Below are 144179 nucleotides of genomic sequence, written 5' to 3'. Positions count from 1 at the left end.
CATGGTTCTGTGCATGTGATGCAGCCATACTAACAGGTGTTGACATGGTTTTGTGCATGTGATGCAGCCATACTAACTAACAGGTGTTTACATGGTTCTGTGCATGTGCCAGGTGATACAAAGTTCTACTTCAGTAAGGACTGGCGCTCCAAAAAGTTGGGTAAACAAAACTTTCCCACACAGACCACTGACAGAATAAGTTCAAATGCAATTCTATTCAACATTCTGGTTTGTAAGGAACATTTTCCCCATTCTGGAGTCCTTTGTTTCAGACTGTATACCAGGACAGGTTTATTAGGCAACCGCCTGGAGAACAATTAAGGGAAAGTGATAGGCCTACAGGTAAGAAATGCTTTTTGTTTACCTGAATACTGGAATGATTAAACGACTGCAACAGTAGGCCTACATAGGCTACTGTAACAATGAGCTGCAGAAGACATGGTTGAGCCATGGATGTGTGGCTCATGGCTTTGTAACAATATGTAATTCCTATGCTATCTGGGGAATTTTCCCACAAATCCAGCAATTGATGGACTCTTGACCAGGAATGTTACACACCAAGAAAAAAAGGGTTCCTCAAGGGTTCTTTGGGAAGGGTGATGGTTCTATGTGGAACCTTAATAACTTAAAGAACCCTTTGAGCCCTTCAATAGTTATTTTCAGTTCACAAAAGGGTTATTTACTCTTTAAGTGATAATTAAAATGTGGGGGAGGCGGCTCATTGGAATATTTTGGGATGTGGTTTGCTCACAGCTTTTTTTGTGCAACCGTGAGTGAGAGTGTAATTCCAGTTTATCTAATGTGTTGTTATTCTATTACTTATTAAATGACTATGGCCAGTGATGGTGTCTTGTGTAGCATGGCCTTGTGTCAATTGAGAAGGCTTGACTTAATTCAACTTGTTAATAAACACAATAATAACACTTATGGAATTTTATCAACATAATATGGCTGACCAGAATAAATAAAAAAAACTGTATGGTTAGATTGAGAAAGGTTCTTTATAAAACCTTTCTCCTTAAAGGTTCTATAAAGAACCATAAAAAAGGGTTGTAACCGTAGCGGAACCCTTGTTGGTGCTATACGTATAGTGTTTTGTATGCCGATTATTCAATACGAGAGCAAAGTAATGTTGATAAGAATATCTTTACTCAGCATCATTGGGTAGCATACATACAGCTCCCTATAGTGCACAGTAAGCAATACCTAACTTGACTCACTTGTACTATAGAGTATCACACTGAGCTACACATAACAGAAGCGCCATCTATTGGCTTGGCGGCATCTCGTAACATCTTCCTTTACACAGAAATTAAGATAACTCCTCCTAGCCTCATAATGAGGTGAACTAGTGTTAGACCATTTCAAGTTAAACATTACACTGGCAACACAAACAGAACTGTGTTCTTATGCACCTTTAACAAGCATCATCAGTTCATAAGCAATACTCCAATCTGCTTCCATCCTCTTTATACAATTTTTCATACCCCTAGTCTCTGGATGGAGTATCTCACAGGCGGACTGATATTTGCTCTGGTTCTGGTGGATCTCGAAGTTAGATTTTCAGGCAGTGGGGCTGCTTCCACAGCAGGAACCTGTTGTTGGCAGGTTCATTCCATGGTCCCCAGTCATCCTCATCCATGTTTGTTTGGTGGTCGACCAGATGGATCTTGAATTGTTCAGTCAGAGGACGAATGTCTCTTCTGTTTCTGCTGTATTTTTTACCATTCACTAGTACTTCAAACGACCAGTCACTGAGTTGATCAGTGCCCAGTGTTCAAGTGCTGGCTGAGTTGTTGGGGTGTAGAAGGACCCTTACTCTTTTTCCTTGGATGATGTTGGACATGTCACAGGCTTGTGTGTCATAGTGGCGTTTTGCTGTCAGCCCTGTGGCTCGTTTTCTTGCTATGACATTTTGTACCATTTGTAGTTTGAGAATTTTATTCATGATGAGTGTCTCCTTTTGTTGTCTTTTCTGGATGGAGTTGCAGGTGGCACATTTGCTGATAAAGATCTTTACGTCGTCTGTAATCGCGGCAGGGTAGCCTAGTGGTTAGAGCGTTGGACTAGTAACCGGAAGGTTGCGAGTTCAAACCCCCGAGCTGACAAGGTACAAATCTGTCGTTCTGCCCCTGAACAGGCAGTTAACCCACTGTTCCCAGGCCGTCATTGAAAATAAGAATTTGTTCTTAACTGACTTGCCTGGTTAAATAAAGGTAAAATAAAAAAAATAAAAAAAAAAATCCTTGGCCAGAAAATTGCATCACGTGCATTTCTGAGGCTGGCTATGCCTGAGTGGCCAGAGTGGATTTTGGGTAGAAAGTCAGTGGGTAACATGTCAGGGATGAAGACCCTGTTTCCTTTGAATATCGGTCCATTTTCTGTGGTGAAATTCTCTTTGTACGTCCAGAAATGTTTCAGTGTGTGACTTATAGTCTGTTTGGTTCCAGGCCAGCCATTGTTGATTTGAGCATGCAGAGCCTGAAACAGTGGGTCCTGGGAAGAGTGTGCTTTGATTCCATTGCCTTAGTCAAGATGTTGATCACATCACTGGTGTCATCCACCTGTTCCAGGTCAGTTGTGGTCAGTTGTGGCCAGTCCCATAGCCTAGATCGTGGCTGCTGTTTGCATTTGTCTTTGCTCTGTGCCATGCAGATACTGGTCAAAATTGTCACATGCAAAAACAATGGAGAGACATTCTTTCTCAATCTGTGCATATCTTTGTTCTGTCAGACTCAATGTTCTGGAGGCAAATGCAACAGGTTGTCCTTTCTGTAGAAGGGCTGCGCCCAAACCTGTCTCACTGGCATCACACAGCAGTGTGACTTCATCATTCAGGTCGTAGTATTTGAGCACTGGGTGTTGTGTGACTGACTGTTTGATAGTCTCAACTGCTATGTCATGCTGTGGTAGAGATGTCCAGTCAATGTCCTTGTCAGTCAGTCTTCTGAGCGGTTCACACATATCAGATAGACGGGGGGCATACATTTTGCAAGATAGTTCACAAACCCCAACAGCCGCTGTAGTGACTTAACGTCGGTCGGTGTGCCCATGTTCTGAATGACTGTTATTTTCTCTGGATCAGGGTGAAGGCCCTCTGTGGTGAGAAGATGACCCATGTATGTCACACTTGGCAGCTTTAACCTGAGTTTCTTTTTGTTCAGCTTCAGATTGATATCTTTTGCTCTCTGCAGGAGAGTTGTGAGGTTTCTGTCATGATCTGCCATTGCCTCTTCATTTGTGTTGCCACATCCATGGAGTAGAATGTCGTCTTCAATCACACTCCTTTTAGTCCCTGTAGTGCTTCACACTGTCTGTGCTGGTATTCTTCAGCCACTGGCCTGATTCCAAATTGCATTCTCAGCCGTCTATACCTGCCTATAGATGTCCAGGAACTTGTTAGATAGCAGCTCACATCACGTTTGACTTGCCAATATCCATCTTTGGCATTGAGTACTGAGAATACCTTTGCGTTGGATATCTCTGGTAGAATCTCTTCTATTGTAGGCATCTGGAAGTGGCTTTGTTGAGTGCACTGGAGTCCATGCATACTTGTAGTTTATCAGGTTTTTCAATGACAACCATGTTGCTGATCCACGGTGTTGGTTCTGTGACTTTTGTGATGATGTCTGCATTGTCCATTGAATGTATGGCCTTTGTGATCCTTTCCTTCAGTGGAATAGGTATCCGTCTTGATAGCTGCTGCACAGGCCGGGCTGTGTTGTCTACTTCTATGGGTGTAGCTTTCAAGGAAGACAGCCGAGCCCATCGAACACATCGTAGGACTTGGAGATGATCTCCTCATTTGTCATGATGACCTCAGTGGATGTGGTGCTTGGGGTGTCGACATGATGTAAGACATGGCTGTGGTTCACATGTAGTAGGCGGAGTCTTTCACACATGTCATTTGACAGCAGAGGAATCTGGGATGTCTCTATGACCTGAAATTTGACATGAAACATTTCCCCATCATGATCTGCTTTGAGATTCCATTCTCCCGTTTGCTTTCTCAGTGTGCCGTCATATAGTTTGTGTGTAGCTTTGCTCGGTAGGAGAACTAGATTGCCGTCTAGCATGACTCGCTGTAGGTCCCTATAGCATTTGACATTCACTTGATCGTATGTCTAGTTGACATTTAATTGTATGGCTGGGGTCATATGTCAGTGGCTCGTCACTGAGTGGAGCTAGCTTATGAACCATTTGTTTGCATTGTCTTACACATAATTAACCAGTGAGATGTACCACATTGCATCTGTTGTTGGTCATCTGACTCATTGTCTTCCACCAATAGATTGAGTTGAGGTTTGTGTTTTGCTTGTAAACTAACTTTGGCAAAATGGTTTCGTTTTCCACATGCTTTAGAGGTGACACTGTATGCTGGGCATTTGGCTTTGGCATGTACTGAACCACAGTAATGACATGTTAAGTCGTTTGGCAGTCTACTTTTGTTAGTATACACTGTAAAGTTGTCTGTTTACAACCATAGGTTTGGCCTTTTGATTGTGAACGTTGCTCACGGTAGGTATAATGTCTGGTTCACCTACACCAATTTTCTTGATTTGCATTTGTGCTTGTCCACTTGAACGACACACATCTATGGCTTTGTTCAATGTGAGGTTTGTTTCTCTGAGCATGCTCGCTCACGCAGCTATATCTTTAGTGCCTATGACAAGCCTGTCACGGACTATTTCCTCTCGTAATGCGCCAAATTCACGTGTCTGCTAGCTTTCTCAGATGTGCAATGTACAGCTCTGATGTTTAACATTGACTTCTTCCAGCATGTGCAGATGCCGCTGTAAGAGATGATGTTCCTTTCCCGTCACAGTTAGCAGAGTTGCTATGCAGACTTCTGACTTGTTTTGTATGCCGATTATTCCATACAAGAGCAAGCATCAATGGGTAGCATGTGTACAGCTCCATTCAGTGCAGAGTAAGTAATGCCTAACTTAGCTCCCTCCTACTGTAGAGTATCACACTAAAATACAAATAACATCAGCGCCATCTATTGGCTTGGCGACATCTCGTAACATATATCACTTTTTTTAATGGTTCTTTATAGAACCTTAGGAAAGGGGTTCTTTATAGCACCACACAAGTTCCATTTAGACCCTTATGAGCATGGTTCTTTATTGAACCTTCAAAAAAGGGTTCTATATAGCAACAAAAAGGGTTCTACAAGCCAAAGAACCCCTATCTGGTACTATTTAGAACCATTATTGTTTTAGTGTGTACTAACTTGGATCCTGTCTCTTGCTCAGGTTCTTCACAAAGAACACCGAGTGAACAGATGCTGAGGATGGAGGAGGTCAGAACTGCTGGTGAACATGTAACAACCCTTTCAACAATCACATTTCCCCAAATTTGAGAGTGGTCACTCTTTCTGAGCCATACGCAATCCAAACAACATCCAACTCAAACATGACCCACAGACTCACTGACAAGGTTTTCCTGCACTCCCCCATTTGCAGATGATCAGTCATTTTTACACATACACACGTCATGATTACACACAGCCTCTCACACATGCCGGCACAGACAGCCATGAACTCAGAATAATCCAAATCCATGCTTGATCTGGTTTTATTTCTCTCTATAAAGAGATTAATAGTTTGACAGAATCTATTTGATAGAGCTGCAGCATATTATCACCTCTTGTGTGGCAGCCTGGCTGGCAGCTCAGTTCTGCATGGTACATAAACCCAAGTGTGACTGTGCATATTGGATAATACTGTAGGCCAGGGTTTCCCAAACTCGGTCCTCGGTCCTCGGTTGGGAACCCTGCTGTAGGCCACCACATTAGTGATGACAGGGCGAAGGTGCGTTTTTATGCAGGGTGTTGGGGTGTAGGATTCTAACAGGACATTGATGTGGTCATCTTGATGATGGGCCACTGCTCAGATTACTTCCTGGGTTTTTGTACTGTATAATGCAGGCCTGGGCAATTCCAGTCCTCCAGTGCCTGATTGGTGTCACAATTTCCCCCCATCCCTAGCAAACACACCTGATTTAAACTAATTGCATGTTTAACTGAAGATCATGATTAGTTGATTATTGGAGTCAGGTGTGTTAGCTGGGGCTGGGGCAAAAGTGTGACACCAATCAGGCTCCCAGGACTGGAGTTGCCCAGGCCTGTATGTGTGTGTGCGTGTGTGAGCGTGCATGTTGCTTTTAAGGCAAGTAGGCCTAATTAATTCACACAATTTTTTCCAATTTAAAAAGTAATGTGCATTTTCAGTTCTTACACATCATACAATTTAATTTACAGTCAATATAGAATAAGAGGCGTGCTAATGATCCACTATGGAAAAGTCCTTAGATTGGGGATAAAAACACAACCTCGTCAGAAATCTAATGTACTCCAGACTCCAGAGACTTAAGCTTCTTGCTGTATGACTCTGGCCTGGCTGTTATACCTCAATACCCCAATATAGTGCTAACGAGTCATCCATATAGACTGTGTGTTTCAGCAGAACAGAGGAGAGGTGTTTTAACCAGGGGTGTATGTCTGTATGTGCATGTGTGAGCGCGTGCCTTTCCTTTCCTCTCCTACCCTCTCCTTTCCTCTCCTCTGCACTCCACTTCTCTCCTCCTCTCTCCTCCGTATTTGTCTCCACTCTGGCTCATACAGTGTAGCTGATAATGACTGGTCTGAGCATTACTGAACTGAAGAGACACAAATAACATGTATCGGTGGATTTTCATTTCCTGACAGCCTAATGCAACAGGTGATTCAGCTAGATACATAAATCATCCTCACAACACATTACTAACTCATAGACTGCATCAAGTTGCCAACAGCCTGCAACACATTGTTCTTCCCACATCGCCTCACGCTGTGAGCAGCTCTCAGACCTCCACGATGCTGAGTCTTGAAGCTCTGACGTAGCTGTACTCTGACGGGCCGTGCCCTGCTGAGTTGGCACCCCGGGTGAGGTGTGTGTTTTAATGTTTTAACAACTCTGCTTGTAGCCTATCTCTCCCCGACCGGCTGGCATCTCCTTGATCCATGCCATCCATTTCATCCACATATTCCAACACCCAATCATAATTAAAATCTCTTCAGAAAGAGCTAGCTAGGAGGAAACTAATTAGAGACAAGCATTATTTTCTCTTCGACACAAATAAAAAAAGGTCCAACTTCTTTCCTCAACTGCCTGTGATGTGTCAGGCTACGGGGGAGTACAAGTGAAGAGAGAGATTGGCGATGCGAGGCGTTTGTTACATTTTGTAGCCTGTTTTTGATCATGAAGATCACAGTATTCTTTACCGTCTGAGACACCACTCAGTGGGCAAATTAACTCCCCCTAAGAAGTGTGGGAGCGCGGAGAGCGTGGGTGAGCGAGGCGGTTTGCCTGCTCAATGGACAGGCTCCTTTAAAGTTTAAAGGGAATGCTTTTTGTGTCCCTTGGCTGGGTAATTACGGCTTGGCCTTGGTGTCAGGGTGTGTGTTTAATGGTATGGTTGGGCTGTCACCTAGCACATGGCTCTGGACTTAGATTGGACATAGAGGGCATCAGAGTTTGCTCACAAATCTGTTCAGTGTCATGTCAGCTAGTGAGGTTGAAAAACGGAGTGGCTGTGGATGTGACATTTCTGGACGTCTCCCCCCACGGCCAAAGGTCGAAGGTTTCTGTGGATATGTGTGGAATTCTTTACTTTACGCACAGTCTCTGCTCTACTCGTAGAGAACCGGCTACTCTGGCAAATGGTGCTCGTTTAATCAAATCAAATCAAACTTTATTTGTCACATGCGCTGAATAAAACAAGTGAAGACTACAGTGAAATGCTTACTTACAAGCCCTTAACCAACAGTGCAGTACAAGAAGTGTTTAAGAAAACATTTACCAAGTAGACGAAAATAAAAAGTAATAATGAAAAGTAACCCAATCAGAATAACGAGGCTATATACAGGGACACCGATACTGAGTCAGTGTGCGGGGGTACAGGTTAGTTGAAGTAATTTGTACATGTAGGTGGATGTGAAGTGACTTATGCATAGGTATCAAACAAACAGCGAGTCGCAGCAGTGTACAAAAGGGAGGCGGGTCAATGTAAATTGTCCGGTGGCGATTTAATGAATTGTTCAGCAGTCTTATGGCTTTGGGGTCGAAGCTGTTGAGGAGCCTTTTAGTCTTAGACTTGGTCTTCCGGGTACCGCTTGCCGTGTGGTAGCAGAGAAAACAATCTGTAACTTGGGTGACTGGAGTCTCTGACAATTTTATGGGCTTTCCTCTGACACCACCTAGTATATAGGTCCTGGATGGCAGGAAGCTTGGCCCCAGTGATGTACTGGGCCGTTTGCACTACCTTCTGTAGCACCTTATGGTCAGATGCTGAGCAGTTGCCTTACCAGGCGGTGATGCAACCGGTCAGGATGCTCTCGATGGTGCAGCTGTAGAACCTTTTGAGGATCTGGGGACCCGTGACAAATCTTTTCAGTCTTTTCATGCCCTCTTCACAACTGTCTTGGTATGTTTGGACCATGATAGTTCATTGGTGATGTGGACACCAAGGAACTTGAAACTCTCGACCCGCTCCACTACAGCCTTTTCCTGTAGTCCACGATCAGCTCATTTGTCTTGCTCACATTGAGGGATAGATTGTTGTCCTGGCACCACATTGCCAGTTCTCTGACCTCCTCCCTATAGGCCGTCTCATCGTTGTCGGTGATCAGGCCTACCACTGTTGTGTCGTCAGCAAACTTAATGAAGTTAGATCAAAGAACCAATGTCTGCAAGATCACATAATGATAGTATTCTACATGAAGATCTGAAACACGTTCTGCTCATGTGTTTTCCTGTAGCCTACGCACACATTTTTGTAGTCACCCTGCCTTCACATTTCTCACTGTCATTCGTGAATGATAACTATTCAAGTTGTACAGGTGAAACGTCCATGCAGCATCTGCATAACAACCATTTCATCTCAATCAGTTTAATGAGAATATGCATTTAGGATCTTCTTGAGTTATAAAGTGTTGTTTCGAAGTAGCCTACAGTGTTACAGTAATGTGATGGACTGCTGTATATAAGTGTAACAGACAGCTGCCCTATAATCATTGAACACTGGTCACTTGTCACTGGTCACACTGGTCACTAATAATGTTTACATACCGTTTTACCCACTTTATATGTATATTTTTTTTATATATATATTTTTTTACCTTTAACTAGGCAAGTCAGTTAAGAACAAATTCTTATTTTCAATGACGGCCTAGGAATAGTGGGTTAACTGCCTGTTCAGGGGCAGAACGACAGATGTGTACCTTGTCAGCTCGGGGATTTGAACTTGCAACCTTTCGGTTACTAGTCCAATGCTCTAACCACGACTAGAATACACTGTATTCTAGTCGTGGCTCATCCTATGTAACTACAGCTGTACACACATATACACAACATTTATAAACACCATTTATATACAGTTGAAGTCGGGAGTTTACATACACTTAGGTTGGAGTCATTAAAACTCATTTTTCAACCACTCCACAAATTTCTTGTTAACAAACTATAGTTTTGCCAAGTTGGTTAGGACATCTACTTTGTGCATGACACAAGTCATTTTTCCAACAATCGTTTACAGACAGATAATTTCACGTATAATTCACTGTATCACAATTCCAGTGGGTCTACATACAAGTTTACATACACTAAGTTGACTGTGCCTTTAAACAACTTGGAAAATTCCAGAAAATTATGTCATGGCTTTAGAAGCTTCTAATAGGCTAATTGACATAATTTGAGTCAATTGGAGGTGTACCTGTGGATGTATTTCAAGGCCTACCTTCAAACTCGGTACTTCCTTGCTTGACATCATGTGAAAATCAAAAGAAATCAGCCAACATCAGAAAAATACTTGTAGACCTCCACAAGTCTGGTTCATCCTTGGGAGCAATTTCCAAACGCCCAAAGGTACCATGTTCATCTGTACAAACAATAGTACGCAAGTGGGACCACGCAGCCGTCAAACCGCTCAGGAAGGAGACGCATTCTGTCTCCTAGAGATGAGCGTACTATGGTGCGAAAAGTGCAAATCAATCCCAGAACAACAGCAAAGGACTTTGTGAAGATGCTGGAGGAATCAAGTACAAAAGTATCTATACCCACAGTAAAGCGAGTCCTATATCGACACAACCTGAGAGGTCGCTCAGCAAGGAAGAAGTAACTGCTCCAAAACCGCCATAAAAAAAGCCAGACTACAGTTTGCAACTGCACATGGGGGCAAAGATCATACTTTTTTTTTTTTTTACCTCTGGTCTAATGAAACAAAAATAGAACTGTTTGGCCATGATGACCATCATTATGTTTGGAGGAAAAAGTATAGGGGTGGCAGCATCATGTTGTGGGGGTGCTTTGCTGCAGGAGGGACTGGTGCACTTCACAAAATAGATGGCATCATGAGGACGGAAAATTACGTGCATATATTGAAGCAACATCTCAAGACATCAGTCAGGAAGTTAAAGCTTGGTCGCAAATGGGTTTTACAAATGGATAACGACACCAAGCATACTTCCAAAGTTGTGGAAAATTCAAGGTATTGGAGTGGCCATCACAAAGCCCTGAACTCAATCCTATAGAAAATTTGTTGGCGGAACTGAAAAAGCATGTGCGAGCAAGGAGGCCTACAAACCTGACTCAGTTACACCAGCTCTGTCAGGAGGAATGGGCCAAAAGTCACCCAACTTATTATGGGAAGCTTGTGGAAGGCTACCCGAAACGTTTGACCAGAGTTAAACAATTTCAAGGCATTGCTACCAAATACGAATTGAGTGTATGTAAACTTCTGACCCACTGGGAATGTGATGAAAGAAATTAAAGCTGAAATAAATCATTCTCTCTACTATTATTCTGACATTTCACATTCTTAAAATAAAAAAATTAAGTGGTGATCCTAACTGACCTAAGACAGGGAATTTTTACTGGGATTAAATGTCAGGAATTGTGAAAAACTGAGTTTAAATGTATTTGGCTAAGGTGCATGTAAACTTCCCACTTCAACTGTGTATATAGACATATTTATATTCCAGATTCTGACATTGCTCATTCTGATATTGTTCGGTCTGATATTGTTGTTGGACCTAGAAACATAAGCATTTTTCTGCAAATCTGCAAATCAGTGTACGAGGCCAATAAACTTTGATTTATTTTCATGTTTTTTTTCTCTAAAAGTGCTGATTTTTTTAAATAGAAAAACAACCAAATTGGATGTTGTAAGTTCATAACAATGCTTAAACCACATCAGGAGACCACTTTTGAGGTCTTGGAAAAATCTAAGAAATGTTGATTTTTTTGTTGTTGTTTGGTTAGCACATGCAATGGAATTTGCAAAACAAATGGCCACAGGACTGATGCAAATAATTATGAGATGTTCTGTCAGATAGGCTACTTTGTAGAAAGTTAACATTCAATTGAGAAGGTTTTTGGGGAAGCCTTTCCATCTACCAGACAACGGTTAGGCCTATCATTAGCATCACTATGTGTCATGTTCCTTAAATGTTTGCACCTGGACATTTTACTTCATATTGAGGCCTGTTTTACTTTGCTTTAATGTAGTGTATAGCCAAAATCCCACCACAGAAAAGTGTAGGCAATTATTTTATATGTATTGTCCTGTTCTATTGGTTTCTTCTATCAGCCAAAGGCATTATCCTAATCATATTAGCAACCCATGATAGTTGTTGCATCTTTAGCTCTACCCGCTTTCAACATTGCTAATGGATATTTCCATTTCTGTCAATGAAACTGCTTGCATGTGCATTGTGCATTTTAGAAGTGTTTTGTCTGTTCGATCAACCTTATTAATTGATACGGCGTATGCCATCACTATACTACTTTGATTTACATTGTGGATATTAAGAAGTGAGTGTATGCAATGCCCACTGAAAAATAAGTGGGTACACGACATATACCTGCGAATAGCCTCCGCTACACTACTGGTCATATACCAAAGATATGGCTATAGATTGTTACAATGTATCTCCTAAGTTCATGGTCCAATACAGTTTGTGACAACTTTTTTCCATCTCCGTTGTGCTTCCGTCCAGAGTTGTGAGGTGACTGGAGTACAGTGCTGCATCACAGCCAGTCACCCAAAGCCCAAAGTCAGTACTATCTCTTCATCTTCTGCTCCACAACCACCATTTGCAATGCATCAGCAAAGCACGACGTGATTATTGTGGCTACAGGGTGCATAGCACTGGTGTAGGTTGCAGTGAGTGAACACCAGCGGCCATCTCCACTCTCTGCATCACTAAGTGACTGTAACGCTACGCCCTCTCCCAAAGACATGGCAGCACTTACTACACCCCCTATCAGCAACCCAGGCTCCACTCAACTGAGATGAACTATGCAATTCTGACAGCAGCAGTTATCACTCACAATCTTATTAGAGAGAGGTTCCTATGTACAGTATGTATCACTTCCTAGAGTACTACAGTATGTAACTGAATGTAAGACATTGTATATTATTCTAAATGTGCAGTACGCAGTAGATCAAGCAGCATGAATTTATTTTGTATGGAAAATGCGGAGCCAGTAGTGTCAAACTTTTCTCTCCTGAATAACAATGACAAAGGTGTGAGATAGAATGCAGTCCGATGGTTTGTCTTTCCTTGCCCTTGCAGTGGTGTCTTGTCATTGGCTTCATATCTAGTGAGAGTTACTGCAAAGTGTGTGTAGGGGAAGGGATGAGGGATGCCACATAAAGCTGGCAAGTTGCAACACTCAGCACTGTTGCTTTACCCTTCAGCTGCACTTGACCTGCATTAGTTGTTTGTTCTGGTAAAAATTAAAAACGAAAAAACGGGGTATGTGTCGTTTAATGTCTTGGTACTGAATGGTTGTCTCTTGCCCTTACCATATCACTCAACCAGCCAGGCTCTCCTGCCTATGGAGTGGTAGTGATTGTATTCCTTCATAGACTGCTCTCTCTCTCTCTCTCTCTCTCTCTCTCTCTCTCTCTCTCTCTCTCTCTCTCTCTCTCTCTCTCTCTCTCTCTCTCTCTCTCTCTCTCTCTCTCTCTCTCGACTCTGACTGACTGGCTTTGGAGTGCAATCTAAATTGCACTCCACACTGCCCTTTCCCACCTGGACAAAAGGAACACCTACGTGATTATTCTATTCATTGACTACAGCTCAGTGTTCAACACCATAGTACCCTCAAAGCTCATCACTAAGCTAAGGACCCTGGGACTAAAAATCTCCCTCTGCAACTGGATCCTGGACTTCCTGACGGGCCACCCCCAGGTGGTAAGGGTAGGTAACAACACATCTGCTACGCTGATCCTCAACACGGGGGCCCCTCAGGGGTCTGTGCTCAGTCCCCTCCTGTACTCCCTGTTCACCCATGACTGCATGGCCAGGCACAACACCAACGCCATCATTAAGTTTGCCGACGACACAACAGTGGTAGGCCTGATCACCGACAACGATGAGACAGCCTATAGGGAGGATGTCAGAGACCTGGCCGTGTGGTGCGAGGATAACAACCTCTCCCTCAACGTGATCAAGACAAAGGAGATGATTGTGGACTACAGGAAAAGGAGGACCGAGCATGCCCCCATTCTCATCGACGGGGTTGTAGTGGAACAGGTTGAAAGCTTCAAGTTCCTTGGTGTCCACATCACCAAGAGACTATCATGGTCCAAATACACCAAGACAGTTGTGAAGAGGGCACGACAAAGCCTATTCCCCCTAAGGAGACTGAAAAGATTTGGCATGGGTCCTCAGATCCTCAAACAGTTCTACAGCTGCACCATTGAGAGCATGGTTGCATCATTGCCTGGTATGGCAACTGATCGGCCTCCGACCGCAAGGCACTACAGAGGGTAGTGTATATGGCCCAGTACATCACTGGGGCTAAGCTGACTGCCATCCAGGACCTCTATACCAGGCGGTGTCAGAGGAAGGCCCTAAAAAGAGTCAAAGACTCCAGCCACCCTAGTCATAAACTGTTCTCTCTGCTACCACACGGCAAGCAGTACCGGAGCGCTAAGTCTAGCTACAAAAGGCTTCTTAACAGCTTCTATCCCCAAGCCATAAGAGTCCGGAACAGCTAATCAAATGGCTACCCAGACTATTTGCATTGTCCCTCCCCCTTTTTCGCTACTGCTACTGTCTGGTTATTATCTATGCATAGTCACTTTAACTCTACCTCCATGTACATATTACCTCAATTACCTCGACTAACCTGTGCACCCGCACATTGACTCTGTTCCGGTACCCCCTGTATAAAGCCTCACTACTGTTATTTTACTGCTGCTCTTTAACTATTTGTTTATTTAAATGTTTTTCTTATCTATTTTTTACTGAACACTTTTTTTTCTTAAAACTGCATTGTTGGTTAAGGGCTTGTAAGTAAGCATTTCACTGTAAGGTCTACCTACACCTGTTGTGTTCAGCGCATGTGACAAATATTTATTTATTTATTTTGATTTGATTTGCATTTCCTTAATAACATGCCAGCTTGGGCTTCAACCTGGTCTCAGAGAATTTTGTATTTTTCTGTAGGTGCAGTACCTGTCAAGAGTTTGAAAACCTATGTTCTACATTGTAGAATAATAGGGAAGACATCACACCTATATAATAACACATATGGAATCATATAAAGTGTTATTAGTAGTAACCAAAAAAGTGTTAAACAAATCAAAATATATTTTGTATTTTAGATTCTTCAAAGTATTAACCCTTTGCCTTGATGACAGCTTTGCACACTCTTGGCATTCTCTCAACCAGCTTTATGAAGAATGCTTTTCCAACAGTCTTGAAGGAGTTCCCACATATGCTGAGCACTTGTTAGCTGCTTTCCTTCACTCTGCGGTCCAACTCATCCCAAACCATATACATTTTTGTCACTGACATTTAGCATGATATGCTACTTTGGTATGGTTATATGAGGCAGATGGTTGAAAGGAGGGTGGTTGGTCAGGGTGGATGGGTAGGCGTAGAACGCTTATGTCTAGCAACCCAAAGGTTGCGAGTTTAATCTCATCACAGACAACTTTAGCATTTTAGCTAATTAGCAACTTTTCAACTACTTAGCACTTTTGATCTACTTTGCAACTACTTAGCATGTTAGCTAACCCTTCCCCTAATCCTAAACTTAACCCTTTTAGCTAACCCTTTTCCTAACCCTAACCTTAACCCTTTAACCTAACTCCTAAAATGAACCCTAACACCTAACCCTAACCCCTAGTCTAGCTAACGTTACCGAGAATCCACCTAGCTAGAATTCGTAATGCATCACGCATTTTGCAAATCAGTTTTATATTGTACATTTTTCAAATTTGTAATATATCATACGAAACGGTTGGTGGACATCCACAAATATAATACATTCCTATGTGTTATTCTAATGGAGTGTCTTGGATAATACGAAATGCTCTGAGACCAGGTTGCAGGCTTCTGCCTCAGCCACTGGTGTTGTAATGCTGTGTGTTTGTTTGTGTGTAGGTGTGTGTATGTCTGTGGGGTGTGGGGCGGGTGTACCTGCCTGTGTGTATGGTTAGATACGACTGCTAAGGCCAGGGGAGCTGTTCGTCCCCCTCGCCACAAGGCGCAGGCATTTGGTGTGGCAGGCCAATTTGCTGGGAGAGGCAGTAGTTATCTAAATGCAAAGTGATGCTGCAATAGCACTCTGGATGCACCGTAAATGCCAGTGGAGAGCACCCTCTGTGAGAGAGGGATGGACGGATGTGGCGCAGGGGGAATTACCCGTGTGAAATCTAGCAGAAGTCATGCAGGGAGACAAAATATGTGGATTAGAGCCTGTCAAGGCTGAGGAAGGAAGGAAGAAAAACACCTTCCATATCAGGGAGCCATCATCAACGAGTGACGAGCAGAAGACAGGGAAAGGAAAGGGGATGGAGACAGATGTCCCCTTACTCAGTGACAGTGGCTAAAACTGAGTTGAAACAGTGCTAGAGTAATGTAATATAATCTAGTGTCATTTTACTGACCTGAGGGATGATTATACATCATTGATAAAATATCTGTAGAAATCAGTTCTAATAAAACTAGGGCTGAATGTCCAGGGACCTCAAGATATGATATTATCGCCATCCTTAATTGCCGATACGTTAAGTATTGCGGTTCTCACAATTCTCACGATTCTATATGTACTGCCATTCAATACTGTAATTTTATTGTGATTCGATGTTCCAAACATATTCCTCACCATGTCTTCTGCAGATGGAAAAGAGAGAGCCATGAGAAAACTAGTTTTGATCAGTCGAGGAAATAAAAGGGTTTAAAACAAATTGGCTCCTTATTAAAAATAAGCTGGAGAACAAGCTAAGAAGTAGAAATACTTGAGCTTTGGTGCAGGTACAGCCAACTACAGTTGGAAGTTAACACACATTTAGGTTGGAGTCATTAAAACTAATTTTTCAACCACTCCACAAATTTCTTGTTAACAAACTATAGTCTGGCCAAGTCGGTTAGGACATCTACTTTGTGCATGACACAAGTCATTTTTCCAACAATTGTTGATTATTTCACTTATAATTCACTGTATCACAATTCCAGTGGGTCAGAAGATTACATGCACTAAGTTGACTGTGACTTTAAACAGCTTGGAAAATTCCAGAAAATGATGTCATGGCTTTCGAAGCTTCTGTTAGGCTAATTTACAAAATGTTAGTCATTTGGAGTTGTACCTGTGGATGTATGTCACGTCCTGACCTTAGTTCCTTTTTTGGGGTGTTTTTTTTTTGCACTTACAGAACTGTTCATTTGTTGGTTTGTTGGTTTTGTTCAGTATTCATATTTATTACAATTATTATGAATACTTACCACGCTGCACTTTGGTCCTCTTCTCCTTCTCCCGACGACAATCGTTACAGAACTACCCACCACAACCGGACCAAGCAGCGTGGTAACCAGGAGCAGAGGATTCTGGACTCCTGGACTTGGGAGGAGATATTGGACGGCAAGGGACCCTGGGCACAGGCTGGGGAATATTGCCGCCCCAAAGAAGAACTGGAGGTAGCGAAAGCTGAGTGGCGGCGACATGAGGCAAGGCAGCGCAACAGGCACGAGAGGCAGGCCTAAAAACACATTTTTTGGGGGGGCACACGGGGAGTGTGGCAGAGTCAGGTTGGAGACCTGAGCCAACTCCCCGTGCTTACTGTGGCGGGCGTCGTACTGGTCATGTTATGCGGTCAAGTGCACGGGGTCTCCAGTACGCATTCTTAGCCCGGTGCACTACATCCCAACGGTACGCCGTTTCGGCCCAGGGTATCCTGCGCCGGCTCTGCATGCTGTGTCTCCGGGGCGCTGGGAGGGTGCAGTGCATCCTATGCCTGCGCTCCGTCCGTGCCGGGTGAATGTGGGTATTGAGCCTAAGGGGGAGGTGCGAGTGGTATGCACCAGATCTCCAGTGCTCACCCACTGCCCGGTTCAACCTGTGCCTGCACTCTGGAGGGTCCGGGCTAAAGTGGTCATCCAGCCTGGAGGAGTGGTGCCAAGGCTGCGCACTAGAGCTCCAATGCTCCCCCACAGCCTGGTCCATCCGGCGCCTCCATCACGCACCAGGCCTCCTGTAGGTCTCCCCAGAATGGTGGGTCCTGTGGCAGCCCCACGCACTAGGCTGTCTCTCCGTCTCCTCCCTCCAGGTTCTCCCGTCTGTCCGGAGCTGCCAGAGCCGCCTGTCTGTCCGGAGCTGCCAAGGCAGCCCGTCTGTCAGGAGCTGCCAGAGCCGCCCGTCGGTCAGGAGCTGCCAGAGCCGCTCGTCGGTCAGGAGCTGCCAGAGCCGCCTGTCGGTCAGGAGCTGCCAGAGCCACCCGTCGGTCAGGAGCTGCCAGAGCCGCCCTTCACTCCGGCGCTGCCAGAGTCGCCCGTCTGTCCGGCGCTGCCGGAGTCTTCCGTCTATTCGGGGCCCGCTGCAAGGGTCCCCAGTCCGAGGTCGGCGGCGAGGGTCTCCGCTCCAAAGGCGCCACTTAAGTGGGCCAAGACTATGGTGGAGTGAGGTCCACTACCCGCGCCAGAGATGCCACCGCGGACAGATGCCCACCCAGACCCTCCCCTATGGGATTAGGTTTTGTGGCAGAGTCCGCACGTTTGGGGGGGGGGGGGGGGGGGGGGGGGTACTGTCATGTCCTGTCCTTGGTTCCTTTATTATGTCTCTCTTTTAGTTTGGTCAGGGCGTGAGTTGGGGTGGGCATTCCATGTTTTGTGTTTTATGTTTTCTATTTCTATGTGTTTGGCCTGGTATGGTTCCCAATTAGAGGCAGCTGGCTATCGTTGTCTCTGATTGAGAACCATACTTAGGCAGCCTGTTCTCCCACTATGGGTTTTGGGTAGTTATTTTCTGTTTAGTTTTTTTTTTGCACCTTACAGAACTGTTCGTTTGTCGGTTTGTTGTTTTTGTTCAGTATTCATATTTATAAAAATTATTATGACTACGTACCACGCTGCAATTTGCTCCTCTTCGACAATTGTTACAATGTATTTCAAGGCCTACCTTCAAACTCAATGCTTCTTTGCTTGACATCATGGAAAATTCAAAAGAAATCTGACAAACCATCAGAAAATAATTGTAGGCCTCAACAAGTCTGGTTCATCCTTGGGAGGAATTTCCAAACACCCGAAGGTACCACATTCATGTATACAAACAATAGTACGCAAGTGGGACCACGAAGCCATCTAACCGCTCAGGAAGGACACGCATTCTGTCTCCTAGAGATGAGCGTACTATGGTGCGAAAAGTGCAAATCAATCACAGAACAACAGCAAAGGACCTTGTGAAGATGCTGGAGGAAACACGTACAAAAGTATCTATATCCACAGTAAAAGGAGTCCTATATCGACACAACCTGAAAGGTTGCTCAGCAAGGAAGAAGCTCCAAAACCGCCATAAAAAAAGCCAGACTACGGTTTGCAACTGCACATGCACATGGGGACAATGATCATACTTTTTGGGGAAATGTCCTCTGGTCTGATGAAACAAAAATAGAACTGTTTGGCCATAATGACCATCGTTATGTTCGGAGGAAAAGGGGGAGGCTTGCAAGCCGAAGAACACCATCCCAACTGTGAAGCACGGGGGTGGCAGCATCATGTTGTGGGGGTGCTTTGCTGCAGGAGGGACTGGTGCACTTCACAAAATAGATGGCATCATGAGGTAGGAAAATTATGTGGATATTTTGAAGCAACATCTCAAGACATCAGTCAGGAAGTTAAAGCTTGGTCGCGAATGGGTTTTCCAAATGGACAATGACCCAAGCATACTTCCAAAGTTGTGGCAAAATAGCTGAAGGACAACAAAGTCAAGGTATTGGAATGGCAATCACAAAGCAAGGAGGCCTACAAACCTGACTCAGTTACACTAGCTCTGTCAGGAGGAATGGGCCAAAATTCACCCAATGTATTGTGGGAAGCTTGTGGAAGGCTACCCGAAACATATGACCCAAGTTAAACAATTTAAAGGCAATGCTACCAAATACTAATAGAGTGTATGTAAACTTCTGACCCACTGGCAATGTGATGAAATAAATAAAAGCTGAAATAAATAATTCTCTCTACTATTATTTTGACATTTCACATTCTTAAAATAAAAAACATAAGTGGTAATCCTAAATTACCTAAAACAGGGAATTTTTATTAGGATTAAATGTAAGGAATTGTGAAAAACAGAGTTTAAATGTATTTGGCTAAGGTGTATGTAAACTTCTGTCTTCGACTGCCACACAAAAATATTATTGTGATGTTGTCAAAACGATACAATATTATATATTGTCAAAAATATTATCCCGATTTGTAACTGTATCGATTTTTTTCCTCCATCACTAAAATGTATCATGGCTTTACGACCAACATTGCAAACCGCAGAAACATTTCTATTATTTTACCCCTTAGGGGCCACCGAATACATTTGATATGTGTAACAGTAAAAGTGATATAACTTATTCAAAGGGGACATTTTTACAAAACCCTCAGGGTATGAATGGTTTTAATAAAGTCTTATAAGGCATTAGTTTTGAGAAATATGAACATGTTGGCAGTGCATAAGCTAGCTAAAGGCTAAAGTGGTGGTGACAGGCATATTGCAGTGGATAACTCATGTTGTAAGATCACAGTCTCTAAGCTTTTCACATTTAATGAGAATGTCACCTTTTGGCATCCCTAATGGGCCTCCATGTCTCACCATGTTTTACCCAAAGAAATAGCATTTAGTGCATTGATTTCTCCCAGTATGAAGTTACATTGTTTAATCCAAGGTAGGGTGTCGCTCTGCATCCTCAATGCCATTGCGTGGAGAGAAGGGCTTAACGTCAATGTGCAGGCAGAGGAGCACTCGGCCTCCCGAGCATTGACTGCTAAATGTTGTGTTTAATTTGAGTGAACCAGCCATCTCACTTCTTTTCAGTGCTTTCCTAGAATTTGTTAGTAGGCGGCCTGGTTTTGGTTTTATAAGACAACCTTTTTCTCAATTCTCATCCACAGGTCTTTTTTCAGACAGATGATGACACAAACAAACACGTTTAATCAGCTACAAGTCATTAGTGGATTCTGCATAAACAGGTGAGCTGGCTGTAAACGGAAGATGACTAATTCTTTATTTTAGGCCATCTCTCCCGTCAACACTTTTTCCACACTGTGTTGCTTCCAATTTAACAAATGGTACAACTTTTATCTGCACTGCCAGCAATTACAGGTATGAGGATTCAGCATTTTGCTAAATAAAAATGACATGTCTTATGTAACAGTAATTGTAGAATGTAGATTCCTCTCCGCGAGCTAGAGTGGATTAAGGAATGATGGGAGTTCAGTTCTATTCCAATCAAAATGTTGGGTGGCAGCAATCAGGGATAGCAAACAAGCCAGATGTGTTCACAGATGGCCTGTATTTCACTACTCTCTTCATAAAGCCGGGGGTTATTATGCCTGTCCTAGACACCTCTACAGTTACATGTAACCGTGATTTGTTTTCATTATCATGAGATAGGACAGCTATTGTAGCAATCCCAGTAAGACAGTCGCCACATTGACTTCACACTAGTCATACAATTGCTTGAAAAATACACCCTGCTTTCTGTGCTAATGATAACAGAAGCCCGTTCCCAGATCTCTGTGACTCAGCATAGAGGCAGATGCCTGGTGAAGCAGTGTAGAGGCAGGCTCCAGGTTTACAATCTCCCCAGGAAGGCAGTCTCCTTTTTCTCCCCAAAGCGCTCTTCTTTCCCTCCCTTCCCCCAGTTGAGGACCCCCCTCTCCTCTCCTCTCCCCACAGCGCTGTTCCCCCTCTCCGTTCCCCCCGGCTGCTCTGTGATGCATCAGGCTTTTTAGAGAGTCACGTAGTCTCCTCATTAACACCCATCCACCGCTTCCCGACACATCAGCTCCCAAATGAGCCGACACAACACCGCTCTGCTCTGCCCGTGATTCATCTTCCGCCATTCAGCATGCTCCTCTTCTGCCGCTCTATCCCTCTATCCTTCCCTGCACCAGTCTGACATGTGCCATTTTTATCTGCCATTCATTCATTTGTTCCCCCTTTCTTTTATTTTCATAGTTCTGTTCTCTGCTAGCTTATCCCCACTTGTATTTAATTGTATCTCTCTCTCTCGTTCTCTCTCTCTCTCTCTCATAACTTCTTTTCACACGGCAAGGTTTAGTTGTGTACGGCAGCCCCGCAGTTGAAGGGTGAGGTAAAAAGGTCTTTGCTCCTCTATGGTCCATCATCACATTAGGTTCACTTCACACTGAAAAAGTAGAAACCTTCGGAGGAAAGCTGCTGTAAAAGACAGCATGTCTGAGAAAGATTCCCCCAGTGTGTGTTAGTAAGTCAGGAAGGAGCTCAGTACTTTTCTGACTTGACAAAGTTTGTGGTGTGTTAGGGCATAGAGCAGGGATGGGCAACGTTCATAGGGATGGGGGCCACAAAACAATCTGAACTCATCATGAGGGGCTGCGTACGCCCCCAATTCTACACATTTTGCCATGGAGCATAGAGAAAATGTTGCAGTTTTAAACCAAGTTTGCTGTAATTTTACACATTTTGCCATGGAGCAGAGAGAAGATTTTGAAACACATTTTAAGCAATTCTATTCATTTTGCCATGGGAGGAAGAGGAAAACTAGCTATTTACAGGTAATATCCTGTAATTCTACTCATTTTGCCATGGGGCGGAGAGAAAGGTTTGCAGGTTCTAATATGACTGAGACTCACTCACAAAATCAATCAACACAAATCAATACGAGGGCCTTTGAAAGGGGGGCCGCCAGTTGCCCATCCATGGTATAGAGCATATGGAACTGTCCAGTTCCTTTTAAACTAAAGCTTTGAGCTGGGCCCTGGGAGACCCTGTTTGAGTTCCTCGCTCCACTCCTTCTCTCAGCTCCAGCAGAGCCTGACCACTCTGGATGCTAGTTGCTTGTTGCATCAAGCCAATCTTGCCAGAGTGAGCAGACGAGGAGGAGGAGAGAAAAATCAAGCTCCTCGCAGAAGGAACAATCGATCCTCTGAGATTTCCTATTACGTCTTCAGCAATAAATAGCCATGGCCAATTGAGAAGAACTTTGGGGAGAGAGCCCAGAAGAGGAGGAAAAGGAAGAGGGAGGAGGTTGTCTGCAGGTTATCACTCAGCCAAGAGAGGAGAGGCTCAGCCTAATAGAAAATGGCTGTGTTGTTCCCCATCTCATTTGAAATGTGGCGCTCTCGGACAGGTTTTAAAGTTGCATGCCATCTCCGTGAAGAGAAACCTCTTCACAGCTCTGTGCTTTTCTCTCCCTGCGCTGACCCAACCAACGGGTAGCCCAGGCAAAATAAATAAATGACTCAAATGTGGCGTGATTTCAGCAGAAAAACATTTAGGGTTAGGGAGAAAGAGAGGAGGAAGCCAGTGCCAACTTGCAAATTCTGCCTCGCTGTGTGAGTGGCAGGCCAATCATCTTTATTCCACATCTGCAGGTAACGCCTCAGTGAGTGTTATTAATTGAAATGCGATTGCAGGGGAATGTGGAAGAAGGTCTCTTAACTAATCCACATCAAACCAATTAATAAAAAATTCTCTCTCCTCTCTGCACAATTGATACATCACATGGCAACGATAAATTAAAAGAGAAATTTGAAGTGCAATGTTGAAGGGGAAAAAACAGAATTGAGAGAGTGATTAATTTGCACCCATGTTTCATCCTAAGAGGTTTCGGAAGTCTTTGGTTTGTATGTAAAAGTGTTTCTTTATGAGTCAGTGAGTTATCATAATTGTCGGCCCATGCTGTTGGCTAGATTCTTTAACTCAGACCTCCAGAGAGAAGTAAGCTGGGAAACAATGAGACCTGAGTTCATTAATAAAACCTCTTAAACCAGAGGCCCTACCGGGAGGCCTGGTGTGGACGGCCTGTCTCCCAGGTCAGGGGTTCTCCTGCAGGGCAGGACTACTAGCCCATACGCTGGTGGTGTGGATGGCCTGTCTCCCAGGTCAGGGGTTCTCCTGCAGGGCAGGACTACTAGCCCATACGCTGGTGGTGTGGATGGCCTGTCTCCCAGGTCAGGGGTTCTCCTGCAGGGCAGGACTACTAGCCCATACGCTGGTGGTGTGGAAGGCCGGCCTGTGCCCTGACTGCCCTCTGCAATACGTTTAATCTGAAATGGAGAAATTCCCCAGACATCCACACATATATAATACATAGTGACTGCAGCACAAACTCTGAATAGAGCTTGCAGCAATTGTTTTGTTGTGTGTACAGGAAGGTAAATAATTTGGCTGCTGACGATTTGACTAAATATGCTGCGGTTGCTGTACTTGTAATTGGGTCCCTGGAGAAGGTTGAGAAAACACTTTAAACAAACACTATTATTCTCCCGGCAGTCTCTTAACCTACGGTAGTTTGATCCCAAAATTGTAGCTAACTTCTCTCCTGCCGTATGCTATTAAATGTTGGCATTCATCTAAAAATCTATGAATGATTTGATGTATGGTACTCTTCAAACACAAGTTGTGAAATTGTGTTAGTTTTTACCAGATTACAACAGGAACATTGTTTATCAAAAATAAGGCACTTCTTTCCCTTTTCTCTCACTGCTGGAGTACCAGCATCCCACTGTGATGATCGCTGTCCTGTAAACAACATCGGATTTACAGTATATCTTTGCATCTTCTCACCCCACCTTGACTCCTTCAATATCTGTTTTGTTCAAATCATAAGTCTGAGAGTGCTGGCCAGCAGTCTCCTGATCAGAGAAGACAAACGGTGCTGCTGATGGACTTGGCAGTAGAGGGCTGAGAGGAGATTGCATGTGAATGGAGCCGGGAGAGAGCGGAGAAGAGCCGTCTTATCAAGTAGAGAGAAATTGCAATGATCAACCCAGCAGATGTTCTATCCAACACGACAGTGCATGGTGGAGCGACCAGCACAGCTGAGCTTACGCTTACAGAGGCTAGAGGAGAAAAGCTATCTCCTTTAGGCCGAGTGGCTCTGCTCTTTATTAAAAAGAAACACATGTAGTGTCAGGGCGTCCAAGTATGAAATTCAATTCTCATCCCAAACGGTGTTATTATTAAATCTGTGCTATCACACAAAGCAGGCCAGGCTTGCTCAGCTGTACGGCACACAGTGTGGGATGGGGTGCAGGGCGGATGGGGGCTGAGGGGGAATCTGACAGGCATGAGCGAGGCTGCAGAGGCTTAAAACACCCAAAAGGCGACTCCGGCTCTTATGCAATTTAGTATGGACTTGGTTGAGTTGTGTTGGGTTAGTGCCTCTGCATAGAACAGTAGGCTGAGTCAACTGCAGAGTGAGATCTGTTCTACTCTAGTTTATGGGATGTTTTGTTAAGCAAAGTAAAACAAAAGAAAATGCACTGTTGTTTAAAACATTCCATCATTACCCCAGTATTGGAAGACAAAGACATTTTGATGTCAAATTTGATGTGTTTATGTTTCAGGTCAGTGATCCAAACTGTAAAAAACACAACTCCCACATTTGGAGCCATGAATATTACACTCCCAACATTAGATTCACTGTTCATGTTAGGGAGAAAATAAACGGCCGTAGACTCTCCTGACAACAGTGCCCTTTCTGCAGAGGCTCATGGGGGAATACACCAAACAAGTGATGACAGGAATGTGGAAAAGACTCGCTGGTGTATTTATTATTCATTTTCTGGATCTGCTGATGTGGGTCAAGGCCAGAGCTCATCAGCTTCAGACTGGCAGGCAGTACTGCTACCGCTACAGGCAAGGCTACTGCAGTGTCTCTCCCACAGGCAGGCTAAGAGACTGGAGAGGAAAGGCAGGGAGAGTGGCCCAAGTGGGACAAGCAGATGACCTGCATTGCAGACTCCTGTCCATGCCAGGCATGCAACTTGGATGCCTGCCCGTCTGTATAGCAATATAATAGCATACTCATAATAGTGAAATAATATGTCAACTGTCTTCGACATAACTGCCACTATGGAAACAGTGAAAGGAAAGACCTGACATTGAAAAAGCAGTGGAAATACCTTGACAAAGATGGAGACAAGTATATTTGATTTCCTTCAAGTTGTCAATAATAATCCCCTTGACTATGAGCCTGTCCCTCCTGGCAGTTAACAGTGATGGGAAATGTCAGAGATGTGAACATTTCTTTCATAAGAACCCTGATCCAGCAAAAGCAGGTTAACCTTGTCTCTCTTGTGTCAGCATTACTCAGACAAGAGGCATTTTGACAATCAGAGGCCAACAGTTTACAGTGATAAAAATAGCACACAAGTAGTGCAGCTGATTGAATGACAAATGATTAAATGACAAAGAGATGTGAAGATATGAGGTGATAGTATGGTACTGTATGTTCATGTGCCTCTGTCTATGTATAAAATAGAGGTCATGTCAAAAATTGTTGCCAGGGAGCACTGCGGTGCCTCTAGGTGTTACATATGCGCCTGCCACGCCTTCTACTGCTCATCCTGTGTCTCCCTAACCTGCCACCACTCCCCCAGTGCTCTCTCCCTCTTTCCTTCTTTCCTTCATCACAACATGACCAAGCCCTGAAAACCCTTCTGAAGCACGTCAAGGAGTTTTAATGGAGCCTTTTGGACCTGCAGGGCTGAACCTTTGCCCAGAGCTCGCAACCAGCCCGAGTCCCTCTCCTCTGCCCCGTGAGCCATTTGTTTTGGCCCCTGAGCATTACGATGGCAACCTCGGAGCTTGCAAAGCTCCACTAGTATACGAACAACAACCCTAAGCTTATGCTAGCGAACGGGTCAAGATTTCCTTCCTGATCGGCAGCCTCCGTGGAGCAGTGCTTTACTGGGCCATGGCAGTGTGGGAGAGACAGTCCCCCATCCGTTCCTCCTACTCCAGCTTCACAAAGGAAATGAGGAGTCTTCGACCACCCTGTCTGCGGTAAGGATGCAGCTAAGCGACTCCTGTCCCTCTGTCAAGGCTATAGTAGTGTTGCGGAAAAATCAAGTTTCGCACCCTCACCACTGAGAGCAGTTGGATTGACGAGGCCCGTGCCAGCAAGCTGTCACTGAGACCATCAAGGATGAGTTGGTGTCCAGGTATGAGCCTGATGGAACCGAGGAGCTCATCTCTCTCGCCATCCGATTGACAACCGTCTCCGTGAGTATCGGAGGAAGAGGGCAGGTAGGGTTGCATGCCCCATCACTACATCTGCTTCTTTGCTTGGTTCTCCTCCTCCGAATGCCTCATTTCCAAGTCTCTTCCAGAACATGAACCCATGCAGCTCGGCCAGGCCCGTCTCTTACCTAAGGAGAGGCAGCGGCGAATCAGCACTAGGAGCTGCCTATACTATGGCCAGGTTGTTCACTTCATCTCCACTTGTTCCCTGCCGCCAGCAAAAGGAGGTGGCACGGCAGTTGTGGGGGATATACTGTTGAGCCAAATCGCCGGCCCATTTCCCCCAGACCTTTGCTAGATGGCACCCTTGTGTGGCAGAGCCAGGCTTTTCCTCTGCCTGCCCTCATCAACTTGGGCGTCGATGAGAGCTTCCTGGACCGAGGTGCCGTTTTCCAGTTGGACCTGGACACTGTTCCACTCGATTCACCCCTCGATGCCAACGCTCTCAACGGACAGCTCCTCGCCTGTGTCTGTGAGAGAACTATCTTCCTGCGTCTCTCTGGGAATCACCAGGAAAGTATCAGTCTCTACATAATTGACTTCCCTCACTCTCCCTTGGTTCTTGGCCATCCTTCGTTAACCTTTTTGGGATAGGGGGCAGCATTTTCACTTTTGGATAAATAGCGTGCCCAGAGTGAACTGCCTCCTACTCTGTCCCATATGCTAATATATGCATATTATGATTAGTATTGGATAGAAAACACTCTGAAGTTTCTAAAACTGTTTGAATGATGTCTGTGAGTATAACAGAACTCATGTGGTAGGCGAAAACCTGAGAAGAATCCAACCAGGAAGTGGGCAATCTGAGGTTTGTAGTTTTTCAAAGCTTGGCCTACCGAATACACATTGAGATATGGATAAAGTTGCACTTCCTACGGCTTCCACTAGATGTCAACCGTCTTTAGAAACTTGAATGAGGATTCTACTATAAAGGAGGGGCTCATAAGACCTCTTTGAGTCAGTGGTCTGGCAGAGTGCCTTTGTCTCATGACGCGCGCTCCCGACAGAGTTACCTCTCGTTCCAGTGCTTTTCTGAAGACAAGGGAATTCTCCGGTTGGAACATTATTGATACTTTATGTTAAAAACATCCTAACGATTGATTCCATACATCGTTTGACATGTTTCTAAAGGACTGTAACGGAACTTTTCGAGGTTTTGTCTGAACAGAATGCTCGCGCCTCAAGATGGATTACCAGGCTGAACACGCTAACAACATGTGGCTATTTGGACATAAATTATGGAACTTTATGGAACAAATCAGTCATTTATTGTCGAACTGGGATTCCTGGGAGTGCCTTCTGATGAAGATCGTCAAAGGTAAGTTAATATTTATGGTGTTGTTTCTAACTTTGTTGATTCCAAAATGGCGGATATTCCTCTGGCTGTTTTGGGCTCTGAGCGCCGTTCTCAGATTATGCTTTTTCCCTAAAGTTTTTTTGAAATCTGACACAGCGGTTGCATTAAGGAGAAGTCTATCTTTAATTCTGTGAATAACACTTGTATATTTTATCAATGTTTAATATGAATATTATTATGAGTTTTGGAATCAAAACATTACTGCATGTAAGGCATCAATGTAAACTGAGATTTTTTTATATAAATATGCACATTATCGAACAAAACATACATGTATTGTGTAACATGATGTCCTATGAGTGTCATCTGATGAAGATCATCAAAGGTTAGTGATTCATTTGATCTATATTTCTGCTTTTTGTGACTCCTAGCTTTGGCTGGAAAAATGGCTGTGTGTTTTTTCGATTTGGCTATGACCTAACATAGTCAGTCATATGTTGTGCTTTAGCTGTAAAGCATTTTTGAAATTGGACACAATGGGTATATTACCAAGATGTTTATCTTTCATTTGCTGTATTGGACTTGTTAATGTGTGAAAGATAAATATTTCAACAACAAAAAAATGAATTTCGCGCCTTGCCTTTTCAGCGGAATGTTGTCGCGCTAGAAAGGTTAAAGCTGCAAAATTCACAGATTGACTGGACCACCGGAAAGATAACCACTTGGAGTTAATTTTGTCACTCAAATTGTCTTCGTTCTGCCCTTGCCCCTGCCTTGTCTGTGCCCCAGTCCATTCCAGAATTCCGGACCTGTCATCATTGCCTCTCGAGTATCACGATCTAGCTCCTGTGTTCAACAAGCACCACGCCCTTCCGCCTCATCGGCCGTACAACTGCACCATTGACCTCCAGCCTAGAGCGCCACTCCCCTGTAGCCGGTTGTATAACCTCTCTTGCCCTGAGCACGGGGCTATGGAGGGGTACATCCAGGATTCCCTGGCTGCAGGACATATCAGGCTTTTCTCCGCTGTTTTTTCTTTGTAAAGAAAAAAGATGGGTCGCTGAGGCTGTGCATAGACTTCCGTGTGCTGAATAATATCACTGTGAAGAACAAGTACCCCTTGCCAGTCATCAGTTCTGCTTTTGCCCACCTCCATGGTGCCACGGTGTTCACCAAACTCAACCTCCGGAATGCCAACCACCTCATCAGAGAGGGGGGCGAGTGGAAACCAGAATTCAACACACCACTTGGACACTGAGTATTTGGACATGCCTTTTGGTCTCACTAATGCCCCTGCTGTTTTCCAGAGCCTAGTCAATGATGTACTTAGGGATGTGATTGGACGCTTCGTTTTTGTCTATTTGGATGACATTCAGATTTTTTCTATGGACTCTGAGGGTCACCAGCAACACGTTTGCCAAGTTCTCCAACTGCTGTTGGGGAATAAGCTTTTTGTTAATTTCTTGGTGACAGGGGGCAGTATTTTCACATCCGGATGAAAGGCATGCCCAAATTCAACAGCCTACTACTCATCCCCAGAAGATACGATATGCATATTATTAGTAGATTTGGATAGAACACACTCTGTTTGAATCATGTCTGTGAGTATAACAGAACTTATGTAGCAGGCAAAACCCAGAGGAAAAACCATTCAGATTTTTTGGGGGGCCCTGCCCAAGAGGTCTAGGTGGTGGTTCCCTCAGTCCATGACCATATGCACCGTTGTCATCGCACCTAGAGGAAGGGCTGGCTGCCCTTCTATGTGCCTCCTCCAGGACCCAGTTCCAAGCTAACTGTCACTGTGCCTCAGCTCCCATCTACACTCCAGGCCAAAAGGTATGGCTCTCATCGAAGGACCTGCCATTGAAGGTGGCTTCTAAGAAGTTTTCCCCCCGATTCATTGGTCCTTTGAAATGGATCATGTCATTAACCCCTCTGCTGTGCACCTGAAACTCCCAACCTCTCTCAAGATCCAACCTACCTTCCATCAATTCCAGTCCCCTGTCTCCTCCTGCAGCAGCTCCTCCACCCCCTCGGCTCATCAATGACCATCCTGCCGAGACCGTTCGGGCAACTTCTGGACGTGCGCCGTCAGGATCACGGCTGGCAGTACCTGGTGGACTGGGAAGGATACGGGCCTGAGGAGCACTGCTGGGTTCCCTGCCGTCATATTCTGTACCCCTCCGTGCATTCTATACCTCACACCCAGATAAGTCTGGTCGGGCGCCCAAAGGTGCCCTCTAGTGCTCATCCTGTGTCTCCCTAACCTGCCGGCATTCCCCGAGTGCTCTCTCCCTCTTTCTCTTTGTGATTGTGTGGGCGGAGACAGGTGTGCTGGAGGCAGAGCAGAACCCCACCAGCTGCAACCTGTTCCATAATCAAAACATCTACAAATACTCTGCCCTGCCACTTCCACGCTGCCAGATCGTAACCTCTGCTCAGTCAGTCTGTGGTTTTAGCCGTTTGTTCCCGCATAGATCCTGTTTTCATGTTGTGCCTGTTTTCCCTTGCCTGACTCTGTTTTCCTCTCCGCTACAGTTCAGTCCGCTCTGATTCTGGTCCCTGTCTCCAGTCCCATGTCTCGTCAGTCCTGCTACCCTGTCCTGGACCCCTACTCTACTGCTTCCTTGGATTCCTCTCCGGACCTGCTTACCCAGCCCCAACTCCCCTCGCTCTAGCCTCAGTACCTGGCTCCCTGCAACCAGAGCGAGCTTTCCCTGCCCTGCAGCCCATATTCATCCTGTTTTTCAATAAATACCTTGGTTACCTTATCCCAGTCTGCTCTTGGGTTCACCAGCTCCGCTCCTCATAACACTAGGAAAGCTATCCTCATGAATATCATGGTTCAGATACATGCCATCAGGTTACAGGTCATGACAGGTACTCTGTTGTGGAATGAAACTGTTCCCCCAATGGAACCTAGAAACTTCCTGCCATCTCTTAACTTTCCTCTCTGCTCTGCTGTTCAATGGTCTCAGAGTAAACATTTTTCAGCATTAAAGATGAAGATCAGGACCACATGGGTCCTGGCTACATAGTGGAGCACCGTTCATGCCATGCCTCAATTCTCCCACCCTGCCTCCTCAAAATCATCTCCTCTTTCAGACGGCCAGGATTAATTTCAGATGAAGTGAGGAGTAGCGAGGGAGATTTCCCCGGTGGCGCTTTAAACACCACATGGCCTCAAACAGTCTGAACGCAGCCAAAGGAAAGGGCTACAGGGAAAGAAAGAGGGGGATGGAGGGGAGTATTAGGAGGAGCACTACTCTTCCAGATAGGTCAGACGGGTAGGATAAATGGTGGCCCTCGCTCCCCCTTCTTGCGAATGTCCTGATCTATCTCAGTACTCCCTGAGTGGAGGAAGTTGGAGTCCTGGTGAACGAGGAGGAGAGAGGAGACCTGCAGGAGAAATCCGTCTTGTTAAGGAAGGGCCACTTGCACTATACATAACTCCATCTGAAAGGATATCCTTTTATGTCTATAGATTTCAGTTCCTCTGCTGCCCCTCAAGCACAACAGAATCCATGTCACAGTAAGAGGACCATGCAGATACATGTGATAAATGGTGTATACTAATACAGTCATGTATGTCTATCAAAGCATTATGATTACTTGTTGCTTGTCCATTCCCTGATCAAAGAGACAGGCTGAACGAGACGAAACGTTTCACAATCATGTTATGGTGATTTTACAATTTACAATTAGGCAGACCTTTTCAACACTAGCTCCTAAGAGAGCTGGGAGTTGTGTGCAGAAATCCCAGCTCTGCCTAGATTTTGAAAACCCATCTGGAGGAGGTGGTGGTGATAGGTTCTGTGTGCCGCCCAAGGCCACACTGTCTGTCACACGTGGGAGAGTTCATTTGAGCAGAGGGTAGTTAGAACAGAGGGTAGTTAGAAGCACGCTGCATGTGGGAAACAAAGACAAGGCCTTGTTTGTCTTGAGTACACAGCAAATTGGCCAGTGTTACCTTGGGTTGATTTTTCTGTGTAATAATTTGAGTGTTGATTCAAGTGTTAAGTTAACACTCATTGGCGTAAAAGAACACCAGTGTTGGTGTTAATAACCAGCGTAAACCAAAACCACACTCAACATTATCATATTTCCCAGCATGCTCTATTGCAGGTTGATTTTTATAGTTGTTTTTATACATATACTGCATTATGTTTTTGCATGTACATTGATTGATTAATTTATCTTATACTAGTCAAATCTAAATAACATAATTTTGTCTAAACTAATCCAATCTGTTACTTGGACTTGTTACACCCATTACTGAAATGTTTTTTTCCAGTTTAGACACTTCAGATAATCGCATAAATTAGTCTTTCCAACCCTGGCAGTCATTCTGAATAAAAATGTAAAATGTTGGATATCCAATAGGAATTACACATCACTTTGCATCCCAAAATAATGTGACGTGCAGGCCTGATGTTGGGTGTAAACCATCGGTTTCAGGCTACTGAATTAGGGTAAAACTTGGCCCTCAAAATAAGGGCTTATGAAATACGTGATGTATTGTGCTAAATTATTGTATTTAAATGATAACATATTAGCTTAGGATCTCACTTGGTGAAGGCCTCTGGACTGAATACACTACATGACCAAAATTATGTGGACACCTGCTTGTCGAACATCTCATTCCAAAATCATGGGCATTAATATGGAGTTGATCCCCCATTTGCTGCTATAACAGCCTGCACTCTTCTGGGAAGGCTTTCCACTAGATGTTGGCCATTGCTGCGGGACTTACTTCCACTCAGCCACAAGGGCATTAGTGAGGTCGGGCACTGATGTTGGGCAATTAGTCCTGGCTCACAGTTCCAATTCATCCCAAAGGTGTTCGATGGGGTTGAAGCCGGTCTAGTTCTTCCACACTGATCTCGAAAAACCATTTCTGTACGGACCTCACTTTCTGCACGGGGGCATTGTCATGCTGAAACAGAAAAGGTCCTTCCCCAAACTGTTGCCACAAAGTTGGAAGCCCAGATTCGTATAGAATGTCATTGAATGGGGTAGCTGTCATGAACTCGGATACCTCCTGCGCCTTGACCTGTTGCTTCGGCCTGTTGTTTCCTATGTTTTACTTTGTTATAATTGTATTTGGTTCATAAGGGTTTGTCTCAACACCTGCTACCAACTAGTCTGCTAGCTAGCTAGGTTGCAATGGAGTCAGCTTCGCCTGGAATAGCTAACGCACGTTTCCAGCGCTGTAGAAGCTGTGTTTATTACGCTCTTAACCAGGACAATATAAACAATATGGAGTTCCAATGCGGCAATTATTTGCTAACAGAGGATTATAGGAATGAGGTGGCTATGCTTAGCAAGCACATCTCAATTCTGTGCGAATTTATGGGGAAAATGCTAATTGGAACTTTCTCCTATGCCTGGACGCTGCTAGGACCTGATGGATGTTTCCCTGCCTTGTCATCTGTCCCTATCCGAATGGCCAGTGCTACCTGGAACTTTCCTGCCAAGGAAGTCGTCTCCATCTGCTTATCCTCCCCCATATTGTAAGGATGTAAACATAGAACAAACAGGGCTGGTCCCATGTCACAAGTCGTGGAAACCGAAGGCAGCTGCATGCTGCTAAGCAGACTGGAGTGTCTGCGAGAGGTTTGGAGCAGATTGACATAAAGAATAGCTTTGCTGCACTGGTACCTGATCTACCTGCACCTTCATAGCTGAGACTGCTTGTGTCTAGGAATCAGGAATCAGGAAATCAGGAAATTGAGTACATCACAGTTCATGTGGGATTCAATGAAATTATGAAAGGCAGCTCAGAACAGCTGAAGATGGGTTTTAAAGAACTGATTGGGTCATTGCTTGACACCAACAAACACCCCATAATCTCTGGCCCCCTGCCCTCCCTAAATTGTGGCATTGAACGTTTCAGCACTTTTAGCCCTTCATAACTGGCTACGAGACTATTACAGCTCTGTGGGTGTAACGTTTATTGGCAATTTTGATACCTTCTGGGAAAAAAAGCTTATTTTATAAGAAGGATGGGATCCACCCAAATAATTTGGGTTCCTAGATCCTTTCACAGCAGTATAAGGCTGCATTGAGACAATGACCTCAATGACCCAAGCCCAGCTCAGTTAATCTCTACCATTGTATGATTAGTTGTCATAATGCTTCAGCGAATGTACATTTTCCCATGGGCATTGGAAGACACAATGTAAGTAACCTAATTTATGTCCCTCTAACTGCCATGAATTCCTCTGCTGATCCCACAGCTATTGCATGCATTAATCATGTGCCAATGAACCATAGTTATACTATTAGCACTGAGGCGGTGTGCCCTAGTAGGAAGTCCACTGTGTGCAGCTCACCCTGCACTAACATAAATAACATGAGCATGTATACTTCTGCTAAGCTTCCCAGTAAAGCAATTAAAACAATCAATCATCCCAGAAAAGTGCTAAAAATAGCCCATGTTAACATATGTAGCTTAGATAATACCTTTGATGATACAGTGGTAGCAATACATGGTTATAACATCTACAGAAAAGACAAAGGTGGAGGTGTTGCAAAGGTGGAGGTGTTGCCGTTTATATTCAGAACCACATTCCTATAAAACTTAGAGAGGATCTCATGTTAAATACTGATGAAGTAATATGGCTACAGGTAGATCTGCCTCACTTAAGCCAATTATGGTGGGAAGCTGCTATAGACCACCAAGTGCTAACAGTCAGTATCTGGATAATGTATGAAATGCTTGATAATGTATGTGAGGTATATTTTCTGGGTGATTTAAATATTGACGGGATTTCATCAGGCTGCCCACTCAAGAGAAAGCTACAAACTGTAACTAGTGCATGCAACCTGCTTCATGTTATCAGTCAGCCTACCAGGGTAGTTGCAAACAGCACAATAATTAAATCATCATGTCTTGATCACATCTTTACTGACACTGCAGAAATGTCCTTTAAAGCACTATCCAAATCCATCAGCTGTAGTGATCACAACATAGCAGCCATATCTAGGAAAATTAAAGATCCAAAGTCTGGGCCTGATATTTGTATTTTTTATTTTATTTCACCTTTATTTAACCAGGTAAGCTAGTTGAGAACAACTTCTCATTTGCAACTGCGACCTGGCCAAGATAAAGCATAGCAGTTCGACACATACAACAACACAGAGTTACACATGGAATGAACAAAACATACAGTCAATAATACAGTAGAAAAAAGAAAACAAAGTATATACACAGTGAGTGCAAATAAGGTCAAATAAGGGAGTTAAGGCAATAAATAGGCAATGGTGGCGAAGTAATTACAATATGGCAATTAAACACTGGAATGGTAGATGTGCAAAATATGGATGTGCAAGTATAGATATTGTGGTGCAAAAAGAGCAAAATAAATAAATACAGTATGGGAATGAGGTAGATAGATGGGCTGTATACAGATGGGCTATGAACAGGTGCAGTGATCTGTGAGCTGCACTGACAGTTGGTTCTTAAAGCTAGTGAGGGAGATGGGAATCTCCAGCTTCAGTGATTTTTGCAGTTCGTTCCAGTCAGTGGCAGCAGAGAACTGGAAGGAAAGGCGACCAAAGGAGGAATTGGCTTTGGGGGTGACCAGTGAGATATACCTGCTGGAGCGTGTGCTACGAGTGGGTGCTGCTATGGTGACCAGCGAGCTGAGATAGGGTGGGGCTTTACCTAGCAGAGACTTGTAGATAACCTGTAGCCAGTGGGTTTGGCGACGCGTATGAAGCGAGGGCCAGCCAACGAGAGCATACAGGTCGCAGTGGTGGGTAGTATATGGGGCTTTGGTAACAAAACGGATGGCACTGTGATAGACTACATCCAGTTTGGTGAGTAGAGTGTTGGAGGCTTTTTTAAAGATGACATCGCCAAAGTCAAGGATAGGTAGGATGGTCAGTTTTACGGGGGTATGTTTGGCAGCAAAATAGGAAGCAGATTCTAGATTTAATTTTTGATTGGAGATGCTTAATGTGAGTCTGGAAGGAGAGTTTACAGTCTAGCCAGACACCTACATATTTGTAGTTATTCACGTATTCTAAGTCGGAGCCGTCCAGAGTAGTGATGCTGGATGGGCGGGCAGGTACGGGCAATTATCGGTTGAATAGCATGCATTTGGTTTTATTTGCGTTTAAGAGCAGTTGGAGGCCACGGAAGGAGAGTTGAATGGCATTGACGCTCGTCTGGAGGTTAGTTAACACAGTGTCCAAAGAAGGGCCAGAAGTATACAGAATGGTGTCGTCTGCATAGAGGTGGATTAGAGAATCACCAGCAGTAAGAGCGACGTCATTGATGTATACAGAGAAGAGAGTCGGCCTGAGAATTGAACCCTGTGGCATCCCCATAGAGACTGCCAGAGGTCCGGACAACAGGCCCTCCGATTTGACACACTGAGCTCTATCAGAGAAGTAGTTGGTGAACCAGGCGAGGCAATCATTTGAGAAACCAAGGCTGTTGAGTCTGCCAATAAGAATGTGGTGATTGACAGAGTCAAAAGCCTTGGTCAGGACGATGAATACAGCTGCACAGTAATGTCTCTTAACGATGGCGGTTATGATATCGTTAATTAAGGACCTTGAGCGTGGCTGAGGTGCACCCATGACCAGCTCGGAAACCAGTTAGCATAGCAGAGAAGGTACGATGTGATTCAAAATGGTCAGTAATCTGTTTGTTAACTTGGCTTTCGAAGACCTTAGGATAGATATCGGTCTGTAGCGGTTTGGGTCTAGAGTGTCTCCCCCTTTGAAGAGGGGGATGACCGCGGTAGCTTTCCAATCTTTGGGAATCTCAGACGATATGAAAGAGAGGTTGAACAGGCTAGTAATAGGGGTTGCAACAATTTCTGCAGATAACTTAAGAAAGAGAGGGTCCAGATTGTCTAGCCCGGCTGATTTGTAGGGGTCCAGATTTTGCAGCTCTTTCAGAACATCAGCTACCTGGATATGGGTGAAGGAGAAATGGTGGGGCTTGGACGGGTTGCTGTGGAGGGTGCCGGGCAGTTGACCGGGGTAGGGGTAGCCAGGTGGAAAGCATGGCCAGCCGTAGAGAAATGCTTATTGAAATTCTCAATTATAATGGATTTGTCAGTTGTAACAGTGTTTCCTAGCCTCAGAGCAGTGGGTAGCTGGGATGAGGTGCTCTTATTCTCCATGGACTTTACAGTGTCCCAGAACTTTTTTGAGTTTGTACTGCAGGTTTCAAATTTCTGTTTAAAAAAGCTAGCCTTAGCTTTCCTAACTGCCTGTGTATATTGGTTCCTAACTTCCCTGAAAAGTTGCATATCACCGGGGCTATTCGATGCTAATGCAGAATGCCACAGGATGTTTTTGTGCTGGTCAAGGGCAGACAGGTCTGGAGTGAACCAAGGGCTATATCTATTCCTGGTTCTACATTTTTTGAATGGGGCATGCCTATTTATGAATGTGAGGAAGGCACTTTTAAAGAATAACCAGGCATCCTCTACTGTCGGGATGAGGTCATTGTCGTTCCAGGATACCCTAAGTCGATTAGAAAGGCCTGCTCACAGAAGTGTTTTAGGGAACGTTTGACAGTGATGAGGGGTGGTCGTTTGCTCGCAGACCCATTACGGATGCAGGCAATGAGGCAGTGATCGCTGAGATCTTGGTTGAAAACAGAGGTGTATTTGGAGGGTGAGTTAGTTAGGATGATATGTATGAGGGTGCCCGTGTTTACGGATTTGGGGTTATATCTGGTAGGTTCATTGATAAGTTGTGTGAGATTGAGGGCATCAAGCTTATATTGTAGGATGGCCGGGGTGTTAAAACTTCTTACGGAGTGGTTCCTGCGCAGGAACACATCAGCGGCAATTTCAGAGCGCCACCTATAGCACTACAGTGTTGTAATCGATAAATCTCAAACTTTCATTAAAACACACATGCAAGGTACTGAATTAAAGCTACACTCGTTGTGAATCTAGCCACCAAGTCAGATTTGTAAAATACTTTTCGGCGAGAGCATGAGAAGTTATTATCTGATAGCATGCACCCCCCCAAAATAACAACGTCACCTAAACAACAGATTTTGCGGTAGCCGGCGCTACACAAAACGCAGAAATAAAATATAAAACATTCATTACCTTTGACGAGCTTCTCTGTTGGCACTACTATATGTCCCATAAACATCACAATTTGGTCTTTTTCCCGATGAAATCCGTCATTGTATACCCAAAATGTCATTTGCTGGAGACCGGTCTGATCCAGGAAAATTCCCCTTTACAAGACGCAACGTCACTTTTTTAAATTAAAAAAGTTGCCTATAAACTTTTACAAAACACTTCATACTACTTTTGTAAACCAACTTTAGGTATTAATAAACGTTAATAATCTATAAAATTGATCCGGGGCGATCTGTATTCGATAGCAGCAAGTCTGGAAATCATCGTCCATGTTTTCAATTTCACAACATCCTGTGGTGCGCCTCAAGAAAGGAAGTGCCTATACGTCACTGAACCAAGGATAAAGCTGCCAGAAAATGCCAGTACTGGCGACATCGTGTGGAAGCTGTAGGCGTTGTAATGGGCACCTCGTTTTAGACAATACAAAGACTGGCGGATGAATATTATTTTTGTGTTTTTGGTGAACAGTTTTCCCAGGGATTTTTACTCCTGAACACGTTCTGTTATAGCCACAGACATGATTTGACCAGTTTTAGAAACTTCAGAGTGTTTTCTATACACACATACTTATCATATGCATATACTATATTCCTGGCATGAGTAGCAGGACGTTGAAATGTTGCGCAATTTTTTACAAAAAGCTGCAAAAATTCGCATCATCCTTAAAAGGTTTAAGCATGTCCCAGTTTAGGTCACCTAGCAGCACGAGCTCAGAAGATAGATGGGGGGCAATCAAATCACATATGGTGTCGAGGGCACAGCTGGGGGCAGAGGGTGGTCTTGTAACCCTGGACTGTAAACTGTCATGGTCAAAACATGTTGATATAGCAGTAACTAAGATGAGGAGAAGTCTGCCTTTCTAACACTATCAACAAGGCAGGTCCTACAGGCTCTAGTTTTGTCACACTTGGACTACTGTTCAGTCGTGTGGTCAGGTGCCACAAAGAGGGAACTTGGAAAATTACAATTGGCTCAGAACAGGTTAGCATTGTGGGCCCTTAAATGTACACGGAGAGCTAACATTAATAATATGCATGTAAATCTCTCATGGCGCAAAGTGGATGAGAGATTGACTTCATCATTACTTGTTTCTGTAGGAAGTGTTGACATGCTGAATGTGTAGCGGGTTTCTTATGTACCACAGGAGAACCAAGAAATGAAGAGCGACACCACGGCTGTCTTTCTGGCTTTTATGTTGATCTGCAATAGTATTGTGAAAAGACAACGCACCATCTGACAAGTTGTTCTCTCTCAGTGTTTTCTCGGACTCACACAATCACATTCATACATAAAGCCATAATGTATAGTTTAAAATAATAACCAATCCTTAATACAAAGAATGTATAATCTTAATTCTTAGACAATAGAACCATACCTGCAATAGTATTATGAAAAGACAGGACAGGAACACAGTCTCCAATGCACCATCTAACACACACTTCCGGCGCCGACAGAGATGGCCGCCTCGCTTCGCGTTCCTAGGAAACTATGCAGTTTTTTGTTTTTTTACGTGTTATTTCTTACATTAGTACCCCAGGTCATCTTAGGTTTCATTACATACAGTCGAGAAGAACTACTGAATATAAGATCAGCATCAACTCACCATCAGTACGACCAAGAATATGTTTTTCGCGACGCGGATCCTGTGTTCTGCCTTACAAACAGGACAACGGAGTGGATCCTATGCAGCGACCCAAAAAAACGACTCCGAAAGAGAGGGAAACGAGGCGGTCTTCTGGTCAGACTCCGGAGACGGGCACAGCGCGCACCACTCCCTAGCATTCTTCTTGCCAATGTCCAGTCTCTTGACAACAAGGTTGATGAAATCCGAGCAAGGGTAGCATTCCAGAGGGACATCAGAGACTGTAACGTTCTTTGCTTCACGGAAACGTGGCTTACTGGAGAGACGCTATCCGAAGCGGTGCAGCCAACAGGTTTCTCCACGCATCGCGCAGACAGGAAAAAACATCTTTCTGGTAAAAAGAGGGGCGGGGGCGTATGCCTTATGACTAACGTGACATGGTGCGATGAAAGAAACATACAGGAACTCAAATCCTTCTGTTCACCTGATTTAGAATTCCTCACAATCAAATGTAGACCGCATTATCTACCAAGAGAATTCTCTTCGATTATAATCACAGCCGTATATATCCCCCCCCAAGCAGACACATCGATGGCTCTGAACGAACTTTATTTAACTCTCTGCAAACTGGAAACAATTTATCCGGAGGCTGCATTCATTGTAGCTGGGGATTTTAACAAGGCTAATCTGAAAACAAGACTCCCCAAATTTTATCAGCATATCGATTGCGCAACCAGGGGAGGAAAGACCTTGGACCATTGTTACTCTAACTTCCGCGACGCATATAAGGCCCTGCCCCGCCCCCCTTTCGGAAAAGCTGACCACGACTCCATTTTGTTGATCCCTGCCTACAGACAGAAACTAAAACAAGAGGCTCCCACGCTGAGGTCTGTCCAACGCTGGTCCGACCAAGCTGACTCCACACTCCAAGACTGCTTCCATCACGTGGACTGGGAGATGTTTCGTATTGCGTCAGATAACAACATTGACGAATACGCTGATTCGGTGTGCGAGTTCATTAGAACTTGCGTTGAAGATGTCGTTCCCATAGCAACGATTAAAACATTCCCTAACCAGAAACCGTGGATTGATGGCAGCATTCGTGTGAAACTGAAAGCACGAACCACTGCTTTTAATCAGGGCAAGGTGTCTGGTAACATGACCGAATACAAACAGTGCAGCTATTCCCTCTGCAAGGCTATCAAACAAGCTAAGCGCCAGTACAGAGACAAAGTAGAATCTCAATTCAACGGCTCAGACACAAGAGGCATGTGGCAGGGTCTACAGTCAATCACGGACTACAGGAAGAAACCCAGCCCAGTCACGGACCAGGATGTCTTGCTCCCAGGCAGACTAAATAACTTTTTTGCCCGCTTTGAGGACAATACAGTGCCACTGACACGGCCTGCAACGAAAACATGCGGTCTCTCCTTCACTGCAGCCGAGGTGAGTAAGACATTTAAACGTGTTAACCCTCGCAAGGCTGCAGGCCCAGATGGCATCCCCAGCCGCGCCCTCAGAGCATGCGCAGACCAGCTGGCTGGTGTGTTTACGGACATATTCAATCAATCCCTATACCAGTCTGCTGTTCCCACATGCTTCAAGAGGGCCACCATTGTTCCTGTTCCCAAGAAAGCTAAGGTAACTGAGCTAAATGACTACCGCCCCGTAGCACTCACATCCGTCATCATGAAGTGCTTTGAGAGACTAGTCAAGGACCATATCACCTCCACCCTACCTGACACCCTAGACCCACTCCAATTTGCTTACCGCCCAAATAGGTCCACAGACGATGCAATCTCAACCACACTGCACACTGCCCTAACCCATCTGGACAAGAGGAATACCTATGTGAGAATGCTGTTCATCGACTACAGCTCGGCATTCAACACCATAGTACCCTCCAAGCTCGTCATCAAGCTCGAGACCCTGGGTCTCGACCCCGCCCTGTGCAACTGGGTACTGGACTTCCTGACGGGCCGCTCCCAGGTGGTGAGGGTAGGCAACAACATCTCCTCCCCGCTGATCCTCAACACTGGGGCCCCACAAGGTTGCGTTCTGAGCCCTCTCCTGTACTCCCTGTTCACCCACGACTGCGTGGCCACGCACGCCTCCAACTCAATCATCAAGTTTGCGGACGACACAACAGTGGTAGGCTTGATTACCAACAACGATGAGACGGCCTGCAGGGAGGAGGTGAGGGCCCTCGGAGTGTGGTGTCAGGAAAACAACCTCACACTCAACGTCAACAAAACTAAGGAGATGATTGTGGACTTCAGGAAACAGCAGAGGGAACACCCCCCTATCCACATCGATGGAACAGTAGTGGAGAGGGTAGCAAGTTTTAAGTTCCTCGGCATACACATCACAGACAAACTGAATTGGTCCACTCACACAGACAGCATCGTGAAGAAGGCGCAGCAGCGCCTCTTCAACCTCAGGAGGCTGAAGAAATTCGGCTTGTCACCAAAAGCACTCACAAACTTCTACAGATGCACAATCGAGAGCATCCTGGCGGGCTGTATCACCGCCTGGTATGGCAACTGCACCGCCCTCAACCGTAAGGCTCTCCAGAGGGTAGTGAGGTCTGCACAACGCATCACCGGGGGCAAACTACCTGCCCTCCAGGACACCTACACCACCCGATGTCACAGGAAGGCCATAAAGATCATCAAGGACATCAACCACCCGAGCCACTGCCTGTTCACCCCGCTATCATCCAGAAGGCGAGGTCAGTACAGGTGCATCAAAGCTGGGACCGAGAGACTGAAAAACAGCTTCTATCTCAAGGCCATCAGACTGTTAAACAGCCACCACTAACACTGAGTGGCTGCTGCCAACACACTGACACTGACTCAACTCCAGCCACTTTAATAATGGGAATTGATGGGAAATGATGTAAATATATCACTAGCCACTTTAAACAATGCTACCTTATATAAATGTTACTTACCCTACATTATTCATCTCATATGCATACGTATATACTGTACTCTATATCATCGACGGTATCCTTATGTAATACATGTATCACTAGCCACTTTATACTATACTATGCCACTTTGTTTACATACTCATCTCATTTGTACATACTGTACCCGATACCATCTACTGTATCTTGCCTATGCTGCTCTGTACCATCACTCATTCATATATCCTTATGTACATATTCTTTATCCCCTTACACTGTGTACAAGACAGTAGTTTTGGAATTGTTAGTTAGATTACTTGTTATTACTGCATTGTCGGAACTAGAAGCACAAGCATTTCGCTACACTCGCATTAACATCTGCTAACCATGTGTATGTGACAAATAAAATTTGATTTGATTTGATTTGATTTAACAAGTTGTTCTACACAGGAGCACGAAGGTAAAACACATATCCTGTCTCACATCCCCAATACATTGCTAGGTGCTTTCAGTGTTGACCGTACCAAAATACAACATCTCATGTACAAAAACACTGCAACATAAACAAGTTACAACGTGAAATCGCCTCTATTGCATTCAGACCGTAGAGGACCAAACTACATCTCCCATAATGCAACGCCAGCACCGGTCGGCAGCTCAGCTAACCGTCTACATCACAGAAAGGCATGCTAGCTAGCAACAGCAGCACTTTTAGCACTCTGTAAACTATATTAATAACAACAATAAAACTCTGAAAGTTACATGTTTCAATAGTCTCACACTCCCTTATAACAATATCTACAGCATTAACCTTGGGATGTTTAATTTATTTCACGTTATGGATTTCTACAAAGGAGTAATCTGCAACACATACCTTTCTCTCTGTGTTTTCTCGGACAGAGGAGAACGGGAGCTACGGGTAGTACCAGGGTGTTAGTAGGTAGTACCAGGGTGTTAGTAGGTGACGTAAGCACCTAGATGAAATAAAATACATTTAATTAAATAAAACCAGAAGATGTTAACATCATTCAGATACTGTAGCTGCCTACCTAACATCAACAGGCAGCACCAGTAGCACAACAATTAAAAATAGACACCAAAAGTAAAGTTCCTGGCGATCATAGTGATCTGACTCCCCCCTTCTGTCTGAACTTGGAATATTCCTGTTCGTGGGTTTGGGCCACTGACCCTTAACCTGGTTGTTCTGTTCTGCTTTGTGTACTATTCTAATAATTAGAAGTTTGATGGAATAACCATTTTAACTCTACTACAAATGCACCGAGGTGTCTGTTTAATTAAACTACTAGCACACAGCTTGGATGCCCATGCACACCCCACAAGACATACCACCAAAGGTCTCTTCACAATCCCCAAGTCAAGAACAGACTATGGGAGGCGCACAGTACTATATAGAGCAATGGCTACATGAAACTCTATTCCACATCAGGTAACTGATGCAAGCAGTCAAATTGGATTTAAAAAACAGATCAAAATACTCCTTATGGAACAGCGGGGTCTGTGAAGAGACACACTCAGGCACAGACACAAATACACATGATAAGACACACACTCTACACACACGTGCACATGGATGTTCTTTGTAAATATGTGGTGGTGGAGTGGTGACCTTTAGGGAACACACAATGTGTTGGGTAAGGTGTTTTGAAATATAATTTCATGTAGTAGAGAGTGTTGCAACTGAGGACAGATAATTTTTGGCGCTACGCTCTTCAGCACTCACTTTTTGTGAGCTTGTGTGGCATCCCACTTCGCGGCTGAACCATTGTTGTTCCTAGACGTTTCCACTTCACAATAAATGCACTTAGAGTTGACTGGGGCAGCTCTAGCAGGGCAGAAATTTGAAGAACTGACTTTTTGGAAACGTGGCATCCTACGACAGTGCCATGTTGAAAGTCCCTGAGCTCTTCAGTAAGGCCATTCTACTGCCAATGTTTGTCTATGGAGATTATATGACTGTGTGCTCAATTTTATCCTCCTGTCAGCGAAGGGTGTGGCTGAAATAGCCGAATCCACTCATTTGAAGTGGTGTCCCCATACTTTTGTAAATATAGTGTATGTAGCTGTCTCTGACTGTCTCTGTCACTAACAAATACAGTCATGGGTGGCAACTCTGTTCACTTGAAAGGCGCTCTGGGAAATGTGCAAATAAGGCTTTACACTGAGCAGTGTGTTAATTTAACACAGACAAGTCTAGACACTGTATAGATACTTTACAGTGTTACATTTAACACTCTCAGTGTTGATTAAATACTGGAGAATTTGCTGTGCGAATATTGGGAAACACATGTTGAACAGCTAAGGTCTGCTGTCCTCCATGGGGTGAAATCAGCTGCTGCTGTGTGGTGTTGTGCAATCCAGCCAATGGTAAGCCAGTGTACAGCCCCCAGCCTGCATGCTTCAGCCCCATGAACTGGCTCTAGTCTCCAGCCTGAGGAGCTCCAGTGAGGAGGGGATGGAGGGTAAATCCTGGAACCTTGGCAGGCTGATGGGCCCACCATGACGGCTGATATCACACATCCAGCCCCTGCCAGAGGTTCACCCCTCTCCATCCAACCAGGCATAAAACTTAATTACAGCTCAGGGCCGAGAGATTTACTCCCTCTCTATGCTGGTTACAGTGAGGTCTCAGGGCTGCATGGAAGAGTCAAGAGTGTGAGGAGGAAGAAAGAAATTGGTTGTGTGGTATTTTAATAGCATGTAGGCCTTCTGAAGAGCAGTGTCGAGTGGGAGCATATGTATTCATGTTTGTAACACCTTAACATTTGCATGGGATAATGGCGAGAATGTAAACCTCACACCTTTATTGTGAATACATTTGACATGTGAGGATTTATGGTGTGTGTGTGCTTGTGTGTATGTTGCTAGTGTGTATGTGTGTGTGTATTGCATGAGCATGCTCCTGTGCATGGACGTAAATCATTTAATTCCCACTGCTCTACACGTCTATGTTACTGTCAAATCCACATACCAACCAGAGGCTAACAGAGAGTGAATTGTGCCTCGGCCTTCAAGCGAGAGTGCACTGGTCTCCTCCGACTCCAGGAAAGTGACAGAATGAATTTTCAGCTTGAGTGGCTGTGATGCCCTCAGTGTCAACACACCTGAGCACCTGCCGCCCTCGGAATGCTGACAGAGGAAGAGTTATGTAGTGTCCTCTTCTGTAAGAAATACCAGAACCACTGGACTTCTATAAAACTTCATCCTCTTCTTCTTTCTCAAATCATTTCCCCCCGTTTATTGGTTTAACTTAACAGTCAATTTGAATGAGCTTAAATATTTTATTGGTTTAACTATCAATTTGAATGAACTTAAACGTGCATGAAGTGAACAATGATTGAACCACACAGTTATAGAGAGGGGAAAGATTCCTATCCAGTGTATTCACTGCTGTGCTCCATTTCCTATGATTTCCTAGCTTGTGCTCCATATAACCTAGGGAAAAGGTTAGGGCCGCCAAGTTTCCTCTGGACGATTGGGCTGAGCCTCTTCATGTTTCTCAAACTATGGTCACTGAGGGGGAAACAGCTAAATGTAAATCCCAGCATCTTTTTTTCCCCATCAGGTGATTTGTCTGCAGACGTTTCTGCAGATGCAGTGATTTTCTCCCCTCTGTATTATTGCCTGTTTTCTTCCCTTAAATCCCAAATGTAGTCCAGGCTTCTCGCCGCTCATGCATGTAGTAGTGTTTACAGTTGGCTTATCCTAAGAAAGGAGTCAGTGAATTCCCATTCCTAATAAGCTTACAGGCACAACACGTCACACTCTGACCAACTCATGTGTTACAGTAGGAATGACAGAGCACAGCAACTTCAGAATCATAATCCCTTCAGACTGGCAGCACAGCAGCACCGTAGAACAATGCTCTCATTCACACTAGATGCTATCTCAACATGGAAAAGGCGTGATTTGTTTAAGATTGAAATAAACTGGTGTGTTTTACCAAATCTATGTGAGAATTTAAAAAAATAAAATAATTTTACAATATAAGACTGGGTCTGACTGAGACGTATGCTCTCTCCTGGCTGTATCTGCCTCTGAGAAAGTCGCAGATGCTGAACTCAAAGTGAGGGGTGATCTTTCTCAGACCCCTGCCTGCACCATGCCAACTATGAACCAGTTGGACTGTGCTCTGCTTCGGTCAGAGAGGAGACTGACTGGGGTGCGACTGGGAAAATAGCCCCATGTAATGCAGGGCCCACCACGGCCCTGGGGCTGTCCACACGCATGCCTGCCAAGTCAAACACGCCAGCTGCGTCGCCAAACAAGTGCTCACATTATTAGGCTCTTCAAAGCGAGAAGCACTCGCACCAGTGGACCGCTGAGACTGCTGCAAGCAATGGGAGCATGGGTTACAGAGGCTGAAAACCCCAAAACATTTACTTATGTATTGCTCTAACATAGAGTAACAAACGCAGGGTTAAGGGGGGAGAGGATATGGACCGCAACGGGAGATAACTGTGTCAAGAATTGTATTTATCAAACTACATGTAATTGATTCTGTATTAGAACAATTCAGCCCAATCAGGTTGTGATCTTCCATATGATAACTCCACCTCCCCTTACAGAACTGGACTGACGGCTGTAATACATCAAAATTGATAACTAGGTTTCTGGGTCAGTCCCAAATAGCATTCTTTCAATACAGCGAGAATGCACTGGTCTCTATTCTGAGCTTTGGGTTGCTCAACTAAGCTTACCTTTCCTCTGGGACACATAGGCTGTCTGCTTTCGCTAGCTACATTCATTGAATGTATTCTGATAAAATATTTGTATAGACCGGACTGCCAGTGAATAAACAAACACAACAAACACATTTTGTATGGACTAGGATGTGGCTGCTGTGGCCCTAAAGGCATCTGGGGTAATATTACAGCCTGGTCTCATAGACTAGATGTAAAATAGTAAAGGTAAATCCGGGACACTCAAATTAGTATGATGTGTTACGTTTGGTATGGTTACATAAGGTAGATGGTTACTTAATGCAAAAACTAAAGTACGGTGGTTGTCCGAGGTGGATGGGTAGGTGTATAACGTGAGTGTCTAGCAACCCAAAGTATTTAGAATTATGAATGTTTGAATCTCAACATGGACAACTTTAGCATTTTGCAACTACATGTTAGCTAACCCTTCCCCGAACCCAAGCCTTAACCCTTTAACTAACTCCTAACCCTAACTCCTAACCCTTAACCCTAGCCACTGGCCTAGCGTGGCTAGCGTTAGCCACAACAAATTGGAATTTGTTACATATCGTACATTTTGCAAATTCATGACATATCATACGAAATGGAGGATGGACATCCACAAATTAATACATACCAATAAAAAAACATAACATATCATACTAATTGGAGTATCCCGGATTTACATTTACTATTCTATGTCTACCCCTGAGTCCAGGTAGTATTAATAATACAGCGTTTCATGTTGGCAGGTGGCTGTAAATCCCTCCCCCTCCCCACCCATTCCCTCCATTAGATGCTGATTCCCTCCTGCTCCGCTGTTCCCTGATTGTGATGGAAATGACTGGGGAGTGACTCAGGGAAGGTCCGTGTGTCTCTTCCTGTCAATCACAGCACCATTAGCAGGTTGTGGGTCATACATATGTGGAGGAGTAATATCAGCTGTGGCAGAATACCATTACCCCCCTATGCCTCGATGACACATACAGGCGGCATGCCTGTCTCTGGAGAATGTAGCTGAGCAAGTCACAACACCCAGACCATACTGGATATTAGAAAGGCTCTGTGAGTTTATGCATGTGTTCAGATGAGAACATGTTGATACAATGTTGTTACTACAGTAATTACAGCCATATAAAGTGTTACACCTGCCCCTTTCCCATCTCCGACAATCGAACAACCATCTTTGTAGTAATGATAAAAAACCCTTCTCAGAGAGACAGACAGAAATCTATAGCTGCACTGTTAGTCTGGTTATTGTGATTCTCCTCACTCCCCTCTACCGGTGTGCTCTGCTCTGTGTACAATCTCATCCTTCCGTAGCACAGCTGGGGAACCTGGGAGTATAGCTATCCTAGGCCCAGACAAGCCAGGAGAGACAGACAGGGGCAGTGGAGCGGACTACAGACCACCTGCAGGACCACAACACCACTCCCCGCCACGGAGAAATAGAGGGGGTGATATGATCAACAGGTGAGTCTTTACTTCCTCGTAGAGTTTCAAACATCTCAACAGTCCGCTTATAATGAAGCTCACCATAGTGTGAAGTGTACCTGATGTTATATAAAAACATTTTAATGTGGAATGGCAATGCATTCTCTCTGAGTGACCAACCCTCTGTCACACTGTGGAACAAACACAGGGCCAAACAATGACCCCATTTCCAACTTAGGAGAAGCAGGCCCACTCTGCTGAAATATGTAGATGAGGACCCATTTGCTTCCTTCCTTTTACAGTCTCTCCTCTACTCTCAGCCTTTGTTTGTGATCTGCTGGTGCTGAAACCACCAGGGGTTGTACATAACCATGTACTGTATATCAAGAGCTGCACAATGTGAGAATTGATAGTATGGATGAGGATTTTATGACTTAATTAGCTCATTTGTGTATGTATGGGAATGAGCGTGTGAGAGTGCATCATATTGTTATATATACATCATATTGTTATTGTTATATGTCCCTGTGTGTCAGTGCATCAGGCCTATGATCCTGTGATGCACTGCCCCCCTCTGAGGCAGGACATCATGAATCATGTCACTGTGGATCTGCCATAAAAAGAGGAGCCCTGTGCTTTACTAAAACAGACAGCCAGAGCCTGCGCCAGCAGCACTAAATCACAGTGGTCATCACTTCCATTTCATATGCGGAGCATGACAGACACAGATTTATGGAGGGCTCATATGGAGGTGGCGCTGGCTGGCGAACTAAAGAGAAGAACAGGTGGGAGGGGCCAGGCAGGCCAGTCAACATGCTACACATGGTTGTACAACTAGAGAGGTTCACTGTTTCTATGCCAGAGATACCCACTGGGTTGGGGTTGGATTGCTACAATGCCAGAGGTGTTATTGGTATGTACTAAATTTACAATGATATGTAGTAGCATTTCCTGACAGTGCCCACTTTCAAGTTTTTGTCCCCGATTGGGCTTTTTCTAAGAGCTAGTTCTAATGATAGACTGCAATTGGTAGAGGATGCATCCCTGTGAACATCAGTATTGTCAGCAAATATTGAGAATGTGGAGGTGTATGGATGTTTCTGTGTACATACCTCACAATCGGCAATAATTCATAGCATCCATTGAAGAAACTCACTCCACTTGAAAGTCTTGTGTTGTGCATTTTTTATCTGATCTGAGACTAGACCGTAGCCCTCTGAAAAAAGTTAACTGAAAAGCAGAAATAACAACTACAAAGGATACGTCGAAAAGTGGCTCTGCTTGTATTAGCAGCACACTCTGAGTACAAGACTGCCATCTATCGTTGTCAGTGGGTACCTTCATGCCTCAAACCATTAACGGCAAAAACACAGGTACTTGAGCAAGATTTCTAAATACAGGTTTTACTGTAATAGGTTTCCAAAATGTGTTACAGAGGAACATATATTTTATTCAGTGTATGTGAGAGCATGTGGGTCTTATATTTGAGGCTCTGCAGTTATGAGCAGGTCAGCATGTTGTACTGTAACATGTTGAGAAGGAACTTACTGTTAGGGTATCAGCCAACCAGACCGAATATTGATGATGATGTAAATCAAGTGTTATCAAGTGCCGCTAGTAGCAGTACTAGATAGCTAGTAGATAGCAGTGTAGCCAATTTACCAAGGTGATAGCTAAAGCACAAGCAACAGTTGTTGCTTGGTTGTAGTGATTTTTTTGGCATTAACATAGAATCAAAAAGTTATCAAAACTAAATGAATCCTGAACACATAGCTAGCTAGCTCTCCCCCTTCATATATACAGTCATTACTGTCCAATTTCGACCACTACGTCTTCTTCTTCTTCTTTTGGTATCACATTTTGCTTGTGCATGCCGTCACCTACTGTGCGGTAGTGTGTGATCGATCACGTAAAATGTTGTGATACAAAAATAAAAAGGAAGGGGGGGAAACTAAAAACATTTGCGCCACCAACTAACCTACACCTAAATACCACTATTTCATTCAAATAAAAATCCACATCCCATTCTACTACCTTTACCCTAACTGATCCTACGCCAGGCTGACGGTCTGGGAGGACGGGACCCTTACGTTCAACACACCTTGTAACTCTTTTGCACTAAAACCTTGTACAGCCAAGTACTTCTCTGCAGCTGCCTCCACAAAATATATTTTCTTTGATTTGCGTTCCATTTCTGCGGTAGAGTTGATAACCATGGCAACGAATGCGAAGAAGCCAACCTTACTGAAGCACAAATTCATATCACTCTTTATTGGCCTATTACTCATCCTTGACCCATCATCCTCTACTCTCTTCACTGCCTCAGCATATTGACACCTTCTGTTGCCCTGGCAACCTCAACCTGTCTCTCTCGCACAGGTCACTTCTGATTCCCAGCAACATGGGCACCCCCACAATTGACACACACAGTTTTTCCACCGATACTACACTTTCCTTTGTCGCATGCCTTCCTGCACACTTCTCACATCTGGGAATCTCCCTCCTACACACTGCTGCAACATAAGCTTGGACACGGAAACACATTAGTGGGTTCAGCACAAAGGCTCTCATAGGATAAGTGACATATTCTAACATGACTTTATCAGGTAAAAACTCAAGAGGACAGACAGTGTCTTCTCCGATTCACCACACTCGCCACCGGGTCGCGTTGCACCTAACGGAGGGCTTCACAGGCACAGGGAATCTTCCATTTCAGTTGCTTTCACTCCTTTTAAAGGTGCCCTGCTCCAGAGAGCAAAGCACGTCACAGGTCCACTTCAAGCTACAGTCACCGATACAGTACCCAACTTATTTTCTACCCAGCCTATGCCTATGGATCAGCCAAAAGGCAGGGATCCACTTTCTGCAAAAATGTCACTCTCACTGGGCCCGAGTCAGCAATTTACATGACCATCAGGGCGAAGCTCAGACTCTGAGGTCTTCACCACACCTGCCACCACAGGTAAGTCATCCTCACTCTCATCAGGTTTAGTTTTTGAGCCATCAGAGACAGCAGAATACAGTTTGTACATGGTGCCATTCTTCCTTAACACACATCTTCCCACTCAGCTCTTCTCCTTCTTCCTCGCTGACCATAAACACGTCTATCCATTCACCACGCTCATTTCTCACCTGCATCCGCTGTACTGCTTGCAGAACAGATGGCCTTTCTCCAATACCCACCTTCTGTTCCTTAACCCAATTTACTAATCTGGTCTCTCCATGCTAACAAAACGTCCACTGGTCATTCACAACTTAACACACCAGAAAGAATCAACAACAACACCGTGACCTTAGACCATTACGATACTAATACACTAATATAACGCCCTGGACCAGAGCTAGTGCACCGACTGGTAAGTGCGTAGCACACTGACGCCCTGGAACACGTCGCAAAAATACCATCTGAGATGCATGTGCTTTGCAATTTGCACACCATGTGACATAATCTGTAGCTGGATTACAGATAGAACAATGAGCAAGATGTTTCACCGGATGTATAAATCTGAAAGATCTGATTGGCATTTCCACCCATTTAAGCAAATTGGGCTGTCACGTCCTGACCTTAGTTCCTTTTGTATGTCTCTGTTTTAGGTTGGTCAGGGCGTGATTTGGGGTGGGCATTCTATGTTTTGTTCTATGTTTGTATTTCTATGTGTTTGGCCTGGTATGGTTCCCAATCAGAGGCAGCTGTCAATCGTTGTCTCTGATTGAGAACCATACTTAGGCAGCCTGGTTTTGCCCTTGAGTTGTGGGTAGTTGTTTTCTGTTATGTATGTATCACCTGACAGAACTGTTTCATTCTCGTTATTCCTTGTTGTTATTTTGTTTAGTGTTCAGTTTTGATTCAATTTCCAACATGAACACTTAACACACAGCGTTTTGGTCTACTCATTCTTCCACCAACAAAAACCGTTACAGAACTACCCACCACAACCGGACCAAGCAGCGTGGTAACCAGGAGCAGAGGGTTCTGGACTCCTGGACATGGGAGGAGATTTTGGACGGTAAGGGACCCTGGGCACAGGCTGGGGAATAGGAGCTGGAGGCAGCCAAAGCCGAGCGGCGGCGTTATGAGGAGTTAGCACGGCAGCACATCAGGGACGAGAGGCAGCCCCCAAAAAATATTGGGAGGGGGCACACGGGAAGTGTGGCTAAGTTAGGTAGGAGACCTGAGCCAACTCCCCGTGCTTACCGTGGAGAGAGGTTGACCGGGCAGGCGCAGGCCCCGTGTAATGCGGTGAGGTACACGGTGTCCCCAGTGCGCATGCATAGCCCGGTGCGCTACATCGCAGCTCCTCGTATCGGCCTGGCTAGAGTGGGCATCGAGACAGGAGCTTTGAAGCCGGCTCAGCGCATCTGGTCTCCAGTGCGTCTCCTCGGCCCGGGTTATATGGCACCAGCCCTACGCACGGTGTCCCCGGTTCGCCAGCACAGCCCAGTGCGGTCTGTTCCACCCTGCCGCACTTGCCGGGCCACGGGGAGTATCCAGCCCTGACAGGTTGTGCAGGCTCGGTGCTCGAGACCTCCAGTGCGCCTCCACGGTCCGGTCGATCCGGCGCCTCCTCCACGCACCAGGCCTCCTGTGGCAGCCCCACGCACCAGGCTGTTTCTCCGTCTCCTCCCTCCAGGTGCTCCCGCCTGTCCAGCGCTTCCAGAGTCTCCCTCCTGTCCAGCGCTTCCAGAGCCTCCCTCCTGTCCAGAGCCGCCAGAGCCGCCCGCCAGTCAGGAGCCGCCAAAGCCGCCCGTCAGTCAGGAGCCGCCCGTGTTCAGTTTTGATTAAATTTCCAACATGAACACTTACCACGCTGCTTTTTGGTCTACTCCTTCTTCCACCAGCGAAAACCGTTACATGGGCATTAATACATGATTGGTGACAGCCTGTATGCCCTCCCACCTATCTGTTTCGGGTCTCAGGTAGCCCGCGAAAGCCAGCATGGATAGAATTAAATAACTGACTAATATTTTAGAATGCAATAATTTACTAATATTTGCCATATTCTAATAATTCTCATGTGCCAATGTATCGCCACGGCCCGTGCCATTGTGAAATGTGCACTCCTGTAGATCTGAAATAATTTTATAGCCAAACTTGCCAGCCAAACGGAAAAGCAAGGCAAGGCAATTCAGGCAGTCTTTGAAGTCAGGAAAATCATTGTCCTGCAAAGAAACATAAATGTTATAGTTTAAATGTTATTTTGTAAGCAGTAGCCGTTTAGAATGAAATGTGGAGTGGATGCTTATTTACTTGTTTTATTATTATTTTTGCACCAAAGAAAACAAGTGATAGACAACAATACAGATAGTTGTAGTTATAGTATTTGGCGATCATAATTTATTCTGAAAACTGTCACACCCTGATCTGTTTCAACTGTCCTTGTGATTGTCTCCACCCCCTCGAGGTGTCACTTATTTTCCCTGGTGTATTTATCCCTGTGTTTCCTGTCTCTCTGTGCCAGTTCGTCTTATATGTCTTTGCTTCTATTCTCTTTTTGCTAGACCTCCCTTCCTGTTTTCTGGACTCTGCACTCGCCTGCCTGACCATTCAAATCAAATCAAATGTATTTATAAAGCCCTTCTTACATCAGCTGATGTCTCAAAGTGCTGTACAGAAACCCAGCCTAAAACCCCAAACAGCAAGTAATGCAGGTGTAGAAGCACGATGGCTAAGAAAAACTCCCTAGAAAGGCAAGAACCTAGGTAGAAAGCTAGAGAGGAACCAGGCTATGAGGGGTGGCCATTTTGACCTTTTGCCTGTCCACAACCATTCTCTTGCCTACCCCTTTTAGATTGATCAATACATATCAAAGACTCAAACCATCTGCCTCCCGTGTCTGCATCTGGGTCTCGCCTTGTGCCTTTATAGTACGAACGGGCCACGACAGACCCAGCAGACTTGGACCATCTCCGCCAAGCTGTCTCCCTGCAGGGAGCCACCATTGGGAGGCATGAGGAGCTTCTACAGGACCTTTTAGAAGGGCTTTGTTCCCTGACGGAATGCCACGACCAAGGATTTAAGGCTATTATGGAGCAAGTCAGGGAGTTAGCTCATAGGCAGCCTGACACCTCTGAGAACCGCCAACCACCCAGTAAGTTTTTTCCTGTTAGTGGTGAGTTTGTACAGCCTACCCCGGCTCCCCGAGAACCCCGCTTACCTCCTCCGGAGCAATATTCTGGGGTTTTCTTTCTCAGTGATCTCTTAATTTTGAGCTACGGCCATCTTCGTTTCCTTCGGACCGATCGAAGATAGCGTATATTATTACGCTAATGTGGGGAAGGGAGCAACAATCCGCCATTTGTCGTCATTTGGAGGATTTCATGGCAGAGGTGAGGAAGGTGATTAGATTCGGTATCCGGGAGAGAGGCGGCTCGAGAACTTCTTGAATTACGTCAAAACACCCGTAGTGTGGCAGACTATGCTGTTGGTTTTTGCACGTTGGCCGCCGAGAGTGCCTGGAATCCGGAGTCTCTTTTCGATACCTTTCTTCTCGGATTATCTGAGGTGGTAAAAAATGAGCTAGCTGCTCGGGAATTACCGGTGGACATAGACTCCCTCATCGCCCTCACCATTAGAATTGATGGATGTCTAAGGGAATGCAGGAGTGAGAGGAGGTCTGGCTTAGGGCACACTCGTTCATTCGCAATGGCTCACTCACCTTTGAAGGAATCCGGAACTCCTCGAAGGCTGCTTTTCCAAGAGGATCCGAAGCCCCCCGAGCTCCCTCGAGAATCATCGGCGACCGGTGAGTCAGATACTCCGGAACCTACGAAACTGGGCAGAGCTAGATTATCGCCTAGGGACCGTTCACATAGGCTAAGTTCCAACAGTTGTCTGTATTGTGGGGCTGCGGGACATTATATAGCCACCTGGTTAAGACACCTATTTCTGTAGTAGGTACAAGTGCTCTGGTGAGTCAGACTGGGAATCCTCTAAATCCCATCAACCTCCTTTTTTGTGATTCTGCTGTGGGGAGATCAGTCGATATATCTCCGGGTCCTCATTGACTCTGGGGCAGATAAGAGTTTTATGGACGCTACCCTAGTTTCTGAATTAGGTATCCCCATTCAAATCAAATCAAATCAGAGTTGATGTGTCACGTGCACCGAAACAACAGATGTAGACCTTACAGTAAAATGCTTACTTACAGGCTCTAACCAATAGTGCGGAGAAAAAAAAGTATGTGTGTGTGTGTGTGTGTGTGTGTGTGTGTGTGTGTGTGTGTGTGTGTGTGTGTGTGTGTGTGTGTGTGTGTGTGTGTGTGTGTGTAAGTAAAGAAATAAAACAACAGTAAAAAGACATTTGAAAATAAGAGTAGCAAGGCTATATTCAGACACCGGTTAGTCAGGCTTATTGAGGTAGTATGTACATGTGGGTATGGTTAAAGTGACTATGCATATATGATGAACAGAGAGTAGCAGTAGCGTAAAAGAGGGGTTGGCGGGTGGTGGGACAAAATAACTCCTCTCTGTTCCCATGGACACTAGAACACTGGACGGCCGCTCCATTGGTAGAGTTACCCACAGCAACGTTCCTGTTAATTTGCGGGTTTCAGGTAATCACAGTGAGGCTATACAGCTTCTCCTCATTGAGTCTCCCCATGTTCCTGTTTTGGGATTTTCTTGGCTCAAGAAACACACCCCGTTGTTGACTGGACCACAAGTTCAACCCTGGGTTGGAGTCCGTTCTGCCATTCCCATTGCCTCAAAGCAGCGCAGCCTTCCCTGAGATGGCCTCCTCAGGCTTAAGTCAAGTCTCGGATTTCTCTGCTGTCCCCACAGAGTACCACAACCTCCTGGAAGTCTTCAGCAAGGCACGGGCTACTTCTCTTCCCCTGCACCTTCCTTAAGATTGTGCCATTGATCTCCTCCCAGGCACCACATCACCTCATGGTAGGCTATATTCTCTATCTGTGCCGGAGACTAAGGCCATGGAAGAGTACATAGAGGAGTCTCTGGCTACTTGTGCCCTCCGTCCGTCTGCATCTCCTGCCGGTGCAGGGTTTTTCTTTCTGGAGAAAAAGGACAAGACCCGGCATCCGTGCATTTACTACCGGGGTCTGAATGACATTACTGTTAAGAATCGTTACCCCCTACCAGTCCTCTCCTCGGCTTTTGAACCTCTCCAGGGGGCCACCATGTTTTCCAAGCTGGACCTTCGGAATACCTACCACCTGGTTCGGATACGCGAAGGAGATGAGTGGAAGACAGCCTTCAACATAGCCAGCGGACATTATGAGTACCAAGTCATGCCATTTGGACTTCCAGGCTTTGGTAAACAATGTGTTCCGGGACATGCTAAAGCGTTTTGAGTTCGCCTACCTTGACGACATCCTGTTTTTTTATGGGTCTGCCCAAGAACATGTTCTTCATGTCAGACAGATCCTTCAGCGCCGCCTGGAGAACCAATTGTTTGTGAAAGCCGAGAAGTGTGAGTTCCACCGCTCTACAATCTCTTTCCTGGGATATGTCATCACTGAGGGAAATGTCCAGATGGATCCTGGAAAGGTGAAAGCAGTGGTGAATTGGCCTCAACCAACATGCAGTTGCAATGTTTCCTGGGTTTTGCTAACTTCTACCGCCGTTTCATTTGCGGTTACAGCACCCTGGTGGCCCCCCTCTCTGCACTCACCTCTCCCAAAGTACCGTTCCCATGGTCTCCAGCTGTCAACAGAGCCTTTGTGGACCTGAAGCATCAGTTCACCACAGCACCCATCCTCATCCATCCGGACCAGTCCGGTCAATTTGTGGTAGAGGCTGATGCTTGTGACTTTGGAGTGGGGGGACATCCTGTCCCAGCAATCTGCCCAGGACCAAAAGCTTCATCCCTGTGCCTTCCTGTCCCATCGTCTCAATCCTGCAGAGAGGAACTACGATGCAGGCAACCGAGAACTCCTAGCGGTCAAGATGGTGTTGGAAGAGTGGAGGCACTGGCTGGAACAGAGCAGAACAGCCATTCGACAACGTTTCTGGTGGCCCGCAATGGTTCCTGATGTCTCTGCCTTCGGCGCCTTGTGCACGGTGTGTGCCCAGAACAAGATTCCACGGCAAGCTCCTTCTGGCCTTCTTCAGCCACTACCGGTCCCTCATCGTCCCTGGTCTCATATCTCTCTGGACTTTGTCACTGGGTCAAAAAGGAAAATCCACCCATGTAGAACAGATTAAAATGTTGTTGATCTTTAGAAAATGTCTCCAATATCTGCCGTTTCCATTAGACGTTGCAATAATTTTTTTTGCGACATTGCTTTTGTTGAATTAACCTGCCTAATGATTTAAAAAAAATCTCAATACAGTTCCAGAATATGTTACGAACAGAGTGGAATAAGTTTTGGAGACTTTACCCTTTGCCAAAGTGTCTAAAAATGGTGTTGTTTTAAAGGAGTGCAAGAGTGAATTGAATTATTGCACACGCGCACATCAGAGACCAGGCGTTCTCTAATGGAAATATGCAACTACATGCTAGAACGTGCAAATCGTCCGTAGAGCTCGAAGACAGGTTTGTGTGTCGAGGCACAGATCTGGGGAAGGCTACCAAAAAATGTCTGCAGCATTGAAGGTCCCCAAGAACACAGTGGACTCTTCCTAGAGCTGGCCGCCTGGGCCAAACTTAGCAATCGGGGGAGAAGGGCCTTGATCAGAGAGGTTACCAAGAATCTGATGGTCACTCTGACAGAGCTCCAGAGTTCCTCTGTGGAGATGGGAGAAGCTTCCAGAAGGATAACCATCTCTGCAGCACTCCACCAATCAGGCCTTTATGGTAGAGTGGCCAGATGGAAGCCTCTCCTCAGTAAAAGGCACATGACAGCCCGCTTGGAGTTTGCCAAAAGGCACCTAAAGGACTCTCAGACCATGAGAAACAAGATTATCTGGTCTGATGAAAGCATGATTGAAGTCTGGCACCATCCCTACAGTGAAGCATGGTGATGGCAGCATCATGTTGTGGGGAGGTTTTTTATTGGCAGGGACTGAGAGACTAGTCAGGATCGAGGGAAAGATGAACGGAGCAATGTACAGAGAGATCCTTGATGAGAACCTGCTCCAGAGCGCTCAGGACCTCAGATTGGGGCGAAGGTTCACCTTCCAACAGGACAACGACCCTAAGCACACAGCCAAGGCAACGTAGGAGTGGCTTCAAGACAAGTCTCTGAATGTCCTTGAGTGGTCCAGCCAGAGCCCGGACTTGAACCTGATTGAACATCTCTGGAGAGACCTGAAATAGCGTTGCAGCGACACTCCCCATCCAACCTGGCATAGCTTGAGGGGATATGCAGAGAAGAATGGGAGAAACTCCCCAAATACATGTGTGTCAAGCTTGTAACGTCATACCCAAGAAGAATCAAGGCTGTAATCGCTGCCAAAGGTGCTTCAAAAAAGTAGTGAGTAAAAGGTCTGAATACTTATGTAAATGTGATATTTCAGTTTTTTTTGTAATGCATTTGCAAAAACGTCTACTAACCTGTTTTTTCTTTGTCATTATGGGATATTGTGTAGATTGAGAACAAACAACAATTTAATCCATTTTAGAAAATAGCTGCAATTTAACAAAATGTGGAAAAAGTCAAGGAGTCTGAATACTTTCCAAATGCACTGTGTGGTTAAATACATGTCCCAAAAAATATAAATAGTTTCATTCTCTTTCTTATATCGCTCAGACATAGGACATACACTTCAGAACAAACTCTTTATTTTTTATTATCTCTTTATGCATGTTTGAAGCTGTTATTCAATGCGTTTCTATGGGCTAATAGCAGAAAGGCCAAATTCAACATTTCATCTTGAATTTTTTTTTAATACGTTATGGGGTCCTAAAATTCAAAATCCATTAGCTAAATGATCCTTGGTATGACCATCCTAAAACAATTCCAAATGTTAGCTTAGCAGACCTCCCCCTCTATTCGCATGTCCATGCAGAACTCCATGTCATTATCTAGTTTGATTTGACAAGCTGCGGACATACATTCTCTTCTCTTCCTCTCATGATGACCTCTAGTAACCACTTGTTTTTGTGTTAAAAATGAAGCAAAACATCACAAAAATGTATGAATAACTGGATTATATGGCCAATTGTGCAAGCGCTTTGTTACTGAAGAGCTTCACAAGTTAATTGCATAATTTTGTGTAGTGGCAGACAGTAGTAATTAACAACAACAAGTATCACTTGTATTAACATGGATCATTTTCCTCTTATAGACATGACCAGAGGGGTGGGAAGTGGCAACTCTCAGTAAGTGCCAGTGAATCCATGCTCCCCGCTGCTGGAACAGGAACTATCACGACAAAGGGAAAAAAAATCCACAATGATGAACCACTAAGCCACTTGGTATGGAGCATTATGGGGGGAAAGAAAGGGAGGAAAAGGGAAATGACAATGCGGCCCGGAGAAAAAAGAGGAGCGATAAGAGGAAGACTGTGGTCTAATCCTGCTTCCTAGAGGGATTAAGTTGTGCACTCTCTCTAAAGTTGATGTAGTCCTCAAACGCCAGGGTTAAACAGGCCAGTCTCTCCTCTCCTCCCTCTGTACGCGTTCCTCGGGTCTAATGGCATTACAGGGATGTGGAACTCTTTTATCTGAACGTGTAATATCATAAGGTAGGGAAGTCTTTAGCAGTACATCTAAGCTTGGCAGCGACCAGGTCAGTCTAATAGATGTCACTCGTCTGTCTAATCTGATGGAGGAGGTGATAAAAACGCTCTCCGTTCTGTGAGCCGATTTCCCCTGGGGACGACCGGACAAGAGGATGCACTCACTGTCTCTCAGGCCGACACAGACAGGGACAAGAAGACCAGGCACGCTGGCAGTTAATATCATACAGAGGAGAATGATATTAATAACCAGTACAAGAGTGGAATGACAATCACAGTAATGGCAATAATATACACTCATAAACTCATTTGGGTGTGATTTGTCATCATATAATGTACACAGTCAACTTACACTGTACAATAAAACCACTTCATGAGGGCATGCTGGTGACTATTGATGTTTTCTTAACCAAATGGCAAGGTGGAAATTACCAGTTGTGATTCTTCTTATTTTCTATTCTGATGCCTTGTCACTTTACCCTGCATTTATGTACATATCTACCTCAAAGACCTCGCACCCCTGCACATTGATTGGTACTGAGAAAGCCCTTTCCTATTTCAGCATGACAATGACCCTGTTCACAAAGCGCGGTCCATACAGAAATTGTTGAATTGGAATTGGAACGCTGACTGCGAGCCAGGCCTAATTGCCCAAAATCAGTACCCAACCTCACTAATACTCTTGTGGCTGAATGGAAGCAAGTCCCAGTAGTAATGTTCCAGCATCTAGTGGAAAGCCTTCCCAGAAGAGTGGAGGCTGTTTTAGCAAAAAGGGGGGACCATTTCCATATTAATGCCCATGATTTTGGAATGAGATGTTCGATGAGCAGGTGTCCACATACTTTTGGTCATGTAGTGTTACTTCATTTTTGTGTATTTAATTCCTCTTGTGTTACTAACATATACAGCGAATTCGGAAAGTATTTATACCCCTTGACTATTTCCACATTTTGTTACTTTACAGCCTTCTAAAATAGACAACAAAGAACACAATACACATAATACAGGTTTTTAGATTTGTTTATAAAAGTTTAATATCACATTTATAAGTATTCAAACCCTTTACTCAGTACTTTGTTGAAGCGCCTTTGGCAGTGATTGCAGCCTTGGGTCTTCTTGGGTATGACGCTACAAGCTTGGCATACCTGTATTTGTGGAGTTTCTCCCATTCTTCTCTGCAGATCCTCTCAAGCTCTATCAGGTTGGATGGGGAGTGTCACTGCACAGCTGTTTTCAGGTGTCTCCAGAGATGTTCGATCAGGTTCAAGTCCGGGCTCTGGCTGGGCCACTCAAGGACATTCAGACTTGTCCCAAAGCCACTCCTGTGTTGTCTTGGCTGTGTGCTTAGGGTCGTTGTCCTGTTGAAAAGTGAACCTTTGCCCCAGTCTGAGATCCTGAGTGCTCTGTAGCAGGTTTTTCAAGGATCTCTCTGTCCTCTATGTCCTGTTGGAAGGTGAAACTTTGCCCCAATCTGAACCTTCGCCCCAAAATCTTGTGTTCTAAGAGTCCTTTAGGGGCCTTTTGGCAAACTCCAAGCAGGAGGTCAAGTGCCTTTTACTGGGGAATGGCTTCCATCTGGCTACTCTACCAAAAGTCCTGATTGGACTGTCAGAGTGACCATTGGGTTCTTGGTCAACTCCCTGACCAAGGCCCTTCTCCCCCTATTGCTCATTTTTGCCGGGCGGCCAGCTCTAGGAAGAGTCTTAATGGTTCCAAACTTCTTTCATTTAAATGATACAGGCTACTGTGTTCTTGGGGACCAATGCTGCAGAAATGTTTTGGTACCCTTCCCCAGATCTGTGCCTCGACACTGTCTCGGAGCTCTACGGACAATTCCTTCGTCCTCATGGCTTGGTTTTTGCTCTGACATGCACTGTCAGCCGTGGGACCTTATATAGACAGGTGTGTGCCTTTCAAAATCATGTCCAATCAATTGAATTTACCACAGTTGGAATCCATCAATTTGTAGAAACATCTTAATTAAGGATGATCACTGGAAACAGGATGCACCTGAGCTCAATTTTGAGTCACATGGCAAAGGGTCTGAAATACCTTATTTACATAAGTTATTTCTGTTTTTTACTTTGAAGAATCTGTTTAAGCGTGTAACACTTTTTTGGTTACTACATGATTCCATATGTGTTATTTCATAATTTTGATGTCTTCACTGTTATTCTACAATGTAGAAAATAGTAAAAAAAAATATATAAAATACTTGAATGAGTAGGTGTGTCCAAACTTTAGACTGGTACTGTATTTTATTTTATTTTTTAATCTGCATTGTTAAGAAGGGCTGGTATGCAGGCATTTCATGGTGAAGTCTACACCCATTGTATTCGATGCATGTGGCACATGCAATTTTGATTGGATTTAAATACCAGTTGGTCACATTCACGTGCTTTGTTGAGAAACGGCGTCAACCATAAACTAAATGTACAGCTATCATGCTTGTAAACTAATTACAGTGTTCAAAAACATGTTAATAGATTGCTTTTAATAGATGATGTTTTGTTATTAAATTTAACTGCCAAAAATGCTGTAATCAAGATCATTTTCTTACTAGGTGATGTCAGAGGTCAACATGTGGGAGAAGTTGGAGCTCAGGGATGATGGAAGAGTTTCCAGTCATATGTGGTAAATACCAACTACCCACTTGGTTATAAACACAGGGTAATTATGAACATTACTATCACATTGAAATTGGCATCCCTATCACTCTCATTCTATGAATTGTTGAGGGCCCAGGTTAAGATGAGGAGATTGGCTTACAGGTAAACGGAGGTTTCAAAGTGGAGTGCCCCCTGTTGTCCTCCTGAAGTATTGTCAGGTGTGTATGAGAGAGGTGGTGTGTGAGGGAGAGAAGCAGAGACTCTGAGTGTGACTGACTGTAATGAGTGTGTGCAGCGCCACAGTGCCAAGGCCTGCTGTGAGTGCTGTATCGCCAAAGGGCAGGGGAGGCATTGCAACCACCCACCATGCAGAAAGAGAACGTGAGAGAGAGGGAATGGGGCTGAGAGTCAAAGTTCACCATGTAGCACACGGAAATCAGTTATGAGTTTTTATTGTCACACTCCTCTACAACATACCAACCTGGACTCAGGGGTAGATGTAACATAGTAAATGTAAAGCTGTCTCCCACCATTTAGTGTTATATGTTACGTTTCGTATGGTACGTATTAATTTGTGGATGGCCATCACCCATTTCATATGATACGTTAATAATTACAATTCATATGATGTGTTACAAATTTGCAATATGTATGATATGTCACAAATTTCAATTTGTTGTGGAACTTAGCTAGGTGGCTAACGTTCCCTGTGTTAAGGTTAGGGTTCAGGCTAGGTTAAAGGGTTAAGATTAGGGTTAAGGTTAGCTAACATGGCAAGTAGTTGCAAAGTAGCTAAAAAGTAGTAAGTATTTGCAAAGTATCCAACGAGCTAAAATGCTAAAGTTGTCCGTGATGAGATTGGAGCAAGCAACTTTTTTGTTTCTAGACATTCGTGTTATATGTTCACCCATCCACCCCAACCAACCACCCACCCACCCACCGTCCTTTCATTTCTGCCTTAAGTAACCTTCTGTCTTTTGTAACCATACCAGAAATAACATATCATACTCATTTGAGTGTCCCATATTTACTTTTACTATGTTACGTCTATTCTATGAGACCAGGCTGAACATACCTGTAGGAGGTATCACAACCATACCAAGTCATAAGATATCTCTCTAGCCTCGATTATAAGAAACTCCTGTAATTCTAGCAATGTCAGCGCTCAACCCAATCACTGCCTTTCTTCCTTAGAAATCCCTGATCAGGGCTGGGCGAGGAGAGGAGGACTATCCGGGTCTGATTCAATTAGTATAAGACAGGTTCCGCTATGCATTAACAACTGGGGTTAAAATGGGAGTGGATTGAATTAGCAGTGAATCAGCTGTGGAGGAGCTGGTAGCTGAGATTGTGTAGAGCTGTTGTGTGGAGCAGGACATGCTGGAGCAGAATAGAGGCTGTCAGACTGAGGCACGCTCTAATAAGGACCATTGTCAGAGTACTGCTCTCCCAGTGAGCTGGCTTATGGAGCAGCCTGGGAGGAGGGAGGCCCACTGTTTAGAGACTACTGAGAGAGATGTTAGGCTACACTGCAGCATGTGACGGGAGGGGAGAGTGGCTTGGTGTTCGAGACAGTTGGTGGTCCATGTTCGGTCGATAACATTTGCCTGACATGGGTAAAGTAATTGTCCTGCATTGTTTGTACATTGAGCCTTACATACTGTAGTTTCATGTATCATGATTCCACCCTCTTTTCTTCAGGTGTGAGGATCTATGGCATGAGATGCTAAATTGATTCTAAATGTAGGTAGAGAGGAGGTGAAGCCAGCGGGTTATGAGGAATGATGGGAGGTGTTAGGTAGACCTGTGAATGCAAGCAGAGACACTGCTGAAACCCCACCCCCAGTGAACACCATTCCTTCACAATCACAGGTTGGCATGCAAGGAAATTCAATCAAATATATTCAGTACATTTTCCAAATGACTCTAATTTGTTTAGCCCTTGAATTATATATAACTTTGTTATAAACAAGCCTGTTCACGAAAGTCACACTTTGTTACACCCTTGTGCAACACATGACTATTGGACTGGGGAAGTAAAATAGAAAATATTAAATAAACGTCCTTCGCAGTGCTGTACTGTACTTCCTGAGATGCATCCGTGGGTGTTAAAAGTACACTACATGACCAAAAGTGTGTGGACACCTGCTTGTGGAACATCTCATTCCAAAATCATGGGCATTAATTAGGAGTTGGTCCCCCCTTTGCTGCTATAACAGACTCCACTCTTCTGGGAAGGTTTTCCACTAGATGTTGGAACATTGCTGCGGGGACTTGCTTCCATTCAGCCACAAGAGCATTAGTGAGGTCGGGCACTGATGTTGGGCGATTAGGCCTGGCTCGCAGTCGGCGTTCCAATTCATCCCAAAGTTTCCACCACTCCAAAGTCTAATGGCGGCAGGCTTTATACCACACCAGTCAACGCTTGGAATTATGCATGGTGATCTTAGGCTTGTGTGCAGCTGCTCGGCCATGGAAACCCATTTCATGAAGCTCCCGACGAACAGTTCTTGTGCTGACTTTGATTCCAAAGGCAGTTTGGAACTCGGTAGTGAGTATTGCAACCGAGGACAGATAATTTTTACGCGCTACGCACTATAGCACTCGGCAGTCCCATTATGTGAGCTTGAGTGGTCTACCACTTCGCGGCTGAGCTGTTGTTGCTCCTAGACGTTTCCACTTCACAGTAACAACCCTTACAGATGACCAGGGCAGCTCTAGCAGGGCATAAATTTGACAAACTGACTTGTTGGAAAGGAGGTATCCTATGATGGTGCCAAGTTGAAAGTCACTGAGCTCTTCGGTAAGGCAATTCTACTGCCAATGTTTGTCTATGGAGATTGCATGGCTGTGTGCTCAATTGTATACACCTGTCAGCAACAGGTGTGACTGAAATAGCCAAATCCACTAATTTGAAGGGGTGTCCACATACTTTTGTAAATATAGTGTATGTGAATTCAATCAAATTCAATCATATTTGAAAGGAGGCTTTCAGCAGGCTGAATGGAACATGTCTGTAGTAATATCTCCTGTGGTAAATGGTATGACATGGGATCAACAGAAGACGCATTTGAATGCCAAGGATATCATTTTCCAATCTGGTACCTTGAAGCTCATCGCTCAAGGCATTCAAGTAGTGGATACCATGAAAAACATCTACGTGACCACATCCCGTGACATTTCTTTTATTACGTTTGCCCGCCAGTCGTTTCCTAGAAAGCAGAATGTCTATGTGTTGAGACCAGTTATGTGGTCTCTCAGTACTGTAAAGCTGATTTTCATATGAAATGACTCTCTAAAAAAGACTACTCTTAGAATTTCTTTACGTGGTTTTGTAAACAGTCCCTTTATCAAAGCTATGTCTATTACAACTTTCAAAGCAGCATTCAAAGTCAGAATGTGTCTCTTGAACATACTTTGTGTGATCAGTTGAGATTGAGAAAGGAGAGGGAGTATAAAATGATACAACATCATATAAGTACAGTATGTAGCAGCAGTTCTTCCAGTTTTGGTTGATTGAGAGGGTGTTTTTGTGCGTATACCTGCTCACGGGGGTCATGAGGGATGGTGTTCCTTACTTACGCCACCTGAGCCCCTCCCTGTGATGACTCGAGCAGAATGAAAAACGCAATAAAGCTGATATCTGACCGTTCGGACCTGCACTGCTCTAATTATTCTCCTCTTTACACACGAAGCGGGGGAAGAAGAGCAGCTAATAACTGAACCGGAGTGATCTGTGTAGCCTGGTATTTGAGGATAAATGTCAGCTGGGTGTGTGTATATACCAGTGTTGCCTAGCCTCTGTGCTCGGATCAAACCTGTGGACACCTCATTCTGGCAGCCCCGGAGTTGAGCCCCAGCGATACGGCTGGATGAGCCAATGGTGCTCCTCTACTAACACAGCCCGGAGAAGCCAGCCCACCACCACCACACTGTTGCCCAAAGGGTTATAATTCTCCAAATGTCAGGGGCACATGTGGGGGAGTCCAAGAGAGCCCGGAAATAGACCGGGCCTAGGGTGTCCCCTCCGTTGAATGTTATATTTTTTATATTGCTGCACTTTGCAGTGTGGGTTCATGTGTGGGCATTGCTGTTGGCCTATGGTTGTGTGCAGTAGAGCTTCTGCTTCTACAGAAATACTGTACAGATCTGTTTGAAGGCCACCATGTATTGCTGTCCTCTCCTCCTCTACTACCATTGTCACTAGGTTGTGGTGGCCTTTAGATCCTGTCCATCTCCTCTACAGGGTCGTGTGAGGTCCCTCTACCCTGTCACTTCTCACAGCACTCTCACTGAGAGAGCCTTATTATGAAAGGCAAATGGGATCCTGCCAGGCACTGTACAGACAGACACACACGCACAAACACACACACAGCTCCTCATAAGAGATGCATAGCAGAAAGTTAATCGAGGCTCCGATCTTGTGCTAGACCTATCAACCCCTGCATGTCAGGTTACAAATTATGTCACCCCGGCTTGACATGAACAGCACCCTGGTCTGAAATCAATCCCAGCCACAGCCTCCTCTCCCAGCAGTATAAGTGTAGAGGTATTATTCCTGGCAATATTACTCGAAAGCCTCGAATGTTTTGGAATACTGACTGTCCAAACATCAGGTTACAAGTGGCTAAATCAGATTTGTGTGACAGCAGTAATTTGCTGACATGGCTATGCAAGTGGTCATAGTAATGACGTGTGTGTGCGCAGTGGTGTAGACTGATTGGTGGTTGTGCTCCTGCTTCCTATCAGTCAGAAGTGATGTAGCAAGCTAAGGGGACAACAATGCCTGCCATGGACGTTTCCCAGTTGCTTTGAATGTTCAATATCATAGTGCAAGAACACTTTTAAAGCCTGAAAGGATAAGATGATTCAACTTTCAAAACGAGCCCTTTTTGGCTAGCCACAATCAGATTTGTGTCTGACTTCAAACCACCTACGAAGGTGTGCGGATTGAAATATCAGATTCCATGTGCTAGCTGCCTGTTCAGACTGCAGGAAAAAGAACAGATTTCAATCGGATATGCAACAAATTTGGATTTGAGTCACTTCAAACTGCCAATGTGTTTTAGTTGTGCTTAAATGAATTGGGCCAATAGGAAACACCACTTCATCTTTGTGATGACAGCCAACTGGGGGTGGGTGCTTCTGTGGTTGAGGTATGACTTTCCACAGTTGTTTAAACCACTGGTGAGGCGTAACACCACTTATTGTTATCCATACCTCTTATCTCTCTCATACCAAAATGAAACTGCCTTGGTATTTTTCATTTGAATTGAATAGAGAGCAGAGCATCACTGCTGGACTTGATAACATGCTCCCAGGCAGCTGAAACACCTGTATGAGCTGGTCTCTCCCAACAGACACCAGGGTTATTATCTACTACCCACACTCCTGCCCCCATGCCAACAACACAACATGTCTTTCATGGTATTATATGCTTTCTTTATGCATAAAAGGGAAAAGTGGATGAATTACTATGAAGAAATGTGTTTCTTTCTATGTTTACAAAGAAAATAAAGTGAGTGGATGGATATAGTCACAAGTACAGCTATAGCTATAGCCAAACCAAGAATCAGACATACATTAGCATAGGGATATTATTTAATTAATGACATCAAGGAAGTAATATAATATAAGCCTGATAAATTAATGGTCAGGATTGCCTGAAAATATGTTTTAAAAAGTATATATACAGTACGAGTCAAATGTTTGGAAACACCTACTCATTCAAGGGTTTTCTTTATTCTTTACTATTTTCTACATTTTAGAATAATAGTGAAGACATCAACACTATAAAAAAAACACATATGGAATCATGTAGTAACCAAAAAAGTGTTAGCTTCTTATGGCTGGGGGGCAGTATTGAGTAGCTTGGATGAATAAGGTGCCCAGAGTAAACTGCCTGCTTCTCAGGCCCAGAAGCTAAGATATGCATATTATTAGTAGATTTGGATAGAAAACACTCTGAAGTTTCTAAAACTGTTTGAATGAGTATAACAGAACTCATATGGCAAAAATATGGGAAATTTGAGGTTTGTAGGTTTTCAAGTCTTTGCCTATCCAAGATACAGTGTAAATTTGGTCCCATTGCACTTCCTAAGGCTTCCAATAGATGTCAACAGTCTTTAGAACCTTGTTTCAGGCGTATACTGTGAAAGGGGAGCGAATAAGAGCTGTTTGACAAAGAGGTCTGGCAGAATGCCATGAGCTAAGTCATGCGCGCGGCCGTGAGAGCGAGCGCGCACATGTATGTGTATGTGACAAATACAAATTTGATTTGATTTGATTTGATACTGTTTCATTTCTAAAGACAAAGGAATTGTCCGGTTGAAACATTATTGAAGATTTATGTTAAAAACATCCTACAAATTGATACTATAGATCGTTTGACATGTTTCTACGAACTGTAATATAACTTTTTTGACTTTTCTTCTGGACTAAGTGAATTTGGATTTGTGAACTAAATGCGTGAACAAAAAGGAGGTATTTGGACATAAATGATGGACTTTATCGAACAAAACAAACATTTATTGTCGAACTGGGATTGCTGGGAAGCATGGGAAGCACCGTTAAGCATGGAGGAGGAGGTGTGTATCACGCCCTGGCCTTAGTATTTTGTGTTTTCTTTCTTTATTTTGGTCAGGCCAGGGTGTGACATGGGTATTTATGTGGTGTGTTTTGTCTAGGGTTTTTTTGTAGGTTATGGGATTGTGGTTTAGTGAAGTAGTCTAGGTAAGTCTATGGTTGCCTGGAGTGGTTCTCAATCAGAGGCAGGTGTTTATTGTTGTCTCTGATTGGGAACCATATTTAGGCAGCCATATTCTTTGAGTGTTTCGTGGGTGATTGTTCCTGTCTCTGGGTTTGTTGCACCAGATAGGCTCAGTCATTTGTTTTTTTCTTTTCACTTGTTTTGGAAGAGAAGAGAACGAGCGCCATTCTCCTTGCGGAGATGGTGCTAAATACATCAACACGGTCGGTCCCTGGGATTGGGCTGGCTAACACGATTAGGTTTGCTTGGAAGGAAAAGGAGTTGGAGCCTTTAGGACGGGAATCTTTTGGAAGGATAATATTGATGGGGATTCTAAAGCTGACGGTGAAGGACGTGTTTTGTTTCCAAGGCAACTCGTTGGAGGGAGCATACGACGTGGCACTATATACAGAGGTAAAACACGATGATATCCTGAGAAGGGCAAGAGCAGTGGGAGGTGAGAGGCCGATGTGCCACTACGAAATAACAAGCCTGGCGAAGAATAATTTTAGGGTTGTAACTGTCAACATTTACAACCCTTACGTTAAGGACGAAGAGGTGAGGGCTTTTCTGGGGAGAGATATGGATAACGTCTCCTCAGCAAGGCACCTCAAAGACTCCCTTGGGTTTTGGAATAGGAGGAGAGGTTTCCAGGCCCTTCTCAGAGAGGACCCAAAGGGACATGGTGGCTACCTCCATCCTCCTGCTATGTTCTCCCTAGGGGCTGACAGGGGGACGTTGTTTTATGCACGTCAGCCCCCATTTTGCAGACGCTGTATGGCCTACGGTCACATATTCGCCTCATGCAGTACAAGAAAATGCAGATTTTGTGCATCTGAGGATCACGAGGCGAGGGATTGTGACAAGCCTAAGACGTGCCATGGGTGTGGCTCGTCAGCACACCTGTGGCGGGGGTGCCCGGCCCGTCAGCGGTCATATGCGTCTGCGGCTGGGGGGGAGCAGGGGCGGGGGATGGGGGAAGAAGAGGAGGGGAAGGAAGCACGCCTCATGATCAGAGTACAGGTCCAGAGGGGAAGACCACAAGGAAGGAGGAGGAGCAAGAAGCGGCGGAAGGAAGAGAGAAGGAAACGGAAGGCACGGGAGTAGGAGAACCAGGAAAAGCGGCGGAAGAAGGCAACCGAGTGGAGGAGCATGAGAGAGAAGAAAGCGATGGAGGAGTGGTGGAGAAGGAGACGGTGGAAGAGCAAGTGGACTGGGGGGAATGTGCCCTGGTGGAAGAGATGAGGGGTATGGTGGAGGAGCTGGCGGGGGGGGGGGGGGGGGGGGGGGGGGTGGTATCTCTCCACTGCCGTCATCACCAAAGAGGAGAATGAAGAGGAGGGAGCGATTGGCCGACAGTGAGAGGGAGGGGATGGCCAAGAGAGTGATGGGGGTGGGAGAAACCTCTGGGTTGCTGCTGGTTTCCACATGCTCTCAATATCTGTTGGGTGGGGACACACCTAACAAGACTCAGGACTGGGTACAGGAGGAGGTGGGGAGTTTTTTGTTTGGGGACTCAGCCTCCACAAATTTTTTCCAATCCAGCTGCAGCACTGGGGAGGGGGAGGATTGTGGGGGTAGACCCAGGGTGCAGGGCACCCCGGAGCCAAACACTATTCCTGCATCCTGGGTTGGTGAGATGGAGGAAGAGGGGGGGATGTTGGGAGTACAGATGGTGTTATCACCGGTAGATATGGAGCAGGGGAGCATCGGGTGAGTCTCCTGTTTTTGTTTTTTTCTGTCTGGGTTTAGAATTTGAGTGTATTACATATTTTTATTTTATTCTTTCATGTGGTCTGATTTTACTTTTGTTAGTTAAAATGTAAGGGGTTTAAGGGATTGTGTTAAGAGGGCGGTTTTTAGTTATTTGGAGGGTGTGGGGTTTGATTTTTGTTTTTTACAGGAGGTTCACCTGAGGGATGGAGGGGATGTTAATAGGTTTAAGAGGGAGTGGGACAAGGGGGAGTCGGTTTGGGGTGTTGGGGGGGTGCACTCATCGGGGGTAGGGATTTTGTGTGGGCACAGGGAGGTTAAAGTGGAGGATTCTTTTGTGGTAATGCAGGGGAGGGTTATAGGGGTGGATGTCACGATAAGGGATTGTAATTTTAGATTAGTGGTGGTGTATGGACCACAGGTGGTGGCAGACAGGAGGGAGATGGTGGACTGTCTGACGCCCCTGTGTGTCACAAATAGGAAATTAGTGATAGGGGGGGATTTTAATACAGATTTAGGAAGAGGGGGGGGATAGCAGTGCGGGCGCCATTGCCAGGCTAATGGCTTGCCATGGTCTGGTAGATGGTGGTCTGCACACTACTCCGAAAATGGACGGTCCTACATGGCGCAACTCCAGGGGGGTTGAGCGGAGGCTCGACTATATTTTTGTACCCAGGTCTTTGGGTAAGTTGTCTGGGCGGCTGTTGCCTGTTTTCTTTTCGGATCACGACGGGGTGCTCCTGCAGGTGGTGTCGCCAGTCTGCCTCTTTGGTAGGGGGTACTGGAAGCTAGATCGGGATGTGCTGGAGGAGCAGGCTTTTGTTGACGGGGTTTATGGTTTCTTTTGGAGGCTTGAGGGTCTCCGGTCCATGTGCGAGGGGGTGTTAGAGTGGTGGGAATTAGTTAAGGTGAGGATTAGGGCTTTTATAATAGGGTATTGCAAGAGGAAAAAAAGGGAGGAGAGGAGGGAGGTGGATCGTATCCAAAGGTTAATTGAACTCGAGTACGAGGCAGGCAACCTCGGCGGGTCGTTTGACTGGGAGAGATCCGCAACCCTAAAGGCGCAGCTCAGGGAGTTGCAGGAGCGGAAGGCTCGAGCTTTCCTGGAGCGTGCGCATAGTGGCTTTCTAGAACACAGTGAGACTTGTTCTGCTATGTTCTTTAAGTCGGTTAGGGCCAGACAGAGTAGGAAGGTAATGCATGGCGTTAGGGAAGAAAATGGTAGTATAGTTAGAGAACCAGAGGATATGGTCAGGGTGACAACTGATCATTTCCAAGGTTTATTTAAGGAAAGGGAAATAGATGTAGAGCAGGGAAATGTGTTTTTAGAACACTTGTCCAGGCGGTTGCCGGAGGACATTAGAGAAGTGATGGAGGCCCAGATCTCACTAGAAGAGGTTGAGAGCGCTCTTAGGAGGATGGGAAAAGGGAAGGTGCCTGGGATAGATGGGCTGCCGGCTGAGTTTTATCTCAAGTTTTGGGGTATACTTGGACCAGTGGTCCTCGAAGTCTTGAAGGCCATCCTTGAGACGGGGGTCCCGGGGGGATCAATGGCTGTTGGTGTGCTGTCACTTTTATATAAGAAGGGGGAAGTAACAGACCTTGGCAACTGGCGGCCGTTGACCATGCTGTGTGTAGATTACAAGCTACTTGCAAAGGTTTTAGCAGACCGGTTGCGCACAGCCCTTCCCTACGTCGTCCATGAGGATCAGACGTGCGGGGTAGAGGGCCACTCTATTAGATGGAACCTACAGTTAATCAGGGACTCCATCGCTTGGGTTGAAGATAGAGGACTGCCTTTAATGGTAGCAGCGCTAGATCAGGCGAAAGCCTTTGATCGCGTGAATAGATCATTTTTATTCAGAGTGTTAGGTCGATTAGGATTTGGGGAGAAGTTCATAGGATGGATTCGTACATTATATGTCGGAGCGGGGTGCCGAGTTAGTGTAAATAGTCACTTGGGTGACGTTTTTGACCTCTCGTCTGGGGTCAGGCAGGGGTGCCCACTCTCGGCTCTCCTCTTCGTTCTGTACATGGAGCCTCTGGGGGCTGCCATTAGGGCAGACACAGGGGTGGAAGGCTTGTTGATCCCTGGAAGTGGTGGGCTGCGTGTTAAGATGACGCAGTACGCCGACGACACTTCCTTGCTGCTGTGCAAGGACTCGTGCCTGACAAGGTCCCTTGCCATCTTTGGGGATTTCACCCGAGCGTCGGGAGCAGTTCTGAACCATGCAAAGTCTTCCGTCAAGTTTTTCGGAAGATGGCGCGGTAGAACGGATGTGCCCGGGGGGTTCTCTCTCTGTGAGGGGGCCCTGAGGATTCTCGGGGTCCATTTTGAGACCTCCAGCTCAGCGACGCTAAACTGGAACATGCGTATCGCAGTGGTACAGAGGAAGCTAGCAATGTGGAAGGCTAGGTATTTGTCTTTTATGGGCAAAGTCCTGGTTCTAAAGGTGGATGTGTTGCCGTCTCTTTTGTATTTGGCGTACATCTACCCATTGCCGGCTAGTCTGAGGAGGCCTCTAGTGAGGCTTGTGTTTCAGTTCATGTGGAGTGGCAGGTGCGAGTGGGTCGCCAGGGCACGCATGCTTTGTCCCATCGGGGAGGGAGGTAGGGGGGTACCACATTTCCCCCTCAAGCTGGACGCAATTTTTGTTTCTTTCTTGTTAACGGAGCTTGCTCATCCAGTGATACACCCGTCCGGTTACCTCCTGCGGGTGTTCTTCTCGTATCAGGCGAGAAGCGTAATGGTGTGGTCTAACATGGGTCCTCGGGCGGAACAGCTGCCGTGGCACTTTGGCACACAGGGAGTATGGCGAAGCCAGGTTGGAGACCTGCGCCAACTTCCTGTGCTTACCGGGGGGCTAGAGAGACCGGGCAGGCACCGTGCAATTGCACTTGAATATTTTGTTGACCTAAAATTTTAAATGTAGAGATTCAGATTTGGTGTCCCCAGTGCGGGTGCATAGCCCGGTGCGGTACATACCAGCTCTGCGTATCGGCCGGGCTAGAGTGGGCATCGAGCCAAGTGTCATGAAGCCGGCTCTATGCATTTGGTCTCCAGTGGGTCTCCTTGGGCCGGCTTACAGCCTTGCACACGGTGTCCCCGGTTCGCCTGCATAGCCCAGTGCGGGCTATTCCACCTTGCCGCACTGGCAGGGCGACCGGGAGCATTCAACCAGGTAAGGTTGGGCAGGCTCGGTGCTCAAGAGCTCTATCCAGTACCACCTCCACGCATCAGCCCTCCGGTGGCAGTTCCCCGCACCAGGCTTCCTGTGCGTGTCCTCGGCCCAGTACCACTAGTGCCAGCCCCACGCATCAGGCCTACAGTGCGCCTCGCCTGTCCAGCGCCGCCGGAGTCTCCCGCCTGTCCAGCGCCGCCGGAGTCTCCCGCCTGTCCAGCGCCGCCGGAGTCTCCCGCCTGTCATGAGCCGCCAGAGCCGCCAGTCAGCATGGATCCGCCAGAGCCGCCAGTCAGCATGGATCCGCCAGAGCCGCCAGTCAGCCAGGATCCGCCAGGATCCGCCAGTCAGCCAGGATCCGCCAGTCAGCCAGGATCCGCCAGGATCCGCCAGGATCCGCCATTCAGCCAGGATCCGCCATTCAGCCAGGATCTGCCAGAACCGCCATTCAGCCAGGATCTGCCGTCAACCTGTCTGAGCTACCCCTCAGTCCCGAGCTACCCCTCAGTCCCGAGCTACCCCTCAGTCCTGAGCTACCCCTCAGTCCCGAGCTACCCCTCAGTCCCGAGCTACCCCTCAGTCCCGAGCTACCCCTCAGTCCCGAGCTGCCCCTCAGTCCAGCGGGGCCCTTTGTTAGGGTTACTAGGCCAAGGTCGGCGGCGAGGGTCGCCAATCTAAGGACGCGGAGTAAAAGGACTAAGACTATGTTGTAGTGGGGTCCACGACCCGCGCCAGAGCCGCCACCGTGGTCAGACGCCCACCCAGACCCTCTCCTATGGGTTTAGGTGTGCGGCCGGGAGTCCACACCTTTGGGGGGTGGGGGGTACTGTCACGCCCTGGCCTTAGTATTTTGTGTTTTCTTTATTTATTTTTGTCAGGCAAGGGTGTGACATGGGTATTTATGTGGTGTGTTTTGTCTAGGGGTTTTGTGTAGGTTATGGGATTATGGTTTAGTGAAGTAGGCTAGGTAAGTCTATGGTTGCCTGGAGTGGTTCTCAATCAGAGGCAGGTGTTTATCATTGTCTCTGATTGGGAACCATATTTAGGCAGTCATATTCTTTGAGTGTTTCGTGGGTATTGTTCCTGTCTCTGTTTGTGTTTTGTGTTGTGTCACCTTTCAGGACTGTTTCAATTTCCGTTGTTTCACTTGGTTATTTTGTATTTCGTGTTCAGTGATATTAAATTAACATGGACACTTACCACGCTCTGTTTTGATCCAATCTTTCCTGTTCCATCAGATGAAGATCGTTACAATAGTTTTGATGTCTTCACTATTATCCTACAATGTAGAGAATAGTAAAAATAAAGAAAACCCCTTGAATGAGTAGGTGTGTCCAAACTTTTGACAGGTACTGTGTATACGACATAAAACCTTTAGTCAGTCCTCTTTCAAATATCTACTGTACCCTGAAAAATGTACAATAGTGTCTGCTTAAAACAATGTATAAAAGACATGATGCTAACACCAAAGCAGCCCGCTGCCCCTAAATAAGAATGAGTGCTACGTTTGGAACTGCCAATTTTTGTGCTTCAGTAAAACTATTCCTGGACATGAGTTTTAGCATTTTCCACTGCTGTTCTCCATTGCTCTTCATCCATGGTTTACCAGCAGGTTCTGAAAACAAGGAGAGGACAACGTTAATCAACCATATGTCAGATCAATTTAACACAATACATAACACAACAACACACGTCTTCAGACTCACTTCAGCTCAATTCTTAACAAAATGTCTATCAAGCCCCTGACCCCCTTGGGTCTTGACTCTTGTAGGGGAAGCGAGCACAATGATTTCCATTCCTCTGTGATGCTCTTAGGAACTACTAGGTGTGAGTAGGGGGAGGAGTCTCCCTTCCAACCAGCACCAATCAAAGGTCAGCACCAATGATGTCTATGGTCAAGACAATTGTAGTGATTCTCTCGGTGGGGCGTAACCACTTGTCACATCTGCTCCTGCTACTCCCTCTGGTGTTCATCCGGTGTCTTCTTGACCTGCAGTTACTCTCCCTGTACACTCTCTCTTCCTCTCCCTCTCTGTGTGATTGTGTGGTTGGAGACAGGTGTGCTGGAGTCAGAGCAGATCCCTACCAGCTGCAACTCGTTCCATAATCAAGACCTCTACAAATACTCAGTCCTGCCACTTCCACTGCCAGATTGTAATCTCTGCTCAGTCAGTTCATGAGTCTAGCCATTTATGATTATTCAATATCCTGTTACTCTGCTGTGCCTGTTTCCCTGCCTAACACCGTGTATCCTCTCATTGCAGTTTACCCCTCTTTTACTCACCACAACTACCTTGGATTCCCCTCAGGACCTGTTTATCCTGTTCTGCTCAGCTAACTCCAACCTCAGTCTTCACATCTGTTTTTTCTGCAACTCATCCGAGCTTCCCCAGATCTGCACTCCATATCTCCCTGTGTGAACAATAAATATTTTGGTTCATTCATCCCTGTTTCCTCATCTGAGTCTGCTCTTGGGTTCCCCTGTGTCGCTCCGCTTAACACCACTGACACTTTCATAAAGAGTACTCACAGATTACTGACAGAAGTCCTTTCCGTCTCTGACAACAATAAAGCAACATACCGTACATCCACAGTTTGTCCAGTCATTTAGAGAGAAAAAATAGAGACAAAAGAAAATCGAAATAAATAATTATCAGCTTGATCAAGGTGATGGCCTAACTTTAAAAGCATTTCTAGAGTGTACTGTAGGCTTTGACATCATCATAAATACATTTGGTGCACAAATTGAGAACAGGTGATTTAAAGAGCACTCTCCCTGCATTCTCATCTATTAATTTGGACAGAGCTTTGAAAGCATCCTCAACAGACCTACAGGGCCACGGCATGGAGAGCAGAGTGCTGCTGCAGAGGGGGCAGGAATAATGGCATGTTATTGAGGTCCATGTGGAACAATACTCGGAGCCTTGGCAGGCCAGCCAGGCAAAATCCAGGATGGGATATTGACCTGTAGCTGGAGGTAGCAGTGCGAGGTTAGTACACACTGAGAAGCATGCCCCGAGACACACAGCAGAATCAATACGTGTCTTGTCACGACTGAGATCACAACACATCCCATCAGAATACATGGTAAGGGACACCTCCACCTGCAGGGAAAGTAAGTGTTTGTGTGTCAGGGAGAGAAAGACTTGCAGAGCTTAGCCAAAAAGTTCCCAGTGTGAATACATGCTCTGCTAGTGCGTACTTGTTTCACTTTATCGGAGGTGATTTCTATTTACTCACTCTACACAAAGTCAGCACAATACTGTTACACACTTACAAACATACATCCTCGCAAATGTAAAAAGTTCTCCTATAGCTCTAATAGGAGCTACAGTATACAGTAGTAGCGTCTGGGCTGTTGTAGGGTCAGTCTTGATTAGCTAAGAGGGTTTCTTCAGCAGGTAGCTCTGACAACTGGGGTCAGACAGCAGCACATTGACCCCGGACCTCTGGCCTCTATATAATCACCACAGTGACAAGAGGTCAACACAGAGGGGAATATACATACAGTATGAACTATGACCTGAGTGTCTGTCGGAGTGATGCCAATCTGTCTGATGCGGTTCTGTGTCCAGACAGAGACATTTACCCAGCTGGTGAGGAAGAGAATGAAGATGAGTGTCTTAATTGTACACAATCATTATCGTTGATTCTACTCGTTTTCTTTCATCTATATCACTTAAAAATAACATATTACATATTATGTCCAGCAATATATTTTATAACTTCCATACTTAATTTATGGTAAGTGCATGTATACTGTATGTCACTGAGAATAATTTACTTTAGAAATCAGTCCATTTTTACGGCAAGGAACACATCTCAAACGTCTGGTGACAACATTCCATCTGACAGGCTACTTATACTAGCCTGATTCCTCCATGGCAGTGGTACTACTATTTGTTTTCTGCTCAGATAGTTTTGGGATATAGAGGAGGCCGAGTGAGAATCAGGAGGAGAGGGGGAGACCATAGACCGTACTCTGAGCACTCGGTCCCCTCTCCCAGGCTCAGCTCAATTGGAAATCCGTCTTATCTGATGACTGGCAGGCAATTGGAATTCCCGGGCGATAGCCCCCACTCTGCCACAGAGAGGGAGGCAGACAGGCAAAGAAAAATAAAAAACTACTGAGATGTGATACGAGTGCCTGGTTTTCACTGAGAGCTTTCCTGTGTGGAGAGATAGCCTCTCCAAGCTCCTGACGGATGGCAACACAACATGCTGGCTGCATCCCTTTCAAAGCCCCCAGGCCACTCTATACTCTACACCAGCAATAGGTTTAGTTTCCCTACTTTCCATTTATTATTAAATATTTACTACTTTACATGTATTATTTCTGATGATTGCATTCATGAGGAGAGGGATCAATTGCTTTGAAGCTAGACATGAAAGTGAGCATAACATGTGAACCTGGCCTTGAGTGGGGAAGTCAGGATGCCACAAACAACAACCCCAACATAACTTTTTTGGGGGAGATGTTTTTGTATTAAAAGGGGGAAATTATTTTAGAGTACAAAGAGGAAATTGGAGTGCATTGTGAGGTGAGGGCCTGTGAGCCAAAGTGGCCAGGAGGACGTGGAGCAGCAGTCTGGCTGTTTGCGGTTTTGGCCATTTTGTTTAACAAAGCCAATTGAACCCCCCAGATGGCCAGGCAGGCTGGACATTTATCTCGGCTGGGGGCCTCACACAGCCTTTCACCCACAGGATAAAACAGAGCCCATCTCCAGGCCCAGGCGTTCTGTGAAATCCGCTACAGAAAGCCAAAGTGTGCCAATTCTTTGGCGTTTGAGGTGGCTTTCAACTCCACAATGTGTGAGCCATGGACCTGTGTTATTATCTGGTCTATTAGAGAGAGAGAGTGGGGACGCGAGAGGAGAGAGGCTTTGGAAAGGTCAGCCATCGCCGCTGGAGCCCATTGTGTCCTCCCTCCGTCCCCCATCCCTCCACTGATGGACGATTGAAAGCCTTGTGTTGACTGTGACGCCTGGGCCACAGTGCTGATGAAAGCCCAAAATGGTAGCTTTGGATTCAGCTTGATCAGATGTGCTGTTCGATAGCACTCAGCGAAACAACAAAAGAGAAGGAGGATTGAAAAGGGAAAGAGACAAAGAGGGAAAGGGGTATGGCTAGAGCAAGACCATGTTTAATGCATCACTGTTAAGGCTAGACCACTTTGCTGTACCGTGGTAGAAACTACACAAAACAGGTGAACAATAAAATATATAACGACATCAAACATCAACGTATGTGACAGCTTGATGGTAGTAGTGGTTACGATGACCCTACGTGAGATAGCTGGCTTTTTCTGGTCGTAAAAAGGGGCTTAGCAGCTAATGGGCATTTGAGGTGAGGCTGAATAAATGAACTGCTGAGAGAGAGAAAGAAACAGAAAGTGAGAGAAAAGAAAAAGACCGGGAGAGACTGAAAGAGAGAGATAGAGAAGAGGGAGAGACAGAGAACCAGCACTCTCTCGCCAGTAAATGTAATCTCAAAAGGCCATGCAGCACAAATGTTTGAATAATCCCTAGCGACAAAAGAGAGTGATGGAACAAAAATAATTGCTTATAATTCCCATTAAAGTAATGCTACTGTAGTGCACAGCACAGCCCAACAGGCCCAGCTAATTGCAATAGAGACAGAGAAACAAAAGACTATTTCATGAAAGGCAGGGGAGACATCAGTGGCTGGGTGAAGAGGTTACCATTGTGATTGTGGTGCAGGCAGGTTAAGCATCAAAGAAAGCGGTCAGGTTCCAAGTTGGAAGACCTTAGTGACTTCAGAGATATCTTGATTGATTTACCCCAAACAGGCAGAGATATACAACATATTGTATTGTGATGGAGAAAACAATCAACCAGTACATTTACCTCAGTGTTTTTGTCTGTGGAAGAAAGTACAGGGATCCGGATGGTGACTTGCCTTGCTCTAGACTACCATTATAAAAGATAGGATAATTGTCCTGAGATTGCAGTATGCTCTTTCCTTGAACAATACTCAGGCCCTGAAACCAAACTCCCATTATAAAACATTACACAATGTTGGACTCAATTGGAAACAAACTTTCCACTATGCTCTGTGCTATTCACTAGTCAGGTGTGCTGTTATTGTGTGCTGTTATGTCTGAAAACAATGTGGCACATAGCAAGTCGACGCCACGGCAACAGAAAGATAATGGTCTTCGGTTTGATTGGCTGCTTCTCCGAGCCTGGATCAATTCTTGTTTGAAAGGAGGGAAAGGCTGTTCATGATGACGCCTCCAACAATATGAAAATGAAATCAATAAGTCCACTGTGAAGGACTGTGAAAGAGAGAATGAGGGAGACATAAAAGAGAGATATACAGGGAGGTCAAACACAAACAGACACACACAGCTACAGTTCCTACCCACTGATATAATACTATCCCCCCCCCCACCCTCTCTCTCCCTTGCATCACCTTGGAGACTACTCTCTCTCTCTTTCTCTCCCTCTGTTTCTCCCTTTGTCTAAGCACACAAGTGGAGAGAGCGAGGCCAAAAGTTTCAAACCTCTGATTGTCGTGTCTGACTTCACACTCCACTGTGTGCTCGCCGCGCTAGGGATTCATATTGAAATCATTGGAATTATTCTCCCCTGCAGGCCTGCTTGACGAGGCCTCTACTCTGTGTGTTGCTGTGTGTGCTGGGCTGCAGTCAGATAGATAGCTAGTGATAAGGACCATAGGACCAGTCCTTCTGTAGCCTGGCTTCTGACTCTTTAATGAGGCACGGCTGAGGGCCACAGGGAGCAGAGAGGGCTCCTCCGGCTAACACACTGGACTGGCTCTCTCTCACAGGGGCAAGGGTCTGGCTGTCACCACTGTCACCCTCTTCACTGGACACTGACGGAGTCACAAGAGACCAGTCATAGAGTTGTGACTGCCTCTTCACCCTACACATGGATGGAACACTAACCTATGTAATTGTCAAAGAAGAGAAAACTGAAACAAAGCTGGAGAAAGTAAAGTGCCACTAGACAGGGAAACTTTGTTGTACAACTTTTCTTTTTGTCCTACTTTTGCATGTGTCAAAAGTTTTACATGTGTGAATTTAGACATACAGCTGCAAGTTATAACATACTGTATGTGAGGAGTACTGAGGATCAGGTTTTGGCTGTATAATTGTAGTTATCTGGATTCAGCTATAGAAGTGTAGTTACTGGTCTGGTCCATATTCAGTTCTGTGTGGAGCAGTGATTACTGGAGAATGACAGTCTGGTGGGACAGTATTAGCCTGTGTCACTTATAGGCCCTGCCAGCCTGTGTAGCCAGGCACACATCCTTCTTTATTAAGACTGAGTGATGAGGGACCTGGACTGGCATGGCTCTCCACTCCTCTCTGTGTCCCTCTGTTGTCTATCTCTCTTCAACTCCTTAAACACCATTTGTTTCTCTCCATCTCTCTTTCCATCTCTCTCAGCTCATCCATCTCCTGCCTTCAGAGGCCTATTGTCTTTTTGTCTAATTCTCTTACTCTTACCTTCAATTTTTTCTGACTATCTGTTTGTTTCTTTCCTCTTAAATTTTCTCTGTTGACAGTCTGTTAAAAGTGTAATCTCTGCCCCTGCAGCATTAGTTCAATCCAGAATATTAAAGATCAATAGGTTTGTCTGCTCCCTCAGATCTACAGTAGAAGCATACTTACATCATCCTGAGGAGCTACAGAGTTGATTTGCTTTTACATGATCTCTGGACACATCATTAATCATGTTGTGAACAGCCCCGATTGTTCTCTGAGGCCAGCCCAAGGCTACAAAGCAGATAGATACTACCGGTGGACCTGGCTGCCTGCTGTCTCTCTAGCTACAAAGCAGATAGATACTACCGGTGGACCTGCCTGCCTGCTGTCTCTCTAGCTACAAAGCAGATAGATACTACCGGTGGACCTGCCTGCCTGCTGTCTCTCTAGCTACAAAGCAGATAGATACTACCGGTGGACCTGGCTGCCTGCTGTCTCTCTAGCTACAAAGCAGATAGATACTACCGGTCGACCTGCCTGCCTGCTGTCTCTCTAGCTACAAAGCAGATAGATACTACCGGTGGACCTGGCTGCCTGCTGTCTCTCTAGCTACAAAGCAGATAGATACTACCGGTGGACCTGCCTGCCTGCTGTCTCTCTAGCTACAAAGCGGATAGATACTACCGGTGGACCTGCCTGCCTGCTGTCTCTCTAGCTACAAAGCAGATAGATACTACCGGTGGACCTGGCTGCCTGCTGTCTCTCTAGCTACAAAGCAGATAGATACTACCGGTGGACCTGCCTGCCTGCTGTCTCTAGCTACAAAGCAGATAGATACTACCGGTGGACCTGGCTGCCTGCTGTCTCTCTAGCTACAAAGCAGATAGATACTACCGGTGGACCTGCCTGCCTGCTGTCTCTCTAGCTACAAAGCAGATAGATACTACCGGTGGACCTGGCTGCCTGCTGTCTCTCTAGCTACAAAGCAGATAGATACTACCGGTGGACCTGGCTGCCTGCTGTCTCTCTAGCTACAAAGCGGATAGATACTACCGGTGGACCTGCCTGCCTGCTGTCTCTCTAGCTACAAAGCAGATAGATACTACTGGTGGACCTGCCTGCCTGCTGTCTCTCTAGCTACAAAGCAGATAGATACTACCGGTGGACCTGCCTGCCTGCTGTCTCTCTAGCTACAAAGCGGATAGATACTACCGGTGGACCTGGCTGCCTGCTGTCTCTCTAGCTACAAAGCAGATAGATACTACCGCTGGACCTGCCTGCCTGCTGTCTCTCTAGCTACAAAGCAGATAGATACTACCGGTGGACCTGCCTGCCTGCTGTCTCTCTAGCTACAAAGCAGATAGATACTACCGGTGGACCTGCCTGCCTGCTGTCTCTAGCTACAAAGCAGATAGATACTACCGGTGGACCTGGCTGCCTGCTGTCTCTCTAGCTACAAAGCAGATAGATACTACCGGTGGACCTGCCTGCCTGCTGTCTCTCTAGCTACAAAGCAGATAGATACTACCGGTGGACCTGGCTGCCTGCTGTCTCTCTAGCTACAAAGCAGATAGATACTACCGGTGGACCTGGCTGCCTGCTGTCTCTCTAGCTACAAAGCGGATAGATACTACCGGTGGACCTGCCTGCCTGCTGTCTCTCTAGCTACAAAGCAGATAGATACTACTGGTGGACCTGCCTGCCTGCTGTCTCTCTAGCTACAAAGCAGATAGATACTACCGGTGGACCTGCCTGCCTGCTGTCTCTCTAGCTACAAAGCGGATAGATACTACCGGTGGACCTGGCTGCCTGCTGTCTCTCTAGCTACAAAGCAGATAGATACTACCGCTGGACCTGCCTGCCTGCTGTCTCTCTAGCTACAAAGCAGATAGATACTACCGGTGGACCTGCCTGCCTGCTGTCTCTCTAGCTACAAAGCAGATAGATACTACCGGTGGACCTGCCTGCCTGCTGTCTCTCTAGCTACAAAGCAGATAGATACTACCAGTGGACCTGGCTGCCTGCTGTCTCTCTACTTTCATAAACTGGGAAGGGTCCAACAGCATGGCTAGTTAACCAAGCTGCTGGGGATATTCTGCCCTTGCCCATGGAGTGTATCAAACTTAATGCACTCAGTAATTCTACAAAGTGTGTCCTGATGGACAGTGGAACTGACAGCTGATGAGGAGGAGCAGGTTTGACAGCACGCCCGCGTGCATGCGTGCGTGCGTGCTTGCGCGGCGGTGTGTGTGTGTGTGTTTGTGTACTGTATATGGGTATGTATGTATACAGTGCCTTGCGAAAGTATTCGGCCCCCTTGAACTTTGCGACCTTTTGCCACATTTCAGGCTTCAAACATAAAGATATAAAACTGTATTTTTTTGTGAAGAATCAACAACAAGTGGGACACAATCATGAAGTGGAACGACATTTATTGGATATTTCAAACTTTTTTAACAAATCAAAAACGGAAAAATTGGGCGTGCAAAGTTCAAGGGGGCCGAATACTTTCGCAAGGCACTGTATATCTGAGTGTGTGTGTATATATAATTGTGTGTATATATGAGTGTGTATGTACTGTATATGAGTGTGTGTGTATATATATATATGAGTGTGTATGTACTGTATATGAGTGTGTTTGTATGTATATGAGTGTGTGTATATATATATGAGTGTGTATGTACTGTATGTGAGTGTGTGTGTATATATATGAGTGTGCATGTACTGTATATGAGTGTGTGTGTATATATATATGAGTGTGTGTATATATATATGAGTGTGTGTATATATATGAGTGTGTATGTACTGTATGTGAGTGTGAGAGGCTGACAGGAGGATAATAGCGCTGATAGTGTGTTTCTCAGAGACCTATGACAGGCAGGGGAGAAGATGGTAACTCCAGGGTCCGAAATTAAAATAACTTGCCGCATCGACAACAGCGCAGGGCATCCAATCAGAGAGCTGAGGCTGCAGCACTGCCAACATCAGGAGCTCAGGTAAGTTATTAAGACATGTGGCAGCAGCTTTAGGACAACACCACAGGGACAGGTCCGAACTGAGGTCTACACAGAAACAAATTCAGAAGCACATTGACAGTCAAAGACTATACACAAAATATATTTCAGTTCTATAAATCATAAAGGTGGTCGATAAAGAAGTATTTCATTCCATTGGGGAACCACTTAAGATCCTTAGTTTTGGAAAAACGATGGACAAATATACCTCAAACATTTAGGGTGGGCAATAGACGCTGAAGCATTTGTGACTGACTGGCTCGATTCGGTCTTATGTGGCAAAATTTGAAATTGTGTTTTTCAAATTGATAAAAGTAGCTAGAAAATGGTATATAAAACACTGCGGGTTGAGGAACAATGGGAAAGTAATTCTGCTTTGAAAGTTGATAAACTTTGAGCCCTTGAATGTTTTGGTAAACCTACTGGAGAGCTCTTCTTTGTCTACACCCATTCAACATTGTTCACACCTTCGGTGTTAGGGGGCAGTATTTTCATTTTTGGAAAAAAAACATTCCCGTTTTAAACATAATATTTTGTCAGGTAAAGATGCTAGAATATGCATATAATTGACAGCTTTGGATAGAAAACACTCTAACGTTTCCAAAACTGTAAAGATATTGTCTGTGAGTATAACAGAACTGATGTTGCAGGCGAAAGCCTGAGAAAAATCCAATCCGGAAGTGCCCCAGGTTTTGAAAGCGATGCGTTCCAATGACTCCCTATCCAGCTGTGAATGTACCATCAACGAGCTTACGCTTTCTACAAAAATAATATTTTGGGAAAAAATGAACTTTGGCTGTCTACCTGGGAGTCTCGTGAGTGAAAACATCCGAAGTTCATCAAAGGTAAACGATTTAATTTGATTGCTTTTCTGATTTCCGTGACAAGGTTGTCTGCTGCTAGCAAGGCATAATGCTATGCTAGGCTATGATAAACTTACACAAATGCTTGTCTAGCGTTGGCTGTAAAGCATATTTTCAAAATCTGAGATGACAGGGTGATTAACAAAAGGCTAAGCTGTGTTCCAATATATTTCACTTCTGATTTTCATGAATAGGACTATTTTCTAGGAAGATTTATGTCCGTTGCGTTATGCTAATTAGTGTCAGATGATGACAACGGTCCCGTTCACGGGATGGGGTGTCACTACAGGTTAAGCCTTAGCCCCACCCATCTATTTAAGGATTCACATGAGGCCGTGTACTAAACAACCAAAGATTTCAAGACTAAAGGCTGGTTTATACTACGTTTCCCATTGAGGGGTTGGGTTAAATGCGGAAGACACATTTCAGTTGAATGCATTCAGTTGTACAACTGACTAGGTTACACCCTTTCCTTTCCCTTTCCACTGCGCTCTGGGCAGTACAGTACGCATGAAGCAGTTCAACACACCATTCTCCAAGAGAGCTCGATTCTGCATCGCTCAGTCAGCCCTGCAATCTTGCAGAACTTTGAAGTGAGCTCAACTTCATTGATGGAGGGATGGCACCTTACAGGAGAGGAGAAGAGAGGAGAGCTGCAGGAGGCTGGAGGTGTAAACTGCTGCAGGACAGGTGGAGGCCAGAGGGAGGGCTGAAGGTTTACTCACTCCTTCCCCAGTCTGACAGTGGGGCTCTGGGAATAACGCCCAGACTTTAACACAAAAGCCTCAGCTGATGGTTTACGCCAAGCCAGGGCTACAGGGAAGGCAGCGCAGAGGGAGAAAACAGCATTAAAAGTTTCTGAGGTCTAAAACTTGGGGCTTTGCACACTGACCCCGTCGTACTGCAATATCAATCCAGCATCAGACACGCTACCCTAACCAGCGCATTCCCATCTCTCTCCGTCTCTGTCTCTGTCTCTCCCTCCCTCCACCCTCTTTCTTTTGTGCTAAATGCAGGGAAGCTCAAAACATCTATCACCATCAAAGTCAGGGCGTCTCTCTCTCTGTAAATGTCTTGAGAATCCTGCAGAGCGCAGAGACGGATCAGGCAATCTCAACTCATTATCCGAGACAGGGGCGAGCGTGGGCGCCTCCCAATCTCCTCACCCCCGCACCCCCCTCCCCAGCCTCACACTCCGCTCACTGGCTCCATTCTCTAATAAGGCCTGCCTCTGTATCCCCCTTTTAACCATCACCACAACCCAAGCCCATTTACTTCACACAAAACAGAGGGGAAATACACAACACACACACACATACTGATACACACATTTACTGATACACACACATACACACACACACACACAGATACACAGATATATACACTGGTACAAACACACACAGAGATCAGAAGATGCCTTTCATTTGCTGAGCGTTAATAAGGCAGTGTGTAGGGCTAGGTCTGCAGTTGGCCTGGTCTGGGCTGACGGCCTCCGAAACCATACAGTTACAAGCTGTAACAAGCACAAGCAGTAACACAGCTGTCAACTGGCCTGCTGTGCTGCTACAGATGTCGACATCAAACAGGCATCAGAGTCAGACATTGATAGAAAACAGTTAGGGTGGAGATCTTTCAACTCAGAATGTTCAGGAAATGCTCACCTAGTCAAAGGGATACTATGAGATTTAGAGATTTAGGTGGTTTCTCTACTTACCCAGTCTCTCGAAATCTTGCAGTATCCCTTTAAAACTAGGTGAGCATCCATTAAAAATAGATGAATTTGCTGAACATTCTGAGTTCATAGAACGGTTTCCTATCAATGTCTGACTCTGATGCCTGTTTGATGTAGACATGGTCTGGAACCAGAGTCAAACAAACTCACAGATACCATTTTTTTGTCTGGTTGCAGTTTGGAGATGATTGAACTTGCCATATTGTTAGCTTAGCGCAGTTAATGGAAGTCTCCCGATACAGTAGCCATGTCACGAATCCCTCCGGAACTTTCATCATGAACACCTGTCCCTTATTCCCACTGATTAGTACTTGTATAAGTGTGCCCTTTGGTTTCTATTGGGCTGTCGATTATTGTTACAATGTCCTTTGGTGCGTGTGAGTACCCGTGCTATGTGTTTTGGGCTTTGGTGCCCTTGTGGATTGTGCAGATGAATACAGGTCTCGTCCCGTGTGTTAATCATTGTGTTATTTATTCGAGGTACTCCTCGCTCTTTTGTTTTGGTTTCAACCCTGTGTTTTTGTTACGTGTTTGTTTGGTCTTAGTCCCAGCGCCTTTACATGGCACGTTGTAATTTGGGTACAAGAAAAATAACTATTACGCATTCCTGCGCCTGTCTCCCAAATCTCTTCATACCAACGTGACAAGCCAGCTCCTCTCAAAAGCAGGGAAGTAGACCTTCTAACTACTACAAAGCTGGGTGGTTGGTCATATAGTCTTACAAAGATATACATAGTAATCAGTATTTTATAAATGTGTTAATTTTACTGATAATCATAAGAAACAAGATTCTATCCACGTCCTCTATCCTCTATCCACGTCCACATTCTCTGTCCCACTGTCTCATAGAGATGTATAGAGATCATAACGTATCTGTCTCAATGGCGCTGACCGTGCGCTCATAGATGGCATAGCAGTACAGGTAGAACGTTGTGATCTCTATGCGACAATGGGACAGAACCTTTACTATCCTTAGAAAAGTTTTTGGAAGAAAGGGTTCTTTGATGATTCTTTGGAAAGCAAGAAGGACTCTTTGGAAGGCAATAGGGGTTCTACATAGAACCTTATATCACATTTCCCAGCATGCCCTATTGGATGGTGATTTTCAGAATTGTTTGTTTTAATATCTGTGTTTTTGCATGTACATTGATTGGTTGCAGTTAGTAGTTTAACCCATTACTTAAATGGTTATTGCAGTTTAAATGGCTTAGGTAGACTCCTCACGATGTTCCTAACCCTGGCAGTCGTTCTGAATGCAGGTTATGGGTGATTTAAAAAAATCAATTGGATATCTTAACTCTAGCTGGATTCCAATAGGAATTACACATCACTTTGCAAGCCAGCATAATGTGACTTGCAGGGCCTGATGTGGCCTGTAAACCAGGAGATTCCTAACACCACTGTGTTAGGGTATAACTATGCCCTCAAAGAAAGGCCTCATGATATATGTAATGTATTGTCATAAAGAATGTCATTGTAAAGGGTAATAAGGCTGGTGGAACTGTTCACATAGTTCTAGGAAGAAACCTTCATAGATGGTTCTAATGTAGGCATAATTACAGTATCTACAGGGGGTTCTTTGAAGAACCTTACATAGAGGGTTCTAGGTAGATATATATCTTATAGGGGTAGTACTCTTGTGTAGAAGAGGCAGAAGACTCTAATGAGCCAGATTTGACTTGGGGGTAGAGATGCTAGAAACATCTTTACCTTGACTTCTGTATAACCTTAACCCTAACCCAGGTTATTTGGAACAGGGACACAAATAAAGTTGTATCTTTACTGGATGGGAAAAAGTATCCTATGGTTAAACAAAAAAATATGAACAGGTGAAGGGTCTATATAATACTATTTGTGTAGAAAGAAGCCATGAAAACCCCCATGCATCCACTGAGTCAGAGCCTATAGTGAACACTGACCTTCTTGGCTGTGTCAATGCACTGCATGTACGTTTTGGCCAGGTCAGAGCATTGCAGTGTCTGCTCCCGGTTCTCCTTGTAGCAGTTGAGGATCTGGGACTGCAGGTTGATGCACACAGACTCTGTGTTCCTCGCTCTGTGGACACACACAGACAGACACAGGTCACGGGTCAGCCCAGAGGTCATCAAAGAGATACAGTTTCATGATTTTTATGAGAACACAACCAGCAACATATGTAACATTACTACAGTGTATGATCAGTGACATTGCAGTGTTCTGAAAAACACTTCAGGTGATTGACGTGAAGGAAACTTTAAGGGAATAAAATGGTGTAAGTTAAGGAAGCTAGATGACAACCCATGACCATCTGAACTTTTCTGCTATTTTTGAATCAGCTCAAATGAAACTGTTTCCACATTGTGCCTGAAAAGGAAGCCCCCCCGTTTCACATAAACACACACTCAGACTCCACATTACATACCAATACACAGAAACACACACAGACTCCACATTACATAGCAATACACAGAAACACATACCAACATCCCCCATCGTGTACAAATGTCTCCCTCCCCATCCTGTGGACACTTTAGTGGAATGAATGGATGGGAAGAGACAGGTTAAACTGAATTACCAGCAGAGAGGATATTTATTAATAGAGCCTGTGACAAGCGTGGCATTGACTAACACAACGATGATAAATAACCTGATACCGCAACTGGAGGAGGAGGAGGAGGCAGGGAAACACAGTCACCCTGGCAATCTTTTAGCAGTGATGTCACTGAGCCTCCAGATTCCTGTAGACACAGAGCCAATGGTGTGTGGTTGTGTCTACCGAAGATGTTGACTTTAACATAGGGGGGTGCTTAGTACACTACAGTACCACCTCCATCTATCTACCACAACTAACGTACCGCTACAGATTAGAAATTGTGAAAATAGTGGTAAATCCTTCCTAATTCAACAAATCAAGTTGAGTTGATCAAATCAGACTGATTTCACAGATTGGATTAGCTTGTTGTAATATGATATGTGATATGTAACATAATTGGTCTCTGCATTCCTGTCCCTCGCTGATGGAGCTCTGTGGCAGATTCATTGCCAGGTTGCCATGCTTAATGAAATTTGATTGATTAAGCAGAGTCATGTGCGTTAAACCCTCCCATCCGCTCCGCGGCTGCTGCCCTGCACTCCAACTCCTACTATCAGAGGACCGTTTGACACTGCGCTTAATTGAAACCCAAATTAAAGCCCGGGCTCAGCTTTGATTCAGCGCGCAAGTCAACCCCGGCATTTCAATTAAAGCTCATCCAATGCTACCATCACATCACACAGCATATCACCAAACAGCAGAGCGATATGCTATCGCTAGCGTTTCCTTGTGAGTTGCTTGTCTTATCTGAACAGTCAAGAGAAAGAAGAGAAAGCTCCATCAATCCATGTTTAAGGGATGATGCCTTTGCGTATCAGATCCCCCTGTTTTACCCACTGCTGAAGCTCTTCCTTCCTCTGTTTAATCACACTAGGAGCAGAGAAAAAGACTAAAGCAGCGCTGTTTTTTGTGCTGGGAAGATAAGGAACTCTCCTTTAATTTAAAATAAACTGCCTTCATCAGGGAAGGAAAAGCTCCTGACAGTGCAGGAGGTTTATTAAAGGGGCCTGAAGCAGAAAATTGGTTTGCCGCAGCCAAAGCTGAACCGAATTGAACCAAATTGAAGGTGAGGCCTTAAATAAAAAATATTAACTGAGCCGATTATGCCACTTTGAGCGGAGCAGGCCATGCATATGAGCAGTAATTTCTGAATTCAAAATCTGTGAGTAAATATAACGGAACACTGAGAGATTAGGCCTTAATTACTGTCGATTCCCATTATTTTTTGTCTCCTCCAGCAAACGTGCAGTGGCAGAACAAAGACCAACTTCTGAAAGTACGCCGAGCTTAGATAGGCAAAATGAGAAATGAAAGACTAGAAATCAAATGGGAATAAGAAAAACAACTACTACAAAAGGTTCCATTAGCAAGCCTGCAATGTGCATATTCAAGGAAGAGATTGGAATCAAATCAATGGAAATGCTAAGCAGCACAAACACACAGAAACTCCAAAGAGAGTGTGTTGGATGTGATTGGCTAGAGGCAGAGAGGGCAGAGGTCATGTGTGTGCTAGGTCTGCAGCTCATAGTGCTTCAGGTGCTATCAGATGGAGTCTGAGAGGAGAGGCACCGGTATCTCTATACAGCTGCTGTTGTGGGCAACCAGCGCTCGCTCAAATCACAGAGAGAGTAGCTACTGTACCGCCTTGAGATAACTCTGCTCTGCCATCCTCAGCCAAGCCACAGCAGATTACTGCAATAGGCAGATAAATAAATTAATCACACTGGCTTTACACTGTAAATCCACCAAACTTTATCTGCAAGGGAATTCAGAAGGAGCTGAAATTAACTAGAGGCCCCAGCTCTGACAGCTTTCACATTGACTGAGCTGAGGTGGGCAGCGCAGGCCTCCTCTCCCTCACCCTCCCTACATTCTCCTCCTTCTCTATCCTCCTCCTCCACTCCCCCCCAGCCAATCTCACCTGCCTGGCCCCTCTCCCTCCTCTCCTCTTCTCCACACGATGCTCCCCCACTTAAGCCTGTCAGGTCTGAAGGGGCCAGAGCCAGACCGCTGAGGGCTCAGGTCAAAGACAGGCAGGGTTCTGACACCGCTGACAATTACTACAGCAGAGGCCTGACTTGTTAGACCTCTGGGATAGAGTCGCATGTAAGTGTCTGTCTCGCATGTAAAGATTCACATCCTAACCTGGAGGGGGTCACCTCTCCGATGGAATGTCCCCTTCAAAGTCATGTTTATCCAGTCTAGCTCACACACACATACTCACACACACAGTGTAGTGAGGTGGCATAGTCCTGGTTTGACCATGGTGTCATTTGCTGTAAAGGACTGGTTCAGCTGTATAATTCACCACTGTGTCGTGGATCAAAAGGTTGACAGAATCTTTTTTTTATGTCTCTTTCATTTGAACCACAATTACAGCGAAGAGGTGTGTGTCAAAATCAGAGTCCTTATGACTTCTACTAAATAGTCATATTTTATGGATGACACTTACAGCATTGCTGCTGTTAGCACAAGACTACTGTATCATGAATGATCATGAACAACAGCTGTGGTACTGTATGATGGTAGTGATAGTGGTGTTACCGTGCTACAGCAGCAAAGGAGAGGAGAGTGGGCTCAGAGCTGGTCCATGTGTGTGGTCAGCCAGTGATGACTGCCAGTTTTACACTCCCTGGACAGCCTGTGTCTTCTATAATGAGGGATTTTTCTCTGAGAGGCCATAACACCAGCAGCAAGAACAACAAGAGCAACGTCTGTCTGGAGCTAACTAATTGGCCACTGTTGTTAGCTGTAGCTAGCTCACTGTGACTGAACGTTGGACACCTCATATTTTGTTTATATACTGTTTACTCACTGTGTATGTATATACTGTATTCTCCACATAGTTCATCCTAATACACACTACCATTCCAAAGTTTGGGGTCACTTAGAAATGTCCTTGTTTTTGAAAGAAAAGGCCTAGAAGGCCAGCATCCCGGAGTCGCGTCTTCACTGTTGACATTGAGACTGGTGTTTTGCGGGTACTATTTAATGAAGCTGCCAGTTAAGGACTTGTGAGGCATCTGTTTCTCAAACTAGACTATCTAATGTACTTGTCCTCTTGTCATCTCAGTTGTGCACGGGGGCCTCCCACTCCTCTTTCTATTCTGGTTAGAGTCAGTTTGCGCTGTTCTGTGAAGGGAGTAGTACACAGCGTTGAATGAGATCTTCAGTTTCTTGGCAATTTCTCGCCTGGAATAGCCTTAATTTCTCAGAACAAGAATAGACTGACGAGTTTCAGAAGAAAGTTCATTGTTTCTGGCCATTTTGAGCATGTAATGCTGATGCTCCAGAAACTCAATTAGTCTAAAGAAGGCCAGTTGTATTGCTTCTTTAATCAGAACAACAGTTTTCAGCTGTGCTAACATAATTGCAAAAGGGTTTTCTATTGATCAGTTAGCCTTTTAAAATTATAATCTTGGATTAGCTAACACAACGTGCCATTGGAACACAGGAGTGATGGTTGCTGATAATGAGCCTTTGTACGCCTGTATAGATATTCCATAACGAAAATCAGCTACAATAGTTTCCAGCTACAATAGTCATTTACAATATTAACAATGTCTATACTGTATTTCTGATCAATTTGATGTTATTATAATGGACAAAAAATGAGTTTTTCTTTCAAAAGCAAGGACATTTCTAAGTGACCCCAAACTTTTGAACGGTAGCGCACCTACCACTGTACATACCATTTTCTTAATATCAATACCACACAACAGCTAGTATACAGCTAGTTCTGTGTTGCCTTTCGTTTTCACAGAGGGGAGCTCCTCAATACCAATGCTTTTCTGTTTACCTCAGAAAGGTCTGCAGTGCCTTGGCTTGTTGCCAAGCTGATTATGGTGCAGCCAGCTAGGCTGTTCCATCAAAGATACACACCTTTGTCAGGGCGGCTCATAAGGTGTGCATTACATTACAATCACAACACAGCACTCTAACAGCCACACTCCAAGACGGCTACAAACTACAGAGTGCTTTGAGAACTACTTCACTTTAACCGTCACAATACAGCACATTATCTCTCTTCAATTGAAGACTTCAAATAGGTAAAGTATCTGTCAGATAGGTAATGTCTGATACGAGAGATAAAACAGCAAGAAGACGATGGGCACTAGGTTTTGAGTGCCCTGTGCTCTGCTCTGTGTGCTAGAGAGGGAGTAAAGTCAGGAAGCAGTGAGGGACAGAGAGGTAAAGATATAAGAGAACAGCCTTGTCATGCTCCAGGAGAGTTGGGGCTTGGGGAGCTGCAGCTGAGACAAGGCATCAGCGTGCACACAAGGAAGACAAGCAGGGACAGGATGCCCCTGGCAAACCTTCTCCAAGTCTAGGAATTAAAACCTGGATTAAAACATCACACCGTGGAGGAGGCTGGCAGGTAGGAGCCCGGCAAACTGCCACTGTCTGCTTAAGCTCTGGTAGTACAGCTCAGGAAAATGACAATTTACAGTATGCAAACACAGCCCAAGCATTGTAGCCCAATTCAATACTCTACACTCTCAGAAAAAAAGGTGCTATCTAGAACCTAGACTGTCCCTGTGGGAGAACCCTTTGAGCAACCCTTTTGGTTCCAGGTATAACCTTTTTTTGGTTCCATGTAGAAACATGGTTGTACATGGAAATCAACGGGTTCTACATGGAAACCAACGGGTTCTACCTGGGGAAAAAAAAGGAGAATCCTTTTGGAACCCTTTTTTCTGAGAGTGTAACCTTAGACCCAGTCTTGCTGCATAACCCCTGACCACATCCTGGCCTCCATTCCACCCTAACCCTAACCCTGACCACATCCTGGCCTCCATTCCACCCTAACCCTGACCACATCCTGGCCTCCATTCCACCCTAACCCTTCCCCCAGCCCAACTGCAACTGTCTTCTTTTGATCTCCTTACCTCAGAGTCTTCACTCAATCTAACCTTCTCTTGGTTGGCCAAAACTGGAATAGGAGACACTGGAAGGTTCTACAAAACCATAGCACCGAAAAAACACTGAGACCATCACTGTACTGGAGACAGGGTACGAACACTTACAGAAGAGAGATCTCGCTCCGATCGTATTGCCATCTGATGGGAGCGTGCGTTGCCATGTCTCCTGCCTGGGAGGGAGTCTCTTCCTGGCTGACGTGGCATCAGACGGCAACACGCTCACATGAGCTTAGAAGCTCAAATCCCTGATTAGAGGCCTTCGGTAGTTTGCAGCGAGGAGCAAGGTTAGCACAGAGTATGCAAGGAGAACAGCAGTCCCTAACCACCTGCCACCATGCTTACACACACTGCTTAATTTACACATGCAGAAGAAAGAAGAGCTGACTTTCCCAAAGACTATAGTGCATTTGAAAATGTTTATCTCAGATTGTACTGCTACTCCTCTCTATTTTTTTTACTTTTGAATGGTCATTCATTTACTGATGTGATACTGGTATAGGCCTTTTGAATGGTCATTCATTTACTGATGTGATACTGGTATAGGCCTTTTGAATGGTCATTCATTTACTGATGTGATACTGGTATAGGCCTTTTGAATGGTCATTCATTTACTGATGTGATACTGGTATAGGCCTTTTGAATGGTCATTCATTTACTGATGTGATACTGGTATAGGCCTTTTGAATGGTCATTCATTTACTGATGTGATACTGGTATAGGCCTTTTGAATGGTCATTCATTTACTGATGTGATACTGGTATAGGCCTTTTGAATGGTCATTCATTTACTGATGTGATACTGGTATAGGCCTTTTGAATGGTCATTCATTTACTGATGTGATACTGGTATAGGCCTTTTGAATGGTCATTCATTTACTGATGTGATACTGGTATAGGCCTTTTGAATGGTCATTCATTTACTGATGTGATACTGGTATAGGCCTTTTGTCCCCCACTGCAGTTAGTTACGAATAAAAAAATCACTTGTGATGATTACTCTTGTGCTCCCATATCTACAGCCGAGGGTCTCCCTGGCAAAATAGCACAACATTATGGTATTGCTTTATTCTACTGGGGAATTCGATAAGTTGTATAGTAAAACGCCTGGAAAGATGGACCATTTAAATGAAGTGTTTTTAAAAAAGAGGTTTAAGCTGATTACAATGGGATTGAAAGACCAGCTGTTCATCATAACCATGTAAACACTGTAATGTGCACAGTGTGCAGAATTGAGAACAGTCTTTGAAAAACATGCCATGGTAAATGCATTAGAAATAAGAAGGAAGTAAACTGGTAGGATATGTGATAAGGCTAATCAGGAAAGCTCTCATTTGGACACAACATTTAAATATACAGACAACTGCCTAAATAAAGGAAACACCAACATGGTGTCTTAATCGTTTTCATGCTCATCAAACCATTCAGTGACCACTCGTGTCCTGTGGTTGGGGGCATTGTCATCCTAAGTCATGGAAAATAATGGCCTGCCCAGCATTTTTATAGAGGACCCTAAGCATGTGTAGGTGAGTTAAAATTCATATTATTAGAATAGTACACAACGCAGAACAGAACAACCAGGTTGAGGGTCAGTGGCCCAAGCCCATGAACAGGAATATTCCAAGTTCAGACAGAAGGGGGGAGTCAGATCGCTATGATCGCCAGGAACTTTACTTTGGTGTCTATTTTTAATTGTTGTGCTACTGGTGCTGCATGTTGATGTTAGGTAGGCAGCTACAGTATCTGAATTATATTAACATCTTCTGGTTTTATTTAATTAAATGTATTTTATTTCATCTAGGTGCTTACGTCACCTACTAACACCCTGGTACTACCCGTAGCTCCCGTTCTCCTCAGTCCAAGAAAAACACTGAGAGAAAGGTATGTGTTGCAAATTACTCTTTTGTAGAAGTCCATAACGTGAAATAAATAAAACATCCCAAGGTTAATGCTGTAGATATTGTTATAAGGGAGTGTGAGACTATTGAAACATGTAACTTTCAGAGTTTTATTGTTGTTATTGATATAGTATATATAGTATATATAGTTTACAGAGTGCAAAAAGTTATTGCTGTTGTTAGCTAGCATGCCTTTCTGTGAAGCAAACGGTTAGCTGTGCTGCCGACTGATGCTAGCTTTGCATTATGGGATTAAAGGCAATTTCATGTTGTAGCTTATTTGTATTACAGTGTTTTTGTACATGAGTTGTTGTATTTTAATACTGTCAACACTGAAAGCACCTAGCAATGTATTGGGGATGTGAGACAGGATATGTGTTTTACCTTCATGCTCCTGTGTAGAACAACTTGTTAGATGGTGCATTGTTCCTGTCCTGTCTTTTCACAATACTATTGCAGGTATGGCTCTATTGTCTAAGAATTAAGACTATACATTCTTTGTATTAAAGATTGGTTATTATTTTATAGTATACATTATGGCTTTATGTATGAATGTGATTGTGTGAGTCCGAGAAAACACAGAGAGAACAACTTGTCAGATGGTGCGTTGGAGACTGATGTGTTCCTGTTCTGTCTTTTCACAATACTATTGCAAATCGACATAAAAGCCAGAAAGACAGCCGTGGTGTTGCTCTTCATTTCTTGGTTCTCCTGTGGTACATATAAAGACCACTACACATGATGGGATGTTAATTGCTTAATTAACTCAGGAACCACACCTGAGTGGAAGCACCTGCTTTCAATATACTTTGTGTCCCTCATTTACTCAAGTGTTTCCTTTATTTTGGCAGATATTTGTAGGATTGCCTATTCTGAAATAAATCAACAACTTCACTGTAATTTGTGAGCTATTTCCAAGCCTCTCATAATTCTTCAGGTGAAAAGGACATTATTTAATATTGATTAATAAAACAGTTGACAATTAAAAGCTTATTAGGTTTACAGCACTTTGCACAGGGGGGGGGGGGGGGGGGGGGGGGGGGGTTTGCATTTAACTGGTAAGATAAAATTAATGGCGAAGAAAATAATGGTATCTGGGCAGGTTATTTCCTCATGTGTAAACGTAAGGTTGAGGTTAATTGAATTTACACTGACATTCACTATGGGCATAACGAGTAGTAGTGTGTACGTTTTTATTAATCTGCATTAATTCCATGTGTCTCAAATATCCACTTGCTCAGAGGGAACGTTAGTCTGAGTCTCCAGCCCAGGCACAGGTGAATAGATCCTGTCATACATATGTCATTCTCCAGTTTACCAGAGGTGGAGCTTATGATGCCCAATACACCTACAGATGTTTCCCGGTTAGGTTAAAACTTAGGGATTGACGTCCCGTCAACGGGACAGTTGTAAATCATGCAGCGCCTTTTGTCACCATCGCAGATTTTAGAGAAACAACAAATGTTGGTACATATAAGTGTCTTATATCGGCTGAAAGCTTAGATTCTTGTTAATATAACTGCACTGTCCAATTTACAGTAGATATTACTGCGAAAAAATGACATGCTATTGTTTGAGAGCTCCTAACAACTAAACACTACAATCATCTCCTCAGTCCTGATCACTTTGAGGGAGAGGTTGTTATTCCGGCACCACATGGCCAGGTCTCTGACCTCCTCCCTATAGGCTGTCTCGTCGTTATTGGTGATCAGCAAACTTAATGATGGTGTTGGAGTCGTGCCTGGCTGTGCAGTCATGAGTGACATGGAGTACAGGAGGGGACTGAGCATGCACCCCTGAGGTGCCCCAGTGTTGAGGATCAGCATGGCGGATGTGTTGTTACCTACCTTCACCACCTGGGGGTGACCTGTCAGCAAGTCCAGCATCCAGCTCCAGGGTCCTTAGCTTAGTGATGAGCTTTGAGGGCACTATGGTGTTGAACGCTGAGCTGTAGTCAATGAATAGCATTCTCAAATGGGGGGTCCTTTTGTCCAGGTGTGAAAGGGCAGTGTGGAGTGCAATAGAGATTGCATCATCTGTGGATCTGTTGGGGCGGTATGCAAATTGAAGTGGGTCTAGGGTTTCTGGGATAATGGTGTTGATGTGAGCCATGACCAGCCTTTCAAAGCACTTCATGGCTACAGACGTGTGCTACGGGTCGGTAGTCATTTAGGGAGGTTGCATTAGTGTTGTTGGGCACAGGGACTATGATTGTCTGCTTGAAACATGTTGGTATAACCGACTCAGACAGGGAGAGGTTGAAAATGAAGACACTTGCCAATTGGTCAGTGCATTCTCGGAGTACAAGTTCTGGTAATTCATCTGGCCTGCGCCTTGTGTATGTTGACCTGTGTAAAGTTCTTACTCACATTGGCTCCGGAGAGCGTGATCACACAGTCATCGGCTGTGCTTCCCTTTGTAGTCTGTAATAGTTTGCAAGCCCTGCCACATCCAACACGCGTCGGAGCCGGTGTAGTACGATTCGAACTCAGTCCTTTATTGATGCTTTAACTGTTTGATGGTTTGTCGGAGGGCATAGCGGGATTTCTTATAAGCTTCCGGGTTAGAGTGCCGCTCCTTGAAAGCTGCAGCTCTATCCTTTAGCTCAGTGCAGCTGTTGCCTGTAATCCATGGCTTCTGGTTGGGGTATGTACAGTCACTGTCACTGTGGAGACAACGTCATCGATGCACTTATTGATGAAGCCAGTGACTGATGTGGTGTACTCCTCAATGCCATCGGATGAATCCCGGAACATATTCCAGTCCGTGCTAGCAAAACAGTCCTTTAGCTTAGCGTCTGCTTCATCTAACCACTTTTCTATTGAACAAATCACTGGTGCTTCCTGCTTTAATTTTTGCTTGTAAGCAGGAATCCGGAGGATATAAATATGGTCAGATTTGCCAAATGGAGGGCGAGGGAGAGCTTTGTACGCGTCTCTGTGTGTGGAGTAAAGGTTGTCTAGAGTTTTTTTTCCCTCTGGTGGCACATTTAATATGCTGACAGATTTAAGTTTCCTGACATTAAAGTCCCCGGCTACTAGGAGTGCCGACCTCTGGATGAGTGTTTACCTGTCTGCTTATGTCGGTATAAAGCTCATTGAGTGCGGTCTTAGTGCCAGCATCGGTCTGTGGTGGTATGGAGACAGCAAAAGAAAATACAGATGAAAACTTTCTAGGTAGATAGTGTGGTCTATAGCTTATCATGAGACTCTACCTCAGGCGAGCAAAACCTTGAGACTTCCTAAGATATTTTGCACCAGCTGTTGTTTACACGTATACAGAGACCGCCACCCCTTGTCTTACCAGAGGCTGCTGTTCTATCCTGCTGATACAGCGTATAACCCATCAGCTGTATGTTACTCATGTCGTCATTCAGCCACAACTCGGTGAAACATAAGATATTACTGTTTTTAATATCCCGTTGGTAGGATATGCATGCTTTTAGTTCGCACAATTTATTTTCCAGCGACTGTACGTAGGCCAGTAGTATGGATGGCAAGGGCAGATTAGCCACTCGCCAGAGGATCCTCACAAGGCACCCCGATCTCTTTCCGCGATATCTTTTCTGTCTCTTTCTCCTGCGAATGACTGGATGAGGGCCTGTTCGGGTGTCTGGAGTAAATCCCTCTCGTCCAACTCATTAAAGATAAATTCTTCATCCAGTACGAGGTGAGTAATCGCTGTTCTGATTTCCAGAAGCACTTTTTGGTCATAAGAGACAGTAGTAGCAACATTATGTACAAAGTAAGTTACAAACAATGCGAACACACTAACGAAATAGCGCGTTTGGTTAAGAGCCCATGAAACGGCAGCCATCTTCTCCAGCGCCATCTTCAACAGTGCCATCTTCAATCTCCATGGAAACCAAAAGCACATCACTCGTTGGTTCGTTGTATACAAACTCTTCTACCATTCCGACAACAACATCAATTACTGTGATTTGTACTGGGAGACAAAACGGGAGGAACTAGTATACAATCACTGTGTAATTTACAGCAAAGCCGAGATGAGAAATCGATCTACAGTCTACATGGATCCATCATAGATCTAGTAGAACACATTCAAGTGTTATAGCTTTTTCAGTGCAAACCAATTGTAAATCACTTTGTCTGTGGTGTTGGGTTGTGCTACAGAGGGACTGTACTTCCACAGGTAGCACATTGTAGCAAGTTTTACTGTAGAGTCTGGATGTGAACAGAACTATACAGGTGGACAAGCAGTTCTACTTACTTTACAAGAGCTTTGGATTTTGTGGCTTGGTCGTAGAACTGTTTCTTGGTTTTCTTGTATCGATCCAAATTCTGAAATAAACAAATAAATATTATGAGAAAATACTGAATGAAACAGGTAAGGTTAAGGTTACTGTACAGTTCATATGATGGAAGAAAATAACATGATCCCTCATAAAATGCACATCTATTACGCCCCAACACTTACTAAATACATACAGTGTATCCAACTACAGCCAACAAGCTTTCAATAATGAGATGGATAGTTTTTTTCCCAACATTCTAATGCATCTACGTATGTACAGCGACCAACTGAGCCTACACACCTCGCCGATTCGTTCAACAACCATCCATAGACGGTCAGGTTGGCTGTAGTTGGACAGATGTGGAGAAACCTTAAAAATGATGGCATAAAAAAAAACATTTTATGATACAATCCATGAATAATTCAAATGTTTGGATGCTAATAAAAATACGACTATAATCAGTATCACCTCCTTATTTGGCCACCATCCCAGATCATTGCCTTAGGTAACAGCCAGTTCATTTAACAACTGCATATTAGCTGATGCAATTCTTGTTTAACTGCCTTGTTCGAGGGTACAGAGGAACTTTAGTAGGTTTTAAAACCCTATTCTTATTGGCCATCATGGGGTAGTTCGTGGATGTTCTGCTGGCAGTCAGTCAGGCAGACTGGGGAGGGATCAGTGAGCCTGGTCACAGACACACGGTCTCTTCATTATGCTATGCTATAGAGACTTTCACAGAGACCATCATCACCCACACAGTCCTCAGTAACAGTTCTAATTACTGCTGAGGAGACTCTGGTGTAGTCACAACATTAGCCCATAGCATATAGGCACTGGCCCATAGCACAGTGCCTCAATTCCCCAGAACCAAATCTTGAATGCCCTGGCCAGCTATAGTCTGTCACGAGAGACTACATGTCACTGTATCGTGGGGTTAACCGTTGGATTCTCAACCAATGATGTGGCTAAAAGAAGACACTCTCTCAGCCCAGGTGGAGTCTCATTTCCCTAATTACTCCTGACAGGCAGCACCTCAGTTTGATGAGGTAATGACCGTGCCTCAGAATGCCATCCTTAAGCCCAGGCTAAATGGGCTTCCCTTAATTATTTCTGATATTCGTCTTTCCGACTGAGAGAGCGAACCGGTGGTATTTGAGGTGAGCAGAGCAGGAGAGTGATGGGAGCATCGCTGAAGCCCAGCCCTGAATCCCCATCAATTCACCAGGTGCCAGTGGGGTCAGTCTCTCTCATATTTCACACAATCTGAACCCTACACAAGTCATCTCAAGGTGAGGGAGCCGACAGTGGAAACAGAGGAGCCCCGCTCGTATGCATTCACACCAATTCAACTATCACAGGACAAATTATCGTCCATTTGACCCCCATCCTCTCATCTTCTCCAATCATGGGAAGGTGGAGGAGGAGCCTGAGTCAGCCCAGGCCCATTGCTTTGCCTCATCTCCCGTTGTCTGAACTCTCTCTGAAGGCCCCATTAAGAGCTGCTGCTTCTTAAATGTTAATGTATTTTATGAGGCTGTGAGGAGGTTCTCATAACAAGCAAGGAACTACAGCAGGGACTGTTATTGTGTGAGCACCGGTCCAGGAGATTGTGATGCTTGCAATTAAATGCAGATTTACCAAAGAGCAGTGACCCACTGTGGTTCTCTGGAATCAGTGTTCTGTAGCTACATTGTGCATGCCTAAAATTATTAACCCATTTATGTGAGTGAAAATACGTGTGTGTCTGTGCATTTGTGTGTGGGTGCATGAGAGAGTGTGTGTGTATGTGTCTGTTTGTGTCTACACTACAATGAGGGCTGGCAAGGTGAGACGGTGAAGTGGGATTGCAGACACATTGACCCAGATACTACAGTACTATTGGATCTCCTTCTTAGCCGTTACTGACTGATCTCCATTCAGGCCTGTTCATACCACCAGGGAGCAGATAGAATGCCTCAAAACAAAACTAGAGTGCATCCTTCCTATATATCCAGTGGGGCTTAACATACATAAACTGCCATCTTGGACTGGGTATATCTAAAAAGGTGAATGTAAAGACCTGGATTCATTGAAAACGTTGATTAAATGTCGTAGGATGGTTCGGGAGCCCTGTTGAGAGACTATTACTATATTGTGTCTGTTATTAAAAACAGTAGAACGTCTAAGCTCCATCATATGTGCAGGTGGGTAGTGTGTGTTCACAGTGAAAGTAGGGTCAAGAAGGAATGGCCTAGTGGCATTTAAACCCACCGTTACTTTCACTGTGAACCCCTTCTTCCTTCCTGAATACATTTGCAGTGATGCATTGCCGTGGCAATGCTACCTGCATTAACCGGATTTGCCTGTGCTAATCTAACAGCTGGCAGCTGGCTTGTCTCACACTCCTCTTCCTGGCTGGCAACTGCCATCAGCCACCCTCATCTGCCACCCTCCCCCTGCCCAACCCCAGTGCCGCTTCCTGCTGTGCTAATCCAATGGATATCTTAATCTGTGCAGGGTGGCTCTGCCTGGGCGTTGCCGCAGGCTAAGTGCTGTACTACACACCTACACTAGGGGCACTTATCAGCCCAGCACCGCCGACACCAACAGCCATGCTTTGATGCGCTGTAAAAGGACCAGGTTTTCAGCACACGCACGCTCCTGTTTTAGCGACCATTTAAAAAAAAAGAAGGGTGAAGTGAATTCTGCAGTGAGATATTTAGACAAGAGATGTATTAACCTCAGCCAATCTCTGTCTTTGAGATGGATCCTCTCCTGCAGGCAATAATGAGTCTAGGAGATCGCTTTCAGTGTTCTGTCTCTTCTTCTATAAATATCAGGGGGTATCAGGAGGACGTATTACCCCTCCAGGGCCTCTGGTTCAGAGAACACCTTCCATTTAACTGCTAGTAGATCCATGTGAGGCGGCTTCCCATTATGGTGTTGCTGAGTGACAGCACAATGAACTAACAACATGTCTCTCTCGCTTGTTCTCTCTGTATGACATGTTTGCTTCTACAACATAGCTCCTGTCATGACAGGCCTGTTCGGGTCAGGTTCCCGTGGACCATAATCCTACAGAGATATCTCTCACACACAACAGAGGGGGAGAGATTGAGAGGTATGGAGGTGTTTTTTTTAATGACACCTCCCATCCATTGTAACTCTTAAGGCAGCAGACAAAATCCCCTTTGTCCTCTCAGTATGGAGGGATGGAATGTATGTTGGGCCTATGGAGAATCTACCTCTGAACAGTAACATGCAATAAAAGGACGTTGGGACAATATGTTTCGTCAGCCAAAATGGTGGTGATGACGATAGATGGAATATGAAAATGAATGTTGTTTTTGTTATGCTATAAAAAGTGAAATTACGACGTTATAAAGAAAACATAACTTGAAGAGATTTCACACTATGTACTTGAGGTTTGCATACTGTACGTTGTGTGGAAAATGTCCAGATCAAAGAGAATGTTTTTGTAAAGATGAAATGTGAAGTTAGTTGTCTAAATTGGATCTGAATAAAATCCAGATCTTGCCTCGTAACTAGTTACGCCCAGAGAACTCCCATTTCTGACCCGAGGGTATAAAACATGTCAGGTAAAAATGAACATATCAGACTAAGTGACCACGAGCTTCAGCCAAGTTCCGAATTAGTTGTAAACCCAAAATTCAACACGAGGTTGAAGAAGACAAAGGAACCTTTTTACAATTTATGCTATGGATGAGTAGCCTTGTCTAAGAGGGTGAACTCAAGCAGGACCACCCAGTTACCACTCTCCAAGGAATCGTGTGTCTACACTGCTTTCATTCCCACGCTGGAACCATCTACACGGCTGATTAGCCGTCCTCCGAAGAACCCTTTTCAGAACAAGGGCGAGGAAACAGCCCACTAAGAGAAAGGACACTGACATCGTGAGGACAAACAGAAAGTTACACCCGGTAACTGAAGACGTGCCGTCATCAGAGTAGTCGGAACCCGGGCCACGAAGAGACACCCCATCAGAGACCTTCAACACGTAATTACATCATTATATTCTGACCCATAAGAGCGGCAGTTCGGGGCAATGTTAGGGTTAAAATAAGCACAGTTGACAAATGCACCCAAGTGTGCTTTTCTCTTGTGCTCTTTCTCTTTCTCCCTCTTTTGAAATCCCCATTTTGTTTAACACGTTTCATATTGTGTTGGCCCGCTAGGAACCTGTGTCATTGTTCTAAGTTCTAATTAATAGCCTAGACTGTGTGTTTGTGCATGTGTATCTTATATTATCTGTTTTGCTTGTTAGTAAATAAATAATCAACTCAATTGGTGTGGTACGGACTTATTTACTGAGACTCGGGTTTGTGCAGATTCACAAATTATGCGACGTTCAGAAGGAGACTGTAGAGGAAATGTATTAATTAGCGACTGTTGTAAAATCGATATTCTGATATTCTTTGAGTTAATTTGGAAAATAGAAACTCAATAAAAACCCAAACTTTCCCATGGTGCCCCAGGCTACTGAGTTAATAATTACCTGATTTGTTTAATCACGTAATTATAAACAGTTAATCATTCGATGAGCAGCAGTCGTCACATTAATCAATACAACGTTACGACACTACTGTCTGAGCAAACTGATATTTTGTATCGGGAGATGAGCTTTACCTTCTGTGCCCAACATTACAAGGCTAAAAGGTACAAAGAAAGGGAAAATAATACGCCTCATCCTTACTTGAAGTTTACTTCTTACATTTCCATCAGAAACCAGGAACACAGCAAAATGTGCTTTTAGTGTGGAGAAAAAAAGCACCCTGTACAGCATTCTGATTAGAATGCTTCTCCTGTCGTCTCTGTTCTAACCGCTGGCCCTGTGGTTTAAGAGGAGCCCCTGATATGTGCCTACATCCGTCTGGCATGCTGAGAAATTAATAATCCTTGCTCCAAAAAATAAAATGAAAATGCATTCGTCTCCCCCTTTGAAGTAAATTCATTTGTGATTGGTTAGCCTCTGCAGGCCTTGAGGCTAAAGGGGGCTGACTGTGTGGCGGTCGGCTGCTCCACTCTCTGTCCATCCAGGTAAAAGCAGCTTCAGCTGGTTGGATGGGGGAGTCATGCAGATATTTCCAGAACAAGGCCCCTGCCGACAGCGTGTCAACGCGGCTGTCAGGATTTCAGGAGGATTATTATCTCGTACCCACGCTCAAGTGCTTCAAAGTGCTTTGCAACTAGTGACAAGGAGGAGAGAGAGAGAGAGAGGGTACTGGGTGGAGGGCTGGGGGGGAAGCCTTGACAAGCAGAAGAGTGAAGCAAGGAGCGGTTCAGGATAGGAGAGGGATGGAGACAAGAGCAGGGGAGCCAGCAGAAGGCTTTAGCTGGATTAGAGAGAGCCTGTGCTAATTCAAACAGCAGCGGAACATTGCTGTTCACAACAAGTAGTTTTCACAGCTCTCCGACTTCCAGCATTCGGGAGAATTCACAGACACGAGACGATTATGTGTGGCGTCTTCACAAACATTATCGCACTCACCGAAAGCCTCTCTCCCAATTTCAAACCTTCAGAGTTGCAGCCAGGGGAGAACGACTGCCCCCTCTCATTGAAGACACGAAATTTCAAGGCCAACCGCAGTACAGCAGGCATTGTTAGCAGAAAACCGGATCCCCATTATAGTGAATGGAAAAATGGCGATCTTTGTGTAAATGAACAAAAAAAAATTAAGACAATCAATGCTAATGGCAGCCTGCAGTACCCTTGAGATATTCAGTGAGAGAGGGCCGCACTGAGCTAGCCTGCAATGTCACTTCCTGGAGTAGCTCAAACTGCGCATGTTGTCTCCATGAGACAACATCATTTTATATTTTTCAAACTTTGTTTTACATATACATTTTACACAAATTTTGCATATATGGTACTTTCATACACAGTAGTTACATAAAGGTAATGTTTTTTTGATTATAAAACACAACATTTTGGATAGATAGGATCCAAAATGTATAGGGTTTTCAGAAATAACTATTTCTGATCATGAGCCTCAGCCCATCCCACCTATCTCTGTAGACCATCCTCTTTTGATTTCCACGTGTCATATATTTTTCAACTGTGATGTCTTTCATTAATTTTGAACCTTTCTAATTGCATTGATTGTAAGTTAAAGATTTATATTTTTCCTAGGAGTATTATTATATTGTTGATTGATTTGGCTTTCCAAATAACCAAAACACTGCTAACCACCTGTGACCAGAAACAAGCTACAGTGCCTTGCGAAAGTATTCGGCCCCCTTGAACTTTGCGACCTTTTGCCACATTTCAGGCTTCAAACATAAAGATATAAAACTGTATTTTTTTGTGAAGAATCAACAACAAGTGGGACACAATCATGAAGTGGAACGACATTTATTGGATATTTCAAACTTTTTTAACAAATCAAAAACTGAAAAATTGGGCGTGCAAAATTATTCAGCCCCCTTAAGTTAATACTTTGTAGCGCCACCTTTTGCTGCGATTACAGCTGTAAGTCGCTTGGGGTATGTCTCTATCAGTTTTGCACATCGAGAGACTGAAATTTTTTCCCATTCCTCCTTGAAAAACTGCTCGAGCTCAGTGAGGTTGGATGGAGAGCATTTGTGAACAGCAGTTTTCAGTTCTTTCCACAGATTCTCGATTGGATTCAGGTCTGGACTTTGACTTGGCCATTCTAACACCTGGATATGTTTATTTTTTAACCATTCCATTGTAGATTTTGCTTTATGTTTTGGATCATTGTCTTGTTGGAAGACAAATCTCCATCCCAGTCTCAGGTCTTTTGCAGACTCCATCAGGTTTTCTTCCAGAATGGTCCTGTATTTGGCTCCATCCATCTTCCCATCAATTTTAACCATTTTCCCTGTCCCTGCTGAAGAAAAGCAGGCCCAAACCATGATGCTGCCACCACCATGTTTGACAGTGGGGATGGTGTGTTCAGCTGTGTTGCTTTTACGCCAAACATAACGTTTTGCATTGTTGCCAAAAAGTTCAATTTTGGTTTCATCTGACCAGAGCACCTTCTTCCACATGTTTGGTGTGTCTCCCAGGTGGCTTGTGGCAAACTTTAAACAACACTTTTTATGGATATCTTTAAGAAATGGCTTTCTTCTTGCCACTCTTCCATAAAGGCCAGATTTGTGCAATATACGACTGATTGTTGTCCTATGGACAGAGTCTCCCACCTCAGCTGTAGATCTCTGCAGTTCATCCAGAGTGATCATGGGCCTCTTGGCTGCATCTCTGATCAGTCTTCTCCTTGTATGAGCTGAAAGTTTAGAGGGACGGCCAGGTCTTGGTAGATTTGCAGTGGTCTGATACTCCTTCCATTTAAATATTATCGCTTGCACAGTGCTCCTTGGGATGTTTAAAGCTTGGGAAATCTTTTTGTATCCAAATCCGGCATTACACTTCTTCACAACAGTATCTCGGACCTGCCTGGTGTGTTCCTTGTTCTTCATGATGCTCTCTGCGCTTTTAACGGACCTCTGAGACTATCACAGTGCAGGTGCATTTATACGGAGACTTGATTACACACAGGTGGATTGTATTTATCATCATTAGTCATTTAGGTCAACATTGGATCATTCAGAGATCCTCACTGAACTTCTGGAGAGAGTTTGCTGCACTGAAAGTAAAGGGGCTGAATAATTTTGCACGCCCAATTTTTCAGTTTTTGATTTGTTAAAAAAGTTTGAAATATCCAATAAATGTCGTTCCACTTCATGATTGTGTCCCACTTGTTGTTGATTCTTCACAAAAAAATACAGTTTTATATCTTTATGTTTGAAGCCTGAAATGTGGCAAAAGGTCGCAAAGTTCAAGGGGGCCGAATACTTTCGCAAGGCACTGTACATGGGGACAATGCCAGATTTAATGATCTAATGAGACACCGTCTTAACCGACTTCATTTGGCTTCAATGAGTCTTTACATTTGGCTCTATCGAGCCTTTACATAGGGTGTCACGTGATAGATGGCTTTCTCCATTCATATGTACAGCCATTGGTTGCAGCCCACCTACATGTTATAGACAGCTCTAATTGATGGCTTCCATTAGTTGTAAAGGGAACTCAGGGTATAAAGTCTAGAATTCCTCTTCTTCTCTGATCCAGTCTGTCGGGCAGGGCCCACCCACCTAACCCAAACAGAGTGACAGGGGTTTGAACAGACACACCAACTCCACAGTATTATCTGCCTCCCTGGTCCGGCTCATAACACAACCCAAACCCAGCAGCAAATAGTGCAGACACCATTTCACCGCCAGTCTCTGATCCCTTTGGTAAACGCCACATTCTTATAATGAGGTAAATATAAACATAAAACACTCCAGTTTTCTGTCCCCACTTGCTTCAAGAAGTCCACCATTGTTTCTGTACCCAAGAAAGCAAAGGAAACTAAACTAAATGACTATTCGCCCCAGAGCACTCACTTCTGTCATCATGAAGTGCTTTGAGAGGTTAGTTAAGGATCATATCATCTCTACCCTACCTGACACCCTAGACCCACTTCAATTTGCTTACCGCCCCAATAGATCCACAGACAATGCAAATGCCATCACATTGCACACTGCTCTATCCCATCTGGACAAGAGGAATACCTATGTAAGAATGCTGTTCATTGACTATAGCTTAGCAGTCAGCACCATGGTACCCTCCAAGCTCATCACTAAGCTCGGGGCCCTGGGTCTGAACCCCGCCCTGTGCATCTGGGTCCTGGACTTCCTGACGGGCCACGCAGTCATGGGTGAACAGAGCGTACAGGAGGGGGCTGAGCATGCACCCTTGTGGTTACTTCAGACAAAAAATGAAAGTAGAGTGGTTTGTCGGGGTGGATGGGTAGGAGGAATAACGCAAACATCTAGCAACCCAAAGATTGCCTGTTCGAATCTCATCATGGACAACATTAGCATTTGAGATAATTAGCTTCTTTGCAACTACTTAGCCTGTTAGCTAATCCTAACCCCTTGCCTAGCTAATGTTAGCCACTTAGTTAACATTAGCGTTAACCACCTAGCTAACGTTAGCCACAACAAATTGGAATTTCTAATTCATTGCATATTGTATGAATTGCAGTTAGTAACATATTGTATGAATTGCAATTCATAACACATCATACGGAATGGATGATGGACATCCATAAATGAATCCATACCATACGAAACATCACGTATTATACTAATTGCAGTGTCTTGGATTTACTTTTACTTTGTCACGTCTACCCCTGAGTCCAGGTTGGGAAAAAAGGGTAGTGAGGAATGTGTTTGCAACATGGCATGGAACTAAATCTTTATAAAGAAGACAGGGGTGCGGTAAATCAGCAATACAACAAAGCTACCATGAACGGCCGTTCTACTGGTAATATCTCTCTCTCAAACCCTTTGTTTTCACATGGCCATGCATGAAGCTTGCATCGTCTGATTGGACATGCTATCTAGTTTAAATAAATGAATCCTAAGTGAACAAACACAAAAAGCCTATGAATACATTTCACAATAATAATCTTGCAGGGTGTAAAACATTTCTGAAATAAGTCCTTGGTCCTTGAGACTGCCACACGGTAACAGCAGTCAGCGTTTCCCAGTCTTTCTGCAAGCCACCATGCAGTGCATACAAAATGTAGGCTAATCCACACAAGACAAACTGTTAGATTAGATGTTATTGTCCTCCAAGGAGGAAATTCATTTCCACATGCTTGTACATTGAAATACAGAGCACCAAAATACCCATACACCCAGTCATAATATTTACAATCCCAAAAGTAAACTTCCCTACACCCAGCAGATAAAACAGTCAGCCCAGTTAACAATTCTAAGGAGAGAGAACGTTTTTGTAATGTTACCCGTAATGTTCCCTTCATGTTTGAGTGTCCAGTTTTCTGTTAGTTAGGGGAACATTCTATACTGCAAAAAATATATAAATGAACATGTAAAGTGTTGGTCTCATGTTTCATGAGCTTAAATAAAAGATCCATAAATGTTCATTTTGCACAAAAAGCTTATTTCTCTCAAAAATTGTGCACAAACTTGTTTGCATCCCTTTTAGTGAGTGTTTCTCCTTCACCAAAAGAATCCATCCACTTGACAAGTGTGGCATATCAAGAAGCTGTATTAAACATAAAAAAATGTTTTTAGCTTCTATGTGGTAAATGGTATGTGTGTATGTAGATTCTGTATAGGCTTGTCTCCCTTATTAATCTTCTCTTTGTGCCAGACTGGGTTCAAGTGACTTCTGTTTATTTTGTTCATTAACTTCTGTATTTATTCATCTCTATATGATATGTATGTATTTCTGTATGTGTATATATGCAGTGTGTATGTATGTATGTATGTATGTATGTATGTATGTATGTATGTATGTATGTATGCAGTGTGTATGTATGTATGTGTATATATGCAGTGTGTATGTATGTATGTATGTATGTATGTATGTATGTATGTATGCATGTATGTATGTATGCAGTGTGTATGTATGTATGTGTATATATGCAGTATGTATGTATGTATGTATGTATGTACAGTTGTTGGAAGTTTACATACACTTAGGTTGGAGTCATTTAAACTTGTTTTTCAATGACTCCACAAATAATTTGTTAATTCTTATGGCTGAAGGGACAGTATTGAGGAACTTGGATGAAAGGTGCCCAGAGTAAACGGCCTGCTCCTCAGTTCCAGTTGCTAATATATACATATTATTATTAGTATTGGATAGAAAACACTCGGAAGTTTCTAAAACTGTTTGAATGATGTCTGTGAGTATAACAGAACCCATATGGCAGGCAAAAACCTGAGAAGAAATCCAAACAGGAAGTGGGAAATCTGAGGTTGGTCGATTTTCAAATCAGCCCCTATTGAATACACAGTGGGATATTGGTTATGTTGCACTTCCTAAGGCTTCCACTAGATGTCAACCGTCTTTAGAAACTTGAATGAGGCTTATACTGTGATGTGGGGCCGGATGAGAGCTCTTTGAGTCAGTGGTCTGGCAGAGAGCCAGGTCCTGGTCATGCGCATTTCACATGATAGCGACCTGCGTTCCATGGCTTTTCTACAGACAATGGAATTCTCCGGTTGGAACGTTATTGAAGATTTATGATAGAACATCCTAAAGATTGATTCTATACTTAGTTTGACAAGTTTCTTCGACCTGTAACATAACTTTTTGAAGTTTTCGTCAGACGTTCGGCTGGACATGCACGAGCGTTTGGATTTGTGTACTAAACGCCCTAACAAAAGTAGCTACATGGACATAAATGATGGACATTATCGAACAAATCAAACATTTATTGTGGAACTATGATTCCTGGGAGTGCATTCTGATGAAGATCATCAAAGGTAAGGGATTATTTATAATGTTATTTCTGATTTCTGTTGACTCAAACATGGCAGATAAAAAAAAAATTCTGAGCGCTGTTCTCAGATTATTGCATGGTTTGTTTTTTTTAAATCTGACACAGCGGTTGCATTAAGGAGAGGTATATCTATATTTCCATGTCTAACAATTGTATTTTCATCGACATTTATAATGAGTATTTCTGTAAAATGATGTGGCTCTCTGCAATATCACCGGATGTTTTTGTAACTAGTGAACGTAACGCGCCAATGTATACTGAGATTTTTTAAATATAAATATGAACTTTATCAAACAAAACCTACATGTATTGTGTAACATGAAGTCCTATGAGTGTCATCTGATGAAGATCATCAAAGGTTAGTGATGAATTTTATCTCTATTTGTGCTTTTTGTGACTCTCTTTGGCTGGAAAAATGGCTGTTTTTTTCTGTGAGTTGGTGGTGACCTAACATAATCATTAGTGGTGCTTTCGCTGTAAAGCCTATTTGAAATCGGACACTGTGGTGGGATTAACAACAAGATTACCTTTAAAATGGTATAAGATGTATGTATGTTTGAGGAATTTTAATTATGAGATTTCTGTTGTTTTGAATTTGGTGCCCTCCACTTTCACTGGCTGTTGTCATAGGGACAAAGATTGTACTTTTTGGAGAACTGTTCTCTGGTCTGATGAAACAGAAATGGAACTGTTTGGCAGTAATGACCATCGTTATGTTTGGAGGAAAAGGGGGAGGCTTGCAAGCCGAAGAACACCATCCCAACTGTGAAGGATGGGGGTGCAGCATCATGTTGTGGGGGTGCTTTGCTGCAGGAGGGGCTGGTGCACTTCACAAAATAGATGGCTTCATGAGGAAGGAAAATTATGTGGATATATTCCAAATGGACAATGACCCCAAGCATACTTCCAAAGTTGTGGCAAAATGGCTTAAGGAAAGCAAAGTCAAGGTTTTGGAGTGGCCATCACAAAGCCCTGACCTCTGTCCTTGTAACTTCAAAAACGAATATGAAATATCACTTTTAGTACAGGGACACAGTCTTGGAAATTCATGTTTGCGTGCGCTATTAAGACAGGACGCACCTGCTAAAATTGGTTTCCTATTGAACATACTTCGTTCCGTAAGAAATGCTATAGTTTGATTACATTTTAGGGTATCTGAGGAGTAAATAGAAACTTATTTTCACATGTTGAAACAAAGTTTAGGGGTAGATTTCCGGGTTCCTTTCTCTACATGTTGAACGTGTGGATTACTCAAATTGATGGCGCCAACTAAACAGACTTTTTGGGATATAAAGAAGGATTTTATCTAACAAAATGACACTACATGTTATAGCTGGGACCCTTTGGATGACAAATCAGAGGAAGATTTTCAAAAAGTCAGTGAATATTTAATCGTTATTTGTGATTTTATGAAACCTGTGCCGGTGGGAAAATATTTTGATTTGCTGCGCCGTCCTCAAACAATCTCATGGCATGCTTTCGCTGTAATAGCTACTGTAAATTGAACAGTGCAGTTAGATTAAGAATTTAACCTTTCAACTGATATAAGACACTTACATGTACCTAAATGTTTAATATCCATAATTTTTATGATTATTTATTTGAATTGAGCGCCCTCCAGTTTCACCGGAAATTGTCCCGCTAGCGGGACGCCTAGGTTTATTAACAAGAAATTTGAGGAGTGGTGGATTAAACGAGTTTTAACTCCAACCTAAGGGCATGTACTTCCGACTTCAACTGTATGTACAATACTGTTCAAAAGTTTGGGGTTACTTAGAAATGTCCTTGTTTTTGAAAGAAAAGCAAATTTGTGTCAATTAAAATATCAAATTGAACAGAAATACAGTGTAGACATTGTTAATGTTGTAAATGACTATTGTAGCTGGAAACGGATGATTTGTTATGGAATATCTACATAGGCGTACATAGCCCCATTATCAGCAACCATCTCTCCTGTGTTCCAATGGCACGTTGTGTTAGCTAATCAAAGTTCATCATTTTAAAAGGCTAATTGATCATTAGAAAAACCTTTTGCAATTATGTTAGCACAGCTGAAAATGGTTGTTTTGATTAAAGAAGCAATAAAACTGGCCTTCTTTAGACTAGTTGAGTATCTGGAGCATCAGCATTTGTGGGTTCGATTACAGGCTCAAAATGGCCAGAATCAAAGGCCTTGCTTCTGAAACTCGTCAGTCTATTCTTGTTCTGAGAATTGAAGGCTATTCCATGCGAGAAATTGCCAAGAAACTGAAGATCTTGCATAACACTGTGTACTACTCCCTTCAGAACAGCACAAACTGGCGCTAACCAGAATAGAAAGAGGATTGGAAGGCCCGGGTGCACAACTGAGCAAGAGGACAAGTACATTAGGGTGTCTAGTTTGAGAAACAAGTCCTCAACTGGTCCTCAACTGGCAGCTTCATTAAATAGTACCCGCAAAACACCAGTCTCAATGTCAACAGTGAAGAGGCGACTCCAGGATGCTGGCCTTGATGTTATTTTAATGGACAAAAAAATGAGCTTTACTATCAAAAACATTGAATTTTCTAAGTGACCCCAAACTTTTGAAAGGTACTGTATATTATTTTGACTGTTCTAGGGACTGTTCTAGGGACCTAATTATTGCTTGGATAATCTTATTTACTATTATGTATTGATAGATTTTTTTTTCACTCTTTATTCACTCTTTTTTTTCACTCTTAACGCCGGAAAAATAATTTGAATTTAATTACCATAGTGAATTATTGTAATGTTTGTTTATGTGTCAATTAATCCCATAAGGGATGGGTTGCCAATTGACGATTTGACACAAATAAAATTTCATTCATTAATTCAGCTGATTAAACAGCATGATCATTACACAGTTGGACCTTGTGCTGGGAACAATAAAAGGCCACTCTAAAATGTGCAGTTTTGTCACGCAACACAATGCCACAGATGTCTCAAGTTTTGAGGGAGCGTGAAATTGGCATGCTGCCTCAAGAATGTCCACCAGAGGAGTTGTCAGTGAATGTAATGTTAATTTTAGGGAATTTGGCATTACGTCCAACCAGCCTCGCAGCCACAGACCACGCCAGCCCAGGACCTCCACATCCGGCTTCGACACTTGCAGGATGGTCTGAGACCAGCCACCCGGACAACTGATGAAACTGAGGAGTATTTATGTCTGTAATAAAGCCCTTTTGACTACCCAGTCATGTGAAATACATAGATTAGGGCCTCATTTATTTATTGATTTATTTACTGATTTCCTTATATGAACTGTAACTCAGTAAATTTTTTGAAATTGTTGCATGTTTAGCAAAAACCTCATGAGAACCCTTTTAGCATGTTTTGATGTTAAAGTTAGCAGAACATTCACTTAATGTCAAGTAGAACTTATCTAGATCGTGATTACAGTGTTCTCAGAATATACAACATTAATGTTCTAGATGTGCTTTCTGGGATGTTGCAAGAACATTCATGTCTCCAGTAATGAGGGTTATGAGAATATTCCATCAGGCCTTATAACTGTTGCCAAGCCCATCAAGGCCCTGATTGGTGAACCACTGATCCATTCACAGCTCCTTTTGTCTGTTGGCAAGATGAGGGATTATCACACAAACACACAGACACAGAGTGCTTTTAACAGAGTGTTTTTTAATAACATATTTGACACACCATGACATATGATTACATTGTGGCCACTCCCGAGCGGCGCAGTGGTCTAAGACACTGCATCTCAGTGCAAGAAGCGTCACTACAGTTCGAATCCAGGCCGTGATTGGGAGTCCCATAGGGAAACGCACAATTGGCCCAGCGTCGTCCGGGTTTGGCCAGGGTAGGCAGTCATTGTAAATAAGATTTTTTTTAACTGACTTGCCTAGTTAAATAAAGGTTAAATATATATATATTTTTATATCATTTATACAGTAATTATTATTATCCTCACCTGGGAAATTAACTCACAACCTCTTGGTTCATGGCGTTCAGATCTTCCTGCTACACCACCATGTCTGTGTCAGTTATCAGTTAATTTGACAATTCTTTAACCATTGATTTAATTGACTTATGAAAACATGTAATGGCTTTCTGTATAGTGGTCTAATGTTGGTGGGGCATATTAACCTGTTTTAATGGTGAATCACTAGATTTTCTTGAGTGTACTTTTAACAGAGATGAGATTTACTTTCAAGTGCATTCACCTTATTCCTTTCACCTTTTAAGTTGTTTCAGATCTAGGGGTGAGCGGTTAGGGATTGTTCTGGACAGGGCCTAACTATACTGGCCCAAGAAGCAAATGCACTGGAGATATCTCTTATTGGGTTTGAGGCCAAAAAGAAGCAGGAAGAGGCGCTGTGCGCTTTTCTCCTTCGGAGGTCCTTTGAGGATGCCAGGGGGGACACCTTCCGGAAGGCCGACAGGCGGAGTTCCGCCGGCTAAGTGGGCTACCCCAGGACCAGTCCCAGCACCAGGTTGGACTGGCCTAGTTCCCAGGCACGACGCAAGTGCGCCCGGCATAAGCACCGCCAACCAGGTGCAAGATGGTCCTGCCATGGTGTGGGGAAGGATACAGCCCCTGCGTACCTAGCTTGGGGATGGGGGGTGGCATGGGATCGGGTCCTTCCTTGCCAGCCGGCCTAAACACCCATGTTTACAACAGTACCCCAAACCCAGAGTGGACCGGGCTTCCGGCAAACGTTTGCCCCTAAACACATTGTTTCACTGTTTTTGGATTTCAAGAGTGTTGTGTATTCTGCGTGAGTCCAGTAAAACATGTCCCTCCTCCTCATTTAGACACAAGGTTGCCAATAGTGTTTTTGCGGGGTCTTCACATTGACTGTTCCTCTGGCCTCAACCCCAGTATTAAGGGAGGAAATATTCTCTCTGCTCCAGAAACAGGCAACACGAGTGGTTCCTCTGGCTTCTATGATAGTATTCATTCCCCTGGGACTAGTATTGATGCGGCCATTCCAGCGCTGGGTGCTAGCAACGTGCCTGGATGCATCTCGCCAGCTAAGACGGTCGATTCAGGTGTCCCTGATATGCCTTCGAGCACTTCCCCAGTGGAGGGATCCCTGGCTGCTGTCAGAAGGGGTTGTCATGGGCCAGGTGTTGTCCCGCAAGGTGGTAATGACAGACATGTCCCCCGAAGGGTGGGGTGCACTGTGCAAGGGTTACTCAATTTGGGGAGTATGGACTGTGCCAATTTGGGGAGTATTGAACTTCTGACTGTGTACTTAGCTCTCAGGCGTCTTCTCCCACGTTTGTCGGGCCAGCATGTGCTGTTCAGATCCGACAACATGACGAAGGTGGCATACATCAACAGACAGGAGGGAACTCGGTCCCTCCCCCTCCTCACATTAGCTCACTCCCTGTTGCTGTGAGTGAGTGCGCATTTGCTCTCACTTCAGCAGTGCACGTTTCCGGTGCGGATCTGCTGGGTGGTTGCCCAGATATGGCAGCCTGTTCGGCAGGGCCGGCGTAGGTCTTTACGCATTGCGAGAAAACGCGAAGTGTCATCTATTTTTCTTGATTAGAGAACCGAGTTCTCCATTGGGAACGGATGCTCTGGCGCACCAGTAGCCTTGGACCCTCCTTTACGCATTTCCGCCTGAGGGTGCGCCGGGAGGGCTTATCATTCATTCTTGTAGCTCCCCTTGGTCCATGCAGCCTCGGTTCGCAGAGATCGTTCACTTCCTAGGCGGGAACTTGTGGCAACTCCCGTTGCGCAGAGACCTGTTGTCCCAGGCACATGGACAGGTTTGGTACGAGGCCAGAGATTTGGTTCCTATGGGCCTGGCCCCTGAGAGGGCTAATCTGATGGCTAGGGTTTTACCTCCAAATGTTATTGCTACCATTCAGTCTGCAAGGGCGCCCTCCACGAGAGGGCTGTATGCCTATAAATGGCAAGCTTTTGAGCCAAGATAAAGGAATTGTTCCTTTTCCGTGCTCTGTGAGGGAAATCCTCATGTTCCTACAGGAGCTTGTCGAGCAGGGCTACGCATTCTCCATGTTAAAAGTGTACATGTCTTAGAGTGTCATGTTGGAATTGAAGGTGCCTCACCGGGGGCTCACCTATTGCGCCCTCATGGAACTTGCCGCTGGTTTTGGAGGCATTGCGTGCGGGCCCGTTTGAGCCTCTGGATTCGATACTCTCCTACAAAACCTCCCTGCTCATGGCTTTGGCTAAACATGTTGGGGAACTCCACGCATTATCCGTAAACCCTTCCTGTACGCAGTTCGCCCTGGCATGATGACTTTGCCCCGAAAGTCAAGGTTCCTACAGGTTTTTAAGCTTTTGAGCCATTTCCCTTTTCACTTCCTCCCTTTGCTTCTGAAGAGCAACAGAGGTTACATGCCCTGTGTCAGGTGCGAGATTTATGCACGTATATTGAACAGACCAGGGAAGTCCAGTTATTTGACTAGCTTTTTATCTATTTTGCTAATCCAGTTCGCAGCAGGGTGCTCGCTAAGCAGTGTCTCTCCCACTGGATAGTTGAAGCTATCTCCCTGGCATATAGCAGAAAGGGGCGAGGGTTACCTAACGGTGTACACGCCCACTCCACCAAGGGTCTGGCAGTGTCTTAGGCGTTGTTTAAATGGTTGAATATAGGGGTTATTGTGCTGTGGCGAGTTGAGCATCACCACACACTTTTGTGAGGTTATATCACTTGGATGTCACAGCTGCCAGTGTAGTCCACAGTGTGCTTACTGCTGGGACAGGGGAAAGTTGCTAGGCAGCATGCAGTGTCCGCAATACCCAGACTACTGCATCTGGTGGGGTCAAGTCTGCGTGTTCTGCCATGGGCAGTTTCATTTAGTATCTGTTAGGGTGGGCTTGGCGTGTGATTATATTTCCCCATAGTATGTTGTACTGAAGTTGACTGACTGAAAGAGAACATACCGTTATGACTATTACTACTGTTCCCTGAAGGAGGGAAATGAGGTACAACACCTGTTTGGCCCCGCCCCGCCCGTTCCTGGGCTCGGTGAAGAGCTGTATTAAATTGAAGGAATAAATCCGAGTCTCAAACACATCACCTGTGGAAGGCAAGGCTTCCAGTGAGGCTCGGATTTCATTGGCCTTGTCAGGCGTGATTGTAGATCCTTCAACCGAAATCGATAGTATGTTCCTTCAGTGAACAGTAGTTATAGTCATAACGTTACGTTTACAGGAAGGGGCTCAGAACACACCCCTGGGGGTGCCAGTGTTGGTGATGACCAGTGGGGATGTTTTGCCTTCCAATCTGATGGCCTGGGGTCTGTGGTTGAGGAAACTGTGGATCCATTTAATGAGACGTGAATAGCCGTGAAGGTTGGTGGGGTTTTCCATCATTCTGTGCCTTTGTATGGTGTTAAATGCTGAGCTGAAGAACACGAAAAGGATCCTGGCTTAGTTCCCAGGGGCCTCCAGATGTTCAAGGAGTATGTGCAGCAGACAGGCCACAACATCATCTGCACCCCTGTTCGTTTAATAAGCAAATTGATGGTGACAACACAGTGCTTCATCAATGAGGCAATATAATAAGACGTGCAGAAAAAATGACAGAGGCGCCAGAGTCTGCAAGTCTTCTAAAAGGTACACACAGGTTGGTGAGGGCCACTTGCCGCCCAATGCCAATAGATCCTTCCCTTCATTTCAAAAGGACCCTATTCCAAATCAACCAGTCCATTTGACAATGATAGCAGAATGCATGAGGAAACCATTTATTTTTCCTGTGTGTGATTGATAAGGAGGGAGAGAGAGAACAGACATGTTCTTCTCCCTCTCAGAAAAATGTTATCGCAAATCTTGGAGAATGGCCCTGACTCCATTAGCCAATAGCTCAAACACTGCAAGGTAAGCCCATTCCATTTAATGTCTCCCCTTCACATGTTGGAACGCCGATGTAGTGAATCAAGGCGCAGTACTGTAGGCCTGCTGAACAAAGACACGTCACTTAATGACCTCCCGTATGAAGCAGATGGACTTCCTCTAGCCACCTCAGGGAGATAATATGCTTAATTAGCTTTGTCGTTCACTGCCATCTGAGCACTTCACTACCTCGTACTAGAGCTCCTCTGAGTCACTATTAAAAAGGCTGTTTAATCTGGGAAAACAGTCAGGCCTGGACCAGTCAGACTGTGGCCAAGAGTGACAAGGTATATGTCATCATAAAGGTAGTAAGAGTGGTGTATCCTATTCAGCCAACATTGCTTCCACTTCCACTTCCTTTCAGTGTCCATTTCCGTAACTGGCATGCGTTGCCCTTTCAAGTTGAATCTCTCCCTGCCAGCAGCACAAGACAAACAGCATGCTAACTCCCAAGGAGCCTTCCTACTGGCCTTACAGGACAGGACTGCCTCTGCTCTACTCTGCTTGGCCTGGGATATTAAAAATCCTCTCCATCGGTGCCTGGCCAGGCCGCTGCTTAGCGCTGCGCATCACAACTTTTATGTATTGGAAATGTCAGGGACACGCTGGGAAAATGATGGGAAATTAAAGATCCGTAAAACCCAGAAAAACAGCTTTTTCCCCTCTAAGGGCAATGTGTTTCTGGTCCCTACCACAATAAAGTGAAAGTAGGGGACTACTCTCCTGCATGTGTGATGTGAGAAAGCTCATCACAACAGATGGGCAAAATTTCACCCACCACATTCAGTGAAGAGACTCAAAGAGAATGTTCACGCTTTAACGCCTGTCTTCCCCATTAGTTCGTAACGTTCTGTGTTTTTAAGAGCTTGGTTGTCCTATGGTTATTTTGCAGACAACCTCCCCACAACCTTCTAAGAATGATGCAGGATAGTTGCTTGTATTTGGAACATTCTCAACACATTTAAGGAACTTGACAAAAAACATAATTTTCTTGGCATTTTATTACCTTAACAGACGTTTCCTAAAAGTTCAAACATGGTTACATTTAAATAAATTTGTAATGTTCTAGGAATGTTTTTGAGCTGGTTTGGCATTGGGAATGTTCTCAAATAGTTCAGAGAACATGAACCCTTTACACTTGTATCCGTATCCGGGTCGTAAATGGCAGATTTGGACACTGATGAGCAACTAAATTGAAATGCAGTGGCTGTACAGTAACATGCTATACATGACCTCAGGGTCTCCGCTTCACAGCATTGTATGGGTTTTGACTGACAGACTCTCTGAACTTGAGCACAGCACATAAAAATTCACAGCGGAACACCCATCTGAATTCCATCCTATGCACGCCAAAATTACAATCTGCTTCTCTGAACAGCCTTGTGGAGGGAGATCGTATTTATAACGTAGGTAGTCATGTTGACAGTAGAACAAGCCTTCACATGATGCCCACCTGACCCAGATTGTGGTTTATAATGGACCGTTTTTGGATTATGTGAACAACAGTAATTGTGTGAGGCGGGAATACAGGTCTGTGTTCCTAACAAAACAACCTCAAGTGTGCTTGCTCTAGTTCCTCAACAGCACAGCTAGGATAGCTTAAAAAATAACCTCATATACTAAACAAAAATATTAAAGCAACATGTAAAGTGTTGGTCCCATGTTTCATGAGCTGAAATAAAATATCCCAGAAATGTTCCATACACACAAAAAACGTATTTCCCTGTTAGTGAGAACTTCTCCTTTGTCAAGACAATCCATCCACCTGACAGGTGTGGCTTATCAAGAAGCTGATTAAACAGCATGATCATTATACAGGTGCACCTTTTGCTGTCGACACTCTAAAATGTGCAGTTTTGTCACATGCCACAATGCCACAGATGTCTCAAGTGAACGTGCAATTGGCATGCTGACGGCAGGAATGTCCACCAGAGAATTTAATATTAGAGAATTTGGCAGTACATCTAACCGGACTCACAACCGCAGACCACACGAACCCAGGACCTCTACATCTGGCTTCTTCACCTGCGGGATCGTTGGAGACCTGCAACCTGGACAGCTGAGGAAACTGGGTTTGCACAACCAAAGAAATTCTGCTCATCATCCTCACTAGGATCTCGACCTGAGTGCAGTTTGGCATTGTAACTGACTTCAGAGGGCAAATGCTCACCATCAATGGAGAAGTGTGCTCTATTTTACCTTTATTTAACTAGGCAAGTCAGTAAAGACCAAATTCTTCTTTTTTTTTTTTTTTAACTCTGTTTATTAAGTTTTGAACATACACACACACAGACAAGACAAAGCAATATAAATAATATACTCAACTAGATAAAATAATAATACAAATAAAATAAAAAATACAAAGAAAAATACAAAGAAAAAAAATAGCTTTAAAGATACCATACTTTAGACAAGTTAAACACACCGGGCAGAAGGCTACAGAGGTTAAAGGGGCAATCTATAGTACAGGGACAGGGCAAACACCTCACCATTGTTCAAGGGATAAGGGTGGAGAAATGCAACCACTCACAGAGAGTCATGGCCACAGACCGACCATCCACTGGACAAAAAAAAATAAGTTTACAATGCTTTAAAATAAAAAATGATTATTCATGTAGGCGTGAACAAAATGTAAAAATAACTGGGAAAAACAAGCTCACACTTCAGTCTCTGCCTGGGCAAGATGAACAAGGCATCTGCGGACCACAATCAATAAGCACATGGATCTTAATGCCCCCCCCCCCCAGCAAAAAACACAGAGAGAAACTCCAACCCTTAAGTCACAGACTTATTTTAGTATTAATTGGAATGCCATCAGAGGATGGACTGTTTAAAGTAAGACCGGAATGGAGCCCAAGCCTCATCAAACAGTTTGGGGTTCCCACGTGAATTGAATTTAATTTTTTCTAGTTTCAGAGAGCACAACACATCCCTCACCCAATATTTATAAGATGGGGGAGCTGCCATCTTCCAGTTCTGTAGTATTAGCCGTCTAGCTAAAAGAGTTGTATAAGCAACAGTGTCCGACTGGATTCTTGATAGGGGGGTACCCATGGGCAGTACTCCAAAAAGGGCTGTAAGGGGAGACGGCTCTATAACAGTGTCATATATATCAGAGAAACATGTAAATATTAATTCCCAGAAACCTGACAGTTTATGACAGCCCCAAAACATATGCAACAGTGTGGCTGGTTCCACCTTACATCTGACACAGGTAGGATCAAAATCAGAGAATATTCTTCCAAGTTTGGCCCCCGACCAGTGGATACGGTGAACCACCTTGAATTGAAGGAGGCTGTGTCTAGTGCTAAAAGAGGACGAGTGCACCCTGTGCAGTACAGATTCCCAGACGTCTTCCCCAAGTTCCTCCCCCAAATCCTTTTCCCATCGAGTCTTTAAAGGCACCAAAGAAGGGTTCTGTAAGTCATGAATGATTGCATATACATCTGAAATTGCGCCCCTAGGAAGCTTGTTCAGCTCCAAGATGCTCTCTATAGCTGTATTCGCAGGCCTATTGGGAAATCCAGGTGTGTTAGCCCTGACAAAGTTTCTAGTCTGGAGATAGCGGAAAAAGTGGGATTGGGGGAGATTGAACTTTTCCTGCAGCTGAGAAAAAGAGGCAAATGTACCATCAAAGAATAATTGGGCTAGCGAGGAAAGGCCTAGTGAGTGCCAAATGCCAAAAGCCCCATCATTCAAAGATGGAGGAAATAAAATGTTCTGATTGATTGGGCCTGATAGAGAAAAGTCTCGGAGGCTAAAGGCTAAACGGAACTGATTCCAAATTTTAAGAGACTGCTTTACAATTGGGTTGGCACACCTTTTGCCTAGGGACACTGGGAGAGACGAGCACAGCACAGAGGAAAGTGCTGCAGGTTTACACGATTCAGACTACATCTGGACCCAGAGTGGTCTAGGGCCAGTAGGATCAGTCTGCAGCCAGTACAGAACGGCTCTAAAATTTGCAGCCCAATAGTATGTCTGAAAATTTGGTAGAGCTAAACCCCCCAATGACCTAGGCTTCTGTAAATGTTTTCTACCAATCCGTGGTACCTTGCCATCCCAAATAAATGCATGAATGTTTGATCCAGTGAAATAAAAAAAGATTTTGGAATAAAAATGGGTAAACATTGAAATAAATATAAAAATTTGGGCAACACATTCATTTTAATGACATTAATCCTTCCGATAAGAGAAAGGGGTAGCGAATTCCAAAAAGTAAAAGATTGAAACAATCTGTCTGCTAGAGCAACAAAGTTTTCCTGAAACAAATTTGAATATTTCCTTGTCACTTTTACTCCCAAGTAAGTGAATTGATCCTGGACAATCCTAAACTGAGAACTTGTGAAAGAGCACTTTAAAGCAGCCTTGTTTACCGGAAAAAGCTCACTCTTGCCTAGATTCAGCTTGTACCCTGAGATTGATCCAAACTTTTTAAGAACAGATAGGGCACGTGGCAATGAGGTATCGGGATTGGAGATAAACAAAAGGAGGTCGTCAGCATATAGCGAGACTTTCTGTTCCCAGCCCGCCCTGATTATGCCTTGAATGGCATCATCAGAGCGTAGTGCAATGGCGAGAGGCTCGATTGCCAAAGCAAACAACAAGGGGGAGAGTGGGCAACCCTGTCTGGATCCGCGGTGCAAGGGAAAATAGTCAGAGGACAAGTTATTAGTCCGTACCGAAGCCATGGGGGAAAAATAAAGAATCTTTATCCACGCAATGAATTTGGGGCCAAAGCCAAATCTATAAAGGGCAGCTGTTAGGTAATCCCACTCAACGCGGTCAAACGCTTTTTCGGCATCAAGTGAGACCACCACCTCCGGGTCCCCCGATGCTGGGGAGTACAGTATATTCATAAGGCGCCTAATATTGAAAAATAAATGCCTATTTCTCACAAAGCCAGTCTGGTCAGAGTGTATTACTTGGTGTAGCGAGCCTTCCATACGGATGGCTAAAAGCTTAGCTAGGATTTTGTAATCACAGTTTAAAAGCGAGATTGGGCGATAGGATCCACAATCCAGGGGGTCTTTGTTTTTCTTTAGTAGTAGTGAAATTGAAGCCTGATAAAGACTAGGCGGCAGCTTTGAAGTATTGAGGCACTCTGCAAATAGTCGGGACAAGAATGGGCAAAGCAGACCAGAAAACGTCCTGTAAAATTAGGTTGGGAAACCGTCCGGACCCGGTGATTTACCACTTTTCATTGCGGACACTGCTGTTGCAATCTCCTCAAGCGTAAATTCTTCTTCTAGACAGTCATGGGAGTCTGTATCAATTGAAGGCATATTCAAGCCATTAAAGAAGGAGTCAATCAGCAAAGGGTCTTGAGGGGATTCAGAGGTGTATAGTGCAGAGTAAAATTGTTTAAATTGATCATTGATCTCTTTATGTATAACTGTGGTGGCACCAGACGGGGTCCTTATTTGTGGGATTAGCCGTGAGGCCTCAGATTTACGTATCTGATGTGCAAGGAGTTTACTGGCCTTGTCGCCTTGTTCATAGACTTTGTATCGAGCTCGCAAGAGTAACTGTTCAGCTTGCCTGGTAGAAAGCTCATCAAATTCAGATTGGAGTAGCTGGCGCTCTTTATGCAGATCAGAGGAAGGATCCGTAGCATACTTCTCATCCAACGTGGCTATGGACTCGCTCAGGTCCCGAAGTCGCTGGGAGCGAACTCTGTTTTGGTTGGCTGTATAAGAAATAATTTGGCCACGTAGGTATGCTTTGAGAGACTCCCATATGGTAGAGCAGGACATACCTGGTGTTGAATTAGTTTCTAGGAATAAGGCAATTTCAGAAGAAATGAAATTGACAAACTCCTTATCTGAGAGTAAAATGGGGTTGAGACGCCATTGATAACACCTAGGAGGTTGCTGGGGAAACTCTAGTTCAAGCACTAAGGGTGAATGGTCAGAGATAACAATACTCTCGTAAGTACACTGCCGAAGGTTAGGCAGAAGTTTTTTGTCCAAAAAGAAGTAATCAATCCGGGAGTATGTTTGATGAACATGAGAATAAAAGGAATACTGTCTATCTGTAGGATGTAGGAAACGCCAGGCTTCAAATATATCATATTTCTGAAGAAAGGATTGAATAAGTAGGGCACATTTAGATGGGCCTGTATTTGTTTGTGAGGACTTGTCCAGAACTGGGGACATTTTACAGTTGAAATCCCCCCCTAAAATCAACAAATGAGAATCTAAATTGGGAATAGCAGACAGAAAGGAAGAAATGAAACTTGTGTCATCCCAATTGGGAGCATAAACACTAGCCAAAACAAGAGGGGTAGAAAACAGTTCACCAGTTACTAAAAAAAAAAAAATGAAAAAAAAAAAGGCGAATCCCTTGTGCAAACGGAATGACAAAAGCACCACTTGTAGATGTATATAATTGTATTCCCCGTCTTATAACAGGCATTGAGAGAGAAAATAAATAAAATGTATAAAGGCTCTCAGCCAAAAATCTAATTTGAAGTAAGGAAATCGTAGTTAGACAATCAAAAATAATAGTAATTATAATAGTAGTCTAGTTGAAGCTGAGACAGCTTACAACCAATACCAAAAAACTACGTGTGCGCAACGTTGAACGTTTGCTGGGCATAAATCACGCTCAAAACTTTTAAAATTAAAGTGAGGCCCCAGAAACCGTGTAGCCTCGGGAGACATTTACTGTTTACTGGGTCAATGCAAACGGATGCAGTAAACAAATAACCAAAACTATTTTGAGTCACTGAGACAATGTCTAAACAAACTAAATAGGTGAGCGAGATAAGGCACGCACACTAGATAATCAAAACATTAGATCACATCAAATAAGCCTGAATAGTTTCACCAACTATACAAGACTAGCCTGTTATATCTAAACATAATTGTACCACAAGTGGGGTACTTACAATCCACACTGTGAGCATATTCAAGACTTCTTGATGTGACGTTGAATGTGAGCCATAGCCTCATCCGGAGATTCAAATGTGTGGTCTTTACCCTCATGAGATATCCATAAACGGGCCGGGAATCGCAGTCCATACTTCACACTTGGATGGTCCCGAAGTAGTCGTTTGGCCTGTCCGAAAGCTGCGCACTGCCTGGAAACAGTGGGGGAGTAGTCCTGGTAAATGGAAAAGCTCTGTCCTTGAAAGCTCAGAGTGGTATTGCGGGCTCTTCGGAGGATCTCCATCTTCTCATGAAAAAAGTGCACTCGAAGAATTATGTCACGGGGCCTCTCCCCATCCCGGGGCTTTGGGCGCAGCGACCGGTGGGCTCGATCAATCAGGGGCTTTTCATCTAAGGCAAGAACATCCTTCAGCAGCCCTGAAACGAAATCTGTGGCGCGATGCATTTCCACGGACTCTGGGACTGATACAAGTCTCAGATTATTACAGCGAGAGAATCCCTCTAAACTCACACAGCTCTCCCTCACCTTTTTCAAATCCGCAGCTAGGCGTTTAACTTCAGTCTCCAGGGATGTAGTTAAATCGGAGACATTAGTAGCGGAGGCCTCCAGTGCTGTAATCGTTGTAGTGTGTGACGCAGTTGTTGTTTTGAGTAATGTAATTGCCGGAACAGTCTCGTTACGCAGGATGGTTAAATCTGCTTTTAAAGTATCAGAAACCTCCTGTATTCTGGCCTCAATCGTAGCAACCACCTGTGTTTTCATTTCAACTATCTCAGAGCGTAGTAGTTTGATGGCCTCGAGAATGTTCATTTCAGCGCAGCCAGGCCAAGCCGCGCCCCCGGGTAAAGTGTGCGTCCCCGGGCCCTCAGACTCAGGAGAGGGCGGTGATGAGAGCGGGTCTTGTAGGCCGGGTTTTCTCAAAGTCATGCTCTTGGCCTTATGTTTGGTCGACATGCTGACATTCGGAAGCAAAGTAGTCTTGGTTTTTACGGAAAGGGATCACCAAATTAATATTTGAAAATAAATAAGGTTCTGCTGCAGAATTCACATAAACTTTAAGAATACCACGGGAGCAAACGTCAGTCACACATGGCGTCCCCTACCATCCCCTAAATTCTTATTTTCAATAACAGCCTAGGAACAGTGGGTTAACTGCCTTGTTCAGGGAAGAACGACAGGTTTGTACCTTGTCAGCTAAGGGATTTGAACTTGTAACCTTTCGGTTACTAGCCCAACGCTCTAACTACTAGGCTACCCTGCTGCCCTCTTCATGGATGAATCCTGGTTTCAACTGTACCGGGCAGATGGCAGACAGCATGTATGGTGTTGTGTGGGAAAGCACTTTGCTGATGTCAACATTGTGAACAGAGTGGGGTTATGGTATGTGCAGGCAATAGCTACAGACAATGAATACAATTGCTTTTTATCGATGACAATTTGAATGCACAGAGACACCATAATGAGATCTTGAGGCTCATTGTCGTGCCATTCATCTGCCGCCATCACCTCATTTGGGCTCTCGAGTAGTGCAGCGGTCTAAGGCACTGCATCTCAGTGCTAGAGGCATCACTACAGACCCTGGTTCAATTCCTGGCTGTTTCAGAACTGGCTGTGATTGGGAGTCCCATAGGGTGGTGCACAATTTGCCCAGCCGCGACCCCGATGGCGCACATCCAGAAGCTGCCGGACTGTATAAGCAGGACGGTCATCGATGAGCCGAGGGGGTGGAGGAGCTGCTACAGGGGACTGGAGCAGACAGGTTTAATCAGGGATATATGAAAGGTAGGGTAGATCCTGAGAGAGGCTGTGAGTTTCAGTTGCACAGCAGAGGGGTTAATGACACAATCAATGAATCGGGGGGGAAAGTTTCTTAGAAGCCACATTCAATGGCAAGTACTTCGAAGAGAGCCATACCTTTTGGCCTGGGGTGTAGACTGGAGCCGAGGCACAGAGATGCTTGGCTTGGGACTGGGTCATTGCGGAGGCCACGAAGAAGGGCAGCCTGGGCCTTCCTTCAGGTACGATCTCAATGACGTATATGGTCATGGACAGAGGGGGGTTGGTAACCCAGAGCACACTCCAAAGGTGACATAACTCACGAGGCATTGGTGAGGGTGATGTGGGCATTTTCAAAACAGGGTAGCTGAGCACTCCAGGAGGAAGGGTTAGCAGAAGTCACGCAGCGTAGGGCAGAGGACAAAGCAGACCGGTAGTGGGTTTAGTGGAGGTTTTGTTCCGGGCACAGAACGAGCAGGCTGAGACAAACTCCCAGACATCTCTCTCCATAGTGGGCCACCAAAAGCGCTGACACAGGAAGGCGAGGGTCCGGTTCATACCAGGGTGACAGGTGAGGTGTGTAGAATGGGCCCACTGAACATCATAGCGAACAGAATCTGGAACAAACAGAGAATTTCTAGGACTGTTACCCGGGTCAGGCTGGTTCTCCTGAGCCTGGCGGATATGGGATTCGATCTCCCAGGAGACAGCGGCAACGATGCAGGTGGATGGCACAATGGAATCTGGCTCGGAACCAGTGTTGTCGACAGTGAACTGGCAGGAGACTGCGGCAAGCTTGGTATTCCTAGAACCGGGCAATAAGTGAGTGTGAAATTGAATCTACCGAAGAACAAGGCCCACCTGGCTTGCCGGGAATTCAGACGTTTGGTGGTCTGGATGTAGGACAGGTTTTTGTGGTCGGTCCACACGATGAAGGGGAGTACAGAGCCCTCCAGCCAGTGAAGCCATTCGTCAAGAGGCAGCTTAATGCCAGGAGTTCCCGGTTACCGATGTCAACATTTCTCTCTGCAGGTGAGAGCTTACGGGAAAAGAATGCACGTGGGTGGAGCTTCTGATCAGAGGGGGAAAGTTAAAACAGAACAGCACCTACTCTGGTATCGGAGGCATCCACCTCCACGATGAACTGGAGTTCTCGGTCTGGCTGAGTGAGGACCGGAGCAGCAGTCAAGCGACGCTTGAGTTCTCAGAATGCTGCCTCTGCCTCAGGGGTCCAGTGGAACGGAGTGGAGGTGAGAGGTGCTGCCAGACGGCTGTAGTTACAGATGAAACGTCTGTAAAAATGTGCAAACCCCAGGAAATGCTAGAGCTGCGTCAAGTTAGAGGGCGCAGGCTACTCTGACCGCCATGACTTTGGCAGGTCCATACATAACTGTCCCTGTGCAATAATATAACCTAGGAAAGACAGAGGCAGCATGGAACTCACCATTCTCAGCTTTAACAATAAGCGTGTTCTCCCACAGTCGTTGGAGAATGTGTTGCTGATGAGCCTCAGTCCTTTGAAAAAATCTAAATGTCATCCAAATAGACAAAAATGAAGCATCCAATCACATCCCTCAGCACATCATTGACTGGGTTCTGGTAATCAGCAGGGGTGTTAGTAAGAACAAAAGACATGACCAAATAATCAGTGTCCAAGAGGTGTGTTGAACGACATTTTCCACTCGTCCCCCACTCTGATACAGACAAGGTGGTAGGCATTCCGGAGGTTGATTTGGTGAACACCGTGGCACCATGGAGGGGGTCAAAAGCAGAACTGATGAGTGGCAAAGTGTTCTTCACAGTACTATGATTCAACCCACGGAAGTCTATACACGGCCTCAGTGACCCATCCTTTTAATTTACAAAGAAAAAACAGCACCCACCGGAGAGAAAAGCCTGATATGTCCTGCAGCCAGGGAATCCTGGATGTACCCCTCCATAGCCTCCTGCTCGGGGCGAGAGAGGTTATACAACCGGGGAGAGGAGCTCCAGTTTGGAGGTCAATGGCACTGTCAAAGCCTGGCTCTGCCACACGAGGGTGCCATCAAGCAGGGGTCTGGGGGGAGATGGGCAGGCAATTTGGCTCAACAGTATATGCCCCACTACTGTCAAGCCACCTCTTTTGCTGGACACAGGGAACAAGTGGAGACAAAGTGACCAACCTGACCACAGTATAGGCAGCTCCTAGTGCTGATTCGCTGTTGACTCTCCTCTGGAAAGAGACGGGCCAGGGCGAGCTGCATGGGTTCAGGTTCTGGAAGAGACTTGGGAAGGAAGGCAGCCGGGGAAGGAGAACAAGGCAAGGAAGCATATATTGTTATGGGGCATGCAACCTTTCCTACCCTCTCCCTCCGATGCTAACGGAGACGGTTGTCGATGTGGATGGGGAGAGAGATGCTTTAGCAGTATGCTTAGGGTTATTGTTCTGCTGGAAGGTGAACCTCCATCCCAGTCTCAAATCTCTGAAAGACTGAAACAGGTTTCCCTCAATAATTTCCCTGTATTTAACACCATCCATCATTCCTTCAATTCTGACGAGTTTCCCATTCCCTGCCGATGAAAAACATCCCCACAGCATGATGCTGCCACCACCATGCTTCACTGTGGGGATGGTCCTCTCTGGGTGATGAGAGGTGTTGGTTTTGCGCCAGACATAGCGTTTTCCTTGATGGCCAGAAAGCAACATTTTAGTCTCATCTGACCAGAGTACCTTCTTCCATATGTTTGGGGAGTCTCCCACATGTCTTTTGGCGAACACCAAACATGTTTGCTTATTCTTTTCACAGGCTAGGATCTATTTTTCTCCACTTCCTGTCTGACTGACTTGAAATATATTTTGATGTGGGGCGCCGTCCTCAAACAATGCTTACATAGGTATTCCTCTTGTCCAGATGGGATAGGGCAGTGTGCGGTGCGATGGCGATTGCATCGTCTGTGGATCTATTGGGGCAGTAAGCAAATTGAAGTGGGTCTAGGGTGTCAGGTAGGTTAGAGGTGCTATTTCTTGGGTACAGGAACAATGGTGTACATCTTGAAGCATGTGAGGACAGCAGACTGGGATAGGGAGAGATTGAATATATCCGTAAACACTCCAGCCAGCTGGTCTGCGCATGCTCTGAGGATGCGGCCAGGGATGTCATCTGGGCCGGCAGCCTTGCGAGGGTTAACATGCTTAAATGTCTTACTCACGTCGGAGGAGAGCCCGCAATCATTGGTAGCGGGCCGCGCCGGTGGCACTGTGTTATCCTCAAAGCAGGCGAAGAAGGTGTTTAGCTTGTCTGGAAGCAAGACGTCGGTTCCCGCAACGTGGTTAGTTGTCCTTTCGTAGTCCGTGATTGTCTGTAGACCCTGCCACATACATCTTGTGTCTGAGCCATTTAATTACGACTCTACTTTGTCTCTATACTGCCTGTTTGATTGCCTTAGAGGGAATAACTATACTATTTGCATTCTGGAATATTCCCAGTCACCTTGCCATGGTTAAATGCGGTGGTTTGCGCTTTCAGTTTTGTGCAAATGCTGCCATCTATCAAGGAGAAGATATGCTTAATTAGCTTTGTTGTTCACTGCCATCTGAGCACTTCACTACCTGGTACTAGAGCTCCTCAGAGTCACTGTTAAAAAGGCTATTTAACCTGGGAAAAACAGTCAGGCCCGGACCAGTCAGTCTGTGGCCAAGAGTGACAAGGTATTTGTCATCATAAAGGTAGTAAGAGTGGTGTATCCTATTCAGCCAACATTGCTTCCACTTACATTAAATCCTTCCTGTGCTGTGTCTGTTTTCCTAACATTTGCCGTGGCTCTATGGGAGGAAGGTGTTGCTCTATCAAATTCCTGACACAGTTCACATGTCGCATCTCATCCTGCCAGCAGCGCCAGACAAATAGCATGCTAACTCCCCAGGAGCTTCCCTACTGGACCTACAGGACAAGACTGCCTCTGTTCTGCTCTTCTTTGGATATTGAAGGTCCTCTTCGCCGGCGCCTGGCCAGGCCACTACTGCTTAGCGCTGTGCACCACAAATGTTATGTATTGGAAATGTCAGGGACATGCAGGGAGAATGATGGGAAATTAAAAGTCTTAAAAGCCAGAAAAACACATCTCTTTCCCTCTCTAACAGCAATTTGTTCCTGGTCACCACCATAATAAAGTGAAAAGATGAGACTACTGGGTGCATTTGTGATTCGAGGAAGGCTCATCACAACAGATGGACAAAAGTTCACACAAGAGAAAATGGAAAAATATGCACATCCAACTAAGCACATTCATTAAAGAGGCTCACAGACAATGTTCTCGTTTTAACGCCTGGCTTTATAATTAAGTCAAGAAACAATCCCCATATATATTTTCATTGATTTCTGTTTCGGAACAATTGTGAGCATTAAGTCAGGGTCAGTGGTGTGTAACATAGCATTACAGTGTGTGTGTGCATGTGAAGATAATAGTCTCTTACCCTCTTCTCCACTTGTTCCAACTGCTCCTTGAAAAAACTGCCCAGTGCTTTCATCTCTGCCTCTTTCTTCTCCAACTGTTTAGCCTGAAAGAGAGGAAAACCAGAGATTGGAACAGGTTCAGGGAACAGACCCGAACCGAAAGCTAGAAAATAACAATATTTTTGGAGAACATAGTCTTAACCCGGGAAAGACAGTGATCTATTCTGTTCCGGAACAGAACCGTAATTTGAAAAGCATGGGAACCGGTTAGTAACATTATTTTACCATGCGGTCATGTTTTCCCAGTCCCACAAAAAACACAAAGTGACTATGCAAAGCTCTCACTCTGTCACTCAGAAACGTATTCTAATGTCTGCCTGCCAGTTGAAAATCTTTGCCAGTGTGTGTCTGTGTGTGTAGACCCTTCCCCCTCCAAAACATAGTCTACTGTAGCTGACGTTACAAGCATGATTCAGAAATTAGGGAGAGATCTTTAATTAGAAAATAATGGATATGTTTTTTCAATGCTAGTTAAGGATACTATAGTCATGTACTGTATGTCATGTTTTGCATTGGATTTATTAACTACAAAAATATAAGATGTGTTTTAATTGTAATTCTGGTGCTGCTCTGCACACAGAAGCTTGTTAAGCCAACCCTCTGAAGTTCAAAGACATTCAAAGTTCCTTTATAGAAGCTGCTTCTCTGTAGGTATAATTCTGTGGGCCTAATTAAGATAATGCATGTCATAACAACAAGATGTCCATAGCTTCAAGCCAAGCCTCCTCCTCCACCCGCTCTCGCTCTCAATACCCACAACATTTCAGTTGCATCTCGAGCCCTACACTTGTCTGTCCAATGCATGTGAAACCTTGCTCCATAGCAAACTGCTATATCCTCGCTGATTGGTGAAGTACTTTAATCAAACAAAATTTTATTTCAGAGGTTTCAAAAAGAACAGAAAGGAACGATATAAACCATGACTTTTTGGGGTTATATAAACCATAACTTTTTGGGGTTATATAAACCATAACTTTTTGGGGTTATATAAACCATGACTTTTTGGGGTTATATAAACCATAACTTTTGGGGGTTATATAAACCATAACTTTTTGGGGTTATATAAACCATAACTTTTTGGGGTTATATAAACCATGACTTTTTGGGGTTATATAAACCATGACCTTTTGGGGTTATAAACTATATAACTTTATTTTGCTGGTCGGAAGAGTGGAACGAAAAAAAAAAAAAAAGAATGGTTCTGTTCAGACGAAAAGATTGGAAAATGATTTAGGTTCCACACACACACACACACACACACACACACACACACACACACACACACACACACACACACACACACACACACACACACACACACACACACATAGTGGTCAGCGGTGAATAAGGGTAGTAAGACTACCCTGTACAAGGCCACAGTCAGACTGCAAAAACAATGGTGGAGTCCCAAAACAAGCAGAGAAGGCAAAGCATTGAAAATGACGATGATTATGATGATGAGGGTATCATTCAGGAACACATCAAAACCTCCATAACAACAAAAATGACAAACAAATACAAACAAGACAAACATGCAAACTGACATGCATGCTGGAGTCCTCGTCCATGAGACTGTGCTCCTGCTCCTTTCTCTCTGGCTGTGTGCTGTCGTGTGTCCACTCCTGTAGGTTTACTGTGTTGTGGCCTGTAATAGCTGTAGCCTGCCATATACCATAGAGACACTAGTGTCTGTGAGAGAGGGAGAAGAGGTAGAGGAGAGATAGTTCTGCAAGAGAGGTAGAGTTAGTAGAGTAGGATGAGGAAGAAGAGAATAGTGTCCGTCTGTAGGAGCGTTAGCTTACTAGTGAGTGAAGAGATTAAGAGCTGAGTTGAGAGGTGGGACAAAGAGCAACAGACGTCACTGAGGACAGCTGGTGTCCCCAAACTGTCTGGAGACAACTGAGGAGACGGCCATGGAGGATGGGCACAGGCTGACGAGACACACAGAGAGATAACACAGCAGGGATGCACTTAAAGACACACAACAAACACACAGACGCACACAAACACTCTCTCTCAAACCCCGTTGGCTGTGCTCAATGTGCATGGCGGACGCTGGCGGTAATGCGACGGCTTCCTACAGCACTGAGCCGAGAGAGTGTCACATGTAACAGCCAGACAACAGAACGCAACAAAGCGCAACCCCAAATTACACCCATACGAAAATTACCCCCTTTTCCTCCAGTCTCCCGTGTCTCTCACACAGAAAATAACCTCCATCCCTACGCAGATCATATGTCATTTTCGAGCTAGATAGCTCTGTACCGCGGAGGCAGAGTGGCCTGCCTGCATGCACACATTCAGCCTTAATGCAGGGAAACAACAACACTGTAGTTGGAGCAGACAAAACCGTGAGGAAAAGAGAGGGATATTAACAGAACATCAAGCTGTGATTACCCAGGCATCCACATCTTCAACACGCTAGTAAGGTCAGAGATTGAGAGAGTGAGGGAAGGGAAGGGAAGAGAGAGACAGACGGAGAGACTGAGTGAGAGGATGGGGGGGGGGGAGTGAGATGAAAAAGGATGCAAAGAAAAGGAAAAGAGAGCAGCTCTGTTGATCATTGAGAGGCAGAGAAGGTAAAGGAGGGGGTTATTGTGAGGCAGAGCAGGTAAAGGAGGGGGTTATTGAGAGGCAGAGCAGGTAAAGGAGGGGGTTATTGAGAGGCAGAGCAGGTAAAGGAGGCGGTTATTGAGAGGCAGAGCAGGTAAAGGAGGGGGTTATTGTGAGGCAGAGCAGGTAAAGGAGGGGGTTATTGAGAGGCAGAGCAGGTAAAGGAGGGGGTTATTGAGAGGCAGAGCGGGTAAAGGAGGGGGGGTTATTGAGAGGCAGAGCAGGTAAAGGAGGGGGTTATTGTGAGGCAGAGCAGGTAAAGGAGGGGGTTATTGAGAGGCAGAGCGGGTAAAGGAGGGGGTTATTGTGAGGCAGAGCGGGTAAAGGAGGGGGTTATTGAGACGCAGAGCAGGTAAAGGAGGGGGTTATTGTGAGGCAGAGCGGGTAAAGGAGGGGGTTATTGAGAGGCAGAGCAGGTAAAGGAGGGGGTTCTTGAGAGGCAGAGCAGGTAAAGGAGGGGGTTATTGTGAGGCAGAGCAGGTAAAGGAGGGGGTTATTGAGAGGCAGAGCAGGTAAAGGAGGGGGTTATTGAGAGGCAGAGCGGGTAAAGGAGGGGGTTATTGAGAGGCAGAGCGGGTAAAGGAGGGGGGGGTTATTGAGAGGCAGAGCAGGTAAAGGAGGGGGTTATTGTGAGGCAGAGCAGGTAAAGGAGGGGGTTATTGAGAGGCAGAGCGGGTAAAGGAGGGGGTTATTGTGAGGCAGAGCGGGTAAAGGAGGGAGTTATTGAGAGGCAGAGCAGGTAAAGGAGGGGGTTATTGTGAGGCAGAGCAGGTAAAGGAGGGGGTTATTGAGAGGCAGAGCGGGTAAAGGAGGGGGATATTGAGAGGCAGAGCGGGTAAAGGAGGGGGTTATTGAGAGGCAGAGCGGGTAAAGGAGGGGGTTATTGTGAGGCAGAGCAGGTAAAGGAGGGGGTTATTGAGAGGCAGAGCGGGTAAAGGAGGGGGTTATTGAGAGGCAGAGCAGGTAAAGGAGGGGGTTATTGAGAGGCAGAGCAGGTAAAGGAGGGGGTTATTGAGAGGCAGAGCAGGTAAAGGAGGGGGTTATTGAGAGGCAGAGCAGGTAAAGGAGGGGGTTATTGAGAGGCAGAGCGGGTAAAGGAGGGGGTTATTGTGAGGCAGAGCGGGTAAAGGAGGGGGTTATTGTTAAAGGAGGGGGTTATTGAGAGGCAGAGCAGGTAAAGGAGGGGGTTATTGAGAGGCAGAGCGGGTAAAGGAGGGGGTTATTGAGAGGCAGAGCGGGTAAAGGAGGGGGTTATTGAGAGGCAGAGCAGGTAAAGGAGGGGGTTATTGAGAGGCAGAGCGGGTAAAGGAGGGGGTTATTGAGAGGCAGAGCGGGTAAAGGAGGGGGGGGGTTATTGAGAGGCAGAGCAGGTAAAGGAGGGGGTTATTGTGAGGCAGAGCAGGTAAAGGAGGGGGTTATTGAGAGGCAGAGCGGGTAAAGGAGGGGGTTATTGTGAGGCAGAGCGGGTAAAGGAGGGGGTTATTGAGAGGCAGAGCAGGTAAAGGAGGGGGTTATTGTGAGGCAGAGCAGGTAAAGGAGGGGGTTATTGAGAGGCAGAGCGGGTAAAGGAGGGGGATATTGAGAGGCAGAGCGGGTAAAGGGGGGGGTTTTTGAGAGGCAGAGCGGGTAAAGGAGGGGGTTATTTTGAGGCAGAGCAGGTAAAGGAGGGGGTTATTGAGTGGCAGAGCGGGTAAAGGAGGGGGTTATTGAGAGGCAGAGCGGGTAAAGGAGGGGGTTATTGTGAGGCAGAGCAGGTAAAGGAGGGGGTTATTGAGAGGCAGAGCGGGTAAAGGAGGGGGGTTATTGAGAGGCAGAGCGGGTAAATGAGGGGGTTATTGAGAGGCAGAGCAGGTAAAGGAGGGGGTTATTGTGAGGCAGAGCAGGTAAAGGAGGGGGGTTATTGAGAGGCAGAGCAGGTAAAGGAAGGGGTTATTGAGAGGCAGAGCGGGTAAAGGAGGGGGTTATTGAGAGGCAGAGCAGGTAAAGGATGGGGTTATTGAGAGGCAGAGCAGGTAAAGGAGGGGGGTTATTGAGAGGCAGAGCAGGTAAAGGAAGGGGTTATTGAGAGGCAGAGCAGGTAAAGGAGGGGGTTATTGAGAGGCAGAGCAGGTAAAGGAGGGGGTTATTGAGAGGCAGAGCGGGTAAAGGAGGGGGTTATTGAGAGGCAGAGCGGGTAAAGGAGGGGGGTTATTGAGAGGCAGAGCAGGTAAAGGAGGGGGGTTATTGAGAGGCAGAGCAGGTAAAGGAGGGGGGTTATTGAGAGGCAGAGCAGGTAAAGGAGGGGGTTATTGAGAGGCAGAGCGGGTAAAGGAGGGGGTTATTGAGAGGCAGAGCGGGTAAAGGAGGGGGGTTATTGAGAGGCAGAGCAGGTAAAGGAGGGGGGGGGTTATTGAGAGGCAGAGCAGGTAAAGGAAGGGGTTATTGAGAGGCAGAGCAGGTAAAGGAGGGGGTTATTGAGAGGCAGAGCAGGTAAAGGAAGGGGTTATTGTGAGGCAGAGCAGGTAAAGGAGGGGGTTATTGAGAGGCAGAGCGGGTAAAGGAGGGGGTTATTGTGAGGCAGAGCAGGTAAAGGAGGGGGGTTATTGAGAGGCAGAGCAGGTAAAGGAGGGGGGTTATTGAGAGGCAGAGCAGGTAAAGGAAGGGGTTATTGAGAGGCAGAGCGGGTAAAGGAGGGGGTTATTGAGAGGCAGCGCGGGTAAAGGAGGGGGTTATTGTGAGGCAGAGCAGGTAAAGGAGGGGGTTATTGAGAGGCAGAGCGGGTAAAGGAGGGGGGTTATTGAGAGGCAGAGCGGGTAAAGGAGGGGGTTATTGAGAGGCAGAGCGGGTAAAGGAGGGGGTTATTGTGAGGCAGAGCAGGTAAAGGAGGGGGGTTATTGAGAGGCAGAGCAGGTAAAGGAGGGGTTATTGAGAGGCAGAGCAGGTAAAGGAGGGGGTTATTGAGAGGCAGAGCAGGTAAAGGAGGGGGTTATTGAGAGGCAGAGCAGGTAAAGGAGGGGGTTATTGAGAGGCAGAGCGGGGGAGGGGTTATTGAGAGGCAGAGCGGGTAAAGGAGGGGGTTATTGAGAGGCAGAGCGGGTAAAGGAGGGGCTTATTGAGAGGCAGAGCGGGTAAAGGAGGGGGTTATTGAGAGGCAGAGCAGGTAAAGGAGGGGGGTTATTGAGAGGCAGAGCGGGTAAAGGAGGGGGTTATTGAGAGGCAGAGCGGGTAAAGGAGGGGGTTATTGAGAGGCAGAGCGGGTAAAGGAAGGGGTTATTGAGAGGCAGAGCGGGTAAAGGAGGGGGTTATTGAGAGGCAGAGCAGGTAAAGGAGGGGGTTATTGAGAGGCAGAGCGGGTAAAGGAGGGGGTTATTGAGAGGCAGAGCGGGTAAAGGAGGGGGGTTATTGAGAGGCAGAGCAGGTAAAGGAGGGGGGTTATTGAGAGGCAGAGCAGGTAAAGGAAGGGGTTATTGAGAGGCAGAGCAGGTAAAGGAGGGGGTTATTGAGAGGCAGAGCGGGTAAAGGAGGGGGTTATTGAGAGGCAGAGCGGGTAAAGGAGGGGGGAGAGGCAGAGCGGGTAAAGGAGGGGGTTATTGAGAGGCAGAGCGGGTAAAGGAGGGGGGGGGGGGGTTATTGAGAGGCAGAGCAGGTAAAGGAGGGGGGTTATTGAGAGGCAGAGCGGGTAAAGGAGGGGTTATTGAGAGGCAGAGCGGGTAAAGGAGGGGGTTATTGAGAGGCAGAGCGGGTAAAGGAAGGGGTTATTGAGAGGCAGAGCAGGTAAAGGAGGGGGTTATTGAGAGGCAGAGCAGGTAAAGGAGGGGGTTATTGTGAGGCAGAGCAGGTAAAGGAGGGGGTTATTGAGAGGCAGAGCGGGTAAAGGAGGGGGTTATTGAGAGGCAGAGCGGGTAAAGGAGGGGGGTTATTGAGAGGCAGAGCAGGTAAAGGAGGGGGGTTATTGAGAGGCAGAGCAGGTAAAGGAAGGGGTTATTGAGAGGCAGAGCAGGTAAAGGAGGGGGTTATTGAGAGGCAGAGCAGGTAAAGGACGGGGTTATTGTGAGGCAGAGCAGGTAAAGGAGGGGGTTATTGAGAGGCAGAGCGGGTAAAGGAGGGGGTTATTGTGAGGCAGAGCGGGTAAAGGAGGGGGGTTATTGAGAGGCAGAGCAGGTAAAGGAGGGGGGTTATTGAGAGGCAGAGCAGGTAAAGGAAGGGGTTATTGAGAGGCAGAGCAGGTAAAGGAGGGGGTTATTGAGAGGCAGAGCAGGTAAAGGAGGGGTTATTGAGAGGCAGAGCAGGTAAAGGAAGGGGTTATTGTGAGGCAGAGCAGGTAAAGGAGGGGGTTATTGAGAGGCAGAGCGGGTAAAGGAGGGGGTTATTGTGAGGCAGAGCGGGTAAAGGAGGGGGTTATTGAGAGGCAGAGCGGGTAAAGGAGGGGGTTATTGAGAGGCAGAGCAGGTAAAGGAGGGGGTTATTGAGAGGCAGAGCGGGTAAAGGAGGGGGTTATTGTGAGGCAGTGCGGGTAAAGGAGGGGGTTATTAAGAGGCAGAGCGGGTAAAGGAGGGGGTTATTGAGAGGCAGAGCGGGTAAAGGAGAGGGTTATTGAGAGGCAGAGCAGGTAAAGGAAGGGGTTATTGTGAGGCAGAGCAGGTAAAGGAGGGGGTTATTGAGAGGCAGAGCGGGTAAAGGAGGGGGTTATTGAGAGGCAGAGCGGGTAAAGGAGGGGGTTATTGAGAGGCAGAGCGGGTAAAGGAGGGGGTTATTGAGAGGCAGAGCAGGTAAAGGAGGGGGGTTATTGAGAGGCAGAGCAGGTAAAGGAAGGGGTTATTGTGAGGCAGAGCAGGTAAAGGAGGGGGTTATTGAGAGGCAGAGCGGATAAAGGAGGGGGTTATTGAGAGGCAGAGCGGGTAAAAGAGGGGGTTATTGAGAGGCAGAGCAGGTAAAGGAGGGGGTTATTGAGAGGCAGAGCAGGTAAAGGAGGGGGTTATTGAGAGGCAGAGCAGGTAAATGAGGGGGTTATTGAGAGGCAGAGCGGGAAAAGGAGGGGGGGGGTTATTGAGAGGCAGAACAGGTAAAGGAGGGGGTTATTGTGAGGCAGAGCAGGTAAAGGAGGGGGTTATTGAGAGGCAGAGCGGGTAAAGGAGGGGGTTATTGAGAGGCAGAGCGGGTAAAGGAGGGGGTTATTGAGAGGCAGAGCGGGTAAAGGAGGGGGGGGGTTATTGAGAGGCAGAGCAGGTAAAGGAGGGGGTTATTGTGAGGCAGAGCAGGTAAAGGAGGGGGTTATTGAGAGGCAGAGCGGGTAAAGGAGGGGGTTATTGTGAGGCAGAGCGGGTAAAGGAGGGGGTTATTGAGAGGCAGAGCAGGTAAAGGAGGGGGTTATTGTGAGGCAGAGCGGGTAAAGGAGGGGGTTATTGAGAGGCAGAGCAGGTAAAGGAGGGGGTTATTGAGAGGCAGAGCAGGTAAAGGAGGGGGTTATTGTGAGGCAGAGCAGGTAAAGGAGGGGGTTATTGAGAGGCAGAGCAGGTAAAGGAGGGGGTTATTGAGAGGCAGAGCGGGTAAAGGAGGGGGTTATTGAGAGGCAGAGCGGGTAAAGGAGGGGGGGTTATTGAGAGGCAGAGCGGGTAAAGGAGGGGGTTATTGAGAGGCAGAGCGGGTAAAGGAGGGGGTTATTGTGAGGCAGAGCGGGTTATTGAGAGGCAGAGCAGGTAAAGGAGGGGGTTATTGTGAGGCAGAGCAGGTAAAGGAGGGGGTTATTGAGAGGCAGAGCGGGTAAAGGAGGGGGTTATTGAGAGGCAGAGCGGGTAAAGGAGGGGGTTATTGAGAGGCAGAGCAGGTAAAGGAGGGGGTTATTGAGAGGCAGAGCAGGTAAAGGAAGGGGTTATTGTGAGGCAGAGCAGGTAAAGGAGGGGGTTATTGAGAGGCAGAGCGGGTAAAGGAGGGGGTTATTGAGAGGCAGAGCGGGTAAAGGAGGGGGTTATTGAGAGGCAGAGCAGGTAAAGGAGGGGGTTATTGAGAGGCAGAGCAGGTAAAGGAGGGGGTTATTGAGAGGCAGAGCAGGTAAATGAGGGGGTTATTGAGAGGCAGAGCAGGTAAAGGGGGGTTATTGAGGCAAAGCAGGTAAAGGGGGGTTATTGAGAGGCAGAGCAGGTAAAGGAAGGGGTTATTGAGAGGCAGAGCGGGTAAAGGAGGGGGTTATTGAGAGGCAGAGCAGGTAAAGGAGGGGGTTATTGAGAGGCAGAGCAGGTAAAGGAGGGGGTTATTGAGAGGCAGAGCGGGTAAAGGAAGGGGTTATTGAGAGGGAGCGCGGGTAAAGGAGGGGGTTATTGAGAGGCAGAGCAGGTAAAGGAGGGGGTTATTGAGAGGCAGAGCGGGTAAAGGAGGGGGTTATTGTGAGGCAGAGCGGGTAAAGGAGGGGGGTTATTGAGAGGCAGAGCAGGTAAAGGAGGGGGGTTATTGAGAGGCAGAGCAGGTAAAGGAAGGGGTTATTGAGAGGCAGAGCAGGTAAAGGAGGGGGTTATTGAGAGGCAGAGCGGGTAAAGGAGGGGGTTATTGAGAGGCAGAGCGGGTAAAGGAGGGGGGGGGGGGGGTTATTGAGAGGCAGAGCGGGTAAAGGAGGGGGTTATTGAGAGGCAGAGCGGGTAAAGGAGGGGGGGGGTTATTGAGAGGCAGAGCAGGTAAAGGAGGGGGGTTATTGAGAGGCAGAGCGGGTAAAGGAGGGGTTATTGAGAGGCAGAGCGGGTAAAGGAGGGGGTTATTGAGAGGCAGAGCAGGTAAAGGAAGGGGTTATTGAGAGGCAGAGCAGGTAAAGGAGGGGGTTATTGAGAGGCAGAGCAGGTAAAGGAAGGGGTTATTGTGAGGCAGAGCAGGTAAAGGAGGGGGTTATTGAGAGGCAGAGCGGGTAAAGGAGGGGGTTATTGTGAGGCAGAGCGGGTAAAGGAGGGGGGTTATTGAGAGGCAGAGCAGGTAAAGGAGGGGGGTTATTGAGAGGCAGAGCAGGTAAAGGAAGGGGTTATTGAGAGGCAGAGCAGGTAAAGGAGGGGGTTATTGAGAGGCAGAGCAGGTAAAGGAAGGGGTTATTGTGAGGCAGAGCAGGTAAAGGAGGGGGTTATTGAGAGGCAGAGCGGGTAAAGGAGGGGGTTATTGTGAGGCAGAGCGGGTAAAGGAGGGGGGTTATTGAGAGGCAGAGCAGGTAAAGGAGGGGGGTTATTGAGAGGCAGAGCAGGTAAAGGAAGGGGTTATTGAGAGGCAGAGCAGGTAAAGGAGGGGGTTATTGAGAGGCAGAGCAGGTAAAGGAGGGGGTTATTGAGAGGCAGAGGAGGTAAAGGAAGGGGTTATTGTGAGGCAGAGCAGGTAAAGGAGGGGGTTATTGAGAGGCAGAGCGGGTAAAGGAGGGGGTTATTGTGAGGCAGAGCGGGTAAAGGAGGGGGTTATTGAGAGGCAGAGCGGGTAAAGGAGGGGGTTATTGAGAGGCAGAGCAGGTAAAGGAGGGGGTTATTGAGAGGCAGAGCGGGTAAAGGAGGGGGTTATTGTGAGGCAGAGCGGGTAAAGGAGGGGGTTATTAAGAGGCAGAGCGGTTAAAGGAGGGGGTTATTGAGAGGCAGAGCGGGTAAAGGAGAGGGTTATTGAGAGGCAGAGCAGGTAAAGGAAGGGGTTATTGTGAGGCAGAGCAGGTAAAGGAGGGGGTTATTGAGAGGCAGAGCGGGTAAAGGAGGGGGTTATTGAGAGGCAGAGCGGGTAAAGGAGGGGGTTATTGAGAGGCAGAGCGGGTAAAGGAGGGGGTTATTGAGAGGCAGAGCAGGTAAAGGAGGGGGGTTATTGAGAGGCAGAGCAGGTAAAGGAAGGGGTTATTGTGAGGCAGAGCAGGTAAAGGAGGGGGTTATTGAGAGGCAGAGCGGGTAAAGGAGGGGGTTATTGAGAGGCAGAGCGGGTAAAGGAGGGGGTTATTGAGAGGCAGAGCAGGTAAAGGAGGGGGTTATTGAGAGGCAGAGCGGGTAAAGGAGGGGGTTATTGAGAGGCAGAGCAGGTAAATGAGGGGGTTATTGGAGGCAGAGCAGGTAAAGGAGGGGGTTATTGTGAGGCTGAGCAGGTAAAGGAGGGGG

The 144179-nt window shown here is 45.2% G+C and overlaps 1 protein-coding gene across 1 annotated transcript; it reads right to left on the bottom strand.

Moving 5' to 3' along the window:
- Nucleotides 1-81248: 81248 nt before the first annotated feature.
- LOC139367333 (MICOS complex subunit mic25a-like) lies at nt 81249-135259 on the bottom strand. Its single transcript, XM_071105542.1, has 5 exons — nt 135042-135259; nt 133458-133541; nt 101143-101213; nt 89444-89579; nt 81249-81299 (listed from the first exon to the last, which is right to left on the bottom strand). The coding sequence occupies exons 1-5, from the start codon at nt 135063-135065 to the stop codon at nt 81249-81251; spliced, it is 366 nt and encodes a 121-aa protein (XP_070961643.1). The 5' UTR covers nt 135066-135259.
- Between the last annotated feature and the right edge of the window lie 8920 nt (nt 135260-144179).

Source organism: Oncorhynchus clarkii, chromosome 16 (genome assembly GCF_045791955.1).
Source record: "Oncorhynchus clarkii lewisi isolate Uvic-CL-2024 chromosome 16, UVic_Ocla_1.0, whole genome shotgun sequence".
In the NCBI taxonomy this organism is placed as follows: domain Eukaryota; kingdom Metazoa; phylum Chordata; class Actinopteri; order Salmoniformes; family Salmonidae; genus Oncorhynchus; species Oncorhynchus clarkii.
The sequence above is the reverse complement of the archived record's forward strand: the minus strand, read 5'-3'. Positions and strand labels throughout refer to the sequence as shown.

Excerpts from the sequence above, each read along its gene's own strand:
- LOC139367333 (XM_071105542.1), bottom strand. The coding sequence starts at position 135,065 with ATGGACGAGGACTCCAGCATGCAT. Across the intron at positions 133,542-135,041 it reads ACGAGGACTCCAGCATGCAT|GCTAAACAGTTGGAGAAGAA; the intron begins GTCAGTTTGCAT and ends CCTCTCTTTCAG. Across the intron at positions 89,580-101,142 it reads AAATCCAAAGCTCTTGTAAA|AGCGAGGAACACAGAGTCTG; the intron begins GTAAGTAGAACT and ends GTGTGTCCACAG.